This window comes from Panicum hallii, chromosome 1 (assembly GCF_002211085.1).
Source record: "Panicum hallii strain FIL2 chromosome 1, PHallii_v3.1, whole genome shotgun sequence".
Taxonomy (NCBI): Eukaryota; Viridiplantae; Streptophyta; class Magnoliopsida; order Poales; family Poaceae; genus Panicum; species Panicum hallii.
Window position 1 is genome coordinate 7,230,683 of NC_038042.1, and position 139,522 is coordinate 7,370,204.

At 47.0% G+C, this 139,522-nt stretch overlaps 12 protein-coding genes, 1 long non-coding RNA gene, 1 other non-coding gene and 1 pseudogene across 21 annotated transcripts in view; 11 read left to right on the forward strand and 4 right to left on the reverse strand.

Moving 5' to 3' along the window:
- Positions 1–23,052: 23,052 nt before the first annotated feature.
- On the forward strand, positions 23,053–26,255 carry LOC112893819 (putative F-box/FBD/LRR-repeat protein At5g22670). The gene is made up of 3 exons (XM_025961357.1): positions 23,053–24,147; positions 24,631–24,810; positions 25,619–26,255. The coding sequence occupies exons 1-3, from the start codon at positions 23,092–23,094 to the stop codon at positions 25,961–25,963; spliced, it is 1,581 nt and encodes a 526-aa protein (XP_025817142.1). The 5' UTR covers positions 23,053–23,091; the 3' UTR covers positions 25,964–26,255.
- Positions 26,256–27,354: 1,099 nt separating this feature from the next.
- On the forward strand, positions 27,355–31,289 carry LOC112874249. 3 transcript variants are annotated; one of them, XR_003224922.1, is made up of 6 exons: positions 27,355–27,702; positions 28,184–29,023; positions 29,336–29,536; positions 29,632–29,827; positions 30,278–30,341; positions 30,848–30,898. XR_003224922.1 is itself a non-coding variant. In XM_025937483.1 (6 exons), exons 1-5 carry the CDS (start codon positions 27,589–27,591, stop codon positions 30,312–30,314), a joined length of 1,437 nt encoding a protein of 478 aa, XP_025793268.1. In that variant the 5' UTR covers positions 27,355–27,588; the 3' UTR covers positions 30,315–30,341; positions 30,848–30,984. The 3 variants fall into 3 exon arrangements, 2 of the variants coding, with proteins under 2 accessions (XP_025793268.1, XP_025793258.1); XM_025937483.1 differs by having other exon boundaries at positions 30,229–30,341; positions 30,848–30,984; XM_025937473.1 differs by lacking the exon at positions 30,278–30,341 and having other exon boundaries at positions 27,359–27,702; positions 30,848–31,289.
- A 1,862-nt stretch (positions 31,290–33,151) lies between these two features.
- LOC112895342 (protein BZR1 homolog 4-like) lies at positions 33,152–35,345 on the reverse strand. The gene is made up of 2 exons (XM_025963299.1): positions 35,133–35,345; positions 33,152–33,964 (listed from the first exon to the last, which is right to left on the reverse strand). Exons 1-2 carry the CDS (start codon positions 35,343–35,345, stop codon positions 33,152–33,154), a joined length of 1,026 nt encoding a protein of 341 aa, XP_025819084.1.
- A 23,493-nt stretch (positions 35,346–58,838) lies between these two features.
- On the forward strand, positions 58,839–64,266 carry LOC112899520. 2 transcript variants are annotated; one of them, XM_025968029.1, is made up of 7 exons: positions 58,839–58,998; positions 59,117–59,215; positions 60,045–60,227; positions 60,808–60,978; positions 61,054–61,263; positions 62,861–62,946; positions 63,170–64,266. In XM_025968029.1, exons 1-7 carry the CDS (start codon positions 58,911–58,913, stop codon positions 63,803–63,805), a joined length of 1,473 nt encoding a protein of 490 aa, XP_025823814.1. In that variant the 5' UTR covers positions 58,839–58,910; the 3' UTR covers positions 63,806–64,266. The 2 variants fall into 2 exon arrangements, with proteins under 2 accessions (XP_025823814.1, XP_025823807.1); XM_025968022.1 differs by having other exon boundaries at positions 58,841–59,004.
- A 5,840-nt stretch (positions 64,267–70,106) lies between these two features.
- On the forward strand, positions 70,107–73,858 carry LOC112899489 (U-box domain-containing protein 4). 3 transcript variants are annotated; one of them, XR_003230061.1, is made up of 3 exons: positions 70,107–72,692; positions 73,440–73,492; positions 73,571–73,858. XR_003230061.1 is itself a non-coding variant. In XM_025967987.1 (2 exons), exon 1 carries the CDS (start codon positions 70,455–70,457, stop codon positions 72,645–72,647), a length of 2,193 nt encoding a protein of 730 aa, XP_025823772.1. In that variant the 5' UTR covers positions 70,107–70,454; the 3' UTR covers positions 72,648–72,692; positions 73,440–73,858. The 3 variants fall into 3 exon arrangements, 2 of the variants coding, with proteins under 2 accessions (XP_025823772.1, XP_025823783.1); XM_025967987.1 differs by having other exon boundaries at positions 73,440–73,858; XM_025967998.1 differs by lacking the exons at positions 73,440–73,492; positions 73,571–73,858 and adding an exon at positions 73,235–73,252.
- A 135-nt stretch (positions 73,859–73,993) lies between these two features.
- LOC112899533 lies at positions 73,994–79,669 on the reverse strand. The gene is made up of 3 exons (XR_003230066.1): positions 79,433–79,669; positions 74,870–74,967; positions 73,994–74,574 (listed from the first exon to the last, which is right to left on the reverse strand). It is a non-coding gene; the product is annotated as an uncharacterized LOC112899533 (long non-coding RNA).
- Positions 75,236–78,907, forward strand: LOC112899485 (G-type lectin S-receptor-like serine/threonine-protein kinase SD2-5). Its single transcript, XM_025967978.1, has one exon. It carries the CDS (start codon positions 76,027–76,029, stop codon positions 78,547–78,549), a length of 2,523 nt encoding a protein of 840 aa, XP_025823763.1. The 5' UTR covers positions 75,236–76,026; the 3' UTR covers positions 78,550–78,907.
- A 113-nt stretch (positions 79,670–79,782) lies between the features above and the next one.
- On the forward strand, positions 79,783–84,461 carry LOC112899507. 2 transcript variants are annotated; one of them, XR_003230063.1, is made up of 17 exons: positions 79,783–80,018; positions 80,524–80,715; positions 80,824–80,985; positions 81,099–81,149; positions 81,252–81,386; positions 81,485–81,508; positions 81,628–81,739; positions 82,046–82,171; positions 82,267–82,316; positions 82,582–82,740; positions 82,817–82,912; positions 82,994–83,109; positions 83,232–83,355; positions 83,498–83,611; positions 83,704–83,784; positions 83,882–84,091; positions 84,212–84,461. XR_003230063.1 is itself a non-coding variant. In XM_025968009.1 (17 exons), exons 1-16 carry the CDS (start codon positions 79,950–79,952, stop codon positions 84,026–84,028), a joined length of 1,758 nt encoding a protein of 585 aa, XP_025823794.1. In that variant the 5' UTR covers positions 79,783–79,949; the 3' UTR covers positions 84,029–84,076; positions 84,212–84,461. The 2 variants fall into 2 exon arrangements, 1 of the variants encoding a protein (XP_025823794.1); XM_025968009.1 differs by having other exon boundaries at positions 83,882–84,076.
- On the forward strand, positions 80,285–80,356 carry TRNAQ-CUG. Its single transcript has one exon. It is a non-coding gene; the product is annotated as a tRNA-Gln (tRNA).
- Positions 84,462–87,989: 3,528 nt separating the features above from the next.
- On the forward strand, positions 87,990–90,764 carry LOC112895352 (alcohol-forming fatty acyl-CoA reductase-like). Its single transcript, XM_025963309.1, is given in 9 exon segments — positions 87,990–88,065; positions 88,196–88,297; positions 89,314–89,515; positions 89,600–89,700; positions 89,798–89,823; positions 89,825–89,881; positions 89,914–90,048; positions 90,050–90,171; positions 90,596–90,764. Coding segments are annotated over 9 exon segments (990 nt in total).
- A 16,280-nt stretch (positions 90,765–107,044) lies between these two features.
- Positions 107,045–107,963, reverse strand: LOC112902219. 2 transcript variants are annotated; one of them, XM_025971177.1, is made up of 2 exons: positions 107,429–107,963; positions 107,045–107,348 (listed from the first exon to the last, which is right to left on the reverse strand). In XM_025971177.1, the coding sequence occupies exons 1-2, from the start codon at positions 107,705–107,707 to the stop codon at positions 107,331–107,333; spliced, it is 297 nt and encodes a 98-aa protein (XP_025826962.1). In that variant the 5' UTR covers positions 107,708–107,963; the 3' UTR covers positions 107,045–107,330. The 2 variants fall into 2 exon arrangements, with proteins under 2 accessions (XP_025826962.1, XP_025826968.1); XM_025971183.1 differs by having other exon boundaries at positions 107,438–107,956.
- A 2,688-nt stretch (positions 107,964–110,651) lies between these two features.
- On the forward strand, positions 110,652–114,234 carry LOC112878276 (actin-related protein 2/3 complex subunit 3). Its single transcript, XM_025942725.1, has 4 exons — positions 110,652–110,873; positions 113,197–113,305; positions 113,383–113,652; positions 113,869–114,234. Exons 1-4 carry the CDS (start codon positions 110,871–110,873, stop codon positions 114,009–114,011), a joined length of 525 nt encoding a protein of 174 aa, XP_025798510.1. The 5' UTR covers positions 110,652–110,870; the 3' UTR covers positions 114,012–114,234.
- Positions 114,235–114,958: 724 nt separating this feature from the next.
- On the reverse strand, positions 114,959–117,588 carry LOC112878755 (60S ribosomal protein L10-1). The gene is made up of 4 exons (XM_025942966.1): positions 117,471–117,588; positions 115,710–116,211; positions 115,525–115,606; positions 114,959–115,352 (listed from the first exon to the last, which is right to left on the reverse strand). Exons 1-4 carry the CDS (start codon positions 117,478–117,480, stop codon positions 115,272–115,274), a joined length of 675 nt encoding a protein of 224 aa, XP_025798751.1. The 5' UTR covers positions 117,481–117,588; the 3' UTR covers positions 114,959–115,271.
- A 13,894-nt stretch (positions 117,589–131,482) lies between these two features.
- On the forward strand, positions 131,483–133,284 carry LOC112903643 (annotated as a pseudogene).
- Positions 133,285–137,553: 4,269 nt separating this feature from the next.
- LOC112876053 overlaps positions 137,554–139,522 on the forward strand; it is a 2,401-nt gene continuing 432 nt past the window's right edge. The window contains exons 1-3 of the mRNA XM_025940091.1: positions 137,554–138,724; positions 138,862–139,279; positions 139,361–139,522. The exon at positions 139,361–139,522 is cut by the window's right edge and continues 432 nt beyond it. Coding sequence (XP_025795876.1) covers positions 138,615–138,724; positions 138,862–139,279; positions 139,361–139,522 — 690 coding nt within the window. The 5' untranslated portion in view covers positions 137,554–138,614. The remainder of the gene's footprint in view (positions 138,725–138,861; positions 139,280–139,360) is intronic.

A 139,522-nucleotide genomic window follows, 5' to 3' on the forward strand; every position in this document is an offset into this window, starting at 1 on the left:
AAGAACCCATGGAGACCCATTGGGACAAGGGTACTCAGACCGAAAACGAGATGGATCGGTTCCTTCCAATAAAGAAGCGCTCTATCAGGACCGAGGAAGAATCCCCATGATAGGATTAGCACCCCTAGCAAAAACCCTACCTTAATGACCACGTATCCATGAAAACTGTACCACCCTTGTTGTAATAATGAATATCATCTACTCCCGTTGCACCTATACCAGATTGTTTACCCTGTTTCTGTTTCAGATGGCTGAGGAAGGATGGACCCAGGGCGATTGCCAAGCTGCACCTGGATTCCCCAGCCTCTTGATCAACACCCTGGAGGACCTTGGCGTTACGGAGCGCCCAAGGTACTACAGCCGAGAGTACGAGCACCATGGTACCCTCCGCTGCAGGGTGATCCTGGTCATCGCCAGGAGCAACCGTTACCCCGACATCCAGCCCTGGCGGGCGACCGCCACAGGGTTTAGACACCAAGATACCTACCCCTTGGCCGTCAGGAAAGCACTCCGTTATTTGTGCCGGATTTTTGAAGAACACCTCGCCCCCACGCCAGCGAAGTTCTTCCCGCCGGCCATCAGGACCCCAGTCTGGGAAGCACGCATGAGAAACCTGGAGCGACGACGCCACGAGGAAGGCCCCCTGTACCAAGTGGCCACTTACCTAGCCGCCCTGGACCAACTCTTTGATGAGCAAGCCAACCTTCTAAGGGAGCAGACCCATCGAGCCGAGCAAGCAGAGCTCGCGGTGAGGATACAGCAGATCCGAGCCGCCCATGCCGAGGCAAGAGCCGCAGCCGCGGTCAGTAGCGAAGCAGTCGCCCAAGAGAGCCTCAGGCAGGCCCGAGACCGACGTATGCAAGATTGGACCCAAAGCGGAACACCAGTCCCGGCGATAGGGGAAGACCATGTTTTACTCGGGACACCCGTCATAGGATGGGGGACACTCTTCAGAAACACACAAGTCCCACCCGAGAACCCTGAAAGTTCCGCTGCTGCCACTAAAGAAAATGCGGCGGCGCAACCCTCGACCGATGGAAATCCAGAGGATGGCGACCAAGGATCACTCACGCTTTCCGCCCCAGAGGAAGGCCTGCCTCGCGAGTAGAATGACCGACGCCACCCTAGCGGTGTACACCCCAGCCCCTTTTGTTTAAGTCGTGCCGTTGGACATGACCCTGGACGAGTAGTACGAGACCTAGCCCTACCCCAAGCTGTACCCCCTTTCTGCAGTAATAAAGTTGTTTGTGCCTGTTGTTTGTGATGTTGTGTGCTGTGTTGTTGCGTGTTGCTTGTTTATAAAACTACGGGCAGGAAGTAGATTCCGCCGTATATACGTATTAAACAACTTAAACATCACCTAATCGTAACCCCACTCTACCCAATCGACAGATGGTTCCCCGGAGCGTCGCGAGGGCCTCCCGCAGCCGGAACCCCGCAGCTGCTGGTGCCAGAGCCCAGCCTGCTGGACAGAATCCTCCTCAGGCAGAACAAGAAGTAAGCCAGAACCGAGGAGAAAATCAAGAAGGAGAGCAACTGCCACCACCCCCACCCCTCGGAGACCTGGCACAGATAATCCATAACCAGACCCTCATATTGGAAACGCTGGCCAATGCCCTCGTTAACCGGCAACCACGAGGGCAGAACATGAATGACAAACTGACAGCTTTTCTGAGGACCAAGCCGCCCACCTTTGCTGGATCATGCAACCCTTTGGATGCAGACGACTGGCTACGAGTGATTCAGAGGAAGCTCGAGCCGTTCGAATGCCAGGACAGAGACAAGGTTCTTCTGGCCGCCCACCAACTCACCGGAACAGCCTTATCCTGGTGGGAAAATTATTGTACCGCGGCCGAAGATGCCTCTACTATCACTTGGGAGGAGTTCGTGAGGGAGTTCCGCCGCTATCACATTCCTTCGGCCACCATGAAGCGCAAGGCGGATGAATTCCGCGCACTGCAGCAAGGAAGCATGACGGTGGAAGAGTACACCCACCGGTTCATTGAGTTGGCCCGTTATGCACCGGAGGAGGTGAACGACGACGACAAGAAGCAAGACATGTTCAAGAAGGGGCTAAGCCCAGAACTCCGGACCCTACTCACCCCTCAGATTTACCCTGACTTCAACACCTTGATGAACAGGGCTATCCTTACGGAAAGGGCCAAAGCCGAAGAGCGGAAGGAGAACAAACGCAAATTCCTGGAGAGTAAGGCCCGCCAACAAGACCGCAACCAAAAGCCGAGGAACTCCAACTACACTGCACCAAGATCTCAGGCTCCGATGCAGTATAGGACTCAGTCGCAAGTGACAGGACCACAGGCCCCGCCCAGGAGCCAGAATACCACAAGGGCCCCACCGAGCAATGCAAGCCAGATCGCCCCCGACAACAACAATGTTAGGGCCTGCTTCAACTGTCGTGAGATAGGGCATTATATTGCCAATTGCCCTTATGCCAAGAATAAGCCGGCCACATCAGCCTTCTCCAACACAGTGAATGGACCCAGACCAGCACTGACTGGTGCCAACCGTGTGCCCGTCCGCAACAACGACAACAGTCAGCAGACGAAGCAGCCCCAGCAGTCGTTTGGACGAGCCCGCGTCAATCACATCGATGCGCAGGAGGCTCAAGAAGCTCAGGGCGTAGTGCTCGGTGAGTATCTAGTCAACTCAGCTCTGGCAACAGTACTATTTGATTCTGGAGCATCGCACTCGTTCATATCCTCAAGCTTTGTAGAGAAACACAAAATACCCACAGTACTATTAAAAACACCCCTATTAACCCGGACGCCTGGGGGCGACATCAATTGTCAATTAGGCTGTCCATGGGTAAGGATCAATTTAAGTGGGGTAGAATTTCTAGCAGATTTGGTAGTACTTAAGTCAGGAGGAATAGACGTAATCCTTGGAATGGACTGGTTAAGTCGACACAATGGCCTCATAGGCTGTACTGACAAAGTGGTACATCTAACAAACCCTGAAGGAGTACAAGTGATCTGCCATACCCGGGATAGTAAATTTGACCCAATGGTGTTTAACATGGAAGCCCAGCCCTTAGAAGGAGTCCCGGTAGTGAACGAATACCCAGATGTTTTTCCCGAGGAACTTCCCGGTATGCCACCAGACAGGGACATAGAATTCGTCATCGACCTCAACCCCGGAACCTCCCCTATAGCCAAGAGACCCTATAGGATGGCAGCCTCGGAATTGACGGAATTAAAGAAGCAACTAGAAGAACTGCAACGGATTGGTTTCATCAGACCAAGCTCGTCGCCTTGGGGAGCCCCGGTTCTGTTTGTCAAAAAGAAAGACGGGAGCATGAGGATGTGTGTGGATTACCGGGCACTGAATGAAGTTACCATTAAGAATAAGTACCCCCTCCCCAGGATTGATGACCTGTTCGATCAGCTAAAAGGAGCCAAGTACTTTTCCAAGATCGATTTAAGGTCAGGATATTTTCAGCTCAAGATTAGGGAAAGTGACATCCCTAAGACAGCTTTTGTCACCCGCTATGGGCAGTTTGAGTTCACCGTAATGTCCTTCGGACTAACCAATGCCCCTGCCTATTTTATGAACCTCATGAACAAAGTGTTTATGGATGAGCTGGATAAGTTTGTCGTAGTCTTTATCGACGACATACTTATCTACTCTAAGAGTATTCAGGAACATGAGCAACATCTGCGGGTAGTATTGGAAAAGCTGAGGGCACATAGGCTATATGCCAAGTTTAGCAAGTGTGAATTCTGGCTGGAAAGAGTGGCTTTCCTTGGTCACATCCTGACCGCGGAAGGCGTAGCAGTGGACCCAGAGAAGGTCGAAGCCGTTTCCAATTGGCAGCGACCAACTAACGTTAGTGAAATCAGGAGCTTCCTTGGTTTAGCTGGGTACTATCGAAGGTTTATCGAGGGATTTTCCAAGATAGCCCGACCTATGACGGAACTTCTTAAGAAGGAGAAGAGGTTCGCCTGGACGGAATCTTGTGAAAGAAGTTTCCAAGAATTGAAGCAAAGATTGACAACCGCCCCAGTGCTGACCCTACCGGACATTCATCGGGACTTTGTCATTTACTGTGACGCATCCCGACAAGGATTAGGGTGTGTACTGATGCAAGAAGGGAAAGTCGTTGCATACGCTTCCCGCCAACTCAGGACTCATGAGCAGAATTACCCGACCCATGATTTGGAATTGGCAGCCGTAGTGCATGCCCTTAAGATCTGGAGACACTATTTAATTGGAAATAAGTGTGAAATTTACACTGACCATAAGAGTTTGAAATATATCTTCACCCAGCCAGATTTGAACTTAAGACAGAGGAGATGGTTAGAGTTAGTCAAGGACTATAATTTGGAAATCCATTATCACCCCGGAAAAGCGAATGTAGTGGCCGATGCCCTAAGCCGGAAGACTTATGGACCCAAGGATGACAACCTGTGCGAGGAAATGGCACGATTAAATGTGCACATTGTTCCTCGAGTTTCCAGCCATGTGTTAAGCGTCCAATCAACCCTAGAGGATAGAATTAGAGAGGCTCAAAGCTCGGATCAGGAGTTAGTAAAGATCTGCAAGCAAACTGGAGAAAACAAAGCGCCAGGTTTTAGAGTGGACGATAAGGGAACATTATGGTACGAGGATAGGATTTGTGTGCCCCAGGATGGAGACTTCCGGCAAATAATCATGGACGAAGCCCATAACTCAGCCTACTCCATCCACCCAGGATCCACCAAAATGTATATGGACATAAGGCAAAAATATTGGTGGAATGGAATGAAAGCGGATGTTGCACGATTTGTGGCACATTGCGATACCTGCCAAAGGATCAAGGCCGAACATCAAAAGCCGGCAGGATTATTGCAACCCTTGCCTATCCCGGTCTGGAAATGGGATGAAATAGGAATGGACTTCGTAGTGGGTCTACCCCGAACACAGAAAGGACACGATTCCGTATGGGTAATAGTAGACCGACTCACTAAATCGGCCCATTTCATACCCGTACGAACCACTTATGGTGGAGAAAAGCTGGCAAAGCTTTACGTGGAAAATATAGTAAAGTTACATGGAGTGCCTAGCAGAATTGTCTCGGATAGGGGGACCCAATTTACATCTAGGTTTTGGAAAAGCCTGCACAAAGCCATGGGCACGAAGTTAGATTTTAGCTCCGCATACCACCCACAGACGGATGGTCAAACCGAAAGGGTGAATCAGATCATGGAAGATATGCTGAGAGCATGTGTACTAACCTATGGGAATGATTGGGAACAGAGTCTGCCCTATGCGGAATTCTCGTACAACAATAGTTACCAGGCCAGCTTGGGCATGTCGCCATTCGAAGCCCTCTATGGGAGAAAGTGCAAAACTCCCTTAATGTGGTCGGAAGTTGGAGAACGTGCGCTAGTAGGGCCCGCACTCATAAAAGAAGCAGAGGAGAAAGTAGCGGAAATCCGCGAGAAATTGAAAGCGGCTCAGTCCCGACAAAAGAGCTACGCAGACAAGAAGAGACGGGAAATAAGTTTCAATCCGGGGGATTTTGTCTATCTCAAAGTCTCACCCATTCGAGGGACACGAAGATTTCAGGTACAAGGAAAATTAGCCCCTCGATACATTGGGCCGTATCGAGTTCTAAAGAAAGTCGGAGCCGTGGCGTACCGACTGGAGTTACCAGAAGAAATGTCGGATATACACCCAGTATTTCATGTCTCGCAATTAAGAAGGTGTCTGAGAGTACCCGAGGGAGAACACGTGCCGGTGGAAACAATAGATCTGCAACCGGATCTGCGGTACCAAGAAGTGCCGGTCAAAATTCTGAACACTGTCACTAGGAGGACAAGAAACTCTGAGGTGCCGATATGCAGGGTTCAATGGAGCAGACACGGAGTAGAGGAAGCAACCTGGGAGCGCGAGGAGGCCCTAAAGAAGGAATTTCCCCATCTATTTAGAAGCCAGCCGAATCTCGAGGACGAGATTCATTTAAGTGGGGTAGGTTTGTAACGCCCTAAGAATTTCAAGCCTAAGCTACGCGTTAAAGGTTCCGATTAAAAACGGATTCACCGTAACACCCTGACCCCCTTTGCACACGTGCGCGTTACGTCCCCCGCCCTGTGCCACACAACGCACGGCTTCCCCCACGCGCACCGCCTCGACCCTCGCCATCGTGTCACGACGATCACGCGCGACCGCTTCCCACAATTTGCGCCGGCGATCCTCGCGCAGCGCGCGAATCCAGTGCGCGCGTGGCCGACCGGCCGCGGCTGCCGCCGCGATTGGCGCCGCCGCGTTTTCCCTCCACCCCCTCGCTGTTCTCCTTGCGCGTGCGTCGCGCGCGCGAATCCCGCCGACACGCGTCGCTTTTCCTCCCCTCCCCATTTTCTTTTCTTTTCTTCTTTCCCCTTTTCTTTTCCCTATTTCCTTCTTTTTCTTCTCTTTCCCTTTCTCCCCTTTTCTCTCTTCTCCTCTCCTCCTCTTCTCCCTGTTTCCCTGCTCCCGAGCGCTGCACGGCCGGCCCTGTGCGCCGCGCCCGCGCCCTGCCTGGCCCTGCAACGCGCCCACGCGCGCGCGCACGCGCCGCGCGTGGCCGTGCGTCGCGCCGCGCCGCCCGTCGCCGCGCCCTCGCCCCTGGCCCGCGCCGTGCCGCGCCGCGCGCGCACGCGCGCACGGACGCCGCGCCGCCCGTCGTCACTCGCCGATGCTCCCCTGCCGCGCTGCCCTGTGCCCGCACAGCACCCCTCCCACGTGCCCTCGGCGCCTGCGCCCCGCCGCCACGCCGTGTCGCGACGGCCGCGAGCGGCCAAACTCCATTAATGGCCGCCCGCGACCGCCGCCGGCCGAGCCCACCGGCCTCCACCGCCCCTCCACCGCGGCTGCCTATAAATAGGCCCCTCCGGCACCTCCGGCACCCCCACAACCCGCCACGCCGCCTAGCCCTTCCTCTCCCCACGCCTAGCGCCGCCCCTCCAAGCTCCCGCGGCCACCTCCGCTGGCCTCCGTCGCCCGACCCCCTCGCTCCACCTCGGCTCAAGGTGAGCGGGGGAATCAATTCCCCTTGGCCCCCTCTTCCTTTCCCCCCACGCGCCCGAGCCGCCCCGGGCCCCGGCCGCCGGATTGAGGCCGGCGCCGAGCTCCCTCCTCCCCCTCTGTTTTTCCTCTGGCAAGAGGAGGAAGAAAGGGGGGCTTTTGCCCAAAGCCCCCTCCCCTCTTCTTGTTTTTCCAAAGAGGCCCCCCCCTCTCTCTAAGAGTACCCTTATCCATTCCCTTTTTACAAAAGAAACCTCGCCTGTTTTGTATTTCAATTTAAACCCTCCAATGCATACATCTAGATATACTTGACAACCTTTTAGCATGTCCAGAATATTTCTAAGATTCGCAAATAAATCCCTACTCTTTTCTGATAGTTACGAATAAGCCCCTGGACCCCCGTTTGAGCCCTGAAACCACCTTCAGCGCGTCATTTTATGTGCGAAACGACCTCCGATCGACCCGAAACTTTACCACGCCCTTTCTAGTATAGTTCTAGCCATGCCATTAAGAAACCACCCAGAGACATTGCCCCGACCTCCGTAACTAAATTATTTCCGATTCAAGCTCGACGATAAAAGCTTTTACTTCTTGTGCTTGATTGAGTGCCTGTTTGATTGCGTCGTAGGACACGGAGTGAACGAGGAAGGACCCGAGCGTGACCAAGCAAACGAGGATCAGTACTGCGACCCCGAACCCGAGGGACAGTGCTTCGACCAGGACTTCTCGCAAGAGTTTGACGATGGCAAGTTCAATTCCGCCCTTTGATGCATGTTTCTGTCCTAGTTTTTATAAAACACAACCCAGTGACCTGTTTTATAAAATTGCATGGTTTTGCGTGCTGAAAACATGGTAGGATAGCCACCCTTGTTTGAGATAACCCTACCTTGACCACCTGATTTTATAAAGAAAATGTGTGTGTGTGGGAAGAGATACAATGTGGTTTTGAAAGACGAGTTAGACGGGATGGATGGCATTTCTGTGTGAATTGCCGTTGGTGTGCTCATACCTGTGTGGTTGAGCGAGGAAGGGAGATATCCATCCTGTCACCCCTAAGGACCGAGTTGATGTGACATCTCACCTAGCTTTTTGTCGTGCGAACCACTTGACCGTTGTATGGGCAACGGCTTAGCTTAAATCCCACTAGTTAGCTTGATAGCCATCAGGAGAGCTGAGAGCAACGGGTGATCAAGGAGACGGGATAAGCTCTGTGTGACTTATGCCCCGGTTAAACCTCGGAGATAGGTCGAATGACCCCTTGATGGATCCCGTGATGGCTAGTCAGGTCTAGCTAAGGTGGGTAATGGCTTTGATGGGATCTGCACCGGCACTAAGGTGTTCGTGCTGTGGTACCCCACCTGTGGGTAAAGTTGCACACCTCTGCAGAGTTAAAATCTATTCGAATAGCCGTGCCCACGGTATTGGGCAGGTTACGGTGTGGTCACATAACTAGTGTTTCACTCTGGGAATGGATGGGCTGGTGTGAGTTGTTTGGAAGGTGTCCGGCAGTTGTGCCGTGTGCTACGGCGGACGGGGAGTCCGGTAGCAGTTTAAAACTTGGATCCTGTGTGGATCAACATCGTGTGCTCCTTGGTATTGGAAAACTTGTTTTGAAAATGTTTTCAAAATGAACCCTTGCATATAACCGAGTTTTCCGCAAATAAACCCTAACCGTACCCTTGGATTGTCCTTTGCATTAATTTCTGTTATACCCCCTCCGTGGGTGTGATTGGACTTGCTGAGTACGTTTGTACTCACCCCTCTCTTACTTTTACAGTGGAAGACCCAGACTACATCCCCGAAGACAACGAGTAGGGTTTCGTCCTGCACCCAGTCTTGCCTGTGGTTGAGGCCACCGTTGGATTCCGCATGGCGCAAGACTCTGATGACCCTTTGTTCGTAGCTAGTATAGTTGTGTGGGTTCTGGTTGTAATCCTCGCGATAGTGGCGCTTCACTGCCCATTACCGCGTAGAGTTGTACGGTGATGTACCATCTGATGTAATGAAAGTGTTATCAGCCTCCTGGGACTGATAAATCAACACTTTTAAAGTCTTCCCTGATGGGGGGACGCTTCAGCTGACGTTGCAGGTAAAGAATCCAGCTGCTTTCTGCCGTAATCGGCGCTTTGTTAAACGCTTGTCCTTTGCAGAAATCGCACCGCCGCCAGTCTTGGAGGGTGCGGGTGCTTTGAACGCAGCAACTGTGCTGCCAACTCCTGGAGGGGAGAACCTCCCAAGGGATGACCTGAGCCGCATGCGTCAAATGATCAACATTGCGATCGATAAGTTTGCCCTGGTAAGTCTTGTCTATACCACTGGTAACTGTATGCTCAAGTTGTCTGTTCCTGACATCCGGAATCGTGCAGGATATGAGCCAAAAAGCTGATGAGCGGGCAGTGCAGCTGGAGGAGTCCACCAGGCGCATCGACGAGCTAATGCAGGAGCGAGTCGGCTTCGAGCAAACCATCACCGAGCTCCAAGGCCGACTCAAGGAACAGCGGAAAGCCCATCAAGGTACGTGGAATTCGGTTCTCGAAATTGTACCCGCAGTCGATAACTCCATTGTCTGAAACCTATTTATCATCGCAGAACTTAAAAAACTCATAAATTATAAAGAGGAATTGCTTACTGATTTGAAGAACATGCTGTATCGCCGCGCAGATGAAGTCGAAAATCTGCGGAAACTGATGGCTGACACGGAGAAGCAGTTCGTCGACTGTCTCCAGCAGGTCAAGACTTTGGGCGAAGAAAGAGAGCAGCGCCAGAAAGAACTCGATGATTTGAAGATGGCGGCCCAGGAACTTGTAGAGATGGTGGACCCTCGGGAAGACGGCACTGAAGACGGGCCACCACTACTGGATCGACTTCGCGGGGCACCGCAAAAGATCCTCACCTTTGTCACCGAGGTGGCCACAACATACGTGGGTCATGCTCTAGGCCTTGTGAAGTCCTTCTGGCCAAAGGCTCGGCTAGAAGTACTCGCGGAGGGTGCAGCTGCTGATTGCACTGACGAAAACTTCCGCGAGTATTTGCTAGAGGTCCGGCCGGTGGCTGAAAAGATTGTGGGAGACATGGTCCAGGATTGAACCGTTAGTCAACATGACTTTGTAATATAAGAAACTACCTCTGTTCTCTTGTAGCCTTTTGTATGAAGTTTAGGAGCTCCGTCTGCTCCGTAGTGGGAACATATTACTTCTAAGTGCAATGACTTAGAGAGTGGTCGATTTGGCTCTTCACACGAGCTCGTCGGGTGAGTTAGGTAGGATCCCGCCAAAGGGATCCACTGAAGCCCGGATTGCGCCGTCTGTGGCGCGACGACTAGGATGCCCATGGCAAATAGTCGAAGACTACCCTGAGTGCAACGACTTTAGGAGTAGTCGATATAGCCCATCATGTGGACATGTCGAACGAGTTAGATGGAAACCGAGCCGGACGGCTCTAACCAGTTTGACAAAAATGCGATTATTATCGCGACGACCTGTATGCCTGTAGCAAGTAGTCGATTTGTATAGAACTTGAGCGTGGCCAAAGCCCCCGCTGTGTAATCGAGAATATACATTTCGAGTCATGTGGCACGAAGCCGCCATATCGACCCAGAAAAGGAAGAACTTGCCCCTTAACGCATAGAGGAATTTAAAAATGAGTATGCTCAGGGGTAGAACCGTCGCAGGTGCTGGATATTCCATGAATTGGGTACGTCCTGGCCGTCGGCGTGCTGTAGTCGATAAGATCCTGGTCTTGTGACCCTCCTGACGATGAACGGCCCCTCCCATCTTGAGTTAAGCTTGTGTAAACCCGACTCATCCTGAACGCGACGAAGGACGAGGTCGCCTGTGCTGAACGACCGGTCCTTAATGTTGCGATCATGGTAACGCCGTATTCCTTGTAGGTAACGAGCTGACTGAACGAGGGCAGAACAGCGAGCCTCTTCGACAGAGTCCAGCTCTAGCTGTCGTGCTTCGTCTGCCTCGCCTTCTTTGTACATCTCGACCCTTGGGGATTTCCACATGATGTCTGCTGGGAGAATCGCCTCAGAGCCGTAGACCAGAAAAAACGGGGTATGCCCTGTGGCTTTTGAAGGTTGAGTCCGAAGCCCCCAGATGACATGTGGCAACTCGTGAATCCACTTCCCGCCCTTCTTGCTGTTGGCATCGTAGAGTCTCTTCTTGAGGCCGTCAATGATCAAGCCATTTGCCCGCTCGACTTGCCCGTTTGCCCTTGGGCGTGCCACCGAAACGTACTTGACCTCGATGGACGAGTTCTCACAGAATTCCCAAAACTGGTTGGCCGTGAAATTTGAACCCTAATCGGTGATGATAGTGTTGGGGAAGCCGAACCGATGCAAGATGTCGGAGATGAAGTCAACCACCCTGTCAGGAGTGTCGGTGTTTAACCGGCTGCCCACCGCGGGGTATACCCAAGGTGGTAAGTTTTGGGTGAGAGGACGCCGAGATCAGGAACTCGAAGGTGCAAGGAACACAAGACTTAGATTGGTTCGGGCTGCACGGAGCGTAACACCCTACGTCCTGTATGGTTTGTATTGCCTTCTGTATTGAATGACCTAATGATCTTCTTTTTTTAGGGGGGTCCCTGACCTCCCTTATATATCCGAGAGGCCAGGGTTACAAAGATGCTAACCAACCCCCTCCGAGGGATCACACCCAAACTGATCTCAAGTAGATCCTTTCTGTGTTGGTTAGCTCTATCTCCTATTTAAACGGGATAAACAAGAGATAAACAAAACAAATAAGAGACAAGACGGGCTTAATCTCTTAAACTTCGTAACGTGCCCAGCCCGGTGGCCCCGGGTCTGACAAGCCCCCGAGCTCTTCGTAGCTGAGCACTGCAGGCTTATCGAGTACTTTCAAAGCAGTCTTCGACTTCTTTCTGATGATTCGTCCTGAAGTCCTTCTTCGAGTACTTGCTTGGCTGCATCGAAGCTATGAGGTGCTCATGCCCCGAATTTTATTTCTGATGTGGCGTGCGATTGCAAAATCGCACTCCAAATGGAGCAGCCCCGAGCCTTAGGTTGAATCGGAGAATCAGGCTGGGGATCCCGTTTGTCAGTAGTCTTCCTTACCCTTCAAAGAAATTTGAAAAATAAGTAGTCGATGCCACGTACCCCGCAGCCCCCGAGCCTTGAATCCAAATCCCACAAAGTTTGGAGATAAGGGTCCAGAAATCGTGGCATACAGGCTAAACAATGACACGTTAATGAGGAAAACGAAGGGACGGTACAAATGATGTAACTAGACCAAAGATTCGAAAAACCCCTTTTTCCGGGCTTATTAGCCCTGAAAAAATGATTAATCAAATATGCGATCTAATCAAATCACTAAATGACCCCTCATCTTCGGATTAGTCCATGAAACGGCGCTTGACCTTCAGAACAGTAATTTCCCCCACTCCGCTGGTTATTTAACCCCGCGATAACTGGAGGGAAAAACCACGCTTTCAATCTGCATTCCATCGAGAACCACCAAATTCCCCAATCCAAACCACGCGCCGCCGCCTTCCCCCAAGAAGAGCTCCCACCCCGACCTCCCCGCCCCTCTCCCCGCAGCCCCCGAGCTTCTCGTGGCCGGCGCATCGGAGATGACGTCCAAGAAGTCTGAGATCGAGGGAGTGGAGAAGGATGCAGAGCCATCAACCGCGGAGTGGACACACAGTAAGTGCTCCCTCAACAATCTGAAAAAACTTGTTTTCGAGGGGTTGCTGCAAGAGAAAAATCTCGTCAACTGGCGCCCCTCTTTCCGTGAACCGTTCCCCATGGAGAATGTCGACGAAATCGTCACATTCTACCATTTTGCCGAACGGGGATTGGCCCTCCCCACTTGTTCTTTCTTCCGCGGCCTTCTTTACTACTACGGGCTTGAGCTCCATCACCTCAACCCGAATTCCATCTGCCACATCTCCATTTTCATCCACTTTTGTGAATCATTTCTCGGAATTGAGCCCCACTGGGATCTATTCCGCTTCCTTTTCCGCTTGAAACCCCAACCGACCACGAAAAAACTCGCTGTGGTAGGGGGCGCCGGCATCCAACTGCGACAGCAGGCCGGCGAAAAATACCTTGCATATAAATTCCCCTCCAACCTTCCTGGGTGGAAATCCCTCTGGTTCTACATCGAGAATCATGCGCCCCCCCTGCCGACGAAGTCGAGCAAACCGCCCGTGGTGAGGGGGTGACCGGCGCCTCCGTCATGTTCTCCTTTTACAAGCGCCGCGTCCAACCCATCCAACAGAGATGTTGCCTGGGCTTCGAGTACACCGGCCCTGCTGACCCTTCTCGCATGTGCACAGAAGAGGTGCCAGATGAAGTCGCGCTCCAGCGGGTTCAGCGGGTGCTGCTGGACGTGAACACCGTGCCGTACGTGCCCACCCTGTACTCCGCGCAACATCCGCCCCCGCCGGTAAGTGCTCGACTTCTTGTTGCCGAAGAAATCGACTACTGCGCCGATACTGAACTGAAGGACTTTCCGCAGGGACACTCGGAACTGTACTGCAGCTACCCGCCGCAGCCGGACCTCCCCCGAGCGTATCACCTCCTTCCTTCTGCAGTTACGGCGGCCAAGAGAGCTCGCCTTGCTGCGATCCAGAGCCGCAACGATGCCACCGAATGCGGGGTCTCGCCAGCGGGGGAAGAAGCCGAGGGAGGCCCGCGCCCTGTTGCCGCCGTTGCCACCAAGGCAGCTCGCCATACTGCAGTTCAAGGCAGCAGCGAGTCCACCGGGTGCGTGGGCTCGCAGGCGAGTGAAGGGACCGTGGAGGAACCGCACGGGGACAACTCCTCCGATCAGAGCGTGGAGTTGACCGACGCTCTGCCACCGGTGCCGAAGGGCCAGCGCCGGGTGCGCAAACGCAAGGCTCAAGAAGTCGAGTCCTCCAGGTATGGAATTACTGTGTTGGCCAATTCCCAAGTTTCCATGGTGCTGAGAACTGACAGCGTCCCTTTGCAGCCTCCCTGCTCCGCCGCCCGGGACGGAGCCCGAAGGGGTGGAGGCGGGCCCTTCTGCCGCCACGACGGTGACCGTCGCCGTGTCGGGGACCCCTCCATCGGCCGATCAGACCCCTCCGTCCGCGACGGGCGTCCCCCGTCGGGCCTGGCGGGTGAAGAAGGCTGCCAAGAAGAAGTCGACACTGTGAGTTTTGCTTCGATCGCTTGAAAAGCTTGGCCGCGCCTGCGTGAATAACCATGTTGTCGATGTCGCCAGGGCTGCAAGTGCGGTGCAACTCCAGCTGGAACCGGGCAGGACTGCGGCGCCTGCCTCAGCTGCAGCAGCCCCCGAGCCCTCGGCGCCTGGGGGACCTGTACTCGCAGAGGCGGCCCCTGAAGCGGATGCGGGGCTCCCCGACTTGCCGCCTCCCGAGTCCCGACAAGGAGAGGCCGGGCCCGGTGGCGATGAACAAGTCGTGGCCCCGGAAGCGGAAGCGGGGCTCCCCGACTCGCCGCCTCCCGGGTCCAGGCAAGAGGGAGCCGTGCCCAGTGGCGGGGAACGAGTCGTGGCCCCTGGTGCCGCTCCTACCAGTGGCGCAGGTACGCGCTTACCCGCCCGCGGCTTGGTGCCAGGGTCCGAGGGCAATATGGTGACTACTTCGTATGCTTGCAGGTGTCCGGCCGCCGCCGTCCGGGGATGCCGCCGGGCCCTCGGATAGTCTCCGTGAGGTGCTAAGGACCGGGCCAGGGTACCAGAACATCATCACCACCGACCTGGTGGATGATCTTCTGCTAACGGCCGAGAACCTGGAGACCTTCAAGAGCACCTTCAAGGAGTTATACAACTTCTCCATGGTAGTACTCGCGTAAAGTTCCAGGTGTGTGCATTGGTGAGTTGTTTAGTACTCATTCTCCTCCTTTGGCGCAGCATGTGATTACCAAATCCCAGAAGAAGTCGGAGAAACTCCGCGCGGTTGTGATCGACGCGCGGGAGTTAGGTGCCCTGCACAAGCGTATCTCCGAGGAGAAGACGAAGAACTGCTATCTGCAGCGCGAGCTGGACATGCTGAAGCAGGAAAGGACTCGAGAGACCTGGCTGCTCAAGAATGACCTGAAGAACCTTGAAGCGGCCAACTCCGAGCTCCACCAACGGGTCAAGGAGCAACAAGCAGAGTACCAGGAGCAGCTCAAGGCGGAAAAGAAGGCGCACCAAGGTAGGCCCCCGCTTCCCTCGAGTACTTTTCCTTAGTGATTTCACTTGCTTGCTGAAACATCTTCACCACAGAGCTTAGGAAAGTAATAAAACACAAAGAGGAGCTGCTTACTGACGTGAAGAATATGCTGTATCGTCGTACAGATGAAGTCGAAAGGCTGCAGAAGGTGATCGACGACACTGAACGGCAGTTCGTCGACTGCCTTCAGCAAGTCAAAACGCTGGGCGAGAGGGACGAGCAGCGGCGCAAGGAGCTGGAGGACCTCCAGGGAGCCGCCCAGGAACTGGTGGACATGGTGGACCCGCCCGAAGAAGGCGAGGCCGGCCCGCGGCCCCTGCCGGGACGGCTCCGTGAAGCCCCGAAAAAGATGCTCAAGTTCTTATGCGAAGCTCCAGTTGCTTGCGTAAGCAACGCCCTTGCGTACGTCAAGTCCTTCGTGCCGACCGCGCAGCTGAGCATCTTCGCGCAAGGGATGGCGGCGGACTGCTCGGACGAGCGGTTCGAGGAGTACCTGCAAGAGGCCCAACCTGTAGCAGAACAGATTGTACACAATGTACTGCAGGATTAGGGTGTATGAGACACTTAATCATTCTCCTATGTAAATGCTTCCCTTGACATCTCTACGTATTTGCATGTCTTAGCTGAATTGGGATCCAGGCTTACGAGACTCAAGTAGAGACGCGTCCTTGGGTGCAACGACCCGAAGGGCAGCTAGAATTCGTCTAACAGAGTAGCCACAACTCGATCGAGCGGGTCTAGACCTGTTAGGGAAGAACGCGAGCAACGTCGCGGGGGTGCCGTGCGTAGGGCGAAAAGTTAGGACTAGCTCGAGTGCGATGACTCTGATTGTAGTCGAAAACGCTCGTGCTTATGAGCGTGCTCCGTAAGCTGGGTGAGACCCGGGCGGACGGATCGAGCTTGTTAGGAGCAGGTGCGGTCGTTGCCGCGTTTTGGCCATTCTTTTGGCAAAAACATGACTATTCTGAGTGCAGCCACTCATGATGTAGTCGAGGTGGCTCTTTATGCGAGCCTTTCCAACGCGCTGTTTTTCAGCCAGTCGAGCGGATCAACTGAGTTGGACAAGGTGCGACTTCAGTCGCGTGCGACCACCTAAGGTCGTGGCGGAACTCGATATATTGAGGAGTTTTAGCCGGAGCGGATGGTTCGACAAAAAATGAAGTTGATAAGTTGTGAATGTAGTCATAACTTTATTCGCGACGAGTGGCCAGCTTACACGAGAGTTTCGCCCGTGGCCGTGGCTGTTGTCACCGGAGAAGGAGTGTTCAACCCGAATATTGTGGCTCGAAGCCTCCAGTATGAATCGAGGAAAGGAGGTCTTCAAGCCCCCGGGGAATTCGGATATCGCCGGGCATTTGCTTACGGGTAGAACTTACGCAGGTGTTGGACGTTCCAGGAATTTGGGATGTCCTGGCCTTCGGGGCCCTGTAGTCGATACGACCCTGGCCGTGTGACCTGCTTGACGACGAGCGGGCCCTCCCACCTTGAGTTGAGCTTGTGTAGGCCAGATTCGTCCTGGATACGACGCAAGACCAAGTCGCCAACACTGAATGATCGCTCCTTGACGTTGCGATCGTGGTATCGGCGGATCCCCTGTAGGTACCGGGCTGACTGGACAAGAGCGGTGCAACGAGCTTCCTCTACAGAGTCAAGCTCTAACTGCCGCGCCTCGTCCGCCTCGCCTTCATTGTACATTTCGACCCTCGGGGACTTCCACATGATATCGGCTGGTAAAATGGCTTCGGATCCATATACGAGGAAAAAAGGTGTTTGGCCTGTGGCTTTGGACGGCTGAGTCCGAAGCCCCCAGACTACATGCGGCAGCTCGTGTACCCATTTTCCTCCCTTCTTGCTGTTCTCGTCATATAGCCGCTTCTTGAGGCCGTCGATTATCAAGCCGTTCGCCCGCTCGACTTGTCCATTGGCCCGCGGGTGAGCAACTGAGACATACTTAACTTCGATGCAGGCATTCTCGCAAAATTCCCAGAACTGGTTGGCCGTGAAATTTGACCCCAAGTCCGTGATGATGGTGTTGGGGAAACCAAAACGGTACAAGATATCTGAGATGAAATCAACAACCCGATCTGGCGTGAGCTTGGCGATTGGCTTGTACTCGATCCACTTCGTAAACTTGTCGATAGCCACCAGCACGTGGGTAAAACCGCCTGGCGCCGTCGTGAAGGGCCCGATCATGTTGAGACTCCAACAAGCGAACGGCCAAGATGGCGGTATAGTGATGAGGCTATGGGCCGGAACATGTGTCTGTTTGCCGAAGAATTGACAATTTTGGCACCTGCGCACGAGATCCTCCGCGTCGGTGACTGCGGTGGGCCACCAGAAACCAGCCCTGTACGCTTTCCCAACCAGCGTTCTTGATGCCGCATGGTTGCCGCAGACGCCTTCGTGAATCTCCCGCAGTATGTCGTGACCGTCCTCCTTCGTGATGCACTTCATGAGAACTCCTGACCGAGCGCCACGCCTGTAGAGCTTGCCTTTAACCAGGGCGAAGCCCTTGCTCCTTCGCGAGATGCGTGCTGCTTCTGCGCTCTTGGCGTCGATTCCCGCTGGTAGCCGTTGGTCTTGAATGAAGTCGATAAAGGCCGCTCGCCAATCCTCCCCCAGCATCAGAACCTCTCGGTCGGGTTGTTGGGGGCCCGAGTCGATGGTTACCGGCGGAGAAGGCTTGATGGATGGCTGAGCGAGCTCCTGGACGAAGACTCCCGGTGGGACTTGAGCGCGTGTTGACCCCAGTTTGGACAGGATATCTGCACCAACGTTGTGTTCTCGTAGCACATGGTGGACCTCCAAGCCGGAGAACTTGCTTTCCAGCTTGCGCACTTCCTGAACGTATGCCTCCATCGTCTCCTTGTTGCAATCCCATTCCTTATTTACCTGCTGAACGACAAGAAGAGAGTCGCCATATACAAGTAGTCGCTTGATCCCTAGTGATATCGCCAAACGAAGCCCGTGAAGCAAGGCTTCATACTCGGCTTCATTATTGGATACCGCCCACAGGATCTGAAGGACGTATTTCAACTGCTCACCTCGTGGGGAGATAAGCAAGACACCAGCACCCCCGCCATCGAGCTTGAGGGATCCATCAAAGTACATGGTCCAGTGCTCTGGCTTGTCCACTGGGGTTGGGACTTGATTCTCCCTCCATTCAGCCATGAAGTCGACTAGAGCCTGTGACTTGATTGCAGTGCGTGGCTTGAAGTCGATTGACAGAGCCCCCAGTTCCACTGCCCACTTAGATATGCGTCCCGTGGCATCTTGATTATGAAGAATATCCGCCAGCGGGAAATCCGTAACCACAGTGATCTTGTAGTCGTCGAAGTAATGGCGCAACTTCCTTGATGTGATTAAAATTGCATATAAGAGCTTTTGAACTGCTGGGTACCGTACCTTTGATTCGGAGAGGACCTCGCTGACGAAGTAGACGGGCCTCTGCACTCCAAATGCATGGCCTTCTTCGCCTCGCTCGACTACAATAGCGCTGCTGACAACATGGGTTGTTGCCGCAATGTAGAGTAGTAGGTCCTCTTCTGGTAGCACGTGGGTCGGTGATGGCGTTGTAGAAGCAGTCGATGATGTCTTCTTCCGAGATGTTCGCGATGGTGGCGCGGACGTCGAAGAAGCGACGCGTGTAGGATCGCAGGAGCTCGTTGCGTTCTTGCTTGCACTGGGCAAGATCATGTCGAGTTCCCGCACGAGCGATCGCTCCCTGGAAATTGTCGATGAAAACTTTCTTAAGCCGTTCCCAGGAGTCGATTGTGTTGCTGCCGAGACTCTCCAGCCAAGTGAGCGGCGCAGGGTCCAAAGCCATCGGGAAGTAGACGACTTTGGTGATATTTGAGCCCCCTGCGACGTCAATGGCCGTAGAGTAGCAACGAAGCCACTGCTGGGGAGCCTGCTTGCCGTCATACTTGGTGATGCCGATCGGCTTGAAGCCCTCCGGGTACTTGTAGCTGCTGAAACGGGCGGAAAAAGCAGGAAATCGATCGCTACAATCAGTACCTTCATTCTCGACTTCTTCACGGGTCTTGCGCCTGGAAGAAATCACGGTGCGCGCATCGCGGCCTTCATTGATGTGTTGACGCAGATCCTCCGGAGGGAGTCGATGATGGGCTTGTCGTGGCTGACCCCCTTGCGGTGGCTGCTGCCTCCCGCCAGGGGTCTGGCTCTCGCAAGCGTTGTCGTTGCTGGGTTGACGTCGAGGACAGCCGCCAGCCGCTCGGCTGTGGTTCTGACTTCGACTTTCACCCACACGCTCCTCCCTGATAGTAAGCGCCGTGTTGTGTTGATCCAACTGGATCCAAGCCCTCTGCGCGTACAAGAGTGCTTGACGTACCTCCGGGTCATGGCTGCGCTCGAGGATAGCCGTCACCCTGGCGATGTTGGCCACCGGAGTCCGAAACCCCCGTTCGCTGACGGCGGCGAACTCAGGATCGAGCTCACGATGCATAGATCTCCTACGCTCGTTGGCCCTCCTCCGCCGGATTGTGCGGGCCCTGTTTCTGGCCCTCCGCGCTTCACGATCGGCGTCGTTTTCGTCGCCGACGTTGGCTGTGATCTCATCCTCGGAGACCGCTTCAAAGTTGTCGATGGGAAAATCCCCATCGTCCTCGCCTTCTTCGGCCATCAGCACCTGACGGGATGAAAGCTCATGAGAACTTCCGTCGACTAGTTCGGTCGACCCCTCAGCCTCGGTGGCCAACGGCCTGCCTTCTTGAAAAGGCAAGGGCTCGAGGTGGGCCACGAGTCGGCCCTCTGCCTCGAGTAGTTTGGGGGGCGTCATGCCTCTCCAGTACACCACGTGCCCCTCCGGCAGGGGGGTGACCACCAGATCGCTGGTACCGGAACAACCCGAAGCCCCCCGACACGCGGTGGCCTCAAGCTTTCCGGTCTGAAGTAACAAGTCCAGGTCCTTCTCAGACATGGAGAAGGACCCAGAGTCGTGGGCCTCCTGAAGGTTAGTGGCCAAATCGCACAAACCGAGTTGACATCGGCTGTGCTGGTCCTTAGATTGGAACGAATCCAAACCAGGGGGAGTTGACACAATACCAGAAGAAGTCGAAGCTAGATCGGACTCCAACTCGATCTGTACTGCGGAAGCGTGGAGCGGCAAGTTGTCGGGCCCGTCGACGAACTTGTCGAGGTTGCTGCGGAGATCCGCAGCGGAGGTTTTTGGCTTCATGTCGACGAGGAATCGCCGGAAACTGCCCGCACCATCTGCGATGCAGACCCATGAACCAAAAACGAACGTCGTACCCTGAGAGGGAACTGATCTGATGAATCCGAACGATGCCATCGAGCTCGCCGGTGGATCTTCGACGTGCACCCCTACCTGGCGCGCCAGCTGTCGGTGTTTAACCGGCTGCCCACCGCGGGGTATACCCAAGGTGGTAAGTTTTGGGTGAGAGGACGCCGAGATCAGGAACTCGAAGGTGCAAGGAACACAAGACTTAGACAGGTTCGGGCCGCACGGAGCGTAACACCCTACGTCCTGTATGGTTTGTATTGCCTTCTGTATTGAATGACCTAATGATCTTCTTCTTTTTTTAGGGGGGTCCCTGACCTCCCTTATATATCCGAGAGGCCAGGGTTACAAAGATGCTAACCAACCCCCTCCGAGGGATCACACCCAAACTGATCTCGAGTAGATCCTTTCTGTGTTGGTTAGCTCTATCTCCTATTTAAACGGGATAAACAAGAGATAAACAAAACAAATAAGAGACAAGACGGGCTTAATCTCTTAAACTTCGTAACGTGCCCAGCCCGGTGGCCCCGGGTCTGACAACTAGTACTCCTATCTTGTAACCGATTAGTATCCCGTCTCCTGGAGTATATAAAGGAGGTCTGGGGTACCTAAATTGGCAGAGAAACCAAGACAACTCAACATCCAAGCGCAGGGCGCAATATACAAAACCCCAAACAAGACGTAGAGCATTACTTTAATGTGGCGGTCCGAACCTGTCTAAATCTGTATTTTGTGTCCTCGCATTTATCTTCAAGTTTCAGATTCAGCGATCCCTCTCCAAATAATCTTCTACCTTAGAATATTCCTAGGTAGGCTAGCGGTAAAAATATCGACAATGTACGATAGGACCATTTGAGTTTTAGTTGTAGAATATATTCCGAAAATGTAGAAGATTTTTTGATGTACTGGTTGGGAAATTTCTTTTTGTTTAGTCCATACTATATCAATCTGTATAGGTAAATCTAGTTTTGATAGTAGTTCAGTATAAAGTTTATTGGTAATTTCTCTTATTAGATGGTGTGCTAGCCTTAAATGATTATTTCTCTTATTCGATGTGTGTATGTGTTAGCCAATTATTTTTTAACTGAATGATCGTTTCTCTTATTAGATGAATTTTGTTCAGTAGCTTGTTTTGTTAATTGTGTGCAGTCATATGGTTGTTCAGTAGTTTGACTATATTCATATTGTGTGCAATGACTTGCAATGGCAGCAAGAGGTGGTTCTTGGTCGAACTTGTTGTATGATGAGACGGATGTGGAGGCATTTAGCTTACAAATACCAATCGGAGCCATTACTAATCCAACCAGTGGTGGAAAAGGAAGCACCAAACAATTAAGCAACTACACTCAGCAGGAGGACATCCAATTGATAGAGCGCAAACTCGCTTGAGTATGTTGGGATACCATTAAGAAGGAAAGCAGCAAGTTTCAAGCCTTATATGAACAAGTTGAGCGTCGGCATCCAAGCGGCATACCATATAAAGAGCATCCAAGTGCATTTGGGACAGTTGCAAGTATTCATGGACTCCCTTCAAGGACAGCTGCAAGTATTCAAGTTCATGTTCCCGCATGGACTCGCTTCAAGTATTGTCTTGTGTTCAAAGAAACACAAGATCGAATTATTGCACTTTTTCTATGTGGCCCTTGATGCTTTATTCAGATCGAGCAACTTGCATTTTTGGAGCAAACTAAGTTGAACTATTTATGTCACCATAGGAGGATCTATACCTTTTATGTTGAACTATTTATCTATCTACACCAAGTTTGAACTATATGGTGTGCTGGATAATTTCTATATGCATGCGTTTTTATATTGAAATTTTTAAGTTTGAATTATCATGTTTGAAATCACCATTTTTAATATGGTTCATTGCTATGGTTTAAAAATATTTATGTTTGAATTTTAGTGGTGTGATATAAAAGATATATATGGAGAATAGGTTGAAATACAGGAGAAAAGGAAATATGGGCTCAGATCTAGGGGTTCTTGCTGGAGTTTGATGCAAAAAATAGAGCTTCAAAAAGTAGAGGAAACCCTTACTTTTTGGGTAGGGACTCTTATTTAGAAGTTATTGTGGGAGTTGCCCTAAGACCATATATCTAATTTAAGCATAGAACTTAAATAAGGTTTTAAGTAAGATGAAATCTTATGCTTAAGAGTGGTTGTAATTTTTTATGTAAAAAATGCTATCTTTAAATGCAATAGCTCTAGGAATTATATACTTGGCAAACAATACGGTACCTGCCCTCCGACTATGCCCTCTTTATTCAGGTGGCCTAACAATATTATCTTGAGCTATCCATATTAATTTCAAAATTCATACACACCATATAAACCCAATTCATTTTTTTTCATTTGCCATATAAGCCAGCGGGGGCGACCTTTGATGTTTTGGCGAAAAATAAATAATCAATGATCAATAAAAGTTTGACATTTTGGCAAAAGCAACATTGAGCTACGCCTAACTCCAACTGGCTGAAAAATTGGGTAACTTTCAGTTTTACATAAAACGAGTCCCAATTCTATGTTATTTCAAAAAAAGTTTGCAATGAAACAAAAGTATGATTTGTGAAAATTCTATGTTAAGAAGCTGCATTCTGTAGTTTAAACGTCACGGACATTTGTGAAAATGGTAAACAACTTCTCATCGCGACCGGATGGTTGTGATGTGTGTGTGGGACCAAATCCAATTCCTTGTCCGCTCCATGGAGCCCGGCGGCGAGGTTGCCACCAAGCGTCCCAAGCTCTCCTCTGACGTCAGCGCCGGCGCCGGTAGCGAGGACCGCCTCAGCGCCCTCCCGGACGACATCCTGGTACTCATCCTCCGCCACCTCCCCACCACCGCCGCTGCTCGGACCAGCGTCCTCTCCCACCGCTGGCGCCGCATCTGGACCCTCCTCCCGGAGCTCCGCTTTCCTTCTGCCACAGATCCCCACCAGATCGGCCACGCCCTCCAGGTCCACGAGGCGGCCCTCCGGTGCCTCTTCGTCTTGACCCGGGACGCGGGCCCCGACTCCGTGACGGCCTGGCTCCCCGTCGCCGCGCGCCGCCTCTCCGGCTTCCTCTTCTTTCAGAATCTTGAGCGGCAGAGGAGCGCCCAGGAACGCAACGAGGAGGAGGCCGCACAAAGGGGCGCCTTTGAGTTCCCCTGCCTGGAGCGCGCCACCAATGTCTCGCTTCACCTAGGATTCCTGGGCCTCGCCGTGCCGCCCGCCGGCGTGTTCGCTCGGCTCACCGAGCTGTGCCTGTCTCGCGTCCGGTTCCACGCCCCGGGGTTGCTCGGCGACGCCGTTTCCTCGCTGCGGTGCCCGTGCTTGCAGAAGCTCACCGTCCGTGACGCCCGGGGGCTGGACAACCTCGCCATCAATTCCGATTCTCTCCGGCAAGTGGCGCTCTCTGATCTGCGTGGATTGCGGCAGCTCACCATTGTGGCGCCGGCTCTTGAGGACTTTAACATTACGCATTCCTTCTTCCACAATCAGAGTCAGCCGGTTGCCAGCATCTCAGCCCCTCAGCTGGCAACCCTTGAGTGGATGGATCCGTATGACCCAAGCTCCGTCCATCTTGGCGAGATGGAACATCTCCAGTTGCTGAGGCCTTTCTTCTTTCTTGTATATGGACATGAGGGCTGGACACACAATCAATCGTGTTTAAGTCTCTTGCGTCGTTTCAAGTTCATCGAACGTCTTATCCTCACACTGACCTATCTGTGGGTGAGTCCACTTCCTCTCTTATGCAAATTTTCAGTGTGTGCATGTTTTCCTTGCCTGGGCACGGATATGAAAACTGGACACCAATATCCATCCAATTGTGCAATCGGAGCAAGCATTGTCCTAAAGCATCAATGCAATTAACACTAGAACATTATTCTTACATTGACAAGGAAGATAAAATTAAGCACTTAAGGCATACCATATCTAAGCCTTTTTTATTAGAAAACAATGTAGCTTCACTTCAAGTAAGGAATTCCTGGTTGGCTGTTTATCTAACACAAATTGTGGGGATACACAACTTGCTTGCAAACTAGCCATACAATTTTTTTTCTTCATACTCACAGTTAAGTTGTAACAAGCACTTCCTACATGGTAGCAGCAATGGTCACCTTATTAGAGCTAGTGAGCTACGCTGTTGTCTCTTTCTAGTTGTTATATAGGACCCTTCTTTTTATTTTTCTATGACTTGTCATTGACACACAGAACATGGATTACTGTCACTACGTGATGGAGGATATGACAATGCTCCCGGACATCATGATTTTGCATCTGAATGTATTGGCAAATGGACATGCATTTGGGGCCAGTGCATTTCATGTTCTCAGGATGTGTTCTGGTATAAGAAGGCTGGTGCTGGCATTGTTTGCTCCTACTGAGGTGGAGGTAAGGCTATCATTTGTTTATCCAATATGCATTTGTATTTCTTGGCTCACCATGGCCTGATCTGTTAGTGCCCCCTAGGCATTCATTCTTATATTTTTTCCAAAAGTGATGGCTGATAAATTGTTAGAGGTATGTATTTATGCATATGCATAAATGTGTGATTACTCCGTAGTATTGTAGGTTTTTCTGCATCTGTGCCTTTACCTCTTCCCTTTGGGGCTATGCAATACAATTGAGTTACATTTTGTAACACTAATGACAACACTGTGCTCTATAGTTTACAGTTTTGACTGAGTGTTCTACTATTTAGGTTCCTGAATATTTGTTTTTTATTAAATTATTGTCTGTCTGGCAGTGTTTCATTAAAAAAACATACATATGGCAGTGAGCAGCAAATTAACTGAGTTATTGCTTGGGAGGCTTGATCTTGACAACTAGGAGTTAGGAGTTGGTAAATAATATACCAGAGGCAGTTTAGCTAATGCCCATAATTTGTAAAAGGTTCCATACTTGCATGCATTGGATAACCTAAGCCCTATGGTCAATTGAAAATCTTCTTGAACATTATTGACATCATAATCATGTCCGCTATACCACTTTGTCTTAGCTCAGAACAATCATATTGCTGCACATCTGTTGGCTTCGAAGTGATGCCGAGGAGGAATCCTTTTGCAAATCTTGCGTTGTCTTTGATTGCATTTTTGATTATTTGGGCACTCAGATAATTTTTCAAATTTCCTGTCTGTTTATTCCATGCAACAATATCAGTTAATCGTACAGTTACAGTTTTTTGCGTTCCTTGTTCCAGGCACAAACTACGTGCCCACCAGGTTGCATTTGCTGTGAGCAACAAAACTGGGAAACCGAGCCCCTGTTGTTGAATCGCCTCCAGGAAGTAGAAATCATTCGGTTGAGAGGGTCCGAACATGAAGTTACTTTTGTGAAGCAGCTGTTCATTTGGGCAACAGCATTAGAAAAGATGACAGTAACTTTCGACGACTCAGTTACTGAAAGCGTGGCCAAGGAGTTGTCCGAGGTGCTACGAAGCTTCTGTAGGCCAGAAATACACATGGAAATTCACACGTATGAGGACATGATCAAGATGATGTATGCACCCGAAGACATGCACCGGCTTATCGCGATGTTGTCGTAGTTTTCCTCTCTGTTATGTAGTGCAGTGGTTGAGATCATCAAAATGCTACAGCACTTCCTGCTGGCATGCTGAGGAGGTGGAGATCAGTCTTGTTTGGATCATCAATCCAATGACTCTGTAATTGGACATTCGCAAGCCTTTCAGAAAAATGGCCAGGATGATCTTTCACTAGCTGTAGCGATTTCTAAATGGTCTTTTTTCTTTCCAACGCTCAAACCTCATTGTTCAGTTAACCTAATTGATCGTTGAAGTAGCAAATTTTCCCAACAGTAAAAGTTTTACTGTTCCAGTATCCAGTACTGCAACTCAACGTTCTTCCGTATTTTGAGAGATACCTCTCCGTCCTAAATTATTATTAGTCTTTTTGACTTTTTTGACTTATCTAGATGTATAGTTTTTATTATGCATATAGATATATTATGTCTATGTACGTAGCAAAATTTATGTATCTAGAAAAGCTAAAATGATTAATAATTTAGGATGGATGGAGTAAAAATTTGTTTCCCAATGAAGATAATTGGATCGTTGAAGCTGACATGCAGGAAAGAAAAAAGAATTGAAACGCCCGCCTCCACCGCCGACGGGCTTACCGCCGGCCAACCTCCCTCTACGATCCGAGAATAAGGAAACCCACCCAAGCTAAACTACCTTGAGTTCACTAATCAATAATCACTCCGTAACCTGAAATCCATCCAGTTTTTAGACGTATGCAAGGTATAGGTATGAAAATATGATCCCCCAACTGGAGGCTATTCACAGCAACGCACGTGCAGTCACGTCGCGTAAGGCCAACGACAGCCCCTGCTCCCGCCACCGTCAACCTTCCTCATCTCCGGCAGCGGCAGCTGCCGGAGACGCTGTCCTACCATCCATCACCATCGTCGAGTTACTCCGCCCCCACCCTAGTCCTGGCTCACCGGTTGTCTATCCGACCGACGGCGACCGGCGTCTCCTGCCACCTTGCCGCACCGCCCACTCAACCTGCCGCCATATGCCGCCATTGTCGGTTGTACCTACCGCTCCCACCTCTGCCGGCCACTGGAAGACCCCCTCCCCGAACTCGAGCCGCCGCTGCGCGAGGTAGAAGAAGAGGAGTTCGGCCCCACCTGTCGGCGACGTCGCGTGGCTTCTGCGACTTCTCGTCATTCATAAACAATTTGTCGGACAGTATTAGTATCCCCGAGACGAAGCACAAGCCTTGCAAGGATAATTCATTTCCGCATGTATTTCCATAAGGAAGAAGCAAAGCCCAGCTCAACTATAACTATTTTTTTGAGAGGCCCAACTATTACTAAAACAGCGAGTATTCAGCCCACTATCACCTCGGCCCACTTACCATTGGATTCCCTATTGGGCCAACGCGTCGTTAACGCAGACGGAACCACGATTATTTTCCGATCAATCCCCGAAACCCCTTGCTCAGCTTGTTCTGTCGTCTCGGCCTTCGCCTCGCTCTCCATCCATCCCCTGCCCTTGCCATCACCTCCGTCCCAAACTCCCAAATCCGCGGCGACCTCAACAGAAAAATAAAAGCCGCCTCCTTTACCAAACGCAGAAGCAAAATTCGCGGATTGCCCCACCCGATCGCCGGCGAATCGACCCGACGCGGCCCGACCGAACGGCCCATGGCCGGAACCGAGCGGCCCCACCGCCCGATCGACCCGCCGCGGCCGGGCGCCGGCGCCGGCGACTCGCCGGCGAGGTGGGACGACGACTGCGACCGCGTCGAAGGCCTGGCGGTGAGCTCCCCCACCTTCCTTCCCTCACCCGGTTTCGTCTCTGAGAAGTCTGGTTGCGTGTACGGTTCGTTTAGCCGAGATGAGATGAGTTGGTCCTGCTGAGGAGCTCGTAGGTTGTTCCGGGCTAAAAATAGGGGGATTTCGGGTGCATTGCTTGGCGCCAACTTAGGATGCTCCAATTGGTTATTAGGGTTATGCGAGGAGCGAAAAGTTTCAAGTATTTATGGGCGCGTGTGGCTTGTGCTGCGCGGTGTTTGGGGGGGGGGGGGGGGGGGGGGGGCGGGGTGGGAAGAAAAAAAAAATCCAAAATTGCTTTGCTAGGTTTTGTTTTTTAGCATGTGTTTCGACGCTAGAGCCGTGCTGAGATGGAGTGGACTAGTTATGGTCTTTTCTGGCTGGAGTTGAAGTCTAAGTACGATCAATCAATCAGCTTTCCCGGACCGAGTTTCTGTTATGGCTCAATTTTGCTTTCCTAATATAGGGACTCCACATATTTGACCAAGAGGAAGAAGAGTCACCAGCCAAAAATGGCACAGCCAACAGCCATGATACAACCGAAACTTTCATAGAGACAGAACCAGGAAAGTGTTTCTATGATGAACCGCTTCATGAGCATACAGGCATCTGGGTGCCTGTTTCTGTCCCTCCCATGACGGCGCAGGACCGTGAGGAGTGGCACAGGGGGTTTGGTTGCAATGGCGGGTACTTCCCGGAAGAAGAGTTTAGCTGGGAGCTGGATGAAGAGAATAAAGAGATGACAATGTGGGATGTGTTTGCCGATATGGTTGTTGCGGCAAAAGATAAAGTGATATCTGCTGCAACATATGATTTTGGGAGGTGCGGGATGTCAGTGGTATCCAACTTCTTTCTCCAAGAAGCCTGGAAGGATATGGCGCAAACACTTGCAGATGCCAATGCTGGTATTGCAAACGAGCTACTTGAGACAGAGCCAACAAAGTGGTTGCCTGACAGTGCTGCTACCTCTTGCATGCTCTGCGGCGTGCGGTTTCATCCTATAATGTGCTCTCGCCATCATTGTCGTTTCTGTGGTGGAGTATTTTGTAATGGTTGTACAAAGGGTAGAAGCTTAATGCCTCCAAAATTTAGGACTTCAGAACCTCAAAGGGTTTGTGATGTATGTGGAGTGCGGCTTGAGAGTATACAACCGCAATTGATGAATCAGATCAGCCGTGCGTCTCAACTTCCAACTCGGGATGTGACAGACCTGAGTACCTTGAGGTCATGGTTGAACTTCCCTTGGGCACACACAATGGAATATGAGATATACAAAGCTGCAAATTCTTTACGCAGCTACTGCAAGGTATGCCTTTTTCTTTTTTGGCTTACTTTTGACTAATCAGTTCAATATGTTTCCTTGTGCTTCTCTTTACCACTTGATTTATCATGTTTTCTTCTTATTAAATGTTAAACTTAAGTGTCGATGTTTGACACCAAATGCTGATATGATTTGTAATGCTACAGCAATTTTTGTATTAGTACGTTGTTTTTGATAAATTGACATCAGGAAAAGTGGATTCGCATATTACTGTCTGCAGAACTGCTGATTTGTCCATTGCTCTGAGCCTGTCAGGGGTACGGTACTATCAAAATTATTTTCTTTCATGTAATTCAGGTGGGAGGACTGAAGCCAGAAAAGGCTATCCCTGATGCTATTCTTAGACAAGCAAAAGGTTTTGCTATAGTTACTGTAGTAAAGGTCGGGATGATGGTTACATATAAGCTTGGTACTGGGTTGGTTGTTGCTCGAAGGGTCGATGGCTCCTGGTCACCTCCTTCAGCAATCTCCACCTGTGGTGTTGGATATGGAGCTCAGGTGACAGATTTTCAAGTTTCCTTTACATGGAAGGACTTCTTGTATCGAACTAGCACTTTCTAACAAATCAGATATTTCCTTGATTCTCCCATCAGGCTGGAGGTGAGATAGCTGACTTCATCATTGTGCTGAGGAATACGGATGCCATCAGAACATTCAGTGGAAAGGCACATCTATCTGTTGGTGCTGGTGTTAGCGCTTCTGCTGGTCATGTCGGACGAGTAGCTGAGGCTGACTTCCGTGCTGGTGATGGTGGCTATGCTGCATGTTACACATACAGTTGTAGCAAAGGTATGTTTCAAATTGCTATTAGCTGTAAGCCTGTGACTACAGTCCATGTAGTTAATATGGGAAACAGTTAACACATTCAATTTTGAAGGCATTTTTATTGTTAGAGGCAGTATGCGATACTGACTTAGTTTGCTGATGGTACTGGTAGTTTTTTTTTTGAGACAAATGGTACTGGTAGTTTAAGCAGTTAATAGTTTCTTAATGAAAAGTTGAAGAGATACAATTTTTTCATGCAAATTAGAGAGAAGTGCATTACATTACAAAGTTTTAACTTTTAAGCCTGCTAATTCATACAAATAAAAGGTGCATTACACCCTGTTTGCTTTGAGGAGATTCTATCTTTATCCCTCTAAAACTTAGTTTTTTTTAATATATAATTCTGATGCTCAAATTGCCACCAGAGAGGTGGTCAAGTTTTGAGGTACCATGGGCTTGTTCTTGTTTTGCAAGGGTAGTGTGGACATCAGCAATGCTAAAGGCCTTATGATAAGCTTTAGGAAGCTGGGAGCGTTGGGTAATTTCTGTCACAAGGCCAAGACAGAAGAGTTGATGCTGTTGGGGTGTGAAATCAACCAAATAATTGAATAAAAGATACTATCTCAAAACCAAAATATATACATTGACCAGTGTTTGCTAGATATTTTTGGTGCTACTCGCAAGCAGTAAATATGCCGTGTTGCACAGCAACTTTTTTTTAAAAAAAAAGAACAGTTGTTAGATTTTAATTGTAGCTTGTTAAGCCCATTTTAAATGACAATGACTTCATCATATGGATTTGGTGGTGCTTGTAGTTGACTATAGAAATGAGCATTACCTTAAAAAAAGATAGAAATGAGTGGCTAAGGTATACCCCATTGGTTCATTCATGCAATCTGCTTAGTGACATCTTTATTTTGATAACAATAATGCATTACTTAATTCATTGCAAGTGCTTGTTGGTTAATAAGTTTGATCAAATAGACCTATTACTGATTTTTTCTCTGAAACCACTTATTATGTATATCATGTCTTCTTTGTCAGGTGCCTTTGTGGGCTGTGCATTCAATGGCAGCATAGTATCAACTCGAGACACAGAGAACGCTCGATTTTACGGTGGCCCTGTCAAGGCCACTGACATCCTTCTGGGATCCATGGCCAGGCCACCTGCAGCCTCCCCTCTGTACAAAGCTCTGTCAGAACTGATGGACAGGGTTGGGAAGTAACCCTCTCCTTCTTTAGGCATCTGGCATGCCATGGCCGCCTCCTTGTAAATACATTCAGGGCTTCAGATTCGCGCTCATCACACATTCATTGGAAGCGACTCCGCAACTGTACAGTACACCATTCTTCAACACATCAAAGGCTCTCTTCCTTCATCAGTGTTTAGTGGGTTCCAACAACAAACCCACTCTGTAAATACTTGTACATTGGATTGACAATTGCAACATGATATGAAAGAGAAAAAGCTTATTCTCCTTGCTCATCTTGTCCTTGTTGGATACATGCCTGTTTCTGATCAGTTGTGTGGAACTGTTTCCCGAGTGACTTTCCTCTATGACTGGTTTTCGGTTGCCTGCAGCTTTTATTTATTCCATCAGTGTGCATGTGAATGCCCTCCATCCCATCTGTGCCTCATGCCGCTTGAATTTGTGCAGGTGCAGCTCCTCCTTGGGAACTCAGGGGTTCTCCACCCCTGACTAGATCCGCAGTCCAGGGCACTAACGTAATTCTGTGATGCTTCTCTGCTGTGCAGTGTAGTAGTATGCACTATGCAGTGGGCAACTTATCTTGCCCGTGCAGTACAGCAATTGAACAAATGATAGCCCTGTTCTTCTGACAACCCATAAGACACAGCGAAACAAATCTGTAACATGGAAAATTGCAGGAAAACTAAAAGTTTCAGAAGCAAGATTCTGTCAGCACCAAGATTTGAAGAACTTAGTCGATTTGAGAACCCCAGTCTGAGTATCTTTGTCGAGGCAATTACCTACAGGCCACTGAAACAAACAAATGGAGATGCCTCCCGTGCCACTGAGAACGTTGTTATGCCACCCATGCCATCGCTTCAATTTTTTTGTTCCTTCCTCGCCACTTCCGTCGTAGGATCGTGAAAATGGCTGTTAAGTGCAGCTGGAAGAGTCACTTTTGCCCTTGTCCCCACATGTCAAATTCGTGGGCGCTATGCCGCTAACCTTGCTCCCTGTATCCCCGCCGCGCCGAGTACGGCAGCATGCTGCGTGCCCTGCAGTGGCCACCGGTTCCACCGCACCACCGCCATCCACATGGTGCCCACGACTTGCCCGCTGCGTCCTGCCCGCAAAGACGACACCCATTCCACCTTCCAATTGAGTCCCGCTGCGATGCAGGTGTCCGAGCAGGAGGGAGGCTGTCATCTCCTTCCGTGCCTCCTCGCCTCCGCCCCGGCCGGTGCTGGTAGAGGCGGCCGTAGAGGAGCCTAGGTCTGACAGGCTTAGGAATCTGCCGCTCACGATGAGCTCCAGCTCTAGCGGCTTGAAGCCCATATGATTGGAAGAGAAGAGAAGGGGACAGTATCAGATTGGGTGGGAAGACAGGGGGAGGGGAGGAGGCGATGCAACTCACATGGGAAAGCAGACAGCAGCGCGAGGTAGAAGACGGGGGTAAAATTGGTACTGCAAAATTTTTTTGTTGCCGTTTCATTGAAATCAGACGGCGATGGTGCCCAGGGAAAATAAAATAAAATGAAACGATGGCACAGTAGGAATTGTAACTTTTTCAATGATAGATAAAGAATTTCGAACTTTTCTAGTGGCTCGTGGGGAATTATCTTGAAAGGCACAACACTACGTACTGAACTCATGGTCGTCAGGCAGTGTAGCATACACAGCACAAAACATTAGGGGTTACAACTGAAAACTAAAGAGATATATTTTTTCAACTTACAAAAAAAGCAACTTAGAAAAGAGATGATCTTATTTTTTTGCCAAACTTAGTACAACATAAGAGATGATTAGCCAAATTAAAGCACATACAGCACACCACATAACTTAACATAAATGAAAATTTCAAATTAGATAATCCAACAGTCTGACACTAGCTCCATGGTTACATGAAGACATCACTCTCCTTACCATGTCTGCTTACCTTTTCATTTCCTGACAGCTAAAACGGAATGTAAATTTTGTTTTTGAAATAAAAGGATAACTTTTTTGTTTGGAAATTAAAGGATAACTGATGATGGTGAGATAGGCTAAGCTATTAAGTTAATGCCAGTCTGCCTGAGACTAAACTACGCTGAGTCCCTATAAAGGTAGCTTCCCATCAGCTCACGCGCGTCATCTTGTTGCATGCAGCAGGTCGGCGAGCTCAGGCGCGGTCGGCGCGGGTCCTCGAGTTCCCCAGGGTCAGCTCCAGGGCGTCCTCGTCGGCGTAGTCCTGGCTTACTGCCTCCCCCTCCCACGCGAACGAGAACTCGCGCGGCGCCATCTCCACGTCGCCTCCGCCGCCGGCTCGGGCTGCCGGCGCAGGCGCCGCCCACTGGCCGCCGCTGCCCTGCACCGGCCCCGGAGCGCGCAGCATAGAGGAGGGAGCCCCGGCAACAAACAAAGACGGGCGGACCGGCGTCCCGAGGGGGCTGTAGGCCCGCACCCTGTTGTTATTGGCGGCTGCGGCTGCAGCGGCGGCGGCGGTGGATCTCTGGATCCCCGCCAGCAGCCTCATCGGGTCGACCGCATTTGCGACCGGGGCCCCGCCGCTGACGGGGCTCGGCGGCATGGTGATGGGCATGGGCCGCTGCTGGGAGGCGTAGAGGCTGAGGCCGGCGGCCCGGCGCGGCTGCAGGTTGGAGGCGCCGGCAGCAGCGTTGTTTTCCGCGGCCCAGCGCGCCAACATGCTCTGCGGCGGGGAGCCGTTCTGCGGCGTCACCGGCGCGCTGGACGAGCTCGCGCCACCGTCCGGCGCGCCGGGCAGCCTCCTGAACCAGTCGGCGAGGCCGTGGCTGCCGGCCTCGGCCCTGCCGGCGGCGCCGTAGAAGAGGCCGCCCCCGCCGCCCAGCGTGAGGTAGGGGGACCCCGAGCCCAGGCCGTAGGGGGCTGTCGGGGTCACGGGGTAGGACGAGCCGGGGCTCACCGGAGCAGACCCGCCAAAGCCACCACGCATATGAGGCGGAGGCCTGCATCCCTGAAACACGTGCAAAACGAACACCTTCACAAATCTTGGCTTTGGCTTTCACACAGATGAACAATCACGAATCTAAAAATGCAAACGTATAGAGCATGCATGCATGAATCAAAACTAGCTAAGAATCTAAATGTTCAGAAAATTCTAACACTCCTCGTCAGCCTTAAACGTGCATGAAACAAAGATGGATGATCGTCTAGAATGCAAATCAAGCCCTGGCTTTCTTTGATGACCATATAGATCTATCTGCCTATATATGACCACACCACTACCTTTTTGTATCATGAATCTGCCCTTTTTTCTGCACATGAACAGATAAACTATACTGCCCAATCATAGTAGGACAAATCAGCAACCAGAAACAGTACAGGAGATACTACGAAACTGTACTAACAAATATGCAACTCCAGGAGATTGCAAATGGATAGGGCATCATCTAGCAAGCTTTTGAAAAGATGTCACTGCTGCATTCGTTTTGTCAGGGCAAACAAAAGAAATCCAAAATGGAAAGAAAAGTTTTGGAGCTTTGTGGTAGGCATGCAAGACCACGCTATTTTCTCAGCCTTGATTCTACCATTAAGAAGAAAACTGGCATAGCATCACCCGTTCACACTACATCTAATAACTGAAGCAGCAACAACACGAGAACACGCATGGAAAAACACAAACAGAGAGATCAAGAAGAACGATAACAAGCTTCAGTCATTGTGGACTTGTGGTGTGCAGTAACGGGCATGTTGGCTTTTGACAGAGCTGTCACCGACGTACGTGATGCTAGCTCTGGCCGCCGCCTTGTCGCACAGCCACACAAGAGGAGAGACGAAGCTTCTCCAATCTCAGAAGAAAGGAGCACGCGCACCACAAGCTCGCAAAAAAAACAAAAAAGCCACTGGAACAGCAGGCAGATGACGAGGAACGAACTGCAAGGGAAAGGAAATCTTGGATCTTCGCGGAAACAAAAAGGACGTATGTGGAAAGGAATGCTGGCTTGCAACCGTTGACAGGTGCAAACAACAGCTCGATCTACAAAGGCGAAGCAATGCAGGAACAGCAAGAAATCCATCGACGAAAATGAAACAAAAAAAAATCGCTCTACAAAATCGATCGCGAGCAAAGAACAGAAACGGGAGGGAGAGCAGGGCGAGCGGCCGGAGCCGAGCGAGTATACCCTGCGGTAGGTGGTGCCGTCGGCCTCGACGATCCAGCCGGCCTCGTCGCAGAGCGCCCTGAGCACCTCGTTGTTGTCGCAGTGCCTGGGGAGGATGTAGTTGCCGTGGGCGCGCAGGCCGGAGAAGATCCTCGACGTCACCATACGGCGGCGGCGCTCCCGGCGCCGGTTGTTCTCCCGCTCCTTGGACGAGGGCACCCTCACCGGCGCCATCGATCCCCTGGCCCCGCACCCGTTCCCAGCCCCCCCGTTCCCTTTTCCCTTGTCGCCGCCACCGCCGCTACTCCCTCCCGCTCCAGCACCCGCACCCGCACCCGCACCCACCATTCCTTCTCCGTTCATCGTGCTGCTTCCCTCTCGCTAGCTCAGAGCTCGAGAAGCTTACGAGCAAGCTGATGCTGGAGGTGGTGGTGCTGATGCCTGGCTCGCCGGCTGGCCCCTCAGCTTTATAGCGCCGCACCTGTGACTCTCATCGACTCGAGTTTACCGTCATGCCCTCGGGTGGGGTACCCACACAAAGACCAGATGGGCGCCAGGGGCGGGAAGGTAATTAAGTTGGCTGCTAGTCCATCACAGCCAATTTTTAGCAGTGCTGTATTACCGTCTTAATTACCTGCCAAGGATGGACGGCAAAGTAGTGATCTGGTTCGACTGCCAGTTTTAGAAGAGCTGCGCAATCATTAGGGGTTTAGCTTTACGGCCGTGGCCGGCGGCACCTGGTGACGTTGGAACCGGTGGTAAGACCGGTTCAGGCTGGTTCATTGTCAGAACAAGTGAACAACCAATGGTTACAGTGTGAGGACGTCTAGGGTTTAGTCCGAGGCACGGTTTCGCAATCGTGCAGAGTAACCGTAAGATACGTGCCGGTTTGATTCGATAAAAAGGCATTATCTTTTGCATGTAGTAACACACCTCTCGCTGAAATGCCAATAGTAATGGAGACCTAGGGGCAAATACGTCACAAAATTTACGTCGTGTGGTGTAATTGGAAAGCATGTATTTGGAGTAACCGCCAGGTACGTGCGGGTTTGATTTGATAAGAAACCAATTTTTTTGCACGGTTGGATTCCTCGAAAGCGATAATAACGCCTCTCACCGATATGCTAGTAGTAACGGAGACTCAGGGACAAAAGCGTCACAAAAATTACATGGAGCGGTATTATCGGAAAGAATGTATCTGGAGTAACTGCCAGTACGGGTTTGATTGGATAAAAAACTGTATCTTTTGCATGGTTGGATTCCTCGAGGTGATATTAACACGCCTTTCACCGAAATGCCAATGTAATGGAGATTCTGGGACAAAAGTGTCACGAATTTACGCCGTGTGGCATTCTAGGAAAGAATGGATTCTTGACTAAAGATTTGTGTTATCATGCATGGTTGTTTCTTGTACATTTATGCGACGGAAAATCATTACGGGATGCGTATATGCGCATCCGTGATATTGCAAAAAGATCCCTTTCTTGAATTAGACATTGGTCAAAACCACTTTTGGAAAATCGAATGTGTACAGCACATGCTCATCAACTGTAGTTGTGGTTATGCTGTAACAGAAATACAGAATGATCCTCATGATCACAATGAAAATGAATATTTATGCGACCCGGGAGCTACCACCATACGTGCACAACAATAAGCTAGTACCAGTCGTGTATAATCAAATATTTTTTGGAACAATACGGTTACTTTCATCCGTGTGAATCGACAAGTTGACAAAGATACTGGTACCATAGCCTCAAATGAGTCATTGCTTGCATGGCCGAAGGATTCAGCATCCACCATGGTTCTTATTTACATGGTAACTACAGCCGTAGCAACCTGATGGCATTGGCCTAATGATGGAAGAACCATACTCGCGTGCAGGACAATGCAGTTACAACCGTTTATCCATTATTACATTATTCATGAAATACCGGTATATATGTGTGATTATATTATTTATGAAATGCAGATTTATCTAGATCATTTAGCTTATTACTTGCATAGTCCGAAAATTCAGAAGATTTGTTACATTTTTTTTCACAAGACGAGTCGGACTATCCTCGTGACCAAAGCATAAATAAACGTTGATACAACCATGGATCTACAACCACACGTGTATTTCAATAGTGTACATGTAGATGCACAACTAGTGTTAATAACAAAGGCAGCTACTCCCATCTTTGTGGCAGAGTAGATGTGCGCAACAATAAAATTACCATCATCTTTATCGTGGAACGAATGTGCGCAACAATGCAATTACTACTACTATATGTGTGAAGTTTGGATGATGATGAAAAAAATTGGTATCTCTAATTAATCTAATTCATTACTTGCGTATCATTGCATAATCATGCTAACGAGGTAACTATAATTGTAACATCTTTGAGCATCAATAAAGCAGGTAAAACAGTCATAGCGTTTGCATGCATGAGCATATAATTACTACTACGCATACGTAAACATGGCTTTATTGGTGGCATTACTTCCAAGAAATAGAAAAGTTGCATTCCTACTTTTAAAGGAGAACAATGCTGGTTCTACGTACTTTATATATGACTATGTACAGTTGAGATGTTGATATTATAACCTAGATTACTGGTTGCATGGCTCAAATATCCGAAATGCATTGAAATTCGTGCTGTAACAAACAACCTAATGTCACTTTATGTAACAAAGCGTGGACGAAATGTTAAGAGTAACTATAACGTGTTCACAATAATGTAAATACTTATCAAAATGGGAAAATTAAATAATGGTAGAAGTCTGATATTTTGCATGATCAAATGGTTATAACATACATACGCTTCTCGACTAGCTGTGTTTGGAGTCGTAACATAACAAACTCTTATTATCACACTGTAAATGGACAGCTACTGGTCCCTGCGCACAGTACAATTATGATGCCATCCATGCAACTTGACAACGTAACCCACTTCAATTGCAATGGAACCCGTTCGAAATTCAGCATTTTGTCAATGGGAGCAAGAACACAAAAACTAAGAAAAACCGGTGCGCGGCCGGTTTTGCTTGGTTCCAGTCGAACCGAACCTGGTTCCCTTGCTTTAGCCGTGGCCTTTTGCTTGTAGAGCAGTGCCGCTTCGAGTGCATGCATGCGGTTCACTCCACCGGGTTCCATCAGAATCGCGTGCCGCTCCTTTTAGCACATCATGAATTCCTTCCTCTGATTTACTAGATCACTACTGCAGTCTGGCACCTCACATTTGATTCGTGCTACCGCGCGCTCTCTCACTGCAATGTTTAGCAGCCTTTCAATTCGAGAGAGAGAGAGAGAGTAGTGCAATTAAACGTCGCCAGAAATATGCAGGAACACAGTAACTGAGTACAGTTAATTTTAGTGGTTAGCCACTGAGGATGGATCTAGCCAGGAAACTGAGCAAGGGCGCACTGCATTATTAAGTATAGATTTTCCTTTGAATTCAAAAGATGAAAATAATAAAATTTCAAGCAAGCGAGTGGCAGGGCACGCATGCACGCATGCCATGTAAGCTACTTGAATTTTCTTTTTCTTGGAACTGGAAAATACGGCTAGGTATACAGTGCACTACTTAAAATTAAGCACTACTAGTATTAGGTGATGTGGTACTGCATGCCAGTCATATGCTCACTTTTGATTACTTGCTACTACACCACCCAGTGTAATGTTGAGCATTCCTTCAATTCACTAGAGAGACTAACCAAACATCCCTAAACAAAGATATAGAGTAGGATTAATATTTGTGCTTAACCAGGGGGGCGGTTCTATCTGAAAATACTAGTAATAAGGGCTCTGCATTTTTGAACGTGTAATTCACTTCACATTTACAGAGGATATAGAAACAAAATTTTAGAAAAAAATACGCGTATGTGGCCTAGCTACCAACACCATCATGTACGTACCACAAGAACACTCTTAAATTCAATGAGTATAGAGCTACAGCCAAATGTACAGTCACGTTCGGTTACTGCTACTGCCATACCCAGTACTGCAATGTTTAGCAGTCCTTCATCTCAGTGGAAAGTGCAATCAAACGCTGCTAAAAGTTACAGAGGGAGTAGAATCATACTGGTGATGATTAGCCAGCTGGGAACGAAGGTTCGTTTCGAATTCTTACCGAGTGACTGAGGGCGCCGCGTGGTGCACGATGGCGAAGGCTGGACGGAGTGGACGGGTCGGTACATGGCAGGTCGAGGCCCGAGGCCGTTGATGTATCCCGTCATCAAGGGCCAGTGACCGGCAATGTTTAGCAGTCCTTCAATTCAGCAGACACTGCAATTAAACCCAGCTAAAAAGTTAGAGAGATCGGGTAGACACAAATGTGGTGGGTTCAAGTTTACAATACGAGATAAGAACGAAAAGTAAAATTTAAGTATTAGCTTAGGGTAGTCCCAAACTATAGTATCCATGAGCAGTGTCTGTACTGCCATATCACCGAGACACTACGTAAACAAACCACAGCTCCAACCCTTAGTTTCTTCACATGAACCCACAAATAATTTTTTACTCCTCTCTTATCACCTTGTTCGCGTGAATCATGTCTTTCTCTCCCCATCGCTCTCGCATGGTGGTGACTCGACGGCCAGGACTGAGACCGGCGTAGCGGCGGCAGCTCAGTGGCCGCGCGAGCACGAGGGCCTGACGGGGTCGGGCGGCGCGATGTGGATGGCACCCTGGTCGGCCCTCGGCATCGAGAACGGCTCCGGCGTGTGGTGCGGGGGCTTCAGAGTGGCTTGCGGGCGCCGGCGGCACTGGGGCTTCACGCGGCCCCGCAGCGGCGAGCTAGCTGCTTCTGCTACTGCCGCCATCTCAGCCAATGCGGGCGGTCGACGTGCTGTAGGATTATTCAAGCTTGATGCCAGCAGAACGGGACTCCGTGATGGTCTAACTGGGCATGCGTCGTGGAGGTAGGTGTGTCTGTGTGGCGAGCGAGATGGCTGCGGTTTAATTACTTTTGGTCTCGTGCTGTAAGTTTGGTTGATTTCTCATCGTACTTAGAGTTCTTCGGTGGATTTCGTGCTCTCGCTTTGCTTGTTGCGGGTGGATTTGAAAAGCAAAAGCTCGCTAAGATGCAGCCTCCTATTGTTTGCAGAGGTCTTGCTCGCTGGTACTGATTCTCTTCTAGCCCTCATGTGCTAGATTTGAGGCGTGGCCGTGGCTGCGAAGTGCAAGACGAAGCCGTGGTGGCGAAGCTCGGACCGGCAAGCGGAGCGGCGGCTTCGGCCCATTCTCTTCCCGTCCTCTTGCCACAGATCCGGTGGCCTGGAGATCCGAGCGGCGCAGTCCGACAAAGGTGAGCTAGGTTCGGCCGGCGAGACGTCAGCCGGCGAGGTGGATGGCGTGATGAAGCGGCGCAGAGAGGCTCTGGTTGCGGGTCCCACAAATTGCGTGGGGAAGAAACAGCATCCCCTCCTAACGCAAGTCTCGCGGTGTCCTCGCTTGTTGGAGATCAAGCTGAAGTTGGGTCGTGCATGAGAAACCATTTCTATTAATTTTTTCTTCTCTATTTATTAACTCTCTTGCTATGTCAGTATTTTATTTATGTGGCAAACAATTTAATGATATAGAAATCATCTAATCTGGAGGGTTAGGATTGCCCTTAGGCCGATGCTGCGTTTGCATTTTGCAACGGCTGCGTGGCGCTGCGCAGGAAAGCACTGTGCGGCACAGTGGCATCCGAGATCTGATCCGTTAGCTGGGAAAATGGATGGCTGAGATCTCGTGCAGTTGCTAACTTGCAGTCGCAGTAGCAACTGCACCCGATCTCGCTCGGTGCGCCTCCAGATTCGACCTGCCGACGGCCTGTTGCATGTATAACATTGTTCTGTAATGCATTGCCTGTTGCATGCATGGATAACACGGAGTCGCAAGCAGTAGGTACCGTGGCGTGGCAGATCGAGGCCCGAGGCCGTTTCGTTCTCTCGCGGTCCACCCCATCGACCGACCGAGAGCGAGCGAGCGCACAACACACCACCTGCAGGGCGCCGCCGCACAGTTCTGGTGGTGGCACACCGCACCGCCGCGCGCCTGCGCGTGCACACGCGGCATGAATAATCCTGTGCGGCGCGCGCCCCGGCTCCTCGTCGCGGCCGGCCGGGTCTCGTTTTGCTTCGCGCGCGCCGCCGCCGCCTGCCCGCCGGCCCGCTGGCACAGACTGAGCCCGCCGCAGGCCCGCGCTAACCTTCTTTTCCTCACCTTTCTGTCGACGGTGGATCGAGACGTACGTCGCCCTAGGTAGCGTGTAAGCACGCCGTACAGCGTTACACTCTTAACTCTTTTGAAACGATCGAGCAGGTAGCCAGGTAGACTCTCGATCCGTGACCGTATCGATCCTCCCAGGCCGGTTCACGTACCCAAGCCGGCCATCTACCAGCGTCCCATGCTGCTGTTTACCTGTTTGCTACTATATACTTACACTCTGCCGTCGCACTTTTCTTGTTTCCTGCGCATTAGTCCAAAATCTCGGGCCCTATTCGCAGTTGCACAGTAACTCGCGCGACTGCGTGCAGTTACATTGCAGAAGGCCTACGTCCCCGCCGCCGCCAACCTTCCTCATCTCCGGCAGCCGCCGCCGGAGACGCCGCTTTGCAGCCCGCCACCGCCGTCGAGCTGCTGCGCCTCCGTCCAGTCCCTGGCCCACTGATTGTCTCCCTGCCGCCTCGGCTGGCGGCGTCCCCGCCGCCCCACAACCCGCCGCCACCGCCTGGCTCTCGTGTGCCCCCCACCTCCCTTTCTAAGTCTGGCGGTGTTGATCCCCCGGCAGCCCTCCTCTCCCGAACTCCGGCGGTCGGCTCAACGCTCTTCTGCGATGCTTCCATCATACTAACGCGCGCGACTGATTATTTTCGAAAATCCATGGCAGTTTTAACTTGAACCATCACTTTACCAATGTATGGTCAGTCCAAAACTCCAACGGGTAACCCCATCACCGCCGGTTCGGCCACCCGCAGGATTAGGGTCGGCGGTGATGGGTGGTCATCACCGCCTGGTCAAGAACCGGCGGTGCTACTTGTTAAAAAAAATTAAAAAAATCCGTTGTCGCTGCTGCCCCGCGCCTACTCCCCCGCGCCGACTGCTGCTGCTGCCCTGAGCCTGCTCCCCTGTGCCGGCCGCAGATGCCATCCGCCGTTGCTCCCCATGCGCCGGCCGCTGCGCGCCGGCTCCCCTACGCGCCGCCGCAACCGCTCCCCCGTGCGTACTCCCGTGCGTTGCCGCAGCCACTCCCCTGGATCTGCTCCCACGCATCGACCGCCGCCGCTCCCCCGCGCTTGCTCCCTTGCGGCAGCTGCCACCGCTGCCCCGTGTTGGTCGAGGCTCCCGCGTGTTGACCATGGCCTCTCCCCCGTGCCGGCTGCCCTCCGCGCCTGACGCCGCAGGATTGGAGGAGGGGAGGAGCGGCGGAGGTGGCGGGGGGGGGGAGGAGCGGCGTGGGAAGAGGGAGGGGAGATGGCAGCGGAAGGGAGGGAGCAGCGGGAGAAGAAGGGAGGGGAGGAGTGTCAGATACGGGTACACACGGGTACATAGGATTGTACACTTGGCATATTTATCCTAGAATACGGGATGGGATATGGCTCAGGCCCGACATCTGTTGTAACTACTCGTAATGCAGTAGGATTACTCATACAGTAGTGAAACTAGTCGGACACGGTAGGAAACTACCCGAGAAGTACTCGGGTAGGACTCCTAGGCTTGTACCCGACCAGGACTTCCATGTAAACCTGTCCTCCCAGACTATATAAGGGCGGACAGGGACCCCCTCGGGGACAATCATCATCGAAGGCAATACAAACCACACAGGACGTAGGGTATTATGCTCTCGGCGGCCCGAACCTGTCTAAACCTTGTGTTATTTTGTACCTTCGAGTTTCTGATCTTGGCAACACCCTACCTACAAACTCACCACTTCGGGGATATCCCTCGGTGGGTGTGGCGATAAAACAACGACAGCTGGCGCGCCAGGTGGGGGGGTTCATCGAGTATCCACCATAGAATTCGATGGCATCTTTCAACTTCACCAGCGCTGTGCTCGATGAGGGTACAACCTTCATCTTCGGCTCCTAGATCTGTGTCGCCAACGATTTGGGTGGCTTTAACAGCCACCTATCCAAATCCAAGGAGCCGAAGGCCTCTTCATCAACTCCAAGCGGCGATCTCGACGAGTTCATCGACAACCTCGACGATCTGTTGCTTTCCGATCTGGCCCAACAAATCGAAAAGATGTCCGTTTTCAACGTAACTTCCACTCTTGACGCACCAGATCTAGTCGGGTCGGATTCAAACCAATCCGAAAGGACCACACGACCTAAATCCCTCTCCGACTTGGAGGATTTGGATCTACTGCTCAAGATCAAGGATGTGGGTGCCACCGCTTACTGGAAGGCTCCTATTTTTGACATCCACTCGAACTCCAACGAAGAGTACTCCCCGTGCAGTACTACACCTTCAAGCCGGTCCCGAGGACTCAGAGACGAGGGAGCCACCGCTCATCAGGCGGCCCCTGCCCTTAAAAGCTACTTGCAACCCGATGGCCACACCGAAACTTTTTCGGGTAGTCTTCTGGGTTTAACCATCACTTCAACGCCGCAAGGACATTTCGTGTACTGGAATGGCTTTGAGCCCTCCGAACTACTCAATTACGAGTCCCGCCTTGTGGCCTTCATGTAGGAACTACCCTTCCAGAAGGGTAGACCCCTCTCTCCCATTGCGGAAGAAAGAGAAAGTAGCACAGAGCTACTCGAGTATAGCCTTATGGCTAACCACTCGCCGGATCGTCAAGTCTGCATGGCTTTCCTTCGCAACATGGAGGACGACGTGCTGGACCCTCAGTATGACAATGAACAACTCGCGGACGTCTCAACAGATGAGCCCACAGCTGATGCTCCCAAGATGAAGAGGAGCACCGAAGGATCCAGTGGGTAAAGAATGCCAAGCGCACTCAACGCAGGCGCAACGCGTAGAATCGCGCCCGTGAACCAAGGGATCTCAACAATGCTTTTGTAGCAGTCGCGGATTGCGAGTACCGTACGCCGATTGGCGCCACCGCAGAAGCAGCACTCCTAGCTCAACAACTCCCACTCAATCCTCAGATATAAAGGCTGTAGAATCTGACCCAGCGCGCGCTTGTGCAACTCGATGGGCAACATCCAGTGTCTTCCACTCGGAATCAGCCCTTGAGGTCTGAGCGCCATGATGATACCATGCAGGTCAGTCACACCCCCGGAGGAGGCCTCGAAGCCGGAGGAATGACAACCACCAGCGCAACGAGGGCCACCCATCCCTGAGATTTCCATACCACCCGGGAGGTGCGTGGCAACAATGAACAAGAAGTACAACAACCCACTCGCAACCAGCATGGTGCAAGGCATCAAGGCCAAGATCCACTCGAGGCCAACATTCATGATGCTCCCACGATCGACCTAAGGCAGAAGATCAATGAAGGCCGTGACGCGCGGCTTGTCATTGAAGAGAGGAGAAGGGACCGTACTGGCAGGCACAATGACGATGACGACAGCACCACTTCTCCGCCTTCACCACCAGCATCACCGACAAGTCCTATCCAAAGGACTTCAAACCAATCGGAATCCCCAAGTACGATGGTAAGCAGGACCCGCGCTAGTGGATTCAATGCTACTCCATTGCCATTGAAGTTTTAGGGGGATCCAACTCTACCAAAGCTCTCCACTTCCCGGTGGCTCTGGAGTCCGCACCCCTCTCGTGACTTGAAAGTCTCAAGCCAAACTTCATCAACTCGTGGCAGGACCTCAAGTGGGCCTTCATCAACAACTTCTAAGGATCCATGATCAGGGTGGGCACTCGCCACGACCTGTCCCAGGTGAAGCAAGAGATGAACGAGACCCTGAGGTGCTACACATGGTGTTTCTTCGAGACGCGCGCCACCATCGCCAACATCACCGACGAAGACATCATCCGCTACTTCCAGAACAGGCTCTTCTTCGAAGCACACGTACCATGACTTCGTGAGCAATCACCCGACTACTACCGTGGAGCTACGTGACATGATTGCACGGTGGGCTGACCAGGAGGACGAGGAGAATGGCCGCTTCCCCAAGCGCAACCACGACAAGCATGCTAATGGCAACGGCCACTTCGACAAAAGCCAGCGAAACTACTCGGGGAACACCCAAAAAAAGCATAAGCTAGACCAAGAAATCACGGCTGTTGAGCGCACTCCGCGTGGCAAGAAATCGGGGAACAACAAAGCACAATACGAGCAAGTGATGCACAAACCGTGCCCGATACACCCGAAGTCGTGACACGCTCTTCGATTGCGTCACCATCCGCAAGTCACTCAATGCACCACCCCTCCCGTAGGGAGGAAAGCTAAAGGACCAGGAGGATGGTGAAGGAGGTGACAACTCGGGGGCTCAAGACTTCCAGGATCCCAAGAACGTTGTCAACGTCATCTTCAGTAGAGACAGCGGATTCCACTCCAAGCGCGCGCAGAAGTTAACCCTACGCGAAATACTCTCTGTGAAGCCGGCCACGACAAGGCCTCTAAGATACAGCGAAGTCCTGATCTTATTTTTTAGGGATGATCAATGGACTAGTTTCTCCGAGCCGGGAAAATTTCCGCTCGTCCTAGACCCTATCATGGCGGGCTCACAGCTAACCCGAGTACTCATCGACGGTGGGAGCGATCTCAACCTTCTTTTCATGAGTATTCTAAAGAAGATGGGACTGGACATCTCCAAGATGCTCACCCCCAGCAAGGCTCCTTTCTACGGCATCATCCCGGGTAACGCGGCTACACCACTCGGGTCAGTGGTCCTGCCAGTCACCATTGGGATGAAAGACAACTACCGCACCGAGTACATCATGTTTGAGGTGGCGGATTTCGACTCGTCATACCATGCTATCCTTGGCAGACCGGCACTAGCCAAATTCATGGCCGTGCCCCACTACGTCTACCTGCTACTTAAAATGTCAGGCAAAATAGCTGTACTCACACTGCGTGGCAACCTGAAGAAGTCATACGACTGCGACCAGATGCCGATCGAGTACGCCAAGACATCACGTGTGCCAGAGCCCTCTGCAGAAGTACTCGCGGCCGCGCAGAAGCTGACCAACTCGGAGATGGAGATCTCTAACCAGCGGCCTAGCCAGTCGAGTGTTAAACTCAACCCCAGCGACGTCAGCATCAAGGCCATCCAGCTGCAAGAAGGCGATCCGTCCAAGACTGCTTTGATATGGGGTGGCTTAGGCGATAAATAGGAATGCACGCTCGTCAGCTTTCTCAGGGCCAACCGTGACATATTCGCTTGGAAACCAGCGGATGTGCTAGGGGCGCCTAAGGAGTTGATCGAGCACTGCCTAAAAGTCGACCCTAAAGCCACTGCAAAGAAGCAACGACTACGACGCTTCGCCCCCGACAAGAGGGAGGCCATCAAGAAAGAGCTAGCAAAATTACTCACGGCTGGTTTTATTAAAGAAGTGTACCACCCCGAGTGGTTAGCTAACCCTATACTAGTCTTAAAAAAAATAATGAATGGAGGATGTGTGTGGATTATACTGATCTCAATAAACACTGCCTGAAGGACCCCTTCGCGCTCCCACACATCGACCAAGTCATCGACTCCACGGCTGGCTGTGTCTTGCTCTCCTTTCTCGCCTACTACTCGGGATACCACCAGATAGCTCTCAAGGAAGAAGATCAGATCACAATGGCGTTCATCACACCCTTTGGAGCATACGCGTACACTACAATATCATTTGGATTGAACAACGCATGAGCCACCTACCAACGGGCCATCCAACTATGTCTTGCGGACCAGCTACACCGCAATGTTGAAACTTACATGGATGACGGGGTCATCAAGACCAGATCCCATGATGAGTTCATCACTGATCTCGAGGACACGTTCAACAGCTTGTGACGGTTTCGATGGAAGCTTAACCCGACGAAGTGCGTCTTTGGTGTGACACAAGGAAAACTACTCGGGTTCATTGTTAGTCACCGAGGAATTGAAGAAAACCCAGAGAAGATCAACGCTATCACAGCCATGGACGCTCCAAGATGATAAAGGATGTCCAGAAGCTCACAGGCTGCATGGCAACTTTGAATCGATTCATCTCCCGACGTGGAGAAAGGGGACTTCCCTTCTTCAAATTGCTCAAGCTCCATGATAAGTTCAAGTGGACCGAGGAGGCAAACCAGGCGCTGCAAGATCTCAAGCACCATTTCTAGTCGCCACCCATCCTGACGGCTCCCCAACCAGGTGAGAATCTGCTACTCTACATCGCCGCGACTACTCACGATGTCAGCACGGCAATCATGGTGGAACGCCTGGAGGAAGGCCACAACTTCGGGGTGCAGCGACCAGTCTATTTCATTAGCGAAGTCCTCTCTGAATCTAAGATTCATTACCCCATTATTTAGAAAATACTTTATGGTATACTTATCACTTCCAGAAAGCTTCACCACTACTTCGATGCATACGATATCCTGGTGGTCTCCGACTTCCCATTGGCGGATATCCTCCACAATCGGGACGCTACCGGGCGCATCTCCAAGTGGGCAGTGGAGCTGGGAGCCCTCAAACTCGACTTCAAGCCCCGGACAGCCATCAAGTCGCAAGCACTAGTTGATTTCATGGCGGAGTGGTGAGAAAACCAAGTGGAAGCCCCAACCAACCAGTCAGAGCATTGGGTCATGTACTTTGACGGCTCACTCAAGCTCGGTGGCGGTGGTGCGGGAGTACTTTTCATCAGGCCAAGAGGAGAACAGCTCAAGTACGTGTTTCAAATACTATTCGAGGTTTCTAACAACGAAGCCGAGTATGAGACATTATTGCACGGGCTACGCCTGGCAGTCTCCCTGCACATCAAGCGACTACTCGTCTACGCTGATTCCTTACTGGTGGTTCAACAAGTCAATAAGGAGTGGGACATCAACAAGACATAATAGACACCTACGTTATGGAAATACGCAAGCTCGAGAAAAATTTCTCGGGGCTGGAAGTTCACCATGTGATTCGCGACAACAATGTGGGCGTGGATGTGCTCTCCAAACTGGATTATGATCGAGCTAATGTCCCACCGGGAGTTTTCGTTCATGAGTTGCATCACCCTTCCATCAGGGCACCAGACTCAAGTTTCATCGCTCAGAGTCCTAAGGAACCCGACCGAGAGGTCTTGGTGATCGAGCTCGACTGGAGGGTGGCCTTTATCGACTACATCCAGGAGCACAAACTACCCCTGGCGTCGACCCAAAAAGTGCTGAAGCTACTCGCATCTTAAGGCGCAGCAAAGGGTATGTTCTAGTCGGGGTAACATGTACAAGCGTGGATTAGCATCAGGCATACTCATGAAGTGTTTTAGCACGGAGGAGGGCAAAGAGATACTCCAATAGATTCACGAAGGCGTGAGCGGGAACCACACAGCTTCTCGCACACTAGTCGGCAAGGTGTTTCGATCTGCTTTCTACTGGCCGACTGTTTTAGCAGATGCCGAAACACTCGTTAGCCGGTGCACCAACTGCCAATTCTTTGGCAAACAACCTCATATCCCAGCTCATAACCTCATCACCATACCACCTTCATGGCCGTTTGCATGTTGGAGCCTGAATATAATAGAGCCCTTGGATATAATAGGGCCCTTAACAACTGCGCCAGGTGGTCTCCCACACGTGTTGATGGCCATCGACAAGTTTACCAAGTGGATCGAATACAAGCCAATCTCAACACTCACTGCAGATCGAGTGGTTACTTTCATTTGCGATATCTTACACCGCTTTGGCTTCCCCAACCCCATCATTACAGATTTGGGATCCAATTTCCACTCGCGTCAGTTCTGAAATTTCTGTGAACGCAGATCCATTCAAGTCATATATATTCCAGCGGCTCACCCGCGGGGCAATGGCCAAATTGAGCGCGCCAATGGCTTGATTCTTGATGGATTAAAGAAAAGACTCTACGACGAGAATAGCAAAAAGGGCGGCAAGTGGATCAATGAGATCTTATCAGTAGTCTGGAGGCTTCGCACACAACCAAGTAAAGCCACAGGACAGTCACCTTTCTTTCTCGTATACAGGTCTGAAGCTATACTACCAGTTGACGTGATGTGAAAGTCTCCATGACTGGAGATATTTGAAGAAGGCGAGGCTGACACTGCAAGACATGTCGAGTTTGACTCAGCAGAGGAAATCCGATGCAATGTATTGTTCGAGTCGGCTTGCTACTTATAAGGAGTTCGTCGTTACCACGATAGGAACGTTCAACGATGCTCTTTCAACGTTGGAGTTATGGTTCTTTGACGAATCCAGGATGATACCGGGCTACACAAGCTTAACTCACGATGGGAGGGATCTTTCATTGTGTATAAGGTTACATGCCCTAAATCTTATTGATTACAATACTTTGATGGCCAGGAGGCACCAAATTCTTAAAATATTGAGCATCAACGTCGTTTTCAACCTTGATCAACTGGGACATATTTTATTGATGCTTGAAGATTGATACTTTCAGTACAACTCCGATTTACCGGTTTACGACTGGTACTACAGGCAAGATTACTGAAGGGGTCTCGCTCCCATACTTCCAGTACCTATTTACTAGTTCCTGACTAGTTTCTTGGGTTACTGAAGGAGCCTTTCACTCATACTTCTAGTATAACACCGTTCTACTGATTTACGACTAGTACTACGTGCAATTTTGCTGAAGTGGCCTCGCTCCGTTATTCTTCAGTAACATATTACTTATTTTCGACTTGCATACTATGTTATTGAAGGGGCCTCGCTCCCATGACAAGAAGTTTACTAGTTTACAACTAGTTCTACACATGTTCGGCTACTTCGACTATCCATCTTGACTACAATTCTAGTCCGGATCGACTCCAACTAGATGGCTTCATCAACTATTCAAGACTCAGTGGCTACTTGCCCGATGCCTGGGCTCGAGGGCTAGCGCCACCGATCTGCTACGATCGCGGGGGCTAGCGCCACCGATCTGCTACGACCGCTTTATGCTTATCATCTGGCTCCTAGCTCGGGGGTTTGACGGGACAAGGCACTCAGCGTGTCTCAAGGGTCAGCTCTGATACTTACATGCTGGATGTTGTACAACTACTTGACAGTACCCGATCCAAGAGACTTTTTAAGATTTATCTTGGGTAGATATTTGTTAACTATTATTTCAATAATTTTATTCGGAAATAAGGGATTTTGTTCAAATTATTACCCAGAGGACTTATTTAGTTATTGGCTCAGGGCACAAAAGTTTATTTGAGAGGTAATTTTGGATTTTTTGGGATGTTATTTGTTTAACCATTTTTTCAGTCAATTCATCCCGAAAAAAAGAGATTTTCAAATTTACTACATCAATTTGCCCATGTTTCACCATCAAATCCTTACCGTCATATATTGCATGCCATGATTCTTTGAATCCTTTATTCCAAAACTTGAGGATTTAGATTTAAGGCTCGGGGGCTGTGAGACATGTGTCATCAGCGACTTATTTTTCAAATCTGCTGGAAGATAAGGATAGAAGACTCAAGATTAAAATTGACACTCAGCCTAACTCTACGAGTCTACCTCAGGCTCGGGGGCTACTCCATATGGAGTGCGAGTTTAATCGCTCCCCATATAAAGAAGACAGGACAACTACTCGGAATATGAGCACCTCACAGCCTCGACGCAGCCAAGGAAGTACTCGGACGACACCTTCAAGACGAAGTTCGGAAGAACTCAAAGACGCCTTCAGAAGTACTCAGACGCATGCAGTACTCGGCTACGAAGACCTCGAGGGCTTGTCAGACCCGATACACGGGACTGTAGATGTGGCATAGTTCTCCTAAGATACGGGATGGGACATGACCCACGCACATATAAAGTTATTGATGAAGAAAGCCATTTGTTCATCATCAAGCTCACCATCTTCATTATCACTAGAGTCATCATCCTTTGAGGATTGGGTAGCCCTTTCCTTGCCCTTCAACTTAGCTTGAAGAGCCAACACATTATTCTTGCCGCTTGCTCTTAGAGGTCGGCCAGATCTTGATTGATCTTGACCCTCTTTAATTGATCATGGTGAGTTTCTATTCTTCCAATAACATTCTCGGCAGTGAAGTGTTTAAAACCCCTTTCAGCTCTTATCAAGTTAGGTAGTGTGACATCCCTAGCCATGTAGACGGTCAAGAGCTTGTCCACTATCTCACGATCACCCCATTTATCTCCACCAAGTGACTTGATTTGATTGGTGATCTTCTTCATTCGATTGTACATTTCTTTGACGGTTTCATCTTTCTTCATGGAGAAAAGACTTAGTTCATCTTCTAATATTTTGATTCTTGACTCACGAACTTTTCTTTATCCTTGATGATTCTCTTGGAGTGTATCCCAAGCATCCTTGGCGGTGAGAGCATCTTCAATCTTGTCAAACTCTTCAGCACTTATGGAAGAGTGGAGGATGTTCAAGGCTTGGTAGTTGCATTGCAAAATATAAGCTTGAAGCGGTGTAGGAGTTTCATCATCATCCGGAATGTCACAACCAACTTCTACAATCTTTCAAAGATCCTTATGAATAGCACTCAAGTAACCAAACATTTTTATCTTCCATTGATTATAGCCCGTGCCATCAAAGTGAGGTGGCTTTTCCATGTGAATTGAGGCATTATGTTCACTTGAAATTTGAAAGGTGCAGTCATGACCCACTCGGTGATAGTTGGCTCTTTTCTTCACTTTTGATGAGCTTGAGAATCTTTTCTTGTAATCGGTGTCCAAGTCATCACTTGACTCGATTACAATCTTGGTGTTGAATTTCCCTTTCTTTATTTGTAGTTTCTTCTTCTTCTTCCATGCCTTCCACTCTTGGAATGACATCTCATCATCGATTATTTCCAACTCTTCTTCTTCTTCTTCTTCATGTTGACTATTCTTCTTCTTATCCTCAGGCTTTCCCAATGACTTCTCCTTGTCAACTTCATCGGTTAGATTGATAGGAGCTTTTGATGAAGTATCACTCGACATCTTGATTCTCCAAGCGGTTAGGCTTCAAAGATGGAGAACCTTGCTCTGATACCAATTGAAAGGATCTCAAGATGCCTAGAGGGGGGTCAATAGGCTAATCTGAATCTTAAAACACTTTAAACACTGTCAGTAACACAGATGTTCGGATACTCCGGATATATGTCCGGATACTCCGGGTTTTGTGTCCGGAGTTTCCGAAAATACTGTCCAGAGAGTCCGGGTATGAAACAATGTGCACACTAACAATATATTGATGCTGCAATTTAGATCGAGTAAATTTAGATAAGCTAGTAGTACCTTAAGAGCGTTTCTTACCAGTTGTCTTACTCTAGAGACTATTATAATTGTAGATCGGCCTCAAATCCTAGAAAGTTAGTCTCACAAGCAAATACCTAATAAAACTAGTAAGGAGCACAAAAGAGAGACATAATTTATTTCCCGAAGTTCAGTCCCAAAGGAGCTACATCTCCGTTGAGGAAGGATTCAAGAGAAAGTGCTCAAAAACCCCTATGCTCCTCTTCCAAGGGTGAGACCAACGCTCAAACCCAAGGTTACTTATTATGTGTTTCTCCGAGAGGAAAGAAGATTACAAACTTCTTATGGTGCTCACAACTTGCTTGAAGACTCACAAGCGACGCCTAGCCGTCTATGAGCTTGAAGTTCCAAGAGTAATAAACTTGAATCCACCGACTAGACAAGGGTGTTGTGCTCACGAGATGGAGTGGAACCTTACTAACACAAATCTTTGCTCTTGCAACAATCTTACTTGAATCCTCAAAGAAAATCACTCAAGAATGAAAGAGGGAAAGTGAGAGAGCTCTCCTTTTGCTTGCAGGCGTTTTCTGGTTGAAATGAGCAAGAGAGAGTTGAATGAAGGGGTATGGGGGTATTTATACCCACTCTCACAAAAAAACTAGCCGTTGGATAAAAGGTACCCGGATACTCCGGGTATATGTCCGGATACTCCGGATACTGGGGTCCAGAGACTCCAGTCTCAGAGAAACTTCGGATGGAGAACCGTTACCCGGAAACTCCGGGTGTTTGTCCGGATACTCTGGAGCACTATGTCCGGACATTCCAGACTATGAACCGGACAATCCGGATATAACATGAAATTTCACAAGAAGACTGTTTTTAGTGGTAGGTTTGATTCTCATGGCTTTTGTAGGTTCTCTTGAGCATAACTACCACATCAACACCTCTGGATCAAAGTCTCTCTTGATAGTACGGCGTTCCTATACTCAATTTTAAAATAAAATCTAATTCTTCAAGTAAATTTGAAACACCGCTTTTCATTTCCCTTTTGAGGGGACATGTTTTTATAATACGCTTTGCTTCATCACTCTTAGCCCCTGCACACATGCTCGATAATATGATTATATATATATATATATATGCTTTGTCATCTACCACCAAAACCCACTAAGGGGCCTAGATATCTTTCACCCCTGCGCCCTGCCCTGCGGCCCTGCCAGCCTGCCCCCTACGCGGCCCGCAGCTGGAACCTGAGGGAGAGCCAGAGAGCCGACCGGGGAGGCGGCGTACGGCGTGGTGCAAGCCTGCGGCGGGGCGACGGCAGGGCTGCGGCCACTTGGATGTGGTGGCGGGCTTCGGCTAGGGCAGACGGGGCTCAGGGAGGCGTGGGGGAATGGGGAGTTGGAGACCGGAGGCTGGGTCGCTGGGAGGGCGGCGCCGGTCCAACTGGAGCATGAGTTCTGGGCTGGGTGTGGCTGTGTGGGCTGGCGGTGAGGGATGGGGGAATGGCTTGCTGCGTTTTCTTGACCAAAAGAGAGATTGAGACTTTAGGATCCCGGTTTGTTGTGTTATTTTTTTGATTGATACATAGGATATATTATATGTACAAATTTTTTGGCTAAAAATAATATGTATTCAACTGAATACCCTTGAATTATGTGGGGCCGAACCTGCTAGCTCATAACCACCCCACATCAGTCGGTTTCTTATCCATGTGGGTGAGAGAGAAAGGAGATTTGTCTGTCGGTGTTTAACCCCAAGTCCACCGAGAGATACCCCCGAGGTGGGTGGTAGATTGTCGGTGGAGTGTCGTTGAGATCAGGAACTCGAAGATGCAAGGAACATGTAATTTTAGACAGATCCGAGACGCAGTATGCGTAATACCCTACGTCCTATGTGGTGGTTTGTATTGCCATAGATGTATATTATTGTGTATTGGTTTGGAGGGGATTTCTACCCGCCCTTATATAGTTTGAGAGGATAAGGTTACATGAAAATCTTAGTCCGATTATAGGTTAGAAGTCCTATCCGGATACTATTCGGATAGTTTCTGTTCCAACTAATCCTACTCTGTACAAGTAGTTACAATTAGTGTAGGACGTGGATCATGTCTCATCCTTATTTTAGAAAATATATATTATGTGCGCAGTTTGGTGATCCCGACAGTGACACCGTCTATTGTTCAATAGATTGATTGGAGGCAGTGGGGGAACTACAAATTTTGTAGTTTGGGCAACATATCGACGATTAAAACCTGTTTGCTGCTGGCTCACGTCCAACGACCACTCACCACTGTAACTTGTTTTTCTTTAACAGTGCAGCACTGCAGCTCCACTTGCACTCCTAAAAAAGGAGCCCGGGTAGGTGCCCAGGCCCCTTCTGATTGTAGGAGACTTAGACGATGGATATTCTCTCTCTCAAAAGCAATAATAACCTACATGAATCCAAGTAAATAAGGAATTAGTCTATGTGAGCGACGATCCAAGTAGTAGAATGTGAGATTCCTTTTTTTGTTGTTGTTGAGATAACGACATGGTGATGCATCACCAATTTCACCTAAATACATATATTAACCTAACGTGTTGTTGTCTAGTAGCATTTCACATAACTATTAATTTAGGCATTCCTCTCTCCTACATATGTGATGGACACAGACAGGCTAGGCCAAACTAAAAAAATTAAAAAGAAGTTTGTATGGCATATATCGCCACATATATATAATGGATATTAACAATGCGAAAAAAAGGAGAAAATAAAACTTTCGGGAGTCTGGTTCGATAAAGAAACTATATGTAATAAGACAAATGTAGTTAACATTCAAACCTTGTTCACCTCTAAGCCATAAATGGTGTATCTAGTATTCATAGACTAGCAGGATGGTGTATCTAGATAGGATGGCAACTTTCACAAATTTTCTTTAAAAAACACGGAAGAAGAAAAATGAACGTGTGCCCAACGTGCATGGGACGACATGGATTATTAGCCCACCACCGCCTCCTCTTCTTCCTCGTGTCCGGCCGTCCTCCACCCCCACCTTCTCATCCTCCGTCCCGGCCAGTGACTACCTCGACGCCGCGCCATCCGCCCACCATCCACCTCCGGCCTTTTCCTTTGCCCTTCCGACCCCGTCTTCTTCTTACTCCCGCCGCCAGCCGCCACCCACCGAGGGTCCAACCCTGTCCGAGCGCTGCCTCACTTCCATCGCCGGCTGAACCGCCACCACCACCGGGCTACCGCCGTCCCCGACCTCCCCTTCTATAGCTGCCAGCTATGAAAACCCCGTCACGGAAATCTAAATTCTAACCCTAACCGACCACCACCCACGCCTCCTCACCGGCCACCTCTCGTCGGCTGCCGCTACCCCAGCCCCACCTCCCACCTCGCGTGCGCCGGCGGCGTGAATCCGAGCTAGCAGAAAAGAAGATTGTGCTGTGGGCTCCACGAATCGCAAACATCGGAAGCCCTATAACAAACGGTTTCCGGAAGCTAGATAGATTTGGCGGATTAGCTCGTACTGGCCGTCGCCGGGGCCAAAAAGCTCACGTGGGCTGCGCGCGGCGTTGCGACGCTGCAGGGCGCGTGGCAGCATAACTGACGAGGACCTGGCGAACTGAACCAGGCGGGCGACAAAGGAGTGCGTGGTCCCTGCGCCCTGCCTTCCCTTTTGCTTGTGGCAGTGGATCGAAAAGGGGCAAGCGGCTGCGGATCGCATCGCATGCGACGAGCCAATGCAACGACTGCTAGTGCTGGGGAAAGGGACCTGATCGAGTGAGAGCCAACATGGAGGCCAGAGATGTACCACGCCGGACGTGCATGACAACAGCATGAGCAGAGCAAGGGCCGGGCTGTGGACCGGCCTCTGGCTCAGGTTAAAGTTCTGGGAAAAATGATGTGTCACGGTTGCAAGCAAATTGCTATATATAAATTTAATTTCTTTGACGATGAACGACCACCTAATTAGGAATGCCTAATATTTATCTTTGTCGATTGTGTATATTATTCACTTTAAGAAAAATATAAATGAAAATAAACGCCACCATTTCACTACTACAGTATGACCCATCGCAAACATCTCATAGTATATCATCGACGGTCATAGTAGGTATCACCGGCGGTGATATTTTTGAATGGCATCGCCGCCGGTTCGTAATACGACCCGACGGTGATAGTGAGCATCACCACCGGGTCATATTACGAACCGACAGCTCATCACCCTAATTTTTTCCATCTCCCTCCTCTACCTCTCATTTTCCTCTACCATCTTCTCTCTCTCTCACCACCTCCCCTCCCTTCTCTCCCCGCCGCCTCCTCTCCTCCCTCTTTCCCACGGCGCGCCAGCACCCTCCCCTCCCCAGGGGCGGGCCCCATGTAATTCAAGGGTATTTAGTTGAATACCCATTATTTTTGCCAAAAAATTATATACATAATGTATCCTATATATCACTCGAAAAAAATAACACAACAAACCGGACTCCTAAAGTCTCAGTCTCTCTTTTGGCCACAAAAACGCAGCAGCCCACCTCCCCCATCCCCACTGCCAGCCCACACAGCCACACCCGCCCCAAAACTCATGCTCTAGTTGGACAGGCGCCCCCTCCCAGCAACCCAGCCTCCGGCTCCCCGTTCCCACACGCCTCCCCAAGCCCCGTCTGCCCTAGCCGAAGCTGCGCCACCACATCCAGGTGGCCTCAGCCCCACCGTCGCCCTGCCACCAGCTTGCACCACGCCGGACGCCGCCTCCCTGGTCGTCTCTCCAGTTCTCCCCCAGGTTCCGTATTTCCTTCCTAGATAATGAAACTGTTCGTAACTTCTTGGATTCGCAATACCAGACATATGACCTCCTAACTAGTCTTCTCTCAGTGATTTTTCTTTATTCTTTTATATTTATTTTGGTTTAATCTTTGAAAAATTATAGTAAATAAAAAATCATAAAATGGAAAATATAATTTTATTGCACTCCACATGAGTAGATCTATGCAGTGAACACATAATATAATATAATTTAGTAAAAAATTTTGTTGTACTTTTAAATATATGTTTTTCCTGTAATTAATTAATAGATACAGTTTCGTGGTCCAATTATGATAATTTTTTTTGGTGGTATAATCATTATATGCTTGAGCTATAGTAAAATTTCATGCTCATTGGATCCTGTATGCCTGAGCATATAATGATTATCCCACCATAAAAATTTACCATAATTGGACCACGGAAACTGTATCTATTAATTAATTATAGGAAAATATATATCTAAAAGTACAATAAATTTTTTTACTAAATTATATGATCTACTCATGGAGTGCAACAAAATTGTATTTTCCATTTTATATTTTTTTATTTACTATGATTTTTCAAAGATTCAGCTAAAATAAATATATAAAAGAAGATAAAAGCTACTGAGAGAAACCAGCCAGGGAGGTTATGTGTCCGATAACGCAAGTTTGAGAAACTCAGGAGGACGATTTTGTTATCTAGAGAGAAAACGTGGATTCATCCTAAAAATTAGGGGGTAAAAGTAAATTTTTCTCCTAATTCAGGCCAGCATTAGCAGGAAGGAAACTATCCACGGTCCACGTTGACCATGCGTTGTCATATAAGCAGGCCTGGGCCTTTTGGGCCCATTAGAATTTATTTTGTCGGCCTAGCCCACGTCCCCTGCTTTGCACATATCGGGCTGGCCACGTTGTCTGTCCTATGGGCCGCACAATGTGAGCCCATTTCGCTTGTTTCAACCGTGCGGTATAATTGTGTAAATAAAAGGAAAAAGTCCTTTCAACCCCCCTCAGCTATCAACACAATGTGATATCTTCTTAATCAAAAAAATCCGAATATTCAATATTCCTAACTATTGAAAATTTAACTTTTGTAACTATTTTTTTATAAATTCTAGTTGACCATCTTAAACTATCAACACGGTCCAGTTTACCTCCTCATGGTTGATGTGACGCTACGTAAGATTGCTGATATGGTAAAACCACCTTTTGAATCTACCAAATGAGATAAATTGAACGTTTCAATGGTTGAGGGTATTGAATATTTTTCGGTTGAGTTGGGTAAATTAAATTATGTTGATAGTTAGAGGGTTGAAAGGCTTTTTTTTCCTAAATATTTAGCTCCGTTCTTACTTATCCGCGGTGTAAAAGCTTGACGGCTGTTTTGCTTGTTTTGACGGCTATTCTGCTTGTTTACGGTGCAGAATTACATCCGCACTGCTACAAATTTGGCTGGGGAAAAGGAATTCATACGGTAACTCTTGCGCCGCACATGGTCGTGACCAGTGCCGTGCCATCATCTCGTCGCTGCCGACCCTCCCGTGAGGAAACACATCCCCCAAGCGGGACGGACGAGGCGTCGCTGACGTGTGGGGTCCGTGCCCACGCTGACCCCCAAGCGAAACCTCGCGCACGCGCTGTGCCCTGTGCTGCGCCGCACCCCAGGCAGGGCCGAAAGCGAAAAGCCCCCTTTTCCTCTCGCTTTCTCTCCCTCCCACTAGAGACGAGACCCAGCAGAGACCGGCGCGGAGCGGAGCCGAATCGAATCCCTCCACTCCGCCGGAAGAGGCTCCATGGGACTGAGATCCCTGCTCCTGCTGCTCCACATTGCCGCCGCCGCCCTGCGGTCCGATGCGGCCGCCTTCGCCTCGCCCAGCACAGGTGTGGGTCCGTGTTCTTCGATCTCGCGCCTCTCCCTCCTCCAGTCCTCCTCCTATGGTTCTTCTGACCCGCCGCTTGGCCCGCTCCCCGGGGGCGTTGGTTGGTTGGTTGGTTGCAGGCAGCATCGTGAAGCAGCTCTCGTCAGTGGTCAAGTGGCCGCGGGGCGCCGCCGCCCCGCACGGGGGGCCCAAGCAGCCCGCCCACGCCCAGTACGCCGGTGAGTTGCCCGTGCCCGACGGGGGGTTTCGCTTGGCTAGCGGGGGTTTTGCGCGGGGATGCCAATGTTGCCATGCCAACCCTGCGATGCGATGTTGTTGCTTGCTCTGCTGCGGTTACCCGTTGTACGGCGCTGCTCGCGTAGCTGTAACCTGTAGTAAGTGCGTGCCTGTGGGAGCAGAAGACCAAGGGGGAACGAATCGGCAGTACAAGGGGCGGGACGGGACGGGAGAAACGTTTTTCTGAAATAAAGTAAATCAGAACCTTTTAGATTGATCAATAACCTTATGCTGTTCAGGAGAAATGACCAGTGTAATTACACAGTGACGTGACCTGGGCGCGCCTTCATCAGTCAGAAACCACTTATCTTGGAGTAGTATCTGCTTTTAACTCTATTTCAGTATATGATTTTTGTGTTTCTGTAATGCTGTAAGCAGGCATTCCACCTAGATATGCTTTAGTTCAGATTTTTGTTATGCACTACGTGTTGTGAGTAGGTCTTTAGCAGTTTCTAGAAGCAAGGGAGGCTCTATGTATCTCTCGTTTTACTGACTAAGCTCTGTGTAGTTTCAGTTTAACTGGCAGTCTATTGCTGACCTAACAGCTATGCACAAACATACCTCCCACTCCCAGCCAAGTTCAAATGGATGGTGAAGTTCAGTCCTCCCATTCTTGGAATGATGTTAGCCGATTCTAGATCCATCAGCTCGAGTAGATTTGGTTTTGTACGTTTGCGGCCCGAGGCACTGCACTGGATATGGGTTACAGCAATTAGTGGTGTTTGTGTTCTCATTTTATGCCTTGGTCATGGTGTCTGACTGTTTTTGCAGATGGGCATGTGGGTGTAGCGCTGCAGTTTGAGAGCGGCTACTTTGTCGAGACGCTCGTTGAGGGTGACAAGCTTGGTGTCACACCGCACACCATCAGGGTGTCTCCTGTTGAGGGCGGGGAGCTACTTGCGGTAGACTCCGCACACAGCAACATTGTGCGAATAACTCCGCCGCTGTCTGAGTGTATGTTTCACTTCCCGCCACCTCAGATTAGTGTTTGGTTCGTTCTTTTGTACATTTTTTTATATATCACACTGTAGTTTATATGGGGCTCATGTGGTATGTTTCCGCTTTCCGGTGGATAGTGGCCATAATGGTACAATGCACACTTGCCATGATTATATGTTAGGGAAGTTTTAAATAAGAAACTACCAAATACTAGTCTTCAGGCAGATTTGTTACTTTGTTAGACATACCAATGCTAATATCCATGCATGCTAATATTTTGCAATCTTTCTTTTTCATTTCTAAGGGGCTACTCTTTTAATAGCAGTGCTTGAATAACTGATATTTTTTAATGATTACGCTATTCTTAAGGGTCAATGCACCTTATTGAAACCTGATTTGGGTCACCTGTCTATTTTCATTCATACAGTAATAATTGGAGTTCAGGTATTGAGTTAATAAAGATTATGCATATGTAGAGAAATGCTGTGGAGAGAGAGAGAGAAATGAAAACAGAGAGAACTGTGCTTAAAAAAGTATCATCTAGATGATGTAAACATAAGTCCAGCAGTGTGGACTGATAATAGGATATCCGCAGATAGCAGGGGAAGACTTGTTGCTGGTTCTTTCCAGGGGCATTCTGGTCACATAGATGGTAAACCGAGTGATGCCCGATTCAAGCGCCCCACAGGCGTTGCTGTTGATGATATGGGAAATGTCTATGTTGCTGACACTGCAAATTTGGCGATTCGAAAGATTGGGGAATCAGGTGATCAGTAGTTAGTTAGATATGTGATTCATGCATTATTTATGCCAACAATTAGTGAATGAAATTTCTGTGCAGGAGTGACCACCATTGCTGGTGGAAAATCAAATATCCCAGGCTATAGGGATGGTCCCAGTGAAGATGCAAAGTTCTCTACTGATTTTGATGTGGTGTATGTGAAGAAAATGTGCTCTCTTCTGGTTATTGACCGCGGAAATGCAGCCCTTAGGAAAATTGCCCTTCCGCAAGAAGATTGCACTTATCAGGATTCCTCGCTCCTATCTTCAGGTTCATTCTCTTTCACTTTTTCTATTTGTTGTGCAGTACATGTCAATGTTTCTGATAAGAAAAAAAAAAGGTAACTATCTGACTTGTCTTGTTCTTGAGGTGGCGGTGTCCTTCAAAAAAGTTCATTCCGAGATGGTTAGTTGGAAAACAAGAGAAGTAAAAATATGCAGTTGTGTTGACACCATAATTTTGTTGTGGGTTTCGGCTTCAAGTAGATGTTAAAAAACCACTTTGAACCATGCCATATCCTTGACAGACAAAGTAAAAAGAGATTTCTGGTAGTGCCTATGTGCCGTATAGCATATGGGGGAGAAGAATTGCATTGGCATTATTGTTGTATTGGTCTTGGTCCCCTTCTACTTTTCCCTTTGTTTCTTTAATTTGAAATCAGATGATGTAAAGATATCTTTTCATGCCCCCACTTGATATTGAACTTATAGTCCTGATGGATAGACTTTAGGGAAACAGGGATAACATGTCTGGCAATGTCAAAATGCTGACTGAAAGATATTTGATGGCATATATGGAACTTTTTCTAAGAATGCTTTGAAATGTTTATGTGAAGTTCTTTTATAGGTATAGTTATTCACCTTTTTAAATTCTCTCTGAACCTCTTTAACTAGTTATGATGTAGATGCAATATCACTTTCTCACCCTTTAAGAAGAACATAGATGAGATGATCACTTTCTCTCCCTTTTAGAGTAGCATTGATGACATGATTACTTTCTCATCCTTTTAGAAGAACAGGTGAAACCTTTCTTTCCATCCACATATGTTCTAAATAGTATCAAAGCGGTCATAGGCGCACATCTCTGATGCACTGATTCAGGGGATAGCATATCGTGTATCCGTTAAGTATCACATATGGATACGCATGTGGATACTGATTTTGCAAGTATGATGCGAGTTGATGGCTGGCGGTGAGAGATTTCAGATGGCGGTTGCTCTTGCATTTGCATTCAGAGCTAGGACATGCTGCTTAGTTGGGCTAAGTGGGCCAGGAACATAAAGGGCAGCCCAATAGCAAGTTGTATGATACAGTATGTGGTATATTAGTCAATCATAGCTGTATTGATCTGTTATTTCATATATAAAATTAAAAAATACTACAGTATCCCTGTGTCTGTTTTTTAGAATGGGGAATCCACGTGTCCGACATGTATTGTATCCGATTCCTATACCCATATCTTGGCAACATAGGTGCACATGCTATATTGTGATTTAACACTAACAATTATAGTGAACTGTAACTTGTGATGATGGGACTTACCATCATATTCCTGTGTCTTACATGTTGAGATTTGCCTGGAAAAATCCTGACTTCTTAGTCTGTTTCCTTAATAGATCTGTTTCCCTAGAATTAATGTTGTTATTGCTGGATACCATACATGTAGCTAGCTGACTAATCGACCTTTCGCACCACTCATTTACCTTAAATGTGATCATCGGAATTGTGATTTGTGATTAGTTTCATGATACTTATATCTCTCAAATGTATCAATTTTTATGGCGATTAATTCACTTGTTGATGTTCTTGATATTCTGTTTGCAAACTTTAGTTCGGTACGTGATCATTGGTACTGTTTGTTTACACAGATATCATATTGGTAATTGGTGCTGTTTTGGCCGGATATATCTTTTCTGGTTTACAACATGGGTTTGGATTTTCAAGCTCCGAAAAGGTAGTTGTTTGTTTATGCTGGCTCTATATTGTCCGTTTACATAGATTTTTCCACTGGAGATGCATATTTGTAATCTCATTGAAGCTTGGCTAAAGTGTTCGTAATCATGTTTAAATAGCATCCTGTAATGGAGTGAAGTTGAAAATATCTGCCACTCTGTTCTCTGCAATCTGAATTTTGAGTTGCTGCTTACACGGTAGTTTGTCTGTTGATTCCAATCCAGGTAGAGGCACCTGAAACCGAGCAACACGAGAGCAGCACAATTGGGAAGCCACCTCTGGTTGTGGAGAGCCTGAAAGAGGAACCAGGAGCTGGATGGCCATCCTTTGGGACACTTATTTCTGATCTCTTGAAACTTGCTATTGAAGGAGTGGGCAAGCTACTTCTCAGCGTCGTCCCGCAACGGCTTCAACATGGGAAGAGGAACCTCACTCCACTCAAAGACAGGCTCGTGATGCCTGAGGACAGAGAGAAGACGGCAATAGCGCAGAAGCTCAGCAGCACGCCAATGAGGCCCGAGATGCTCCACGCTCCTAACGCTGCAAGTGAGGTGGCACCGAAGGCCCAGAAGAGCATCAAGCCATCCAAATTCAGGGACTCGACCCTGTCAAGCAAGCACAGGTCCTCCAAGAGGCAGGAATACGCTGACTTCTACGGCACATCCGAGTCCGCCGTGAGCGCCAAGGTCCCAAAGGACCGGCTCCGCCACCGCCACAGGGAGAAGAGTGGGGAGGTCGCCTATGGGACCGTGCACTCGGAGCTGAAGCCCGCCGAGGCAAAGCCCACGGAATACAACGACCCCAAGTACGATCACTACGTCAGGAGCAAGTACACCGCCGAGAGCGGGTACAGGTACTGAACTACTGACGCCGGCCTCCTCATCATCCGCACGACGGAATCTTTTCGCCAGTGTCTATCTGGCAATGTTGTATTGTGAAACCTCCACAAGTGCAAAGCGAAGCACAAAGCTAGCTGCTGCTGCTGCTTATGGTGGGTGGTGGCCCATGAGATTTGGCAACGGGCAAGTAGTCTCCTAGTTAGGTGGGTGGGAACCTATGCCGACTGGCATCCGGTTTCGGGATGCCCAGGTGTGATCTTAGCAGAGAGTGACATGTAGCCTAGCAGTAGTTTTGATCGGCCGTTGTATCATGGTATCCATCCATCCATGCCCGCTATCGGGTTGCTGTTACCTGAGCTCGTGCCCTGGAGCACGTGTCGGTGCCCGACCCGACTGGAGGCGACGACTCGTGACAACAGGTAAAGTAACCTCTTGCCGTTGCCGAATCAGTGAATCACAGGTGACGTGCTGCTGTTATCACAGTCGTTGCTGCTAGTATGCTGTTGTGCTGTGCCCTTGCTGTCCCTGAAAGCGAGGGTCTGGTCCATTTCCGCTCGAGCTGTGACCGTCCAAAACCTGACGCCGAAAGAGAGGCGCCGCGTTGAACGTCGTGTCCGTGTGCGGTCTCTGTTCTACATCCTTCCACGGCTGGCGTGCCTGCCGAACTTTTGGTCGCATCGGTCGCATGCGAGTGTGGGACGGAAGGAGAATACTAGGCGAGCAGGCGTGGCAGAGTGAGGGAGCCGGAGCTCCTTTTGGGGAACTCCGATGTCGCGAGCGGTGGCAGTCAAAGGGCGTGTTCTTTTCTGGAGGGAGGGGTCCAAAGGTAGCGGCAGTGTAGGCTGGACGGATGAGCTGGTCGCGACACGACCGATGTGCAGGCCGTTACGTAGACCGGCCTAGCCTATCAGGACTCGTATAGTGACAGAAACAGTGGCTGCGATAGTGTAGCTGGATGCCACTCTCGGGAGCTGGGATTGGGAGCTAGGGAGAGGCATGGAACAAAGTTGGCATGCATGCACGACCGACGTCTAGTGGTCTCCGGCGGCCCATTCTTTAAGGCCGAGGAGCTGTCGCTCGCAAGTTGCAAAGGCGTCGCGGAGGATTTTTCGAGTCGATTTATTCTGGGAAAAATTGGACGGCCACGACGCCAATGGTATGGTCAGGCGTTCAGCGAAGAAGAACCATGCCACCAGCCTAACGAGTAGCAACCATTCAGCGTCGATCGCACTCGGGACCCATCATGTTCGGCTGATCTCAGCTCCTACACGTCGGTCGATTACCAACGCACCGCCACTTGGACTAGCTACCAGCTCGGTGGAGCATTGCAGCAGCAACGCGAGGTCTTCTCCTCCCTGCTGCTGCGTTGCGCCTCAAGTCGAAAACGGGCTGGTGGCCAGTGGCGCGCACGCAGCCGCACCTCGTCTCGTCTCGGCATGTGCCAGCGACGCTAGGGTCGGGGGCTAGGCATGGTGCATTGCATCCCAGGGTCGCGGTGGTGGACCAGGCACGCGAGCCAGCGCGAAGATCTGGAGCCCGGCCTAGAGAAATCGCCGTGGCGGCGGCGCGTTTCACACCGCACATGGCGCGGCGCGCTGCCCGGCGGCGCCCGCCGTCAGTCGGAGCACAACACGACGAGGTTGTTGCGCTGGACAAGGTCATATACGTGGAATAGTGACAAAACTAAAGAGCTGATGCGTGCTACGTTGGCCTCGTCGTTGACAGCTCGTGGTTTTTGGTTTCGTCCGTCGTCGGAGGAATTTTGGCGGGTCAATCGGTCGGTCGGTCCTAGCTTGTTCTCACTCTGATTCGTGTGCACATCGAATTGATTCTGCATCGGTCATGTTTCTCACGTTCAATCTCATCAAATCGAGAATTAGGGCATGTTTGGATCTCTTTGCTAAAGTTTAGCAACTTTGGATACAAATAGATCCAACTAAAATTCTGCTAAACTTTAGTTAAAGCCCTAAAAGTGCTTTAGCCTTTAGCAAGCCAAGAGTTGCTAAAACCTGTTCAAAGTGATGAAAGTCCAAATTACCCTCACAATTAAATGAAGTGTGGGGGTGGAGCAGAGAATTAAATAAAGGATATCATGATCACTTAGAAGAGTTTAGCAAGGGAATCCAAACAACCCCTGCTAAAGTTTAGCAACCTAACTTTTACTTTGCTAAAAAAAATCTCCAAACTTTAGCAAGCTAAACTTTAATTGGAGAGGATCTAAACTTTAGTTGGAGAGGAGGATCTAAACAGGGTCTTAATGGTGAAGAAGCACAGCATATAAGAAGGACAGCATCATCTATCAAGCTAGTGTTTTTAGGTTGTGACTGTTTGTTGCAAAGGTGCAGTACAGTGCTAGAGTGTGAGTTGCGGAAGAAATCTTGTGTCAGGAGCCCCGAGGAAAGTGCATCAAAAGAACAAGCTTGCGAGGTGCGAAGAAATGAGGAGGCAAGAAGGTTACAAGCAGACCACCCCATTCCCACCACGACAAGACAAAACGCTAACAACAGATAGACGCGCCAGACGAGTTGAAACCCCAAAGGACGACAGGACGGGGAGGAGCCCGGCCATGATCCCAGTAGACAGACGACATGCCAATCAAGGTGTGGACCCTGGTACCTAGCGCTGCGCCGCTGTTGGTCCCTGAAACACTTGACTGCAGCAACCCTCACAAGTCACGCCCAGACTCATGACCCTCACTCTCGTGGCATCCTATGTTTGACATGGCCGGCCACATCCAGCAATCCCCAGCGCGCTCGGCAACAGCAACTGCTCCCCAGAACCTGATGACACGGGCGGCAGCCTGAGGAGCGCAAGGCTCGTGGCCGAACCTCCCCTTATCGCGTGCCGTCATCGCCGCTGCTCCGGCGTCCTGCGGCAGCTCACCCGTGCTCTGCTTACGTGCACACGGCATTTGCTCGCCGTGCATTGTATGAATTGTATCCATCTTGGATGCAAAAATATTCAGAGTTTGTTGGTGTTTCCTTCTTTTGGACTGCGATAGATAGAAACTTCTAAAGGATTGCAGTAGCAACCTTTTTTTTTTTTGAGGAACCATTGCGGTAGGCACTGGCAGACCTCTGCAGAGGCCAAACGCGGCAGTGGCCCCCTTGTCCAGAAAATTTTCTTTTAAGATATAGTATACTAGCACAGCAGTACACGGTAAATTAGCTAAGTTCCTTCATGTTCCGCCACTGGCGGTAGGATAGGAACTTAAGGGCCTGGTCCAGAATGATTAGTTCTTTTTTCCCTCTTTCAAACTGGTTTGTTTCTTCTGAACTAACTGAGCTTGGGTTGGAGTCCTAATAATGCTCTGCCAACGAGTGCTTTGACTGAAAGACTGTTTCTACCACTACAGCTTACCCTCTGAAAGACTGTTTCGCCCTGCTACAGCCAGTCCCATTATTGGGCAGAAGAAAATGGTCTTCCTCCAGTACCACAGGGTAGGTGTCCAAATTATCCGAATGGTATGGGCAGAAGATCTCAAAACTCCGACGGAAAATCGTCAGAGTCCAAGTCATTCCGGTACGGTGCCTTAAATTTTCAGGCGCGGATCTTTAGAAAATACACTGAGTTCCAGAGCACGTACACTTGGAGAAGACGATGCTCTCGTGTGCCGCCCGCATAGTGGACCATGGAAAAACCGGATCTGTTCAATGGCACGTCACTGTCAAATCCATCAACCCTCACACACATCCCTGCGGCTTATTATTAGCAATGCGTTGACCAGTTAAACATTTATAGACTTGCACATATACATATATGCATCTATGCAAGTGTGGTGCACGCAACACAAGCGCCTGGCTAGTCACGGAACTGCAACTGGTTAGGCCACGTAACTGGGTGTACAGCCTTAGCAACAACGTACGTGTGCTCTCATGACTCGGCCAACGAAAACGACGGTGATTTGTCAAAACGTTTTTCCCACCGATCGTTGGCTGTGAAAGAGCTCACCCGCGTGCATATGTGTCCTTACGATCATGAGAGTGCACGTGCTATATTCCTCACGAAATGCGAGAAACCAGACCGATAGATCTTGAAATTGACGGTGTCACCACGAGTGTAGCAAAAATACGGTCTACCTCTAAAAACGCAATTGGCTGCGCCTTGGATAGGCTTAACAAAGATAAACATTTGTGCTGAGCCCGGGACTTCCGAGTAACTAACTAGGTTTCACCGTGAAATCATGTATTATTATTCACAACTTCTAGTTAGGCAGAGTAGTCTAGATGCGTAACTAATCATAATTCATATGGTGGTAACGTAACAATGCATTCGGAAATATTTAAACTGAGAAAAAATGTTTGATTACAGATCTTTATAACTATTCTTATCTAAGACACAAAGCATCCATGGTTAGAATATTCTTTTTTTTTTGAATTGTCATGATTGGAATATTCAGAACGCGAGAATTCCGGAGGAAAAACAAACAAACAGCGCGGCGTGGAAACGCGCTCGTGGCGTTTTGCGTCCCGTGATGTGGCCGACCGAGCCGCCACTCAGCGCCCGGTGGTGCCGGGGACAAAGGGTTCCGCCACAGCCCGATCACGCACGCACGCCGTCCCGCGAAGCCTGAAACGAAGTGGGATCACAGCCCTACCTCCCTTTGGCTGAGTGCCTTGAACCCTTTTTCCTTTTGCAGAAAGGAGCTGAGATTTTTACAGCACAGAGGCAGAGAGCTGACCATGGGCGACATGGGCCAATGGCCATAGCCATGGGGCGCTATGGGATCACAGCCCCACCCCACCCAGAAAGGAAATTCTTTTTGAAGAAATAGCACGATTCGGCACTCCACGCCAGAAAAAAAAAAGAGGCTCTCGCGGCCGTGCTGTACCAAGCGGCTGAGGCGAGGAAGAGGGGCGAGTCGACGCGGCGCAGCCACCACAGACCCCACACATGAGGTGGGCGACGCCTGCCTGCCACCGCCCAGGCCCAGGTCGTTTTCCTCCTCCTCTCTCTCTCTCTCTCTCTCTCTCTCACTGCGTGGCAGACTGCGGACGTTGACTTTGCACGGGAGCGTCCCGAGTCCCGAACCAAAGGCGCGCGCCCCTAGGCTTCCAACCCATTTTGAATGCCTACGCCGGCTGTACTACGCACCACCACAGAGGCTACCGCAGCCCTACGCCTGGGTTTTTCTCGAACAGCCCTACCCCTGGTCGGGTACCACGGTGCTACCAGCACCTACCATCCGGTGGTCTGGTAGCTGCTTGCATGTTGGGGCATGTTTAGATTTCAAATTTTTCTAACTTTTGGTACTGTAGTGATTTCGTTTGTATTTGACAAATTTTATCTAATCATGGACTAATTAGGCTTAAAAAATTCGTCTCGTGATGTACAATTAAACTGTGCAATTAGTTATTTTTTACATACATTTACTGCTCCATGTATGTGTCCCAGAAATTGATGTGATGGAGAGAGAGCGTAAAAAGTTGGAATTTAGAGGTGATCTAAACGAAGCTTTGGGCGATTTTGTGTAGTGGGAAGCGCCAAACACAGTTTGTGAATTTTAGAGGGAGAGGAAACTGGAGTCACGCTAGACCACACCAACGGCATGAATGAATCTATTATGTACGTGGTAGGATCCTGAAATGCGGGTGTCGGCTTCTAGCAAGAAGAAAAATATTGTCCTCTCGAACTCCGTGTGGCTATAAGCAATATCCACGAGCACGGTTCGGCTCAAGAGAATTCTTTGGAAACAAATTCCGTCCACAGATAAAATACGCGGACGTACTTTTACGACCCCTACGAGGTAATACTATTGATTTATATTTTGCAACCATTCGTAGTTATGGACCTTGTGTTTACTTGCTTGAGGTCGGGCTCGGGAAGCATTGGCTAAGATCGTGTGGTCCTACTTGATGCATAGAGGATTCCGAGAAACAATTTAGAGAAACCACACTGGAAACAAAATTTGATGGAATGTTTTTTGTTTCGAGGGGAGAAGCTGATTGCATGATCACATGGAAATTCTCTCTTTGTTCGTAGGATACCGCCGGTGATTATGGAGTTTAGCAGACAAAATGCTAAAAAAAAGAATACGCGTACGGAGGAGAACCAGACCTGCATCGCGTACCTCTGAACCTTCCGACCCCACCAGTGCGCGTAGCGTTACACCTGCACAAGTCACAACGCTAGCGCTTAGGCAAAATAAAAAAAAAATAGAGGGAAAAACCGGAGGAAATTAAATAAATAAATGAAAATGAAAAGGAAAACCGTGGATCCCTATGAAAACCGAAGCGAGGAAAGTTGACATGTCAGCGGCTGGCGCCGTGGGCCCCACCGCTCACCTCTAGAAGACGAAAGCCGTAGTCGGGGGCCGCCTTCTCCTCCCCCCTCTTCCCCCTCCGCCAGCGCCTCCGCCTCCGCCTCCGCCCCCTCCCCCCGCCTCCTCGCCTTCTCCGCCCCGCGCGCGGCCGGCCGCTTCTTCCCAGCCCCAGCGGGCGGCGCCACCGCGCAAGCCGACGCCAGCGGTGGTTGCGCCTGCGCGAGCACGACCATTTCCGCGTCGTCGCCGCCCGTCCCCGTCCCCCCACCTAACCTAACGCCCCACCCCCAATCGATCGCCTCGCCTCGTCAGGCGGGGGAGGGGCCGGTCAAAGGAAGTGAGGGGGGGAGGGGATTCCTCCGAGCCGAGCGAGGAGCGGGGCCTGCGCGGTCCCCGGTGCCCTTGCCCATGGCCGCCGCGCCGGCCTCGTCGCCGGTGGAGTTCCTGCTGCGCCGCCCGCCGCCCCGGCAGCGGCGGAGGCCGCCGCTGGCCGGCGCGTTCTTCGCGCCCACGGGGCTCTCGGGCGCGCCGCTGCTCCGCGCGCTGGCGTCGCTCGCCGCGGACCTGCTGGCGAGCCCGCGCCCGCCGTCGCAGCGCCGGAACCTCGACGCGCTCATGCGGCGGCTCGCGCTGCTCTCCGCGCTCCTTGACTCGCTCCTCCTCGCCCTCGGCGACGAGGGCGAGGGGGCCTTCTCCGACGCCGCCAACCTCTGCTTCCGGGAGCTCTACGTCGTCCTCTTCCGCGCCGACCTGCTCGTCTCCTACGTCGCCTCCGCCGGCCGCGCGTGGGCGCTGCTCAGGGGGCCCCACCTCGCCGCCTCCTTCCGGGACCTCGACGCCGAGCTCGCCGTCGTCCTCGACGTTCTCCCCGCCGCATCGCTCCGTCTGTCGTGGGACGCTGCCGAGCACCTCGACCTGCTCCGCGCCCGATGCCGCCGACGCGCGCCTGGTCAGTACCACGACCCCGCCGAGGCCGCGCTCCGGGACCGCCTCCTCGCCGCCCTGCGCCACTTCGAGCTCGGCCAGCCGCTCGACCACTCCAAGCTCAAATCGCTCCTCGTCCAAATCGGCATCTCAGACGCCGCTTCTTGCCGCGCTGAAATCGAGTACCTGGAGGAGCAAATCCTGAGCCAAGAGGAGGACACCGACCTCCCCCTCGTCGGCGGCGTCGTCGCCTTGCTCCGGTACTGCCTCTTCTCCCTCTTCGACCCCGGCAACACAAAGGCGTCGCGTGTTTGGCCATCGACGGGCGACAGGCAGCGGCTGCTCTCGTGGAGCAGCAGTGACGACAGCTCCTTCTCGGTGCCCAAGGAGTTCTCGTGCCCGATTTCTTTGGATTTGATGCGCGACCCCGTGGTGGTCTCCACCGGGCAGACGTATGACCGGCCGTCGATCATACAGTGGATCCAGGAGGGGCATTCCACCTGCCCCAACTCCGGCCAGGCCCTCGCCGACAACCGGCTTGTGCCAAACAGAGCGCTCCGCAGCTTGATTTCACAGTGGTGCGGAGTGCATGGCTTTCAGTATGATTCACCGGAGAGCAACGAGGGGATGATTGAGTGTGTTGCTGCATCGTGCAGCGGCAAGGCAGCAATTGAGGCGAACAAGGCCACAGCAAGGATTTTGGTCAGGATGCTGGAGGAGGGATCTGATAGTGAAAAGCCGGTTGCAGCTAGGGAAATCCGGTTGCTGGCAAAGACTGGGAAGCAGAACCGGGCCTTCATTGCTGAGTTGGGTGCGATCCCATTGTTATGCAGGCTGCTGTTGTCGTCGGATTGGATGGCGCAGGAGAATGCGGTGACTGCGCTGCTCAATCTGTCGATCTATGAGCCGAACAAGACGCGGATTATGGAACAAGAGGGTTGCCTGCGGCTTATCGTCAGTGTGTTGAAGAATGGGTGGACTACGGAGGCCAAGGAGAATGCTGCAGCAACGCTCTTCAGTTTATCTGTTGTCCATGATTACAAGAAGAAGATCATGAATGAGCCAGGGGCCGTCGAGGAGCTTGCCTCTATGCTGACCAGAGGGACACCAAGGGGAAAGAAAGATGCAGTGATGGCACTTTTCAACCTCTCAACACATCCAGAAAGCTCAAGTCGGATGCTTGAGTCATCTGCAGTTGTTGCTTTAATCGAGTCACTGAGGAATGACACCGTGTCAGAGGAAGCTGCTGGCGCACTGGCTCTGTTGATGAAACAGCCTACCATCGTGCATCTTGTTGGGAGTTCTGAAACTGTGATCACTAGCCTTGTTGGATTAATGAGGCGAGGAACTCCAAAGGGCAAGGAAAATGCAGTTTCAGCTTTATATGAGATATGCCGTAGAGGTGGATCAACATTGGCACAGCGAGTGGCAAAGATACCTGGATTGAACACAGTAATACAGAACATCACGCTCACAGGAACAAAGCGTGCCAAGAAGAAAGCAAGCTTGATTGTCAAGATGTGCCAGAGAAGCCAAATGCCATCGGCATTGGCACTCGGAAGTACCTTGACAGTGGTTGATCATTCATTGGTAGGGAACAGCACATTGAGGCGTGCTGCAAGCTTTGGCAGCGGGGAGTTGTCAAACCCTGTGTCAATTTCAGTGCCTGTGCCCTAGGTGGAAAAAGTTTCCATTCCAGAGCCCACATAATTTTCACATTTGGTGAGTTTTGTCCCCAAAATTCTTTCATTTCATGCTCAAATGAAGGTATACAAATTTAATCCAAAGAATCAAATATATCAGATGTGCCTGTGTGTATTTGGTTGTGAATAACTGTGCAGATATAGATTTACAGGTAGAATTCCAGCTTGATGTTTCCTTGGCAAGCTTGGAAATTATTTATTTTTTGTTTCAGTTTCAAAAACACCGAATATGTATGCTACTTGCTGTAAACTGTTCGCATAATTAGTAGTTTACTTTGGGGCAACATTGGAAAGAAATGATATATCATTTCACCGATGGACTTGTAATATAACAGAGGATGAATTATCGCAAACACATCTTGAACATTTACTTGCCTTGCTTTTGGTCGGAAAAAAAAAACTGGCGCTGGTTCTACTTCTAGCATAGGAGAGGGAATATGTGCCAATCTGAAGAATATCTCCTAAAAGGCAGAACACCTTGATTCTTGAAGATAATCTTCAGCTAAAGACAACCTTTTTGCCAAAGAATTGAGCTCTGACCAGAATCTGAATCTCCTCCAGAAAGATAATATTTGAAGATTCTGTATGAGTTTAGAGTGCTGTGTACATGTGTGCAAGACAATCTCTTGCTGAACTATGGGAAAGACTCCAGCTTAAGAGACAAAAGATCTGTTGGAGAGGAGCTGAGTACCAATACAGATGATAAAAAATTTCAACTTGCAATGATGCTGATCTGGGGTGTTCACACAAAAGTTTGAATGGACAGAGTGCTTGCCAGGACCCGCAGAAGCTAGGCGCCTCCAGCAAGAACGGCTGCAGGTAAGCAGAATGAGAAGAGATCTGATGGTAACCCTTGACGTTCACATATCAGCGTTGGTTTTGGACTGCTTATTTCAGGTGGCCCACAGCCTTCCATTGTGCAGCTGTGGGTGTTGTTCATTAGAAACCGTGTGGAATATTTGTGCTCCCAGATGGAGATTTAACTACACCCATTTTGATACCTTGTCTGTTTGCATGTTGCAACAGCCGGACAAGTGGATCATATCATGATGATAGGATCGCAGACAGACTTATTCTGGAGAAACATCCTAGTGTAGGCTGAAACGTCTATCATGCCCTTGAGTACTTGATTCTGGGCCCAACAACAGATTCTCTTATGTTCTGCAGCAAGTTCTTTCCAGCATGGCATTTCTGTACACTGAAACTTTTTTTTTGGCATAACTAAATTCACTGAAACATTTTGGATGCAAACGCAACCTTTTAGTAGCCGTTTAGAAAGTTTAGAGAACCTTTCCAGAATTCAGGGATGTATGAATCATCAGCCAATTCTTTTTGTCAAAGACAGAAAGTTTTGCAACGATTCTCTTATTTGAGTAGGACTTCGGGCCTTAGCATACTGCTCACGTTTTGTTAACGTCAACTAACTTGTTTTTTTTTCTTTTTGGATGTTCACCAACTAGTAGTTCATTCTGGTCTTCCCTGAGAAAAAAAGGCCGTCCGTTCTCTAGGCCGCAGCTCTGTCCAGTTTCACACCACACGAATCTTCGTTGCGTCAGAGTTCAACCAGGCCAGGTCTACAAGGGTGCCAGACTTGTCCACACCTGGATCATTTCGATGCTAGTCGCCATGTGGCGGAGGTTTCCAGTTGATCATTATTGTTAGGTTCTGAGCTGGACTCACGCTTGACTGGAGGAAACTGGGTGCGTGGTTTCCTTCTGAAGCTGATGTGGATGTGCCGGAGCTGCCTGATCATGGAGCTGTAAAGATTGGTATCAGGAGAACTGGAACTGCTCCAAAACTGATTGTGTGGTTCTCACGAGTTCAGGTCACCAACATGTGGGGCCCACAACCACCTTTCACCGTCTTCAAACCGCCCTGGGCAGCAAGTGAACTTGAGAGATCTGGGATGGAATTTGATATGTCCATGGTTAGAATGGAGCAGATTTTAGCTCCTCGAAAACACTTCCATGTTTAAAGATTACTCTCTCCATCCCAAATTATTAGTCGTTTTCATATTTCTAGATACATAAGTTTTGCTATGTACCTAGATATAATATATATCTAGATGTATAATAAAAACAATGCACCTAGAAAAGCCAAAACGATCAATAATTTGGGACAGAGGGAGTAGTAGATACAAAGCACAAACACGTGAACGTATTCTCCAAGAATACATGTTCACACTTAAATCCATACCGGAGAAACTAGTTTGGTCTCTGTCTTGGTGTTCGTGGATCCCACGGTCATCCCACGACTTACTTGACAGTGTGATTTTCGTAAACATTCAGAAGCAACTGCATAAACAAATATCTTAGCTAAGAAAGTTGCATTTTTTGCTTGTTCTCATGGACACTGAATACAAGCTGCTAATTGCATTTCATTCCAGCTGATTGAAGAAATCTAGTCATGACACTGGAAATATGAATTATCAGGTCAAAGTTTGCTAAGACTTCATGTTTCGATCACAAGTAATAAAATGCTTCATTTTGCATGTCAAATTTTTTTGATCAAACTTTGTGCTTTGTTTTGCTTGAAATAAAGCGGGGGGACCTTGTTTCTAAAAAAATGCTTCAACAAGTTCGTCGTAAAAAAGTTTTGTTAGCGTCCATTAAGGAAATTCAAGAGTGAAGATACAGAACCAGGGGCAGGATGACCAAATAAAATCGTTGCGGCAGATAATTGCTGAACCAATTTCTTGTTAGAATATACATGTATACATTAACTTGATAGACCATACAATACGTTAACTCTCACCATGGGTCCAAAATTGATCTGACCACTTATGTCGGCGAGGAAGTTGAATTTGCATGAGTGCTCTACATGACTTCTTTAGTTCATAGATAGGTAGTGGTATACATGACAACTTCCGATAACTGGGATAAGTCTAAACTATCCAATCCATCTCGCCTGATTCCTGAACCCCAGCTTTTTACCAATAATGATAGGCCTCAGTTGCATAACATATGCTCACCTCAATGGACAGTTTGGTTTGCAGACAGCAAATTTCATGATTGACAGCTAAAACTTCAGTAACTGGATATCAGAACAAGGACCAAGGGTGTTGGAATTGGCACATTGCCAAGAATGACGTCATCAGAACGCTGATGCTAACAATCATCAGAGTCTTGTTTCCAGTGTACTTTAGGTTTGTTTTTTCAGGACTTGAACGCCACTAAGTCTCCACTCATCCCCTTGTCCAATTCTTTAATCTGATACACAGACGCTTGTCTTTGCCGAATTTTCGCTCCAGACAAGCTCTAAACTCATGTCTGCCTCCCCTTGTTTCTCTCCGAGATCAGTCTCCATCTTTCAATTGTCCAGACCAAAAGATCACACGATCTGCAGAGATCTCCATGTCCAGTCCAAGAACTCAGAAACCAGCCATGCCTGGGGTTGAAAGCTTGCTACTCCTCTTCATGCTGTCCATTCCAATATCCCAAGCTTGGTCCATTGATTACCCTAGCCCCATTGCCAACCTTCCTTCTCTTTGGACAAACAATGAAGCTACTATCCCTTACAATACAACCTACGGCGACGGTTCCATAATCAGAGCCATTCTTGTCAGGCAGAAGCCTGCCGGGTTTGGTCCATCCTTTGGCTGCGGCTTCATCTGCGCTGCTCCCTGCAATGTCTTCCTCTTTGCAGTCTTCTTCTTGTCCATTGGTGATCCAAGCAACCTTGCCTTCAATGCCACAACGACGCCAAGGGTCGTGTGGACAGCTAACAGGTACCATCCTGTGAAGGAGAATGCATCGGTGCAGTTTACCAAGGACGGAAATCTCAGTCTCAGAGACTTCGATGGTTCATTAGTCTGGTCCACGAATACAACAGGAAGCCCTGTTGTTGGCATGAATCTTGCTGAGACTGGGAATCTGATTCTCTTCGACATGGTGGGGAAGACGGTGTGGGAATCATTTGCGCACCCAACTGACACACTCCTCATTGGGCAGTCATTGTGGCAAGGGAAGAGGGTTAGGTCCACTTCCTCGGTAGCAAATAGTACTCAAGGTCAGTTCTACCTCACTGTGCTAGACAATGGCCTCTATGCTTTCATTGATGCAGATCCTCCACAGCTCTATTATCAGAAAAGCTTTAATATTACCGATGCAATAGTTCAATCAAAGACAAACATATCCTCTGATCAGGCGAAGAATAGCACAGCTCACATTTCCTTCTTACAAGGGAGCTTCTCAGCATTTCTTAGGTTCAACAGCACAGATATCAAGCTATTCGATATCTCTTTGCCTTTGCCATCATCAGCACAATTCATGAGCCTTGAGGATGATGGGCGCCTGAGGGTTTATGGATGGAATGGTATTTCATGGAAAGCTCTTGCTGATGTTCTGCATGTGTATCCTGATGAATGTGCATACCCTACAGTATGCGGAGAATATGGAATCTGTTCACAAGGACAATGCAGTTGCCCAAGTGGAAATATTGATGTTGACCTCTTCCATCAGTTGGATGATCGGCAACCTAACCTTGGTTGCTCCCTTGTGACCCCTCTGTCCTGTAACTTGATACAATATCATAAGCTTATAGCACTCCCAAATGTCACGTATTTCAATTTTGCATATAATTGGACTACAGATGAAGAAAGCTGCAAGGAGGCATGCTTGAAGACCTGTTCATGCAAGGCAGTCTTTTTTCGGCATCAAAATGTCTGGAATGGTTCCTGCTTTCTACTGCCAAAGATTTTCTCACTTATGAATTACCAGCCAGAAGTAGTTGGATATAATTTATCTGCATATGTCAAGGTGCAGACGTTACCACCGCCATCAAGCAAGAAAATAAATGCAACTGCTTTCCACATCGGTGTTCCTGTTCTTGTTGCAGTCGTCTGCCTACTCATTCTCATGATCAGAAGAACAATATTAAAGAGGATGGAAGAGGACGATCCATTTAAAGGAGTGGCCGGGATGCCTACACGGTTCTCCTACAAACAGCTGAGAGAAGCAACCAATAACTTCAGCAAAAAGCTGGGACAAGGAGGATTCGGGCCAGTCTACGAGGGAAAACTTGGAAATGTCAAGATTGCTGTCAAATGCTTGCGTGACATTGGCCATGGGAAGGAAGAATTCATGGCAGAAGTCATTACCATTGGTAGCATCCATCATATTAATCTTGTCAGATTGATTGGGTACTGTTCCGACAAATTCCACAGACTCCTTGTTTATGAGCATATGAGCAACGGGTCTCTGGATAAATGGATCTTCAGAAAGAACCAAAGTGGTTCACTCAGTTGGGCAACTCGATATAAGATTATCCTAGACATCGCAAAGGGCTTGGCCTACCTTCATGAAGAATGCCGCCAGAAGATCGCTCACCTTGATATCAAGCCAGGAAATATCCTCCTTGATGACAAGTTCAATGCAAAGATCTCTGACTTCGGTCTAGCAAAGCTAATCGACAGGGACCAAAGCCATGTGATGACCAAAATCAGAGGAACAAGGGGTTACCTAGCACCAGAATGGTTGTCATCAACAATAACTGAGAAGGCTGATATTTACAGCTTTGGTGTAGTTGTGCTGGAAATAGTTAGTGGAAGGAAAAACCTGGAAAACAATCAGCCTGAAGGAAGCGCTAATCTAATTAATATACTGCAAGAGAAAATCAAGATTGGGCAAGTTCTGGACATAGTCAGCAATCAGGATGAAGATATCCAGTTACATGGATCAGAAATGACAGAAGTAATCAAGCTAGCTGTGTGGTGCTTGCAGCGCGACTGCGGTAAACGACCGGCCATGTCCCAGGTTGTGAAGGTATTGGAAAGTAATATGGAAACAGAAAGCACTTCAGGCTATGATGCAACAGCCAGAGATGATATTTTTGATGCTTCATCCCCTTTGTCCCCAGTGCCAGTGTCTGCAAGATGATATGCTATTGGGAAAGTAGGAAAACGAAGGCTGCATGTAATTCAGTTGCAATTATCGTGTGCAGTGTTTTTGTTAATTTGTTTCCTAACTATTTTAATGCGTGAATGAAATATGAGGTTTTATGGAATCAGAATCTTCCAAAAGCATAAAATAAGAACAGAGATAGTTCCAACTTTACTTTTTTTTTTTGCTTCAACTAGCATAGCATATTTTGTCGCCTTGGGACACCCTATATGCCAATAAGTCACAAATAATTTTTCTATTTGTCGACAGAGTAGTGCCGTTTTCTGCAAAACTTTATGCTGCACGGATAGCAACTGCAATTCAATAACACCAAAAACTGTATACACTTCCAAAATCATGTGCTATCATTTTTTTAAAAAACTTTTTTAGTAGTGTTCGAGATGAGATTGTATAGCAGCTAAACAGGCATGTGGCGAGAGCTCTGACTGATAATGATGATGAAGTGATGACGATATTTCCCAGAACATTGGAGGCCTGGTGCGTTATGCAGAAGCATACCATTTGTCTATGTTCGGCTTGTTTGTGGAAAAAAGCGAGAGCAGGTTATCTGTCGTGTGGCATGGCAACATATAATTTGGCCATTTCCTACTGCCCTCAAACAACTGCAGTCTTCAAGGAGATGATCTGTGTCAGTTACTAGGGAAAAGAAAAGGCACGAATTAACCAACACCGCTAGCTAGGAAAGTATAAGCAACTTAGCTGGCCTCTGGCCTACACCGCACGGCGCACGCCATGGCGAATTGGCGATGCTACTATGCCAGTACGCACCCGTGCTAACTCTTACCAAGACGAAGATGCTACATGGCTCATAAGTCATAACGAAGCAATGTGATGGAAAAGGCGAGTGCGGAGAGCGTACCGCGCCGTCGTCGGACAAGAAGGTCGGGTAGTGCCCAGCGCCCCGGCCGCGCATTTCATCGAACGGGTCGCGGGCTGGTCTGCCGGAGAAATGGAGCGATCCATCTCAAGCCAGAAGTGCAGGTGCCATGCGGCTGGTTGTGATTTGTGAGAGCGGCGCAGCGCGGGCGGCTGGTTGTGTCTTGTGCAAATTTTTCCTCAACGTTAGGGCCTCAGGTTCATGACGCACGAATCTCAAGGTCCCACTGGACGGCTGCCAGTGCCCGAGGCCGCCGGGAGTCGCCCAGTCGTGGGCGCACCACGTGCACGCACCGGACCGCAGGAATTTGTGTGGCCCGCGCCTCCCTTCCACGACGCTCCAGCGGCATCCCCTCCTCGTCATCGTCGCGCGGCGCCCGATTGGCAGAGCAGCAGCCTCAGTCCCGGCCTCCCAATGGCGTGGTGAGAGAACCCCCCTCCCTTTTGTCCGGCCCCTTGCTGTCGTCTCGTCTCGTCTCCTCCAGGGAGGGAAGAAGAAGATGAGCTGCTCCTCTTGCTGCGCCGCCGCCGCCGTTCCGTCTCCCCCGGTGGTTCTCGCCAGGCCGCGGGTGAGCGCCACCCTCCTCCTCTTTGTAGTCATTACTGCGTCGTCTCTCTCGGCGAGTGGTGCGCCGAGTTCGCGTGGATTTTCGATGCTCTGTCGAAACTCAAGTCCCCATTCGATAATTATATTTGACCGAAATCTTCGTATGTTAGACGAGGTCGTTAGGGATTTGCCATCATCAGCTGGAGCAATTAGGTTAATTAAACTCGACAAATCACAGGCCGAGAGTTTACAGATTTAGGATTTTAGTAGGAGCCTAGAGTCATCAAAGGTCCCATGGTCTAGCGGTTAGGACATTGGACTCTGAATCCAGTAACCCGAGTTCAAATCTCGGTGGGACCTATTTTTTCCATCTTTTTTTTTTCAATTCTGATTCTGATTCCGATTTGATGGGATCAGGTTGACCAGCTCAGAGTTACTGCATCCAATTATTGAAACCAGCAATTCCTGCTAATACCAAGTGTCCTGATAACATGATATGTAATGTAGTATTGCTATTTTGTCATCAGGTGAGGTTCACTGCTTCCTGCACCACAAGAACAGAACAGAAGGTGTTTTTTCTCGGTTCCAAACAGTTTCCACGGATCACATACAGCCCATCACGGAGAGAGGTAATAGCTTTTGCCGGGCAACAGTCTTGGGACATCGGCAGATTTGTCAGGACTTTGTACTTCTTCAACGGGCCCCCAAACCCTCTGAAGGTTTTGTCACCAACTTCTGCATTTCCTGCTTGCTGGCATTTTACATTCAGTTTGGGGGTATGAATGCTAGCTGTCTTGAGCTCTTGATGCTTTTGCCTTTTCTTGTAGATTGTAGAGTCCATCATTAGCAGTTTTACTGGCTCTGCTTCTAGTGAAGCGCCGAAGAAAATGGAAACATTGGATGTGGTGCTGGTCACTGGAGCCACTGGTGGTGTTGGGCGCCGGGTGGTCGACATCTTGCGGAAGAAGGGTGTACCAGTTCGAATATTGGTATCCTACTATCAACTAAACTCATTTTTGGCTTTTCACATTTCCATCTGTTACATGAACAGAACTGCTGCTTAATAATCCTTATGATATTTATTCCATTCTTTTGACTTCAGGCTAGAAATGAAGATAAGGCAAGGAGCATGCTGGGGCGCGATTTAGATTTGGTAGGTTACTTATTTTACTTGAATTTCTGCATGCTGTGCTGTGGAATTTAATTTCAGTCAACAGCACTTCTGCACCTACTTCAAAGCAACTGCTGGTTTCAGATCATAGGAGATGTTACAAAGGAAGATACACTCGATCCTAAGCTCTTCAAAGGGATCAAGAAAGTAGTGAACGCTGTATCTGTCATAGTAGGACCAAAGGAAGGTGATACACCAGATAGACAGAAGTACAAACAAGTATGTCATATGCCCAATACTCAAAGAGATGTAAAAAGTTTATGAATTCTGCCATCTGGCTACAATGGTGTAACACTTACAGTCTCTTATTCATGCAGGGCATCAAGTTTTTTGAACCTGAGGTAGCGCATCGAGAAATCTTCTCATGTCTAAGAAGTAGCACCTGGTTCTCTCCTAATTAAAAACTGTAACTTTTGCTTTATGAGACCCCATTCACTACATTATATGTTTTTCCAATCAGATCAAGGGACCTTCACCTGAAATGGTAGAGTACATCGGAATGCAAAACTTGATTAATGCCATAAAGAACAGTGTTGGACTAAGTGAAGGGAAACTTCTATTTGGGCTTAAAGGTATACCTTTCATTGGTTGATCAAATTAAAAATATTCAACTTATCTCATATATTTCATCTGGCACTACTGTGTTCACCAAAGACCTCGATCTATAGTGCCACAAAAGTCATAGTTAGTACAAGAGATACCACTGATAGTGTTACTGACATTTGGGCCCTGGGACCATGTAATCCTGTTCCCATAATTGGCTATTGTTGCATAGCATATTACTTCCTTTTGATATTAAAACTTTAAGTAAATCCACTTTTTGTTTACTTTCTTTATGAGTTCATTAATCTTAATGCAATATTCTCATTCTTATATAGGCAACTTATCTGGAAAGATTGTGTGGGGAGCTCTTGATGATGTTGTAATGGGTGGTGTTAGTGAAAGTACTTTTCAAATCCTACCAACAGGAAGTGAAACTGGCGGGCCAACTGGGTTGTTCAAAGGTATTTATTTTTATTCCTTGAACCTTGTGTATGAGATGTTGCATTTGCTTGAAATGTTGCTATTGTAAGCTTACCCGTGCATCACCTTTACCTAGGTACTGTATCTACTTCAAATAATGGTGGGTTTACTAGTATAAGGACAAAGGTAACTGACTACTTTCATGTATTATGTGTAAAGAAAAATACTGCTAGGCATATCATTACTATTTATGTGCTACGTTATTTGCAATAACCAATTATATCCTATGCTGTTTCATGTAAATAAATGGAAATTTTCTTTCTGGCAACATAAGCAAATGTAAACTATCCAGGAAACAGTAATTTATAACTTTATTATTTTTATTTGCTAGTGAATCCTGTTTATAGTGATGTTTAATTTCTAACAGTATGTTATTTTACTCGAACTGCAGAATTTCACTGTGCCAGAGGACCTGTCAGCATACGATGGCATTGAATTACGAGTTAAAGGTGATGGGCGACGGTATAAACTCATTATTCGGACAAGCTATGAATGGGATACTGTTGGCTATACAGAAAGCTTTGACACAACCAAGGGAGAATGGCAAAGTGTATGTCATAATATGCTGTAAATATCTTCATTATTTGTTTCAGTGACTTAGAGCTATGTTCTTATTCCTGGATCAGGTTAAAATACCTTTCTCTTCTCTGAAACCTGTATTTCGTGCTCGTACTATGACTGATGCTCCACCCTTCGATGCAAGCAACATTACATCACTGCAGGTATCTCTTTCTTTTTTTTCTTTTTGTAAACTTTGAACACTTGGTTAACAATTATCTAACATTAATGTGATAATTTTGTAGCTTATGTTCAGCAAGTTTGAATATGATGGAAAACTCAACCCAACATTTACTGAAGGTCCATTCGAGCTTCCTTTTTCAAGTATTAGAGCATACATCAATGAGCCGATCACTCCAAGGTTTGTCTATCTAGTAGTTTTCAGGAGATGACATCAGTTCAACAGAAAAAGTAGAGCTCATTTTTCAGTTTCTTTCTGGAACTATTCAGGACTAATTAAACTTTTTTGTTTTTCATGCACAGGTTCGTTCATGTGAGTTCTGCAGGAGTTACAAGGCCTGAAAGACCGGGTCTAGATTTAAGCAAGCAACCACCTGCTGTTCGCTTGAACAAAGAGCTTGGCTCCATCTTAACTTATAAGTTGAAGGTATGCTCAGTGTCTTAAACTCATAATTATGAAAATAGAAGGCCCCTTCATTTCCCTTGCATAATTGTACATTGTCTTTGAAGGATGTCTATCATGTTGGTTAAGTTGAAACCCTTACATAACGTCTGAGGTGGCATTTCAGGGAGAGGATCTAATTAGGGAAAGTGGTATTCCGTACACTATTGTCCGGCCATGTGCATTAACTGAGGAACCAGCTGGAGCGGATCTCATATTTGACCAGGGGGACAATATCACAGTATGTACAGGAAGCGCCATCATCATGACATCACAATGTGCTCTTCTTTTTCATCCTCTGACCAATTTAATAAGCTTGTTGCGCTATCTCAGGGGAAGATATCAAGGGAAGAAGTTGCCCGCATTTGTGTAGCAGCTCTGGCAAGCCCAAACGCGGTGGGGAAAACTTTTGAGGTTAAAACTCTGCAACTTGTTTCCAAGACTATTAGAACAGAACATAATTGTCAATTATCTTTGAGAGAAAGCTAATGGCAACAATTCTTTTGATCAGGTCAAGAGCACTGTTCCATTCAGCGAACCATATGTGATTGACCCTTCCAACCCCCCTCCTGAAAAGGACTATGATGTGTACTTTAAAGAATTAAAAGAAGGCATCACGGGTAAAGAGGCACTAGAAGCAACACCTGCTCAGGTCTGAAGAATCGTTGCATGAAGAATGCCATCTGCTTTGGTAAAATTTGACATGGTAACCCTCCACTCCGTAAGTCTTGAGCCATCCTTGAGCTGAACTGAAACCTGGAACTCATTATTATTTATACTGTGTCAGTAGCTACAGCTTTTGATGATATTTGCTATAATCCTGATGTTGCATGCTTTGCAGCCATGGTGATTTTAATACCAAAGGGGAGATCCTCTGTGAAAGAAGATGCTTTCGATATGTAATGTAAAATGAGCAGGCAGTGACAATATCCTGTCTTTACCATGCATGTATATGAAGAGAAACGTGAGTTACGTAGAATTGTAGGTGACATTTGGATGGTAAATCTAGGATACGGATTACTATAGAGCAGATCTTATATCTGTATTTTTCTCTCTCTTACTAGTAGGGTACTGCACGTGTTTTATGACAAGAGATCTCCATTTCGTAATGAACGAAAATAAAAAATCGGCAATCAACGTATATATATTATATATTAATAGAATAAAGAACAAAAAATAAATAATCTATAGTATAACATAAAGGATACCTAGCATAAATCACGTGTTTTAAAAAAAATCATTAACTGTCAAATTAGGATCCTCATTGGCGCGGGAGAAGGCTCTGCAAGAAGAGATCGGTAGACAATTATTTTCAACCATAATGTGAGTTCTCGAAAGGCCAATACAGAATTACAGACCCCTTCCTCTATCAAAAAAATAGCTTGATCCCCAATCCTTTCCCTTCAATGCCTATCAACATATTCCCCCTTTCTCGTCTTGGTTGCACAACCCCACCTTGGTCGTCCCTTCTGTTCGTTCATCTTGCAAAAACCACAGCTCAGTTCCTCCTCCCTTTCTAGCCATGGCTTCCTCGCCTGGCGGTACAGACCACAAGACCATGGATGAGGAGTCCGACGATCTACCGCGAGCAAAGCAGCAAAAGCTCCGAGAGGTTGAGGTTGCCGGCCGAGGACCTGGCGAATGCCTGCCACCCCCGCTAGCACCGCCACACAGTCGACGATGACGAGGAGGAGAATTCGTCGTAACCTCATCCATATAAAGAGGTGTATATGTGTGTTACATTGTCAGATACTTATACAGACTTTCTTGTTGGGCTATCCCTCCATACGAAGGATGATTTGGAGCTCAGCAAGACAGCCCACAAGTTTAGTACTTGCGCACCCTTAATTTGGTGTTTGATTCAATGGTTGAGTATAAAACATAAGAAAAATCCTAGCCTCCTCTCAACCCAGCTCTAGACTCAATTGAGAGAGAGGGGGAGAGCAGAACACACAACATAACTTGAGAGAAGAGAGTAAAAATAAGAAGGTCTGCCCAGATTTGGTGGCTCTAAACCGATTTGCTTCGAGTCAGTAATTGGAGGCTCAAATATGCTTGGATTTACGCCAAACTTGGTGAGCTCGTTCTACACTTAGAGTTCTTCGATCTGGTCAGTTGGTTTGAGGATTTGCTGAGCAGAGCATTAGATTTGAGAGGGGTTTCGTCAGTTCGGATGACTGCAGTTTCAACACAGAGCAATTTCAGTCGATGATTATTTTGGGTGGTGAACGTTGTCCGATTGAGCTAAAAATTTGGCAGTGGTTAGGGGACTCGTGGATCTACTTTCGTACCAAAATTTGTCTATATTGGATCTGTGGTTTATGAGATATGAACTGATTACTGAAAGGGGCAGAATCCGTGACTTCTCTGATTGACAGTTGCTATATAAGTTGTGCATTAATTAATGAGATAGCGTATTGGATGCCTTGATCCCATAATGAATTTTTTATAACGAGCATCTCATAACATTCTTGTTGATCTAGTACTCGGCAAAAGATGGTGTTTACACTAAGAACAAACCATTAATTTTTTTTTAAGAAAAATAAAGTATCAAATCCTTGACCAACTATAGAAGATTGGCCTCGTGGTTGTATTGGCAAATGATTGATTAGTAGTTTTCAATGTCCTTATTAAACCACCTCTCAGCTAGCGTATATATGCAACTAGATAAAAATATACTCCCTTCATTTAACACTATAAGGCGTCTAATATTTCCTAATAGTTTATTTCATAAGTGGCCATCAATGGTTTTTAGTATATTTAAATAACTAACTACCATAACCGTGGGAAATGAATTGGTTGAAAATTATGTTGTTGGTGATTTGACAAAGTTATTGGAAAACTTGTAAATTATACAAGAAAAATTTTCAATCACTCAAGAAAGAAGATATAAAAGGCATTAAAATTATTGATCACTCATGCAAAACTGCCAGAAAAACAATTTATCCTGTACTGAAAATAGTTATCATTCAAGTCTTGTACTCAGTCAAAATTTTATATTTTTGGAGATCAGTTCCTTAAAAATCATATAGTTTAACTTAAGATTTATGTTTTTCAATTCATACTTTCATAATATATAATTCTCATATTGTTAGATTATACGAATTTCTTAGGAATTAAATGTCATAGACGGAAATGTTTGGCAACTATTTTTAAACAGAGGAAGTATTTCTTTTCAAATGTGCACTAAATTTGCAATTTAATTAATTAAGAGAAAAATCATAAAATGTCCATTAACCAGCCAGCACTACGGGAAACGGCTACTTTGCCGAGTGTCAAAAACACTCGGCAAAGCTCCAAAAACACTCGGCAAAACCTTTGCCGAGTGTTGCACTTGGCAAAGGACACACGGAAGAGAAACTGTCGGCACAGGAGACTTTGCCGAGTGCATTTCGTCGGGCACTCGGCAAAGCCTTTGCCGAGCGCAAAGTGCCGCACTCGGCAAAATTTAAGCTAGGTACGTAACGGACGCTTTGCCGAGTGCCAGGTCCTTGGCACTCGGCAAAGAAATTAACTTTGCCGAGTGCCAGAACTACGGCACTCGGCAAAGATACTTTCTTTGCCGAGTGCCAAGTGCAGGGGCGCGGGCGGGGGCGCGGGCACGGGCGCGGGCAGGGGTGCGGCGAGGGCACGGCAGGGGCGGGGGCGGGGGCGCGGGCAGGTGGCCACACCCTATATGAGGTACGACAGTCGTTCCCTCCTCTACTTTTTTGTCATCAGAGCGGTGAGTCCTAGATCAAGAGGATGAAGTTTCCATCATCATCATCAACCTCTTTGTCGATGGGGAAATCGTTATTGAGGTCGTCATCTCCTCCATCTTCATCTTGTATCCGGGGTTTCAAAATTCTCGACTAATCGGCAATTCAGGAAGAGAACTATATAGAAGCGAAGGAGGAGGAGAGAAATACCGACCATAATAGAGAATGAGATGACAAAAAATGTGGCGTGGGCAAGAGTGAAATGCGGCGCGTGGAAGGGGACTAGGGTTTTTTTCTTCGAGTGAGGGAGATCAGTGAGGATATGGGAGATCGCATAGGAAGAGGTCACACATGAAATTGTGTTTGATGCGTGGTGCATAGAATCTGGAAGGTCACTTCCAAACTATCCTACGGTTGACCCGCGTCTATTTAGATATCTTGCACATTCCCTGACGAAATATTTAGTCATCTATCTACTCCTTTGAATAGTTCTAAATCATATTGCTCGTGTACGATATGATATGAGCATCACGTGCCACTATACAACATGATAATTAAGCACCCACGTGGAAGTTTGATGTCCCGGTTGTAGTAATGCATGTAGTACTAATTTATCGACAAATTAAAGTAGTTTTGAAATCAAAAGAAACTTATTAGGATAAAGTATTTTAAATTATCATTTTGCTAGTCATGACAGTACGAAAAAACTTTGAACGTTTTAGCAAAGACGTAGCGAGAGGCAGTAAACGTATGGCTAATCTGCAAGGAACCTTCCATCTGCCATATTTATGAAACACACACCCGTCTTATCTTCCCTATAAATACATACGGTCAGTTTTTCTTTGGAGGACCTATAGACTGGGAGATACACACGCACACCACATTCAAACATTTCGAAGATGATTAGTGAACTGAATCTGAATGCTATATGCGGTCCTAGAGTACTTCAAGGGCAAGAGCATTCTGGTCACTGGTTCAACTGGCTTTCTAGGGAAAGGTACGTCTACATGAACTCATTCTTCTCTTTCAGGGTGCGCAATCTGTTTTGCACAATTTATATGGATGTGGTCATCTTATTGGGGATTCGGTACCTGTTTCCTGTTGGTCTTTGGTCTCCGTCCCTGTAGTGCTCGTGGGGAAGATATTAAGGGTTCAGCCTGATGTCAAGAAACTTTTCCTACTTGTTCAAGCCACCGATTTCGAATGTGCAACTCAGAGGATTCAGACTGAGGAGAAAAAATTTCTAGCCTGCTAGCTTCCATCTTACTTTTTTTTGGACATGTTAGGGATTGCATGACAAAACAAGAGATATGTTGAACTCAATCTCCTTAAAATAATAAGATAGGTCTCGGTAGGAGGAAACAATGTACATATTCGAATAACCTATCTCCTTCTAATGCAAGACTTATGATCATGCAAGATCAATCTGGAATTACCTGAATTCCATCTGAATTGTGTTTTCTTCTAGGAAAACATATAGATAAAGCAATAAGCCAAATAACAACAAATGTATTAAATTTGAGAGAAATCCAATTTACATCATCAAACTATCACACAAGTTCGATTTTCAATCTTCAACTACAAAACCGGGTAACGGAAGCCATCCAACTGTCAAAACGGGACAAATTTGACCCTTTTGGTAGTTTCAAAGGTGGTTTTTCATTTTGTGAAAATTAAAAATATTCAAGTTTAAACTAAAAAGTTTATAAGTATTCATTTTAAATAAAAAAATATAAAATGAATGCCAACATTTTTCTAAAAATTTTACCTATCTATTAGCTCTCTACTTGTCAATTACTCGGATCCAATTTTTTCATATTCCTAGAATTTGTTTGTTGGAGTTATATCTATTATTTTTTAATAAATAAAATTCAAATAGAGCAACATCAGATAGGTTACATTTTTAGAAAAAGTTTGGTACTAGTTTCATATTTTTCTAATCTAAAAATGAATTAGTTTTGATTTTAGATCTAATCAGAATTTTTTATTTTTTAAAAAAATATAAAACCACCTTTCAAACCACCCAAAGAGCCAAACTTGTCCGGTTCCGATAGTTGGATGACCCTCCTTATCCGGTTTTGTAGTTGAGGGCTGAAAATTGGACTTTTGTGATAGCTCGATGGTGCAAACTAAACTTTTCCTTTCAAATTTCGTAAACTTTTCCTTTCAAATTTCGTAACTGGAGCTGTTTATGTCGTCTCGCTAAAATATTGCTCTGGCAGCAATCTGGTTCCATATCGTCATCAGGTGACAGGTAGGGAGGTCTTTCAAGCTCTGAAAGAAAAGCATGGAAATGGGCTTGTAGATTTCATCCAAGCAAAGGTATGCCCTTTGCCAAGGGACAGCATGTATGAGGACTTGGGCTTAGGCCATGCTAGACTGATAGAAGTATCTAAAGAAATAGATGTCATTGTCAATGGAGCTGCGACTATAAAGTTCTATGAAAGGTCTGTGGAGTTTTCTGCTCACAAGTTCTCTGTTTGCGATGGCATACTGTACAAGTATTTGGTGAATGATTCATGGCTGTGCAGAGACGATGTGGCTTTGGATGCAAATGTCATGGGAGTCAAGCACATATGTGAATTCGCAAAGAGTTGTTATAAACTCAAGATGTTGCTATACGTTTCAACAGGTAGGAAGCAATCCCTATGCTCCATTTAATTTGCATTGTGGTGCCCTGCCAGCCGTTCTGAATCCATCAATTGATGATTACATGCCTTGATGACCAGCTTACGTAGCCGGTGAACAAGAAGGGATCGATATTGCTAGAGAGGCCATTCCTGATGGGTGAAAGCTTAGATATTGAATCAGAGGTAAGGGGGTATTTTGGCAGGACTCCTCTGAGGGGCTCCTCTCGAGGAGACATACAAGCGTCTCGCTGACATGTTTATTAATTCCTGCACGATATGTGTGTTGTATATGTGCAAAAACTACATGTAGGGCAAGAGAGTTTGGGTGGCCAAACACCTGTGTGTTCACCAAAGGCAATGGGGGAGATGCTGCTTGTGCACTTGCGAGGAGATCTCCCTGTTGTCATCATCCGGCCGAGTATCATAACCAGCATCTTCAAGGAACCTTTGCCGGCATGGATGGAAGGGATCAGGTGACCAAACACAACCCAATGAAAATCACCAGTTTGCAACGACATCTAGTTCTCGTTGGTTTCTCCATGGAAGCCATCAATACTGAAAATGGTCGATCGCCTCACACAGGATAATCGACTAGATAGAATATTTTAGTTTATATTTTGTGAATACTAGATGAAGATCATAGGTTAAGGTTATCTAATTCACCTTCTCTCCCTCTTAGACTCGAGCACCGATTCCTTTCACGTTGCCGTGTGTGGGGCCTTCTCGCAGCACCATGACAGGCCCAGCCGTGAGTACAGAAACGTCATGCATCTGGCCGAGTTGTACATGCCATACGCCTTGTTCAAAGGATGGCGAGTAATTAACCAAGTAAATGCATCAAAAGTGTAATGTTTTTTTCCTCACTGGTCTTTTGGATTTTCTTGGTTCATTGTGAAGCTTTGATGACACGAATACAGAGAGGCTGAGAGCAGCGATGAAGAAGAACAAGGAGCAAGACAGGAACGAGGATTATGACTGCTTTGGTTTTGATCCGAAGTCTATAGACTGGGATGACTATTTCTATAGGATTCACATCCCTGGTGTGGTCAAGTATCTCTGCGATTAAGTTGATAAGATTGCCCAATGTGTACGGTTGGTATTCTTTCTATCTTTCTTTTTTTTTGCGCTCGCGCGCGTGTGTGAGTGAGAGTGAGAGAGTGTGAGAGAGAATGCATTTTGTCTTATGTTGTTTACTATATGCATACACTACGCCAAAACAGCAAATAGGAGCAAGCAATCAGAGACGAGCTTCTAGGGGTTCATCTCAGATTACAGAAAGAGAGACGCGCTAAAAATGCGGGCGCGGTGCTGCGCGGGGTGGGGGAGGGTAAAGCGAGACGCGCCCCTATAACGCGCGTCTCGCTTAACTAAAGCAAGACGCGCGCTGTAGGAGCGCGTCTCGCTTTACTTTACTATTCTGAGATGCGCCCGCATGGTGAGACAAATGCGAGACGCGCCTTTGGATAGCGCGTCTCAGATCATGTTGAGATCTGAGACGCGCCTTTGGGTGGCACGTATCGCATTAGGTCCCACCTCCGAGACAAGCCCCGCTTGGGGAAAGTAATGCGAGACGCGCCTTGCTAAGGCGCGTCTCGCATTTGTTGTGCTTGCCTCCAACGGGGGGCACGCGACTGTAGCTTACAATACATTACATTAGTTTCTACCCCAAGAGTAACAATACATTACATCTCATATCTCACAGTACAAATCATCTCACATCTCACAGTACATTACATACTGAAAGGATCGATGGACCAAGAGGGGGGTGAATTGGGTCTTTTTCAAATTCTAAAACAAGATAAAACAACCTTAACCTATGCAAAACTAGAAAGGCACCAATTCACCAACCAGGTAACTAAACACTTGCGCAAGCTAGGAAGGATAAAAAGAGATTAGGCCTAGCAAGGTAGAGCTAACTAGTGATCCCTAAATCAAGCACATGAATGAATTGCATGAAAGATAATACTTGAATAAGTAAAGTGGACAAGGGACAACCGGATTTTTTCCCGTGGTATCGATGTGTTGGCACACACCCCTAATCCACGTTGTGACACTCACAAAGAGTATTGTCACCTCCCAAGTCACCAAGACGAGGGCGCTCACTAAGAGTCTCCGTTCACCATCCCGGTGTGGTGGAGATCAAGCCACGTACAATCTCTTCTCCGGGCTTCCACAATCCTTGGCAAGCTCCGCGAGAATCACCTCGATCACCAAGATCGCCTAGGTGATGCCAATCACCAAGAGTAACAAGCTAAGGCTTTCACTTGAGCAAGAACCAATCACCAAGAATGGATGCACACAGGCTTCTCTCTACTCAAGTCCTTAATCTTGCTTCTTGAATGATTGAATGAACAAGTGTATGAAATGATGAAGCTCAAGGTGGCTCTTGACTATAGTATGTGTGTTTGGGTGTTGCCTGGTGTCAAGAGTAGTAAAATGACCCATTGGAGGGGTATAAATAGGCAGCTCACACGAATAGGGCCGTTGGAGAAAAAGCTGCCAGAAAACTGCGTAGCGCCGGTTAATCCGACGTCCCTCCAATAGTCATCGTCGGTTTAACCAGTGAATGTAAACTGCCCCTTCTGAAAACTAGCCGTTACAGCTTGGGCAGATTAACCGTCGTTGCATCGGTTTAACCGGTGAGTGTAGTCATCCATTGAACAACTGAAAAACCAAGTCACTGGACAACTGCACCGACGTCCAATTTCAAATAGCGTCGGTTTAACCGGTGTATTGACTTGTCCAGACCTGCTGACCTCGTTTAACCGACGTATATAAAACTTGAGGCGTCGGTTAAACCGGTGTTAAGGATTTTTCTGATTTTGCCTTTTCTGACTTGAGTCTTGAATGAAATCCAAATATTCTTGAGATATAAGTTGAGAACCACTTATTTGATCTTCTAGAAACCTGAGTGACCATTGTGTGCATCCATTTTCAAATGACCATGTTCATGCTCAAGTTACTAAGACTAAACCCCTCTTAATAGTGCGATCACTACAAAACTATAAAACCTATACTAACCTAAGTGTCCTTCTCAACCTTATGACACTTAGGACTAGAAAGATCCTTAGTCTTGACATATTATTGAGTTGAATGCCGAGATCGCCTTTTTGAATAATGAAAATTAGGGGCCTCTTTTGACATATAACCAAATGAGCGATAATGATCTATAAATCTGCACAAACTCATTAGTCACAATAATGGTTGTCATTAATCACCGAAACATACCTTAAGGGCCTAGATGCTTACAATCTCCCCCTTTTTGGTGATTGATGATAACATAAACATAGATAACGAGAGAGTGAGAAAGATAAAACACGAATCAATACAAGCAAACTCGAAAAGAGAGAATCAAAGAACTCAATGGCTCAAACGAAATCCATAGATATGTCTCAAAAGCTCAGCATGCTCAAATGACAAATGTACATATCCATGAACTAATACCAAATATAGTACAATAAGAAACATCAAGGTCCTGATCACGAGCTCTCTCTAATGCTACCCTCCCCCTGACTCCCTCTCCCCCTTTGGCATCAAAGCCCAAAAAGGAACGATCTACGGATCCAGCTGACGAGGTACTGCAAGGAATCGATCTGGGTCGTCGTCGTCGTCGTCGTCGGACGGTGGATCCTCGGAGACTGAAGGTAGCTGCTGATCTGAAGTGCCTGCTGGTGCTGAGCTGACCGGAGGTGTAGCTGTCGTCGAGGCTCTGGTGCTAGCACTGCCGGGGAGAGGGTCCGTGGAGGTAGTAGCCGGCTCAGCAGAAGATGTGTCAACATCTGAAGTAGTAAGAGCTGATGCTGCCGGCTGTGACGACTGCTGAACTAAGGATACCTCTCCGTCTCCCCCTGAAGGTAGTGGCTGTGGTACGACGGGGAGACCAACTGACTGCACTGCAGAGGGTGACTCCTGGAAGAGTGAGGTCGCAGGCAGTGGAGAGAAGAGGGGACGACTCGCAGACCCAAGTAGTGCTGACAATGAGAACATGATCTCTGGGGTCGCGGAAGAAGCTGGAGCAGTGGAGGCTGGAGCTGGTGTAACTGCAAGTGGTGGTGCTCCAGCACTCTGAAGGCCTGTCTGTCCTGGCTGCTGTGGGGCGAGTCCGGTGTGAGAGTATAGCTGTGAGATCATCCCGAACATCGCCATCATGCCCTGCTGCATCTGCTGAAACTGAGCGTCTGTCCTCTGAGATACTCTGTCAATGAGGCCGACAAAACGCTCCTCTGTAGCAGCTCGCTCTCGGGCGGCCTCTCTCTGTATCTCTGCAAGCTGGGCCTCATGGGCTCTCCTGGCCTCCTCCTGAGCACGGCGATCTTCCCTCTGCTGTGTGACCAGCTGCTGCAAAAGTGCGGTGAGCTCAGACGGCTGAGACACCTGAGACTCTGAAACTGTGGTAGCTGCAGCAGCTGACACTGGAGCTGGCTCTCCAGAACCTCCTGCCTCGTGATCATGACTCGCTGGAGCAGGTGCAGGGAAGTACTCCTCGTCCTCGGAGGAGTCTGACTCTAAGTCTGACCAATAAATCTCATCATCTCCTCCGGGAAGCTGTGCCTCTGCGGCTAGCAGTGCCTCATCCTCCTGGGCAACACGGGCCTGAACCTCAGGTGACAGCCGTGCCATGGCAGCCCGATCGGCCTGTCTCCCTCTCCTCCTGTCTGAGGGTGCTGTCGGACGGTAGACGGGGAACCATGGAACCTCGTCCTGGCGGTATACTGCACTGACTGGTGACTCAGCTGGCACAATCATAGAGCAGATAAAACTGATCCAGTGAGCATATGGAAACTGACGTACGACCCCCATCCCATCAGTGATGACATCCTCAATCTCAGCCAAGATAAAATCAACTATGTCAAATGGCTCATGAGTGAGTATGTGAAGAAGTAGCAGCTGCTGCAGACCTGTGAACCCCTCTGGGTAGCCACTCCTCGGGAGCAAAGTCCTCCGGAGTGCCATGTGAACAGCGTAGGCCTCTGGGGTCAGTAGGCTCGGGACTCTGGCGTAAGAAGCCGGGAAGGGCTGGCGGAAGCACTGTGAGATTGCCTCGTGAGAAGGTGCAATTCCGCCAATCATGGCTCTGCGCGGTGGATCTGCATCACCATATACCATCTCGTGCAGGGAGACGTCAACCAAATCAACTCCTAGAATCCCTGCAAGTGTCGCTCTGGACAAACCAAATACCTGCCCTCCAAACATAAAGTGAACAGCTCTGCGCTCTGGGGCTATCCAAGCTGTGGCATAGAAAACCCTGACCCAATCCTCAATGTATCTGTTCCTCTCAATCGAGAGCAACCTGGGCAGACCCCTGAAGTGATCAAAGTGCTCCCTGACATCGGCTCCCCCTGCGGCTGTCCTCAGTGAAACCCAGTCTAGTACCCTGTGAGGAAAGATCCTGTGGCCCCGCCTCTGATAGGTCTCGTAGAAACTGGCCTGAAGAAGTGTCCAGAATCTGCGATCGACCCTGCTGTCACGGGTCACCGGGAACCACTCCTCCTCCTGTACACTCCACCTGAGCCTCTTGACCTTTGCCGCATTGGCCTTGGTCAAGTTCTGGAGCAGCACACCTGGCTCCAGACGCACGACAGTGTCCATGCGGAACACTGCGCGCTCTGCCGCTAGGGCCTCGGCTCGACGAGCTGCTGCTGCTGCTGCTGTGGACCTGCGAGGCTCCTGTGGCTGGTGACCTCCTCGCGTCCTCGGTCCAGTGCGACGCTCGGTCGCTGGTGAAGTGTCCTCTGCGGGGGACGTCTGCCTGGTGCGGCCAGAACGTCGTAGAGCTGGTGACTGCTGTGTATCCTGCCCCTGAGACTGCTCGGACTGCACTGTATCTGAATCTGAATCGGACTCTGCCGCTGAAGGTGACTGCTCTGACTCTGCTGCTGCTGCTGCGGCTCTGGTGGTCCTGGCACCTCGGACTCTACCCATCCCTCTGCCTCTGCCTCTGCCCCTGGCTGGCGTATCTCTGATCGCAAACGGACGAGCACGGCCTGACGCCTGCTCCTCGGCGGCCTTAGCCACCATCTCGGCCCTCTCGGCCTCTCTTGCTGCGCGAGTCCGCTTGCGAGCGGGCTCCTCGACTACTATCTCCTTCCCCTTCCTCTTGTCACGACCCATCACGACACAGTGAGTAACACGAACGCGGCGTGGCAAGCTAGGGCAAAATGCCGAACACGTGGCGTGCGCGGCGTGGATGCGTGAATGTGGTGCAATGCGCGTGGGCAGCGGCACGGTGGAGGTGCAGAACGTGCAGGCGACGGCGTGGAGCGGCACTGGCGGTGGCACGTTGGAGCGTGGGTGGCGTTGAGGTGGTGGCGACGGCGTGGTGGCGCACGGGTGCAAGCTTGAGGGGCGGTGCGCGTGCGCGCGGGCGGCAGGTGACGGCGGCGGCGTGGAAGGTGAGCGGGTGCAAGCGGCGGCAAATGGTGCGGTCGGCGGACGGCGGCGGACGGCGGCGGCGCAGGAAGAGAGCGGGCGCGTACGGGCGGTGGTGCGACGACGAGCGACACAGGAAATGTGCGGGCGGCACTGCGACGGGCGGCGGCGCAACTGGCGGTGCAAGGCGTACGGGCGGCTCAATGCGGTGGCGTGAGGCGCGTGCGAGCGGCGGACGGCGGCGAGGTTGCGCGCGGGCTGCAGACGGCGGCGCAGGTGGCGGTGCGAAGCGGCGCAGGCGGCGGACGACGGCGCAAGGCGGCGGACGGCGGCGCGGGAACGAGAGTGGACGGCAGAAGGTGGACGGGCGGCAAAAACGGAAGAGTGAGCGGCGCGGTAGCAAGAGAGATATATGACAGGTGGGCCCCGCAGATTTTCTTATCGCCGGTTGATCCGACGTTTAGGTTTTGAACGCCGGTTGATTGCGTCGGTGTAGTTTGCCAGAAACTCTGCCAAATCAGCATCTGTACGCCGGTTGAACCGATGCCCGGAAAAATGAACTCGTCGGTTGAACGATGCAAATAACAGTTGATTTTCAAGTTAAATTTGTGATCTGTTCACCGGTTGATCCGATGCTGCAAACTTTGTATACACCGGTTGAACGCCTGAAATGACTGAGCTGAGGCTGACACTTAGTAACGCCGGTTAAACCGATGGGTATAGATCCATTAAACGTCGGTTTAACCGGTGAACCCAAAAACCCTCTCTCAGCTCACTTTTCTATGCTAAGTCCAATGAACTTATAAGATTCAACTAAACTCAAGTTAATGGACTTGCATAGGCGACTTTACCCCTCAAATTAAATAGGATAGCTTAATAACTTAAATAGTTTTTCTTTTCAAAATCAAGGATAAGTCGCAAGAGAGACAAAGCACCAAATTAAAATGTATGAGCCATGTCATAGGAATATTGAAGGAGAAAAGCTTCAAACTCACCATGACATTGCTCACTAGGCAATAACGCACCTAACACTTTACTCTTTTCACTTCTCATGAATTAAGATCTTGCACGTAAAACAAGTCTTATTTTCATCAAGTGATCTCCTTTGTGACCCTTACGCATGCAATGATAATGCAAACCACATGCGAAGGAAAGGTAAACATGAAGTGCACAACTATATGACAAGCAAATGCATGGCGAGAATTTAAATCTACTTGTCAAATTTGATCCCACGGAAAGCTTCATCATGATGAGCCTTTCTACAAGCCTAGAGGAAAACAAGTGGACCAACACCTCTAGCTAAACCCTTGCTCATCACTATCTTACCCTGGTTAGACAAGTGTCCTATATGTATGCATTTTTCTATATGACATGGCAACTTACATGACGTTTGCCGCATCTAATACATTAAGCTCATTTCTTAGCCTAACAAAGGTACTCTCGTCTAAAGGTTTTGTGAAAATATCCGCCAATTGCTCCTCGGATCTCACACCTTGAAGGGAAATGTCCCCCTTGGCTTCGTGATCACGCAAGAAGTGATGGCGAATATCAATGTGCTTTGTACGAGAGTGTTGAACTGGATTCTTGGCAATTTTTACGGCACTTTCATTGTCACAAAGGAGTGGTATTCTTCCTAGTTTCACACCAAAGTCCAAAAGGGTTTGCTTCATATATAGAATTTGGGCACAACATGCACCGGCTGCTATATATTCCGCTTCCGCGGTGGACAAAGCCACGGAATTTTGCTTCTTACTCGACCAAGAAACTAGAGAACGCCCAAGCAAGTGGCAACCCCCGGAGGTACTCTTGCGATCCACACGGCTTCCGGCAAAATCCGAATCCGAGTATCCCAAGAGATCTAAGCTAGCGCCTTTGGTGTACCACAAGCCTATGCTAGGAGTGTGCTTGAGATACCGAAGGATCCTATTCACAGCCAAAAGGTGTGATTCCTTAGGGTTAGCTTGAAAATTGGCACACAAGCACACACTAAACATTATATCGGGCCTAGATGCGGTAAGATAAAGCAAAGACCCTATCATAGAACGATAGAGAGATTGATCAACTGGTTTACCGTCCACATCCAAGTCAAGATGCCCATTTGTAGCCATAGGAGTCTTAATTGGCTTGCATTCATCCATCTTGAACTTCTTCAAGATATCTCTAGTATATTTTTCTTGATAGATGAATGTCCTTTCCTTCATTTGTTTGACTTGAAAACCAAGGAAGAAAGTCAATTCGCCAATCATGGACATCTCGAATTCGCTAGACATCATGGTAGCAAACTCATGGCTTAGTAAATCATTAGTTGAGCCAAAAATAATATCATCAACATAAATTTGACAAATGAAAAGATCCCCGTTGACGTCTTTTGTGAACAAAGTGGTGTCCACCCTCCCGATCTTGAAACCTTGCATGATTAGGAAGTCACGAAGCCTCTCATACCAAGCCCTTGGAGCTTATTTGAGTCCATAGAGTGCCTTGTGCAACCTATAAACATGGTTAGCATTCCTCGAATCTTTAAACCCGGAAGGTTGCTCAACATAAACAAGTTCGTTAATAAAGCCATTTAAGAATGCACTTTTCACATCCATTTGATATAACTTAATGTTATGATGTGAAGAGTAAGCAAGAAGAATGCGGATAGCTTCAAGTCTTGCGACCGGAGCAAAAGTTTCACCAAAATCAAAACCTTCGACTTGAGAAAACCCTTTTGCCACAAGTCTTGCTTTGTTGCGTACCACCACCCCATGTTCATTTTGCTTGTTTCGAAAGACCCACTTTGTGCCGATGATGTTCTTGTCTTTCGGAGGAGCTTCGAGGACCCATACTTCATTGCGGGTGAAATTGTTCAACTCTTCTTGCATGGCCATCACCCAATCCGAGTCCTCAAGTGCTTCCTCTATGCTAGTGGGTTCAATACAAGAAACAAACGAGTGATGTTCGCAAAATGAAGCATGCTTAGATCGAGTTCTTACTCCTTTGGAAGGACTACCAATGATTTGACCAATTGGATGATTCTTGAAGATGCGACCATGTTTCACTAGCGGTATTTGCGTGGATGCTTGTTGGTGTGGATCATGAGTGACTTGTGCTTGTGGTGGAACATTTTGCTCTTCTTGTTCTTGGACTTGGGGTGTTGGCATTGACACATTTTCTTGAGGTAGTGGATCAACTTTATCTTGATCTTCATCCACTAGGGGTGCCGTGGAGGTGTTTGGCAAAGATGAGGAAGTTCCTCCCCCTTGATCATTGTCTTCATGCACCTCCTCCGGCTTGATATTCCCGATGGACATCTTTTTTAAGGCTTCTTCAATCTCTTCATCCCCTACATTTTCATAGCCAACAACCTCCTCTTGGGAGCCATTAGATTCATCAAACTCCACATCACATGTTTCTTCAACTAACTCGGAGGTTTGATTGAATACTCTATATGCTTTGGAGTTTGATGCATAACCAAGAAAGAAACCTTCATCACATCTACTTTCAAACTTACCGAGCCTTTTCTTCTTGTAAATGAAGCATTTGCAACCAAAGACTCGAAAGTATGATATATTTGGTTTCCTCCCGGTGATGAGCTCATATGGAGTTTTCTTGAGGAGTCGGTGAGGATACACTCGGTTGGTTGCATGACATGCCGTGTTTATTGCTTCCGCCCAAAACTTCTCGGACGTGCCATAATCATCCAACATTGCTCTTGCTAGGGTGATGAGTGTCTTGTTCTTTCTTTCCACCACTCCATTTTGTTGAGGCGTGTAGGTGGCGGAAAACTCATGTTTGACCCCTTCTTCATCGCACCATTCTTCAATCTTCATATTTTTGAACTCGGTGCCGTTGTCACTCCGAATCTTCACAATTGGGGAATTGTATTCCCTTTGAGCTTTTCTTGCAAATGACTTGAAGATTTCCGGAGTTTCACCCTTATCGCCTAAAAACATGACCCAAGTGTAACGTGAAAAATTATCAACAATTACTAGGCAATAGAGGTTACCACCAATGCTCTTGTATGAAGTTGGACCAAAGAGATCCATGTGTAGTAGCTCGAGCGGCTTGGAGGTAGACAACATCGTCTTGATGGGATGATGAGTTGCAACTTGCTTCCCGGCTTGACATGCTTTGCATAGCTTGTTCTTGTCAAAAGTGACGTCCTTTATGCCGATGATCATCCCTTTCTTGTGGGGTTTCTTGAGGTTGCTCATGCCAATGTGAGCAATTCTTCTATGCCAAAGCCACCCAAGAGACGACTTGGTGAAGAGGCAAGTCATGGTACTTGTTTGCTTTGAAGAGAAATCCACCAAATAGATATTGCCATGCCTAAACCCCGTGAATACCAATGACTTGTCTTTTTCATGAGTCACTACAACACCATTCTTGTCAAAGGCACACGTTAGTCCAAGATCACATAATTGTGCAATAGAGATGAGATTAAAACTAAGTGCTTCTACAAACAAAACATTTGAGATGGATAAATCTTTTGAAATTGCAATTCTACCCAAACCTAAGACTTTTCCCTTTGAGTTATCACCATAGGTGACATGTTCATGATCGCCGGGGTCTTCAAGTGAGGTGAACATGCTATCATTGCCGGTCATGTGTTGAGAGCAACCGCTATCAAGTACCCAATGTTTTCCACCGGCTTTGTAGTTCACCTACACACATGAGAATTTAATTTTGAGTTTTCGAAACCCAAACAAGCTTTGGGCCTTGCACATGTGTGACAAGAGCTTTTGGGACCCAAAGTTGCTTGGGGAGCTTCTTCTTCGACTCCTTAGCAATTTTGCCAATGAACTTGGCCTTCAACTTGCCCTTCACTTTACTCAAGAGAAAATGATTATTTTGGAACATTGATGAGTAATTCTTGGGTAATTTAGGAAGAGGACGTGATGGTAAAGTGCACTCCCTAGTGTGGTGCCCGGTGACTTGGCAATGTTGGCAATATGAGCCCACTTCCTTGATGAAGCTTGTCTTGATCTCCGGAGAAGGAGTTGTAGCCATGTTTGGCTCCGGAAATGAACCAAGACCTCTCTTACCATAGTCACGGGCATTGTTAAAGAGAATCTCCTTGTGGATGTATTCTCCCCTTGAGAGTTTCTCCACACTACTCTTGAGGCTTGCCACTTGATCCATCAATTCCTTTTCCCTAGAGGAAGCAAGCTTGGGCACAACATTAGTGGCATATGCATCAATGAGTAGGTCATCACATGAAGTAGAAGCATTGACCTTTTCATGAACAACTTTCTCAAGAGTTGGGTCAATTACTTCATAAGCAAATTCAAGTTCTTAATACTTGTGAGCCAACTCCCTATGCTCTTGTTTGAGCTTTTTGTGGCTCTCTTCAACTTGCTTAGCAAGTACAAGTGACTCATTGTGCTTTTTGAGCAAGTCATTGTACTTACTAAGTAAGTCGGAGTGGGAATTTGCCCTTTTCCCTCTTGATGACGGATGTATACTCATTGATGAGGTTAGTAAATTCATTTGGATCAAGCTCTTCATCACTATCATCTTTACTATCTACCTCACATACCTTGGTGTTACCTTTTGCCATGAGGCACATAGGAGGCGGAGGTAGAGATGGTTCTTCATTGGTGAGGGCGATGGTGACAATGTCTTCTTCATCACTTGAGTCTTCGCTTGATGAGACATCGGTCACCCACTCTTATTTCTCCACCAAGAAACTTTTCTTGGTGTGCCCTTTCTTCTTTGGGAAGAGCTTGGTCTTCTTGTCATGGGTCTTCTTCTTCCCAAATCTCTTGTTTTTGTTCTTCCTCTCCTCTTCTTCATCATCGCTTGAATCATGGCGATGCTTACTCTTGTTGTCCTTGCTTCTTTTGTCCGGCTTGGAGCAATTTGGACGGATGTGACCTTTTTCGCCACAATTGTAGCAAATCTTGTTCTTGACATCCATTGGCCGGAACATTCCCTTCTTGGAGTCAAAGTTGAAGCCCTTCTTATTGATCTTCTCATTCAAGCGTGTGAACTTTCTCATCATGAGAGCAAGTTCTCCATCATCTTCAACATCGGATGAGCTCTCATGATAATCATCTTCTTCATTGCTTGAGCTTGAGTCTTGTTTGACCATCTTGATCTTACGGGATTTGTTTGTCTTGGTCTTTAGAGCAATTGACTTGCTTGATGTTGGCTCTTCGGACATACCAAGAATGCTCATTTCATGAGCGCGAATTTCGCCCACAAGTTCTCCTACTTCCATTGTGGCGAGATCCTCCTTTTGAAGCATAGCATTGATAATGTTATACTTGGGCTTCGGGAGGAGCATGAGGATCTTGCGATTGATGGATGCACTGTCAATTTTGGATATTTCAAGTGCATTAATGTCCTTGACAATGACATTCAAGCGAGAATACATATCATTACAATTTTCATGAGCTAGCATTTTGAAAGAATCATACTTAGCTCTAAACAAGTGATATTTTTGCTCACGAACTTTGGTGGAACCTTCATGAATCTCAATGAGCTCCTTCCAAATATCACTTGCTAGGTCCATGCCATTTACTCTAGCAAAGACCTCCTCACTAATAGCTTCGAAAATTGCATTTCTAGCTCTAGCATTCCATTTTAATTGGTCGGGGGTGGGATCTCCGGTGAACCCGACTTTAGATGCCAACCATACTTCGGGGGCAATCGCATCAAGATATGCGGCCATGCGAACTTTCCAATAGGCAAAGTTCTTGCCCTCGAAGTGAGGTGGCGAACCACCCATCTTGGCCATAGCTCTAGGCGGTGAAGCCTAATGATCCAAATGAGCAACGAGGCTCTGATACCAATTGAAAGGATCAATGGACCAAGAGGGGGGTGAATTGGGCCTTTTTCAAATTCTAAAACAAGATAAAACAACCTTAACCTATGCAAAACTAGAAAGGCACCAATTCACCAACCAGATAACTAAACACTTGCGCAAGCTAGGAAGGATAAAAAGAGATTAGGCCTAGCAAGGTAGAGCTAACTAGTGATCCCTAAATCAAGCACATGAATGAATTGCATGAAAGATAATACTTGAATAAGTAAAGTGGACAAGGGACAACCGGATTTTTTCCCGTGGTATCGATGTGTTGGCACACACCCCTAATCCACGTTGTGACACTCACAAAGAGTATTGTCACCTCCCAAGTCACCAAGACGAGGGCGCTCACTAAGAGTCTCCGTTCACCATCCCGGTGTGGTGGAGATCAAGCCACGTACAATCTCTTCTCCGGGCTTCCACAATCCTTGGCAAGCTCCGCGAGAATCACCTCGATCACCAAGATCGCCTAGGTGATGCCAATCACCAAGAGTAACAAGCTAAGGCTTTCACTTGAGCAAGAACCAATCACCAAGAATGGATGCACACAGGCTTCTCTCTACTCAAGTCCTTAATCTTGCTTCTTGAATGATTGAATGAACAAGTGTATGAAATGATGAAGCTCAAGGTGGCTCTTGACTATAGTATGTGTGTTTGGGTGTTGCCTGGTGTCAAGAGTAGTAAAATGACCCATTGGAGGGGTATATAAATAGGCAGCTCACACGAATAGGGCCGTTGGAGAAAAAGCTGCCAGAAAACTGCGTAGCGCCGGTTAATCCGACGTCCCTCCAATAGTCATCGTCGGTTTAACCGGTGAATGTAAACTGCCCCTTCTGAAAACTAGCCGTTACAGCTTAGGCAGATTAACCGTCGTTGCATCGGTTTAACCGGTGAGTGTAGTCATCCATTGAACAACTGAAAAACCAAGTCACTGGACAACTGCACCGACGTCCAATTTCAAATAGCGTCGGTTTAACCGGTGTATTGACTTGTCCAGACCTGCTGACCTCGTTTAACCGACGTATATAAAACTTGAGACGTCGGTTAAACCGGTGTTAAGGATTTTTCTGATTTTGCCTTTTCTGACTTGAGTCTTGAATGAAATCCAAATATTCTTGAGATATAAGTTGAGAACCACTTATTTGATCTTCTAGAAACCTGAGTGACCATTGTGTGCATCCATTTTCAAATGACCATGTTCATGCTCAAGTTACTAAGACTAAACCCCTCTTAATAGTGCGATCACTACAAAACTATAAAACCTATACTAACCTAAGTGTCCTTCTCAACCTTATGACACTTAGGACTAGAAAGATCTTTAGTCTTGACATATTATTGAGTTGAATGCCGAGATCGCCTTTTTGAATAATGAAAATTAGGGGCCTCTTTTGACATATAACCAAATGAGCGATAATGATCTATAAATCTGCACAAACTCATTAGTCACAATAATGGTTGTCATTAATCACCGAAACATACCTTAAGAGCCTAGATGCTTACACATACGAATTACTGGTCCTTCCTAGCTCAATTATTACATGTTTAGAAACATAGATGCCTACAGATCAGTTCATCCCATCTCACAATACATTACGATGTCTACGATTACCAGTCCTTTCTAGCTAAATCCAGCAATTATTATTACACCGATATTAATTATTATATGGATATTAAATCAGGCAATGCAGCTTGCTTACTAGCGCTAGCTTGGCTTTCTGATTCCTTTTTGTTTGTGAAGTTGCGAGCTAAATCATCGTCCTGCCCCCCGTAATTGTTGGTTATCGTGCTCGTGCCACAGCAGCTTACATTGGTTGAACAGTTGCTGCAGGGGAGGCAGCCGCCGAAGTAGCTAAACAGCTTCGACCAGCTCAAAAATTTCATCTTGGACCAGCTCGGGTTTTGTGAGAAAATAGAAATCGATAGAATCCTACCACTAAAGCAAACAAAGAGAAACTTCGTCCGTGGGCTCTGTGGGTTTGCTAATGCAGATACAGCCAGAATGCGATGATTCCAACAAATACATGTAACAATGGGGGTACCCGATCCTGATGCGTGGGGGATGTTGGTGGTGATGGGGCGCTGTGGTCCCCGTGTTGGCGCGCTCCGGGAGAAGCCCACTGGTGACGGTCTCGGAGGAGGCACCGCAGATCTGCCGGTGGTGGCGACCGCCGTGATCTCCGAGGCGGTGCACTCCAGGAGCGCGGCGGTCTCGGAGGATGCGCCGCGGAGGGTGATGCCGAGCGCCGCGGTCTCCGGGACGCTGGGGAGGGGGATTTTATTGGTGGCGAGCACCGCGGTCTCCGAGACGCTGGGAGGGGGATTTCAGCGTGCTCATCGTTCAGCAGTACATCTTGTGACTATTTCTTTTCTTAAATAGCAGTACATCTCCGGGACGCTGGTGAGGGGACTTAAAGCAAGACGCGTGTCTCGCTTTACTTTACTGTTCTGAGACGCGCCCGCATGGTGAGACAAATGCGAGACGCGCCTTTGGATGGCGCGTCTCAGATCATGTTGAGATCTAAGACGCGTCTTTGGGTGGCGCGTCTCGCATTAGTTCCCACCTCCGAGACAAACCCCGCCTGGGGAAAGTAATGCGAGACGCGCCTTGCTAAGGCGCGTCTCGCATTTATCCCCAGATAAAACAGTGCCTGCCCCCGCCCAACAGGGGGCACGCGACTGTAGCAGCGGCCACAGATTGATCCACCCCCGTTGGAGGTCTCTTCCTCTTCCAATTCCTCTCCTTCCTCCCTCCTCTTCTAGGTGTGATCTTCTTCCAAGGTTAATTCTTTCTCCAAATTCTTCTCCTTCCTACCTTCTCATTTATACTTTTTTAAGTGGATGTTGCATATATTTGGGATATATTCAAAATTCATGAATTTTGTTTGGATTTTGCTTTTTCTTTTATAGTAGTTGGTTAAAAGCCAATAATAAGCTATGGCTTTGTCATGCATATACTCTCGATGCCCTTAATACTTTCCTCACTAGTGGAATAAAAAGTATAGCGATCATATTATTCTTTAAATATGGACAATGTAATTTATCAAGTAATTTCAGTAATAAGTGTTCCAAGTGCGATAACTGCAAGTATCAGGGTTTAGATGTTCTCCTTAATACTTCAATAGAGAAAAGAGAAATTAACTATAAATAATCGAAGTCGCCAAATAAAAATTACTCGACTTCAATGATAGGATCAAATGTAAAGATACTTGACTGGATTTATATAAAAATATATCAAAATCTGTGTCACCAAATTAGTATCATCAAATAAATTATGAAATATATTTTCACGGTGTACTTATTTGGCATCGTAGATGCAAATATTTTTTGATAAATTTATTCAAACCTAAAATAGGCTGACTTAGGAAAAATCTAAACATAGCTGTATAGGAAAAAACTAAACATAGTTGTATTTTAGGAAAAATAGAGCATGTGACAGGTTTCTTGGACCAATCTTGGACAAACAATTTTTTCCTAACTGCAGTGCATTTTTAAGCTGAACTGAATCGAAACTTGCAAGTCGTGATCAGTACGGTGCCAAAAGTTGTAGCCTCTAATGATTTGTGCTGTATAAATCCAGAGATTGCATTCTTTTTTCTAATGAACGGACGACAGGAGATTTGCTGATGTTTTATTAGAAAGAGAAAATTGGAAAAAAGAAAAAAACAACTGATACAACTAGCCACACAGGGAGACGCCCACGCACAATAAAAAGAAAGCAAAGAAAGAACAACTCAAAATCTCAAAAGAAGAAGGGACAAACTCCACTGTAAACATCCCCTTCTCTAGCCCCACCCGTAAAAACAACTGAAGCAACTAACAGAGATTACTGACGTTGCATTCTTTGCAGAGTAATTTAGATATCAAGGGGAGATCCTTCGTTGAAATCGAGGGAAATGCTTCCAGTATGTGATGTGAAGTAAGATAGAACTGCAGATGAGATTGTTATAGGGAACTGTATCTTTTCAATGTTTTATTCTGACCAGATTTCATAGGTTAGCTAATACTCTTAGGTAGACCTATATGTAAAATAAATAAATCTAAAATCCTGGAAAAGAAAGGATTGCAGTTCCTCTTTTTCCTCTGTGTTACCCTTACATATTATGGCATGCCTGCAAGATCTTCCATTGTGCAAGTTGCAACAGTGAAATAGTAACAAAGCTCAGTTTTCACAGCAGAGAAAAAAATGGGGACATGAAAACAGGGTAGATTGATATGAGTCCCTCAAAGGAAATAATTACAATACTACGCAAATTTTGATGTATTTTGCATACCTATCAGGATTCTGAGCAAACTAACTAGTGGACACACCAACATACATGTCAACAACCATCCTACTACTATCTTTACATTTCCAAGTACAAACCAAATTTTCTTCAAATACAAGTGCAAACTATTTTCAGCAAATTAAAGTACAAAATAGTTACATGAACAGACTCCACTAACAGCAGAATTATTCATGAGCCCCGGATGTCACCAACAGCAGAACACCTGCATCAGAAAACAAGAACAACAGTCAGGGGAGCAGAACAGCTGCAGCAGCCATCGACATGCCTCTTGAGAGAGCTCGCCGTTCCAACCTTCCTCCTCCAGCTCCGGTGGCTGCGCCTCCCTCGTCCCCGCTGCGCGCTCGCGAGGAGCTCGGGCCGCAGCACGAGCGGCGACCAGAGGCCGCTCCTGCCGTACTCGAAGCCGAACTCGCCGGCGTCCTCGAACTTGCCGAGGAGCTCGTCGGAGACGTCCCTCGGCACCACCTGCACCACGCTGCCGCAGCTTGCCTCGGAGGAGTCCGAGCCGTCGTGGGAAGGCGACAGGCTCATGAGGTCCAGGAGCGATGGTGACGACGCCATGGCTTGTCCTGATCAGGCAGACAGGAAGAATGCATGGGGGACAGGAAGATGGACGGGTGGAATGGATGGATAGGTGAGATAGGTGAGCTGTTGTGCTTGCTTGGTTGCCGGGCAAGATGCCTGTGGGGCAGGGAGAGATGGAGATTGGAGAGAACACAAAGAATCTCCCGCTGGCTTCCTGCTCTTGGTACCTAGTTCAGGATGGTGAAAGGACCAGATTTGTTGGTTCCAGTGTCCTTCTGTGTTTAGAATGTGGAAATTTCAAAAAAAAAAAAAGGAAGAAGATCCCGGGAATTATTTTAGACACTGCCATGGTGTGATGACGTGGCACGCATGGCTACATGATAAGGTTTTGGACTATCTCTCCAGCTATACTTTGTATAATATATAGGTGCTGGTTCTATGTGCCTTTGTTTTGTTCTCCTACCTTTAATTTCAGGCAGAGCAGCCATTGTTCATGAGTGACCAGCTGGTGATGCACGCCCAAGGCAACCATGTATATATAGGATGCAAAGCGGCTAGCTTTAAATTTGTGTTTTTTTAATAGCATGCCGCGAATGGTTGCAGCAAATTATATTGTGGTACACAGTTGACACAAGGCATTAGATGCTCCCAAGCCGTGTCATGTACTTATGGCATAGCACGTGTTTTGGATCCCTTGATCCGATCATGACCTTTTTTAAAAGAAAAACTTTATCGTCATGGAGTTTTGATATAACACTCTCTTCAAAAGAAATGATGTTTTGGATTGGGTGCACTCAAACTACTAAAGCTGTTGGGTTTTTGTCCACTGATTACCCTTTTATGGTAGGCTTGAAAGTTTGGAAATAATAATGTCATATTTGCCTCGGATAATTAGTAGTCAAATCTTTTTTTTTATCCGTGCATGTGTATGTGTTCCTTGTTCAGCGGCAAGTTCATCACTGCAGTGAGGTTAAAGTATGTTGACACAAGAAGGATTAGAATTTAAGTGCAATGGATATGTTCTTAATATTCGTGCACAATCTAAACAACCTCACAAAAGGACCCAAATTTTAGAGCTCTGGCAGCGTCAATTGTGGAAGAGGATGTCCGATAGTCGCTTGGACAGAGAGCCGCACAACAAACCACTTCCTTCATTTCAAATTATTTGCTGAATACAGCAAACTAATTTCTTTTGTGTTCTCAATGAGGCCGTGGAGGTTTCAAGTACAAGTACTGAAATGACTTCACTCATATATTTCTCATCTGTGACACCTCTTGAATAATAACACATCATTGTGAAACAAAGAGAGTGGTACCAACTACCAAATATGGAATTAGCTTTCTGAGAAGGCCTCGAATAATTTTGTTAGGTACGAAGAAATCTTTTTGGTGTGATTTGTAATTTGTTTTATCCTCATGGCACGAAACACAAGAATTTTCTTTTTTATTCCCACGAACAAAAGAGTTGAAGTGTCTTTCCGGATTGCTGGAGGCTGGATTATGAAAATCCAAAGAGGAACAAACCGATGGAGTAGGATCCACCCAAACAGAGGGGGGAATATTAGGCACCTACTTTGCACATTCCTGCACCTTTTTCCCGTCAAGATGGAAGCACCAACTTTGATGGTGCCTCCTAAACCTAGAATGTGCTTCACTGCTTCCACCCTTGAGTTACTTACTCTATGTGATTTTGTGTCAGCTTCCACTAGCATTTTAGCAAATCAATGTATGCTTATCCCCATATCTTAAGTTACCCCAAAAGACTTCGTCTAAACCCATTTGTACAGCTTCATTGCATAGAGTTATTGAGTCCATGAACTCATATCTCAATTAGCACCACTTAATAAGTAATTTAATAAACTTAATCCTCCATTTTTTCAATAATGAACATAATCTTTTTTTGTGGGATAATGAATATAATATATGGGCTCGACGACTATCCATGACATTTATATGGCATTTGGTTTGAGATGTGGGTCGGTGATACGTCATTAGTTTCTAACTCTGATCATAATTAATTTAGTTATTTTTAGGAATATGGGATAACAAGAAATTATATCATCTCATCTCATTAGAAACTAACAAATTATGAGATTACCCTACAATATGGATTACTCAACTGACACGTATATAACGGTACAAGAGCATCTCCAACAGGAGTCCTAAATTGGATCCTATCTTGAAATATAGGGTTTAAGAGAAAAAATAGCCTCCAACAGGAGTCCTATTTTATAAAAAACTGGCAAATCAATTTAGGACTCAATTGGTTGGGTTCTATCTCCCTTTTGCCACGAAATCTAACTGACAGAGACTTCTTTCTCCAATGCCTCCGCTCCAATCTTTCCCCAATTAGTTGTAAATGACATGATTTGAGACCCCGCTGTTGGAGTATAAGTTTTTTTTGACCCTAAACACATCAAATATGTCCCTAATACAAATTATAGGACCCATGGTTGGAGATGCTCTAAGGGTGTGTTCGTTTCTTGGGGCCTAAAATTTAGAGGTGTCACATCAAAGAGAATCTTATCATTTAGAAAAATCTTATCATTGCAGAACCCCAGTGCTAATTCGCGAGACGAATCTAATAAGGTATATTAGTCCATGATTAGCGGATGATTACTATAGCATCACTGTGGCAAATTATGGATTAATTAGGCTCATTAAATTTGTCTCGCGAATTAGCACCCAGCTGTGCAAAAAGTTTTATAAACAGATTTTATTTAATACTTCTAAATAGCAAGATTCTCTTTGATGTGATGGGTCTAAAGTTTAGAGGGTAGGAAACGAACAGGGCCTAAGTTGCACTTCATGGAAAACTTTATTTTGTGCTTCATTTTTCATCAGCGCTAGGGCCGTTGATCTCTGCCTATCGTTGCATTCCGTCGCAAGAACAAAACACATTCAAATTTCAAACGGGATATCAGAAACCGGTGGATGCAGTCTGCAGTCTGCCGTTGCCATTTATGCAAAAGGACCCTGGAGAACAGAAAATTTATACCTCAAGACCTTCCCCAAATCCCCAATCCTCCTCTCCACCTCTCCACCCAGATTTTGTCTCCTCCTTCCGCCTGCTCTCCTCTCCTCTCCGGCCACGTCCAGGCTTGATCCACTTACTCCTAATCGGGGAACTGCTACGCCGCCGCTGGGCCGGCCAGATCGCCGGTAAAGCTTCGGCTCCTCCTGGTTGGAGACCGGCGAAATGGTACGCACTTCTCTGTCTCGTCCTACCATGGCAAGATGCATGAAACCACCCTGGATTTCCCTTCTTGACCCGATTCCTCGGGAAGACGCTCGATTCAGCTCCCCGTGCCTCAGTCACGGACATGATCGGTCGGATCCACCTCTTTGGGGGATTTTTATTTTCTTGTCTACTCTTCCCGAAAGTAAAGTAGGTAGCGGATGCTGGTTAGCTCCTTTCTCCATGTGGATGGATGTCTTTATTTGAGGTTGCTCTGTTGAGGTGTGTACGAGCACCTCAATAGCCTTGGTATTGGAATGTATCTGCTTAGAGATTTTGTGAACCTGTTGTATTTACCAATGGGTCAAAGAATCAATCTTTGCCATCCAAACCTGCGTTGAATTCCTGATCCAAGGCTGGACAATTAGACATTTGAGGTTTGCTTATTGTGAAACCAATAATTTGAAGTTCACAGAATCCAATTGATTCCAGGGGCAACCTAGCATAAGGTGTAGGTATTAAACATGTTCCACTCTGCTCACAAAGGAGTTAGGAGTAGACAGGAGGACTGCTTCGTCTCCCCCGCGTTGCCCCTCTTGGGCGACACGGGCGGAACCCTACTGCTGCCGCCGTCCAAGCCCCCCCCCCACCCTCTTCCCTACCACGCCGCCGCTAGAGCCGGCCGCCGGAAGCACGTGCGGCGGCGAGGCATCTTCAATCCATTTTTTCCCCTGACGTGGACTGCTCGCTCAAGTTGGGGCCCGGCCCTCGGGACGGCGATGGCAACAGCACATCATGGGTGGCAGCGGCCGGATCTGGCGTTTCCCTGGCCGGAGTTGGGGGGACCGCGGAGCCACCGGGAAGCGCGGGCGCACAAGCAAGACGCCGCCGCGCTGGCTGCTGAAGAGGGAGGCTGGCCCTCGGGACGGCGACAGTGAGTCGTGGGCGGTAGCGGCCGGATATGGCTTTTCCCCGCTGGAGATGGGCGTGCCGCCGGGATGCGCGGGCACACGAGCCCGATCCCGGCAAAGCGCCGCCGCTCGGGCCTACTGGAGAGGGAGGCCGTCGATCCAGCTTCATAGAACTGCCCGGGGGGCTGCGGCGTGTTGGCGCTTAGGTCGTGGAGGCCTATGGCCTCATGGCCGGTTATGGTCTGGGGTGGCCACCGAGGTCGCCATCTCCCTCGACTCGGATTACGGCATCGCTCATGGGGCGGTGGTACTGCCGGCAGGTGTTCCAGGAGAAAGCCCTTCCAGACCTTGTGTCTGTGTCGACAACAGCGGCGCTTTTGGGCGTCGTTCCCTTGTGAGGCGTTGTTGTGGTGGCGTGTGCAAATATCGATGGATCTTCGGGTGAAAACCCAATTCGGGCTTGCTGGATGAGGCGGCGACGGCGTCTTTGATGTTGTTTTCTTGTTGGAGCATCGTCTTGGAGGTTCTTCGATCTTACTTAGGTACCTCAGTGGCATTAGACGGTTCAGACATTGAGTTTCTAAGAAAACGAGAGATGTGATGGTTTGGTGTTGCGTAGAGGTTTTGCAAGGATGAAACGTGGACGAAGAGAAGGGTTGAAGCTTGGTCTTTGTGATTTCTTTCTTTTTTAGAGTTTTTCTTCTTGTATTTTTAGATCCTCGTTTGAGGTTTAGAGGCAAAGAACTCTTGTAACCATTGGCTGTAGACATTCACCTGTGAATGTTCAAGGCCGGGATTTTCCTTCATTTTAAAAAAAAAAGCAAACATGTTCCAGTTGTTCGTTGTGTTGTGAAATGGAGGTCGAGTGCATATTCGCTGTCATGGTGACATCTGGAAACTAGAATGTGAGACTGATTTACTCTAGTTTCAAGTTCAAAAATGGTACTCTTGTCATAATGAATGTCTATTCGAGGTTTGAGGTAATGATGACTTGAAATGTTTTGGGGAAGGTGACGCTAGATTAGAGCAGCGGCTAGATTTAGTTTGATTAATCATTAATGGCTGCCAAACAAAATGCAGAATTCCATGAAAAAAATCTTTGATATGTGTTACCACTAAAGCAGTACCACTTGGTTCATAAAGAGCAGTATTGTCTATAGTTAATTTAATACGTTGCAGCCCATATCTAAAGTGATAATTGGACAATTTGTTTCAATGCCTGATTCTCAACTTGGAGTCACACTGCCAATTAAGCTTTTGTGGGTTTAATTGCTTTGGATGGATCATGGCAAACAAATGGACTCATCACTTTTTTCTCCTGGTTTTTGCCATACTGTTATGTTACTCCAATTGCAATTCTGATTAACTGGTGATATTTGATTACCATGTTGTTTTAAGAAAGCTTAATAAGCACTGCATCAATCCATTGTGGGCAGGTTTATCACTCTAGTTTCATTGATGATGATAGCATCACCAAAGCTTGTGGCTGTCCTTTGCTTCCGCTAAAAACTCATATAAAGGGTCCAGCCCCCACCTCAGACCCAGGTATCCTGTCAACACTTAATACAATTGATGGTTTACTTCCACCGATACAAGAACACTGATTTTTTTTTCTATTACAGATAAAGCGGACATAGTTGATGAAGCCATAACTTTCTTTCGAGCAAATGTTTTCTTCAAAAACTTCCATGTGAAAAGCCCAGCAGACAAGTTACTGATCTATCTGACATTTTACATCAATATTGCCCTGAAAAGATTAGAAGGCTGCAGGACGCTAGCTGTTGGGACCAAGGCCATCATTAATCTGGGCTTGGAGAAAGTTCCTGTGCCTGGGGAACCAGGGTTTCCTTTCCCTGGACTTTTCACTCTTCCCGTATCCCAGGAGGAAGCAGGTATTCAGTTTCATCTACTTCAATTGCATGGCCATATGTATATATTTGAATTAGATTGTCTTTTCTCCGAATAGTTGTAATAAGCTGTTATTCAGTATCTCACCTATGTAGTATTTTGGTTATTTTGTAGACTAGTTGAGTATTTCACCTAAGTATTCATGTTCCCATGGATTGCGAGACAAATTGATGACTAGGCATTTCTCTGTTTAAATTCAGAACTGTTGAGGAATTATTTGAAGCAGATAAGGGAGGAAACAAGTGGAAGACTGCTCAGCTGTGCATACAGAGCTAATGGCTTTCCAAACAAATGGTGGTTGGCATTTGCGAAGAGGAAGTTCATGAACATTGTCATCCTTTAGACGACATAGGTATTTTCAGCAACAGGTTAGAGTTATTTGTAGAAATCCTGGTATCTCTTATGATTATGTGAAGGAAAACAAAGAATCATCCAACATCTGGAGTGAGAAGCCAAAGTTCTTTATGGAAGGATAGATAGGATGCCATAAACTTAATTATCTGCTGCAAATTTGCGATGGATGAAGTGAAAACATAAGCTGTCATGTTGTCTTTGCCTATTTCCCCCTTGTTTATGCCTAAGTCCAAGCTTTTTTTTTTCCGATTAGGCAGTGCAACTCAGACACTCACAAAACACGTATACTTACCCCTATGAACGCTCGTACCCAAACCTCACCCCTATAAGCATCTTTGAAGACCCCTATAAACATCTTTGAAGACTGAGCTGGTAAATTTTCGAAATTAACAAAATCACCACAAACATCTTGCTATCGACGGAACGTCGCCTACCATTAAATTCCAAAAAATTTACTCCCATGGCGAGTCGAACCTGGAACATGAGATGCTACTAACACTTTTGTGACCACTAGCCTAAATCCAAACTTGAAACTGGCCATATTCTCAAACGATGTGTTTAATCTAAAAGACAAGATGACATTTCGTACAGATGTTCTTAATATTTTGCCTGTTGCAAATGTGGCAGTGGCATATATTCTGTAGTTATTAATTATTCATGATCTCCCTAACCCTCGAATGTTCTAAGAGCTGCGTGTTACGTGTACGCCGACCTGCAGCCTCAGCAAGCCATGCCATATTTGCCACAGTTCCAGAGTCACATTGATGAATTTATTATGAGTGACAGCAATATGATATTTAGTACAGATACTGAATCTAGTGCCTGAAATATGACATGAATCTAGTACCTCAAATAGTACAGATACTGAATGATCTACATGTCACAGATACTGAATCTAGTACCTCAATCGGCCAAAAAAAAAAACTAACGCATCAATGAATGCAAAATCCTGGGACTGGACATGACGAAAAAGGTACAGAAGACGAATTCATTCACACAAAAATATAGTGCAAAACAGAGCACTAGGGGTTCAGAAAAGCTATAAATTCACAGCCCCAAAAAAGATGCAGCCCTTTTGATGACGACTATGAGCCAAGGGTTCAAACAAGATATTATGGATATTTAACCTCCATATTAAACTAGGCTACACAAGTAGATCATTCGAACAAGACATTACTCAGGTTCTAGCATGCAGAATTAGATCTAGGCAAAAATCTCTGGAGTTCCATTCAGCAGGAGAAATATTAGTCTACGCAGACGCTTGAATGTTGTCCGCAAGGAACGCCTTCCCAGGGGCACGCTTAGACAGGGGGCCATGGACGCCAAGCAGCTGCACAAAGGCCAATAGATGAACCAGAGTTAAATAGATTTGAACATGCACATAGACCAAAAAAGACATTGCAATTACAGCACAAAGCAATAGAAAATTAGCCTGAGTTTTGAAGCATAAGATGCAAAAACATAAACACAGAAATAAATGAGTAACTGGAACAACTTTGCACCTTAGCATTGACACCATCAGGGGCGATTCTACCCTCACTCTTGTACCTGAGGTACTCGGCGCGGGTGAACTTGGTGAAGCCCCTGAAAAAAGAATACAATTTACCAAACAAGTCAAATTCAAACCAATCGTCAGTGCTATGACATGATATTGAGTTCAATAGAAATCAACTTCATTCCCACATACCACTTCCTGCTGCGGATGATCTTTTGGCGGCCAGGGAACTTGAACTTGGCGCGGCGGAGGGCTTCTTCAGCGTGATTAGCATTGCTTTCCTTGCAGCGTACAGAGAGGAGGACCTGACCAATGTCCACACGAGCACAGGTACCCTGGGGCTTGCCAAAAGCACCCCTCATTCCAGTCTGGAGCCTATCAGCCCCGGCACATGAAAGCATCTTGTTGATACGAAGGACATGGAACGGATGGACCCTGACCCTCAGGTGGAAGGCATCCTTTCCAGCACTCTTGGTCATGTACTTGTTGCAAGCAATGCGGGCAGCCTCAAGAGCCTCACTGGAAACATTCTCCTTCTCCCAGCTAACCAGGTGGACACAGAAGGGGAACTCATCCACTCCCTTCCTCTTCATGCCAACATCATAGATCCTGATCTTGGGGTCAGGAACACCTCGACAGTACCTTGACTTCGGGTATGGCTTGTTCTTGATCTGGCGGTAGCATCTAGCCGGTCCTGGTAAGAAAACAACAAAGCACCTAGTTATAACCAATGTGCAGAAAATGGCATCAAATCACAGGACAGCATTCTGAAATAAAACTGCAGACATGGAAAATAAAGCACCCACAGCCACCTTACCCTCCTACCACAATATTTTATTACAGAAGTGCAATCTCAATTCTTCATAACACATCAGAACTGGAATAGCAAGCTCAAAAGAGATCCACCTCTTTAGTGATTGAATGTCAATATCACAGTCAATGTCATTAACCATGTGGACCGCATCACATATCACTCAATCAAGCAGTCATTTCTAGGGACAGTAGCAAAATATTGGGCAGAATTCAGAACATTGTAAACAGAACTCACACATCACAAAAACATGAATGCCAATTAGACATCATTAGATTGCCAACACTCTTAGCAGAACAGTTACAGCATTAAACACATTATAAAACTAATTATATGTTTAGGGTGGGGATGCATGCCACAGTTTCAGACATAGCACAAAAAGGCAACTGCACTTTGTATAATGAGATGTAGCATCCACATAGCATATACAAAGCCATCCACCAAGACAGAATGGAAACAGAGCAGAGATCGCAAGCACTCTATGCTTTAAACAAAACAACACATACAGATCAGCAACTGTACAGACAAACAGACCAGCTTGCTAGAAACAGAATTCCCATGAAACCAAGCTAAACTTCATGCGTGTTCATACAGTCTGTGGACTGCTGCAACGTCTACATGGCTAACATCAAAAGTAACATTCGACAAGGTCATCATATTACGGTGTGAACTAAATAGCAGCATCAGGGCATTGCCAGAAAAACATATCACAAGCCCTGTTCTACCGAAAAATGAATCGTCTGAATTCTACAGATCACGGTAGGTACAAGTATTTCAGACGGTTCAGGCTATCGAGTGATAACAGAATTAACTCTACATGCTCATCAGAATTATGATGCTATTCATCTCATTTTGCATCTAATTACAATGGGAAAAAGATGAATTCCAAAAGATCATTCAGGAAAAGCTAATTTTTAGATAAGACTAAAGCCAATTGCCAATGCTCGGCGAAACTGATCACCGCAAATCATCCGAAGATTTCTCAGAGCCCATCAGATTCCCGCGTATAGAGCCACGGCCATCGGCATCTAACAAGTCCCCACCCTGGAAAGATGACACTACCGTACAGCAGCACGGATCCGAGAAACGTCGAGACGGAGAAAACAGTCGGGAGGAAGAGGGAGCCAGGTGAGTGATCTTACTTCTCCCCATGGCGACGGCAGAGGCGAGACGACGCGTAGAACGAGTTGGCGGCGGCGGGAGCAGGTGGGCGCTAGGGTTGTGAGAGCATCTTATATAAGCGGTGAAATTAGTGGCGTATGCTCTTGCGTCTGCGTGGTGGGCTTGGGCTTGGATCCTCAGTCGTGAGGCTGGTCATAAGGCCCATGTGGCCATGTCCATGTGGGAACTGGAGGCCCCAGCTTCCCATTTTTCACCTCAGGGCCCAGGCTTCACTCCATTTCAATAAAAAAAACACTCCATCTCATTCCCGCTCAAAAAATCTTGCATTTATTTTATTCATTATTAAAACTCCTAATATATTTTTTTAGAAACTGCAAAAAATAAGTAGCCCCTTTTTGGTTGTTTCTTACCCGAATTTTTTTATTTTTAAAAACACACAATGCCATAAGCTCTGTCGTCCAGTCAAATTTGAAGAAAAATGAAATATCAGCAGACATCCCTGGAGGGAGACCCAAGAGAGAGATTGGATGCTACAACAAAGAAGTGATACACCCAGCAAAAAAAACAAAAGTGGACACATTAGATGACCACCATATTCTTCAAAAAAAGGGAAAACAAGAACAAGCTATGACCACCACATCCATCTTTCCTTGCTGTGATGATAATCTGGCAATTCATCAGTAACTGATTGTTCATCTCAGGTTTAAAAGAAGAAATTACATGACCGAGATGAACAGTCGTTCCAAGTACGGGGGGGGGGGGGGAACACGTCCTGCTTCTGATCGCAGAATTACAGTGTAATCGCATAACAAGTTAGCTACTGCAGACATCTGGCTCCGGTTTCACTGATATCGGTTAGCTGCGAGATACACCGGCGAGATGGTATCAAGAAATATGGAAGCCAACCTGCTGCTGCTGCTGCTGCTGCCGCCGCCGCCGCCGCCACTGCCAGAGCACCAGCACGAACGATCAGGCTGCCGAGGAAATGACTGGTCCGCCTGCAAAGGGGAGCCCCAAATCTGCGTCAGGACGATGCAAACTGTAAATAGCAGCTGAATAATTGTATTCCCTTCATCCCATATATTCATTATGTCTATATATGCATAACAAAAATTATGTATCTAAAAAGCCAAACGACGTATAGCTTGAAAATGATGAAGTACAGAAGAAGGAATTGTTGTGCCTTTTTTTGTGTGTGTTGGCAAATTGTTTCAGATAATATACAATGCCAGCTGGTGCAACGAGAAGGGCTGACAAAATGCAATGCAACCAGACCAGCCCATTGCTCCAGCACTTTTTCATACTTTTCTGACGAGAATCATGAAACAGAACAGCGATATATATTCTTCACATGCCATTTCAGCATACTTTCTGACAAGAATCAATGAAACAAAACCTGTCTGGCTGTCTGACAATTGCACCTCCGTCACTAACGCAGACGGAAAACACAACTTCAGGGCCAAGTGAACAAAGCCAAAGCTTAAACAGAGTTCATCATAGCAAAGAAATGATCGCAATCAGCTCACTTGTCACGACAAGATCAATCACAAAAAAATGGCAAACTAGAGAGAGAAAAAAACTCATATTCCATCAGTCACTGAAAAATTCGATTCTTCAAAGTTCAAACGTCGCATTGTGCAACCGCCTTGATGTAATCACACTAAAGTATGTGCACATTAGAGTCACTGTAAGTGAATAGCAGGACTATCAGGTCATATGCACAAAACAAAATAAAATCTGATGTGGCTGTTAATGCATCAAGCAACAAATCCATGGGGCCTAATTGTCTGATTCAAATAGCTGTGTTATACTGGTTGGCTTACCTGCTTGTTCGCAGGCATGCAAAGCCAGATAACGCACTTCATGAGCGCATGATGCAGTGCAGCCACAACCTTGCACACAAATGCGACATTTGGAAGAAACATAGAGGCTTTTGGAAGATACATGGAGACATCAAATGTACATGCCAAAAATAAGTAGCTAGTACATTTTAAAATACATTGTGAGATATAAAATAGGGCTAATTCTGAATGGCAGGGCAATTCTCCTTTTGCATAGATGGCAGTAGCATTGCTGACAGATCCTGCTAGACCCACCAGCCTCCATGCCAGAGGAGAATTGCGCTGTGATTCTCGCCCTGAATACCCCAATGTTTGACTACTAGTACAACAACAAAGCTTTTTTTTAGTCCCAAGCAAGCTGGGGTAGGCATTGCAATATGTGGCTGATCACCCTTATTCTGTTCTTAATTGTCCTATCTTCAAATCTTTGTCTGCCCCCAATCTTTTTCTCGCCTTGTGTTGTCTTCTACCAAGCATATGTGGCCTGTTTGGCAGGCCTCCGGTTTCTCCAAGAACAGCTCCGGCTCCGACTCCTCTGGTGGAGCGGCTTCTCTAATGGAGTTGAAGTCATTTTGGAAAATATTTAGCAAAACAGTTTCACCCTGTGTTTCATGAATAGATTGGAGAGATTAAATGTCCAATATGCCCTTAGCTATTTGATATGTTTGTGCTGCTTGAATTTTATGTTCGCACTGAGTTTAAATTCTAAGTCGTGTGAAAATAAAATAAATAAATAAATAGATTGATATTGTTTAGGTAATGATAATTGAGTTCTCGTATTAGTAAGTAATTTTTAAAAAAGGAGTCAACCCTTAGATAAATCATATAACCATGGATACACAGAGAAGATCAAATGACCATACTACCTTTATTTTTTTTCTTAATTCCTCCTATTTTCTTCCTTCTCATTTTTTCTTCACTCCTATTCTCTCTCCTTATCCTCTTCTTCCTCGTGTGGATCGGTTGCACGCTCCTGCGGGCAGCGGTGTTGGCCGTCTCCCGCAGCCACGAGCTGCCGCCGGGCTGCCCCGAGCTCCAACCGCGAGCTCCCACCGGCTGGGCGTCCGCCGCTTGGGCTCCCACGCAGCCGGCCGTCGCCCACCACCACCTGTCGCCATTTGGGCTCCCGCGCAACCGGCCGCCGCCGCCTGCTACGCCCGCACAGGCTGCAGTCGATGTGTTTTTTTCGTCGCGTGTAGGCCGGGATGGTAAAACAAGGGAGTGGTAAAATCCTTGTAAATACATCGAAGTTCGGTGGTAAGCTGGGACGAGCAGACGCGGGCTTTACAGCTGGAGCCATGTGGAGCCTCGTTTTGTGGCTCCGCCTCCTGCGTGGAAGCTGCACGGGCTCCAAGTGCGGCTCCTAGCCCGGAGCTGCTGCATTTTGCACCCTTTGGCTGGAGCCGATTTTGGAGCCCGTTTTGGAGTCCTACAAAGAGGCTCGTTTATAGAGAGAGAACAGAAACTAGGAAGAAGGGTATGGATATACTTCCAAGATATGCTTCATAATCAGGAGTGTCTTCAAGTTGCACATAAAAACTAAATGGTCCCTATTCTCATCTTTTGATCCAAAAAGGCAACCTTTTTCCACATTCCCTTCAGTATCATTGCTAGTACAACAAGTAAACATTAACATAAGACACTATGGTTTTTTTCCAAATATTTTGCATGGACATGCAATTGGTGGACCATACGAATAATGTTGCTTTTTTTAAGTGAAGATGTCGTGGATATTATGCTTCAACAAGGAATATCCCCATGGATCTTCTTTCTCATTTCATGCCCTTTCAAGCTGTGAATAACCTGATAAGCATCTAGTGCTTTTAAAAAGAAAACCTAAGTTTGCTGGTTGAGCTGCTCTTCGGTGCCAAAAAGCCGCATAAACTTGAGGCATCCAAATATTTCATGCAATTGACTAAATCATACTTACCGAAAAAAAACTTCCATGGCTTCTTCACATTTTCTAAGTTGTACAGCAATATAGTTTATAGTTATTTTATTAATTTGCTTACCCTTGCCATACCTGTAAACTTCGCGCGGGGGGGGGGGGGGATGAGTATTGATAGATGCTCCAGTTGAGAGACCGACCACTGGAGCTCGAACCCAGCTGCTCACAAATTGTGAGGACCTCCCTTATTAGAACTGGTTTTAGCAAGTTTCTTGATGATTTAGGGCTCAGTACTCCCTGCGGGCCTGCCTTTAAGACAAAGCCAGAGGATTGTCTTCTCCATGTGGAGTTTATAACTTTCTTGTGGTGTATAAACATTTCAAGAAAATATTACTCAACTTTAGCTTGTTCACTTTAGGAAATCTCTACTAATCATGTGATCATTCCACCAAGTGACACCAATAGAAGTAACCCACAATGCCCCATGTGGTCATTCCAAACTCGGGTTTGTGCACAAGTGACGATTGAGAGGTTGGTATAAGATGGTATACAAGAATGTAGCCATATGAATGTTCAAATTTTGAGATGCATATATTTCATTTTTCCATTATACATTTAGGGAAAATGTTGTGGATGAAAGTGGGAGTATGAATTATTGATTTTTTTCTTGAACAGTATGCATTGCTTTTTGCAAAAAGGATTGACAAGCTAGTGGACAGATCTTAGGATTTCTAGACCACCACAATCCTATTTCTTGATCTAGTTTAACAATAATACTGTACTTTGTAGTTTTCTTGCATCGCTATGCGCCATCAATATGACTTTTTTTCTCGAACACGCAGGAGAGCTGCATATCTTTGTATTAAGAGAGAAGCCATTAATATGACTGACTAACATAGAGAGGCTATCGCAGGCAAAGGACATCAAAGATTGCAAACTTGGCCCTTTCAAGCAAAGGAAGAGTACGGCATGGTCATCACATGGACTGAAGAAATGAAATTCTTCTTTTCTTTGGTGAATATACAAGACTGCCTATCAGTTCCGAACTAAAACTAAAGATGCTCAGATCATATTATTCCGCAAGTGGCAATAACAAAAGGAAAATTTATCATCCTAGAACTGATGCGCTAGTTGGTTTGCGCAAGAAAAATGAAATAAAATGCAAAGAATGAGAACCCAAACAGAAACATTTGATTTTTAGCAACAGACTTACTACATGCCAAGTATGGTCAACATTGCCAATTTTAACTGTAGAGAGCATGCATGCATTATTCCTTCTTGGAGCTAATTAAATATTGTGTAACATATGTAGTTTTAACTGTAATTAATCAGCAGTAAACTAAGGTCCCTTCAATTAATTGCCTTTCTTTTGTGCTAGGAGTACCGATAAATCCTTGAATAAAGCCATGAGCTCCCTGATCACGATCTCACATATTTTAACAGCCACTAGCCCTTTCTTATGCAGTAGACTTGGGGAATATCTTATGGTAAAAAAAATTGCACGGTACAAAGAAACAAATGTGTTACATTCAGATATATACTTGTCTTCACACAATTAGGGCTTCTGCATATCAATGACTTGCTGAGTGATGATCTTTATTTGGTTGGTTAATGAGCAACAGATTGTTCTAGATGAGATGAAAAATCACTTAACCTGAATAAATGCCTATGCTCCATGTGACCTGCAAGCAAAAGTTATATGCATCTCTTTTCTTAAAGGAATCAGATCCATTCTCTAGATTTATGAAGGGAAGATCCATAAGAATGTCCCACGACAAAGCATAACATCAATAGGATCTGGAAAAGGACACATTGCTGGCTTGGTCCACTGCATGCATGCTCATGTTAAGACTGGTCTCCTTTCGTGACGGGAAAAAAGCTTTAAGCAAGTAATCTGTGATCACATGGCAATGATGGCAAATCTGTCTACATGGAGCAAATTCAAAAGTGACAGTAAGTTAGATTCTTGAGCATTGTCCTGATTTGGGCATATTCGGAGGCATATCCAGATTTTGATGATAGAGCTTTACAGTATATATACCGACCATGGAGACTTAAAACTACAAGCAAGGAAATATGGGAGCATTCAAGGAAAAGGATATGAACAAGCAGTAACAGCAGATTGAAGAAGATCAAGTGAAGTAGTTCAGGGTGAGAATCACAGTGCAGCTCTCCTCTGGCATGGAGGCTGTGAACAGTAGATATTTGATGTAAATTCCAGCCTTTCCATGCCAAAGGAGAGCTGCCCTGCCATTCAGTAACCCTGCAACAGGAATGCATAATCCCCATATAGTGAAGCTGTTTTCAGTGGAACATTGTCAAGTGTACTGCATGAAGGTACTCTGTACATGGATCTGCATTTTATATTTCTTTATACATGAAACTTCTTGTTCTTATTGTTTATCATTCATGAAAAAATATAACTTCTTTTTGCGATTGTTTATGAAATATAGTTAAGCACACCATTCCTAGCCCACCAAGTAAAGCCGACGATCTTGGTCACAACCAGCTAAAGCAAAAAAATTTAAAAATGGAAACACAATTGTGATCACATTGGCAGTTGTCAATTGACTATCCACAAAGGGATCAACATATCTATTATTATATGAACCAATTAACATGAACTTAGAGCAGCATATGGGTTGTGGTCTTGTGGGAGTACCTATGAATCTGAACTGGCATAGTGAGAGCAATTTGGTAAATTGTAGCTTCAAAAATAGTGTCTTTGTTAAAATGGGAAGAAGGAAACTCTTTGATCATGCAAAGGGTAGTGACTACACGTCTATTTCTTGCACACCAAATTCACCATAGAAGATCACCACAACCACAACTATCTGCTAACCTGCCAAAATCCATCCCTTTGTGTATCCAAAATATGCACAAAAGATAACTGACAAGTTCCAATTAGTACTCATATTCAAAGAGGAGTAATCTGTCCTTAAAAAAGGAGGAGTAATCGTAGTACAAAAATGGCAAGAGTTAAGTGTAGACACACCCATAGTTCCTTACTAGTCCTACTTAATCAGACTACACTCATGGTTTCTTACCCAACTTAATTTACACAAGTGCCTCACTTATTTCATCACAATTTAACGAATTTACTAATCTCAAATTATTACAGGAGACTAGAAGTCCATAAGTAAATTTCAATCTCATAAAACTCTATGAGGTCCTTCGACTGAAGTTATCATTAGAAACCTAACAGACAGTTTTGGTATCAAGATGGCATTGGGTGAAATGTATCTGACATGTGTGTTGATTTGGTATTACCAATGTTTTAAACAGTTGTGACAATGCTTTTGTTCAATATTTGGAGAAGGAACTCATTTTGTTAGCTAACCAAACACAAGATATTGCTTGGCCTACTTCAATCATCAGGACAGAATGGCATGTAAAAGACTTGGCAAAACTGTTCTACAAGACACTGAATCAATACTGTATAAATGCTATAAATACATTCAGGTCTATTATAGGCTTGCATTAGCCAAATCACAAGCTAGATCTAAGAAAACATTTTTATTTTTTGAAAGAAAAGAAAACATTTTTAAATGAGCTGTTTCCTTCAGAATGTTCTAATACCCCGCTACATAGAAACAAGCGCATGTTTTGAAAAGTTTGCCGCAAATGTGAACAGGTGGAGAGATCATTGCTAGCAGATCTGGAGTGAGTGAAAGCCAGAGACCCTGGCAAGAGTTGAAGCTATGATAAGATGCATGCATGGGCTAACTGCGGAAGAAGAAAAGACAAGCGTTGAAGCCATGGACCACGTCCTCTTGTTGTCGTATGCCCCGACATCAATCCACGGATGGCACTGATCTCGCCGGCAGGGTGCGGGAGGGTGTCCGTAACCGAGGTCAGGGGGTTCAGTGTGACGATGGCCCCGCCGCCCGGGTTGCAGAGGAGGAGGTGGCCGTCGCGGCAGTCGGTGATGCGTCACCCGATCGAGGAAGGGCCTGCCGCCACCGTTCCGGAGAGAGGCGACCCAGAACTCCCTGTCGCCGCGGAGCTCAGTGGCGAGATCGAGGTCGGAGTGGATGGCGCCGTCGAAGGATGGGACTGCGGACCCTTCGGCATCGAGGAAACCCCCTAGAATCGGCGGCGGAAGGCCGGCAAGGAGCGGACGGCGCGGAGCCACGAGCGGCAGGCGAGCGCAGCGCTGACGAGGGCCGGGAGGCGGAGGAAGATCTCCAGGAGGATGTGCGAGACTGCGGCACAGAGGCAGGTATCGTGGTAGCGGGCGGCGCCACCGCTTCAACTGCCAATGCTCACATTTGAATTTGAATGATTTGTACGAGGGTACAAGATTCCATCCAAGTTCTTTGAGGATACGTGAAATTGTTTTAGGATATCTGTGCAGATCCGGATAATCCAAATTTAATTGTGTGTAGAATATGGGATCATCAAAATCCGATGGACACAGTTTATAAATGTTCAGGCATCATAACTGGAAAAAAAAACAGTTTTACGTGTTTCATGAAATAAAATGGAGCGAGAAATACACAAACAACCTTTAAAACTTTTCACTCGGTATCATCTAGATCCCTGTAATCTAAAAATACAGATATAGCTCCCTAAACTTGCTAAGTGTATCATTTGAGTCCAAAAATCAGTTTAATTAGTAAGTAAGTACATAGATGGCACTCTAGCATGAAGCCCGAAATGTCTGTATGCTCTACAACATGTCCAAAGACTGAACAAATTTCAAGCACCATACACACAATGCAACTAAGATACAAACAAAAGGGCTTGCTGAGCTAGAAAGAAATTGATTATTAAAAAAAGTTCCTTGACATAATTTATCTTAAACAAATTAAAGTATATCATGCGGACCTATTCAATGAAGTGTGAGTCCAAAAATTCATCAATTTTAAGATCTACTATTGCTAGCAGCTCAGGCCAATATCTTGGAGATGCTCACATAAATAGGATGTGTATGCGTGTTGATGAGTGTACCAGTCTGTATTTCGTGAAAAAGAAAGTAGCATGTTCAGGATGTTTCGCTCAAAAACTTGCCAAAAGACTCCTCTTTTGCCAGGCGAAGGCACGACAAAAGGCCCCCTTTCAGTCTTGGCAGTTTTGGTTACCTTTTTATAAGAATCTTTGGAAGTCAGGTGAAGTTCATGACCAACTCAGGTTTACATCTCCCTGAATGAGTTGATGCCAAAGCTCCCAACTAACTTAAGGAGCAGCCTCTGAATTCTGATCATGTACCAGAGGAGAACCGCACTGATTCTCACCAGCTTCGGAGACCAGAACACCAAGAAAAAGATCTGAAGACGAAATGTGTGGCCGGATATGCCTCAGGGCATATGCCACGTACCAAATCGGAACCAATCCGGTCGATCTGGGGAAGTTCTCTCTTTCAGCTGGCTGCGCTATCTCTCTTCTCTCGCATGGCATAGAGTCCTACCTGCCATTCTTGCGCTGCCCGTGGCCCTTCGCCGTAGAAAGTGCATGCATGTTGCCATTCTTGCACAGTATGTTGCATGGTCCTCCTCCATTGTCAGTTTACGTGCCATGTTTCACAATTGCATTCAGTTCCTCTCTCCAAGCTAAGCTAGCTTGTTAATTTTATTGCTGGATTTTTTTTTGTGAGTTACACCTGCTTAAATTAAGATATGGTACTTGCAACATAGTCGGTGATTCTGGCCATGTAGGTTTTGGAGATGGACCCTCGATCACGTCTAAATCGTTGTAGCTTGATCCTTACATCAGATTAATGCAATGTTAAAGTCCGGTATACATCCTCCGACTATCGCAAAAGTCCGATTTTCAATCTTCAACTATAAAACCGGATTAGAAGGATTATCCAAATATTGAAACCGGACAAGTTTGACTCTTTGGATGGTTTTGTATTTTTTTAAAAATAAAAATTCTAATTAGATTAAAAATCAAAACTAATTTATTTTAAATTAGAAAAATATGAAACTAGTACCAAATATTTTCTAAAAATGTAACCAATCTATTATTGCTCTATTTGAATAACCACAAGCAACCATATGAATATAAAAAAATTAGATTCGAATAACTGACAAAAAGAGTGCCAATAGATAAGTTACATTTTTAGAAAACTCTTGATACTCATTTCATTTATTTTTTGTTTAAAATAATTACTTATGATTTTTAGTTTAAATATAAATATTTTAATTTTCACAAAATTAGAAACCACCTTTGAAACCACCCAAAGGGCTAATTTTGCTTGGTTTCAATAGTTGGATGGCCTATGTTATCCGATTTTGTAGTTGAAGGTTGAAAATCGGACTTTTATGATAGTTGAAAAGTGTAAATCAGATTTTTCCTTTTTTAAAAGGGATTAACAATGTTTTGGGTGATTGTTTGATTGATGTTTATAAATTATATTGAGGACCCTGAGATGCTACCATTTGGCAATGGGGGACAAGTATTATACAGTCTTAGCATTTTGATTTGAAGTGGCCACACAATTAAATCCCGTTCTCTGAAAACAAATCCAAAACTGAGGCAAATTTCACAGTCAGCTCCTACGGATCTCTCTCCCTTTTCTATCAAGTAAATGTTAACTAGCGAGGTGATCCGCGCAAATAGGCATGGGTAGCTAGTCTTTTTTGCCAATCTTTATGTTTTTTCAAATGGTGATTGTAGTTTTTTCAGATAATCTAACCTGAGAAGTCATCTATATTTTTTACATCAATTATATCTTGTGAAATATTTTTTGGAACATGCATTTAGAGGAAAATGGTTTATCTTCTAAAAAACATATATTTTTTATATTTTCATGATGCCTCAAGCATATATTATATTGAAATAACTTTGCCACATATATTATTTTAGTTTTTGACTTGTGCTGCACTTTTTTACTAACTTGTTAGTGTGTACGGAAAATTATCCTTAGATTTCTAGAAAAAGATCAAGATGATTATTCAATGTATCCCCGTAGAAGTAAATAATCTTTTTTCTTTATTTTTGAATATCTAATCACTAAAGATCCATGCATATATATACACCTCTATTTTCTTATGGGTGTTGCACCTTTTTTCCATCACATGCCGTGTACAGAGTTTACAAACTCGCTATTGCAGCTCTTAAGGTACAATCTTCTCATTTATACTTACCACCCTCTATAGTCATCATCATCCTCTCAGAATTTGACTCATGATAACGTTTTTCTCACCTTTATTTTGATCATAGTTATCCTCTGTAAGCTACTGTTATTAAGTTATGCTTCTCCATAGGCATTCCAATTATTTTCATGGTTGTTGTCATGCTGCCTAAAATGCACACTAATAATATAGGTTTTGGCTCCTTTTAAAAAGGTTTTACTATTGACTTCAATGGTGAAACCATTCTTTTTGACCGAAGCTATTTTTTAAAAAAATGGTAAAACACCTTCTTAATGATAATTTTGGCAATTCTAAGAATATTTAAGAACCAGAGGAGGGAGGAGAAGCAAGTGAAACCACATTTTTTGGCTCATCCTCTCTCTATTGTTAATAATATGACGAAGGGCATCTCAAGACTCAATGAATGCTATGATCAAGCCACTACTTAGCTACGGATCCATAAGGATTGATATATAATGTTTAATGTTTGTTTGTAGCTTGATCAAAAGCACAACCGTGCATCTTTCTAGCATTTTTCAAATTAAAATTGTAGTAAATCTGAAAGGCTAGAATTTTTTTAAATTAGAATTTAGCTATTACAAATTGTATTTAACATGTACCCTCTGGTGAAGTGCTAATTTTCTTATTTTTTAATTATAAATTTTGCTATTTACTAATCGTATTCGACGTGGTTAAGTTCTATTTTTCTAATTTCTAATTTAGCTATTTTTTAATCGTATTCAGCAAAGACTCTTTAGTCATATAATATTTTTTTTAATTTTTAATCATAAAATTAGCTATTTATTAATCTTATTTGATATAGATCCTTAAGTTAGCTTACACCGTTAGATCTTTATCGAATCGATGGTGCAAATCCTTCACTTTATTGCTACGTGCTTCGCTTAGGACATGCAGATATGTGCAATGTCCTCACCCACGGAACTCGCGTGCCCAACTTGTCAGAATCGATATAGAAGCATCAAAGATTCATAGCAACCAGTTTAATTTTGCAGTTGTTAGTGATGGCAATCGACGGCCACCCTCTCCTTGGTTCTTGGTTTCCCTTCTTTCACCTAGCGTAATATGCATGCTCTGATCCCGGTAGCGGCCTTGCTTGGCAGCTGGTCCACAAAGCGTGAGCAACCAAATTTTACCCACACATGCCGGCAGTAAAGGATACAACATGAACTTACACTGATGGACCAACCAGTCGACATGTCATCGTAGCCTAACAGAGCCACAATCGGATAAGCGGTCTTTTTAAATTTTGATTTTAGCTATTTACTAATACATTTGATATGGACTGTTTGGTTCAGTCCTATTTTTTTATTCCAAATTTGGCTATTTACTAATCGTATTGGGCATGGACTGTTTGGTCATATATATATTTTTCTAATATTTTAATTCTGAAACTAACTATTTACTAATTGTATTTGATATGGACTCTTAAGTTAGTTTAGACCGTCAGATCTTCATAAAATTCAATGGTGCAAATTTTTCTCTTTTTTAGATTAACGTGCGAATTTCTAGATTCTCTTGGCGAATATGGTAGTTTCTTTTAACACTCTCTTATTAATATAAATAATCGATAGATGGTAAGGACTCCAAAAAAGAAAGAACAAAAGAAAAAGCTAGTGCATAAGCTTCCAACTAGATTGACCTTGAAGCAACGCCTTTGAGCATCTACTAGAGGGTTATGAATGGCAGGGCAATTCTCCTTTGGCAAGGAAGGGCCGGCGGCGGCCAGCCATGTGGCAGGCTGCTCCGTCCTCCTTCGTGCCAGAGGAGAACCGCACTGTGATTCTCACCCTCTTCACACAGGGACACTTGCTCTTGCTCTTTCTGGCCATCCTTTCCTCTGTTTGCTTCCTTCTTCTTCCTCCTCCCTCACCTTGCAATGCATTGCTAGTCAGGCTCCTACCAATCTGTCTATATATATGCTGCAAATGCTAGAGGAAAGATCTGAAGACGAAACCTGGATATGCTCGGCATATGCTACCAAATCGGAACCATTCCGGTCCGGGGCCGGGGAAGCTTCTCTTTTTTCAGCCGGCTGTGCTGTGTTGCATGCCTGATGTGCCATTCCCGCTGCCTCACCTTAGAAAAGTGCATGGTTCCCCCTTTCTACGTTTCGCCATGATGGCGCCATTGCATGCCATCCAAAAGCTAGCCCGGGTGCTCTTCAGTATCCTCCTAGCTTTAGCTTGTTAATTGTTTAGTAAAAATCCTTGTCGAGCTGCCGCCGCTGCTTGGGTTAAGATCCGATACGTGCAATTCAACAGAGAGTAGTAGAGATGATGCCGTGACGTGATTCGACTTGGCTGATCGTTGCTTAATTTTGCCCTAAAGGGGAGGGAAGTGAGTAGTAGCGAGCAGCGTAGTACAAGTTGTACTCGCAGAGACGGAGGACATCGCATTCCGTGGACCATGCAGGGTGAATCGCATCTCGTCAAAGAAAAGGAAACACGGTCTAGTCGTGCGCGCCTCTGTCTTTTGTTCTCCCAGTGTGACATCTTTTGTTCTCCTAGTGTGACATTGTGGCTTTGTCCAAGGACATTCGCAAGGATCTTCTCGTGTTTTTTTTTTCTTTCTCGAAGGCCGATGATAGCGTCAGGTGAAGGGTCTGTTGGGGCTCCCAAGGGCCGCCGCCTGATCATTTAGGCGAACCGCATTTAGATGCCTGATCAGCACATGTAGCTGAATCACGAAGACTGAATCGACCAATGCAAAACGCAGAAACTCACAAATTCTGTGGACCTGAAACGAGGCTGTGTTTCAAGGGTCCAAATGAACTTCTGCTTTCAAGCTCGGGGACCTCTGCAACAATCTGTACTCTGCTGAGCGAACAACCCATTGCCAATCTGAAACGGTTTCTTCCTGAAGTATCGAAGAGCCATGCAAGCCGCAAGTTGGCATGACCCAGCATTTTCTTTTGCAATTTGCGCTTTGTTTACTCGTCGCTCAGGAAAAGGGACAAAGGCAAGATCGAGCAGGTGCCCGCAGCGGCCCTTCGTCGCGTAACAGGCGAAGATCTATCTCGATCGGAATAAAGCGATGGATGCTGGCTGGCTTTTGTTGGCTTCATCATTCAAATGTCATCGTCGACGCGGCGAAAGGAGGAGGCGGATCGGAGCATGTCCTGCCGGATATGCCGTTTCCGGCATGGTATAAGTACGCGCCTCCTCTCGCCAGCATCCAAAACCGGCCATGGCTTCAGCAAGTGAACCAAGCTTTGGGTTCAGCTGCACCGTGTGAGCTGCAAATAAAAAAACAAAAAAAAACTGAGATTGTGATGTAGTACATATGATTGTGGAGGTCCATTGCAGGGCAACACTCCGTTGGCAGGTGCTACGCAAACCCTGCCGCCGGCCACCTGCCAAAGGAGATTTGCCCGGCGATGCGCCTGCACTGCTTGCTTGTCGCTAGCTGCTGCAGGCTGCAGCTCGAGGAAGAAGATGGTGGTGATCCAGCTTGCTGTTTTCTTCGGCCCAACAGAGTAGCCTGTTTTAGACAAGCCCAACAAAAAAACAGCCAGTATGGCCTTAATTCAACAAAGGCGGCCAAACAGGCCCATGAAAGCCCCTCACATTTAACCTCGCGCCGCCACCCTCCTCTCTCGACGCCCATCTCCCCCCGCCGCTGCCGCTGCCGCCGCCGCCACCCAAGGAGAAGGAGAAGAGATCCGGCAGTCTCCTTCCATGGTATCGCTCCCATTGTATCCTCGTGGCCAAACCCCTCCTCCTTTCTCTTTTGTATTTTTTTTGTGAGGCTAACGCGTGTCCTCCAGCAGGAGTCCGAGAAGAAGAAGCAGTCGAACCCGATGCGGGAGATCAAGGTACAGAAGCTCGTCCTCAACATCTCCGTCGGCCAGATCGGAGACCGCCTCACCCGCGCCGCCAAGGTGCTCGAGCAGCTCGGCGGCTAGTCCCCCGTGTTGTCCAAGGGTGAGTACTGAGGTCGTGCTCCCTTTTCTCTCTCTATCCGTCTCGCCTTCTTGCCTTCTGCTGACGAGCTGACGGCGACGTGTGGCAGCAACAGCGAGGTACACGGTCCGGTCGTTCGGCATCCGGCGTGCCGAGAAGATCGCGTGCTACGTGACGGTCAGGGGCGACAAGGCGATGCAGCTGCTCGATAGCGGCCTCAAGGTCAAGGAGTACAGCTGCTCAAGAGAAACTTCAGCGAGACCTGATGCTTCGATCCTGCATCCAGGAGCACATCGACCTCGGTATCAGTGTCCTGGTCCTGCACTTCCAGGTTGTCACTTAGAGGCTATGCTAGTGCTCTCAGTGTTAATCCTAAGCTAATAAAGCTTCTTGAGCTCGTTTTCTAATTCCTTTCACCATTGGCCTCACGCATAAACAGATGTGTAATGTGTAATTAACTGAAGCATAACTCACCTTGTTGTAACTCAATTTTCAGTAATTTTTTGAAGGCAAAATGCAACTTACAGTTACAGAACGTCCAGAAATCACAACACATTTTGCAATTATTTTACTGTCAGATGGACAATATCGTTCAGTCCAATGGAATTTGCCTGAAGTTTGCGGTTTATTGACACATCAGGACAAATTTACACTTGGTGCTGTTTTTTTATAGTTTTGAACTGAAACTGCATACTAGTTGATTGCAATGCAAGCTGTATGCCAGTGGCTGTTTTATATTTGTTCAATGCAACTTCTTGAACTTGGCTACTAACGATGCTTGTATGGTTTGGGCAGCAATTACATTTGCATCCAGTTCTGTTGAAACTGAAATGTACTCCATGTAGTTTAACCATCAGCTTATCCTGCTGTTTTTTTTTTCTATTGACGCAATATGTACAGCTATTTGTGGCCTTTGGTTCCTTAATTATTAAGAATGTGCCAATGGGCCATTTAGTAACTTGAAGTGGTACTTGATGTGAATCCCATAAATCAGCTGTACACACCAACATGAAATTAAATTCTTTCACAAGAAGCACACAGTTTTCATTGTGTTCTGAGTTCAATTGATATTCTCTACAGGACCACTAAGCTCTAAATATATGTCATGCATTGTGCAGGTATGATCCATCAACTGATATCTATGGAATTAATTCTATGTCGTGCTCGAGCGTGCCAGCTACCGTGTTGCCTGACGCTGGAGGCGCAAGTCCCGTGTCGGGATTCAGCACAGGGTGACCAAGGAGGACGCCATGAAGTCCTTCCAGGTCAAGTACGAAGGACTCATCCTCAACAAAGCCCAGGCTAACACGGCTTAAAACCTCACCTGTAGGCGGAGCCGTTGGTCGAACTGTCCTATAAAACGAGAACCTTGCGGGTTTAATTTTTGGTCAATTTGTATTCTCTGGCCAGATGTTTAGTCAGTTCACCTGTAAGCTACAAATCATGATCTGAATTCGTATGTTGCTGCCGCGTGGCATCGAAACATGGTTAGTCTGATTGACTGGTTTCTGATGAGGCGTCGTCTCTATGGTTATTTCATTTTAGTACATTTGTTTATTTCTGAAAGCAGGATTTCGACACATTACAGGCAAGATAAATTGCAGCTGACATATGGTCTTTGGAATTTCTACCCACAAAACGATGGTTATCCTAGTAATAATTTGTAGTAATGAGCATGCAAATTAAATCTATCTATTATTATACTACTAATAAGGTAGTGTTATAAGGCTGATCACAGTGGGGTTTCATGGCGAGTTTCATGGCATTAATTACCATGACACATCAGCATTTTTGATGCTGATGTGGTACTGATTTAACGAGGGAAGAGAAGGAACCGGTTCATCCCCATGACACTCTGCTAACTCATTTCCAAGATGTTGGAAATGGCGTGAAACAACCACTGTGACCGCCGTTGTTTCATGGGGATCCCATACGCTAATAGATCAACTAGCATTTAATTATACTGGTTAGTTTTGGAAACAGTGAAATGAAACTCTCCATTGAGGCATAGTGTTTTATTCATCCCCCAAACTGATGTGGCGTTCTTGGAAACAGTGATATGAAACTCCCCATTGTGATTAGCCTAAGAAGCCACCACGTTTGCCGAGAGGGTTTTGAAATTTTTACGTTAATCTAAAAAAGAGAAGGATTTACACCGTTGGATTTTATAAAGATCTAATAGTCTAGATTAATCCAAAAAATCTATATCGAATACGACTAATAAGTATATAAATTTAAAATTTTAAAAGAAGAAAAATAACCGTCGGTCCATGTTCGGAGCAGATCACCCCTTTGTCAAGCGCATCGCCGCCCGTTGTTAAGTTCCTCCATTGACATCATCACAAGATAATAACGGGAGTTAGAGGATAGTGGCCAATAGAGCAACCGTGTCATTATCGTATCTGAAATAGACACTGGTTCGACGGGTTCGGAGGCTCCCATGCATTCCATGCCGTCGAGGGCATACATGCGTGGTTGAAGTCAAATCTGAGTGAGCATGACACTATACTTCAGAGCATGAGTTTCGAAAAATGTAGCAGAGCATTTCACTGCACCTTTCACTCAGATTACGAGAAACAGATTTGCGGTAAAATCGATGGTTCACCTACGTGTTAAAAAAACAAGCTCTTCTTTTGCGTGTTTCTAGACCGACGTGGAAGGGTTCTCCTTTAACGAGTGAGCTCTGAACCCTTAGAATATGCAGGATCTCACATCACTTAAAAAATACAAATCTACTGATTAACAATTAGCTTAGAGAAAAGGGAAAAGGGCAATATATTTTGCTATAACGGTTAAGGGCTAATAAACTTGATGAGATGGGATCTGTAATAATTTTAGTGATAAATTAGACACATAGAATTGAGGTGCGCACAAGACAACAAACAGATAAAGCAGCTCGATGAGACATCATCTCTCTAGTACTGAAGCACAAGGATAGTGATGAAATTAAGAAAGCTTGTACTATGAATTTTGGAGGAAACACGTGGTTTGATGACTTTAAGATGAAATTCAAGGGATGAAGTAACCATTCATTTCTTGCTTATATAGTCTTGGAAAGTATATACTAGGGATGCAACAATGTCTCTAAAATATATTATTCTAAAATACCTAGAGACTACATAAGTTAAAATTAATGTTATCTGAAGTTAGCATTTAAATATGAAAACAATCATTGTAGCTAAGAGAGAGCACTACAAGATCAATTCTAGCATCATGTTAAGGTCAAGCAATTCCTCAAGAATATGAAAATTCTATTGGTCAATCAAGACACTCTAAAAGGAAATGAGGCATCATAATGGAGATGCGGGTGAAGCTCGCCTTGACGAACACGAATAACCTAGAAGATCAAGATGGAGCAGGTGCACGCTGAGGAACCATACCAAGAACAATGATATATCAATAGCAAAGGCGAGGCATATAAAACACAAAATAAGGTACTACTACAAAGCATGCGAATATCAGATGGGAAGATCTACATCCTGACGTCCATGGACTATAGAGGTCAATCTAAACTGGTCCGAAAAACACAATTGGAATATCAAGGAGGGTAGATTCATTTCATAACTCTCCATGGACTAGACATCCACCAAGATAATGATCTTTAGTAAGGAAATTGGCTTCCTCTAGACGCAGGAAAGAAGATGTTGCATTGGTGTAGTAGTTGCTAATATAAGAATGGCACCAGAAAAATAACAACAAAAAATAAACTTATACATAGCTCATCACTTGGAGAAGCTGGACCGAATGCGAGAAGGAACTGGTGGGAACAGAGAATATTCATGACGTCCACAGGCTATGGATATTAAGGTAAACACGGCAAAAAAAAAGAAGAATATCAAAGAGCGTAAGTCCATTCATGATGTTTGTGAACCATACATGCACCAAGATCTTAATCATTGGTGAGGAAATTAACAGTTGCTCAAAGCAAAGAAAAAAGTTATCAATATTAACTATCACTACGATAGCTAAATCCCTACTAGCCATGCTATTAGCGCGAGCTACTTACTAGTTAGTCATAGTACATAGCTCCATGCTTAGCCACAACAGAGTACTGAGGAGACGAGCTAGAGGGAGGAGGCTCGGACGGAGCATGAAGGCGCCGTGGAGCCAAGGATTCTCAGGTCAGGCCTCTCTCTCCTTGTTGCCTAGCTTCTTTCCCAGCATGTTGAATGAAGCTGGAAGATCTCTAGACCAGGGGCAGTTGATCCGTCCTATGGCCGGCTCTGTAGCAAGCCCCGTCCTTGGGGTGCTTGATGGCACCGTGGCACGCGAAGCAGTAGCGGGCCCCATCAGCACGGACACGAACTTCCCACGGCTCGTCGTCGATCCCGCCGACCCGGTCGTCCTCCGAGTCGAGGGAGCGGAGGCAGGTCGGGACCATGGTGTCCCTCTCAAGCTGCCGGTGCACCTCGGCGAAGAAGAGGCGCTCCTTGCCGGCGCCCCAGGGTCTGGCGACGAAGTTGACGTGGGCGTAGCCTCGACGAGCTCGTACATGACCGCGTTGCTCGGGTACGCGTTGTAGACTTGTAGTGGTGCAGCGCGTACCGGGTGTATCTCTCCGCCTGGCGCTGCGCTCCGACGGGGTCCGGGGGGTCGTCTTCGTACATGCACTCCGGCGAAGCTTCGTCGTCCGACGACAAACACCCGGCGGCAGCGTTGTCCGCCATGTCGTCGGCATCATCATCGTCCACCCACAGTCACAAAAGTCTCCGATACGCAGGTACAAGAAACGTGGTACGTGGGATATGGATCGATAATTTCTAAGTTCCCGGTTCTCAGAGGTATATCTTTTCAAGATATTTGGTTCGAGATTAGGATCGTATCGACGGTACATTTTACGACGTACTCAGAACATAGCTATGGAATGAGGATCGCAATCCCAATACAATTGGCAAAACAGCTCCTCCTAACTGTTAAATACCCATAATACCTTTGTTCTATTTACTCATTTTTCTTTCCTCCGTTCTCTCCCATCCTTATCTCTTCTTCCCCAGTACGCCGCTCGGGCCTGCCTCCGTCGCTCGTGCCCCTGCTGCTCGTGCCTGCCCGCGCCGCGCGCGCCCGCTCCATCCTCCGTGCTGCTGCCGCGCGCCCTTGCCTCTGTTAGATAATCTTGTTGTTTTAGTTTATTTTCCCACTTTTTCCTTTCTGTTTCTGAGCTTGTAATCCTAGGCGGAGCTCTCGGCGAGTTTGTTAGAGCCGTGACCGAGCTCCTGGTTGAGCATGCCTCCACGCTGCGCCGTGCGAGCGACATGCGCGTCGCGGACGTCGTGCGCGGACCCCCCTGCTGGTGCGACGGAATGGCCGGGCCACGACTTGTTTGTAGAAGAATAAAAGGAAGAGGAATAGATTAGAAAACGCTGCTGGTTCTTTTGGGCAGCACCAAAACTTCGTGTGTTCTTGTGTGCGTGCGTGAGTTCTAGCCAACATTTGGTATTTAGAGCAGAGGTTCGACCGAGGGCGAAGCCATGACATCCCAATCGCCGCCTCACCATGACAGCGCGCCCCCAAGCCGACGACGGTCGCAGTCACCATCGTCGCGGTGGGGCGTGCTCAATGGGAGCTTCCCATTGTCGTTCACCGCACGGTGAAAGAAGCATCGGGCTCTGTCCAATACCCACTGCTCACCAAGACCAACTACCCGGAGTGGGTGGCCAAAATCTCTAGGCGGCCGTTGATCCAGGCGGCATCGAGTACAGCGACGATCGGCTTGCACTGGCAGCGATCGCGCGCTCGGTTCCGCAAGACATGATCAATATGATCGGGAGGAAGGAGACCGCAAAGGAGGCCTGGGATGCGATCAAGGTGATGCGCATGGGCGTTGAGCGAGTGCGCGTGTTGAATGTGTAGAAGCTCCAGTGCGACATCAACAACATTGCCTTCAAGGATGGCGAGGGTGTAGGCGACTTCTCGATGCGCATCTCCAACCTCGCCAACAACTTGCGGCTCCTCGGCGACGAGATCGACGACACAAAGGTTGTGGAGAAGGTGCTCCAAGTTGTCTCTGATCGTTTCATGCAAGTGGCGATTTCTATTGAAACGCTAAGAGCAACTCCAAGAGTGCCCTATAATGGTGCCCCAAATCAAATTATAGGGCAAAAAGCTAAAAAAGTTGCTCCAACAGCTGCCCTATTTTAAATATTCCCGCCCCCACACGGAAAGGTCACGGGAAGGGTCCATTTTCTCTCGAGCGCAGCTTCTCTCCATGCGGCGACCGTCTTCAACCCGCCGCCCCTCGGAGACGATGCAGCCTGCCGGCCCTCTTCAATCCTAGGTGCGCCGCCCCTCTCCAGTCCCAGGTGGGTCGCCCGTCCCCGACGCCGTGATGGATCGACCGTAGGGATCCAAATCCCGGCGGTCTTCCTTGGAGGCCACCCTAGGTGCGATTTCTGGAGCCCGTCTCGCTTCTGGCCAAGACCATCGAGGAAATCCCATGTCCGCAGGTGCCGGTGCCGCTGCTCGGCCACAAGGTTTGGCACCCTCACCTGTGGTTCAATCGACACCCAGCAGCACCGATCCATCATGGATGATGCCTGAGTACAGGTAAGTGGTCTGTTGCCTCTGTTGCCTGGGTTCATAGCAATTGGACTTGGACAAAAGAATACCTGTGTTTGAATATTTAATTTGTGCAACCTTCAAGAGTTTGTCGCTGACATCTGCCAAATTAATTTGTTTTGCAGCACAATGCCCTCTCAGGTTAATTATTTCACTAATTTACTCAGTCAAGAAGCAGTAGATGTTTTTGAATCTGATGATAATGAGGAACTTGAAAATGATTTCCAAGAGTTCAATGATATGAACTCACAACCTAAATCAAAGGGCCGATCCAAGAATTTTACTGAACAGGAGGATGTTTTGTTAGTTTCAGCCCATCCGAATGTTGGTAAAAATGCTATTGCTGGAAGGGATCAAAAGGATGGTAAATTTTGGGAAAGAGTTGAGACATACTTTCATGTCAACAAGACATTTGAGTCCGATCGCAATTGGTCATCCTTGCGCCACCGGTGGAGTTTAATAAATAGGGAAATCAATTCTTTCAGAGGTTTCTTGGACAAAATAGAAAGGAAGAACGAAAGTGAAAAGATAATGAATGACAAGGTAAATTGTTGAGTCAATTATTTTTCAATTGGTCACATAGCAACATTGTTTCTCATATGTCTATTACCTCCTGTTTTGTAGATTGCTGAAGCAAAAGCATTGTTCCTTGAAAGGAAAAAGAAGCCTTTTTCTATTTTCCATTGCTGGAACCTTCTTAAGGATGAGCCAAAGTACAGATCTCGGCAAAATCCGGATTCTCGGAATGCTAATGAGGATGGTCCACTCAATGCTCAAAGACCACTA

What these genes read in the sequence shown, in the direction of transcription:
- LOC112893819 (XM_025961357.1), top strand. Translation starts at nt 23,092, where the DNA reads ATGGTTGTGATGTGTGTGTGGGACCAAATCCAATTCCTTGTCCGCTCC. An exon ending in TCACACTGACCTATCTGTGG is followed by an intron (nt 24,148 to 24,630) that starts GTGAGTCCACTT and finishes ATTGACACACAG; the next exon opens with AACATGGATTACTGTCACTA. An exon ending in TTGCTCCTACTGAGGTGGAG is followed by an intron (nt 24,811 to 25,618) that starts GTAAGGCTATCA and finishes TCCTTGTTCCAG; the next exon opens with GCACAAACTACGTGCCCACC.
- LOC112874249 (XM_025937473.1), top strand. Translation starts at nt 27,589, where the DNA reads ATGGCCGGAACCGAGCGGCCCCACCGCCCGATCGACCCGCCGCGGCCG. An exon ending in CTTTACGCAGCTACTGCAAG is followed by an intron (nt 29,024 to 29,335) that starts GTATGCCTTTTT and finishes CATGTAATTCAG; the next exon opens with GTGGGAGGACTGAAGCCAGA. An exon ending in CACATACAGTTGTAGCAAAG is followed by an intron (nt 29,828 to 30,847) that starts GTATGTTTCAAA and finishes CTTCTTTGTCAG; the next exon opens with GTGCCTTTGTGGGCTGTGCA.
- LOC112895342 (XM_025963299.1), bottom strand. Translation starts at nt 35,345, where the DNA reads ATGGCGCCGGTGAGGGTGCCCTCGTCCAAGGAGCGGGAGAACAACCGG. An exon ending in ACGGCACCACCTACCGCAGG is followed by an intron (nt 33,965 to 35,132) that starts GTATACTCGCTC and finishes CACGTGTTTCAG; the next exon opens with GGATGCAGGCCTCCGCCTCA.
- LOC112899520 (XM_025968022.1), top strand. Translation starts at nt 58,911, where the DNA reads ATGGGACTGAGATCCCTGCTCCTGCTGCTCCACATTGCCGCCGCCGCC. An exon ending in TTCCTCGCTCCTATCTTCAG is followed by an intron (nt 61,264 to 62,860) that starts GTTCATTCTCTT and finishes TTGTTTACACAG; the next exon opens with ATATCATATTGGTAATTGGT. An exon ending in GATTTTCAAGCTCCGAAAAG is followed by an intron (nt 62,947 to 63,169) that starts GTAGTTGTTTGT and finishes ATTCCAATCCAG; the next exon opens with GTAGAGGCACCTGAAACCGA.
- LOC112899489 (XM_025967987.1), top strand. Translation starts at nt 70,455, where the DNA reads ATGGCCGCCGCGCCGGCCTCGTCGCCGGTGGAGTTCCTGCTGCGCCGC.
- LOC112899485 (XM_025967978.1), top strand. Translation starts at nt 76,027, where the DNA reads ATGTCCAGTCCAAGAACTCAGAAACCAGCCATGCCTGGGGTTGAAAGC.
- LOC112899507 (XM_025968009.1), top strand. Translation starts at nt 79,950, where the DNA reads ATGAGCTGCTCCTCTTGCTGCGCCGCCGCCGCCGTTCCGTCTCCCCCG. An exon ending in GTGTACCAGTTCGAATATTG is followed by an intron (nt 80,986 to 81,098) that starts GTATCCTACTAT and finishes TTTTGACTTCAG; the next exon opens with GCTAGAAATGAAGATAAGGC. An exon ending in TTACTAGTATAAGGACAAAG is followed by an intron (nt 82,317 to 82,581) that starts GTAACTGACTAC and finishes CTCGAACTGCAG; the next exon opens with AATTTCACTGTGCCAGAGGA.
- LOC112902219 (XM_025971177.1), bottom strand. Translation starts at nt 107,707, where the DNA reads ATGGCGTCGTCACCATCGCTCCTGGACCTCATGAGCCTGTCGCCTTCC.
- LOC112878276 (XM_025942725.1), top strand. An exon ending in AGCCCCCACCTCAGACCCAG is followed by an intron (nt 113,306 to 113,382) that starts GTATCCTGTCAA and finishes TTTCTATTACAG; the next exon opens with ATAAAGCGGACATAGTTGAT. An exon ending in CGTATCCCAGGAGGAAGCAG is followed by an intron (nt 113,653 to 113,868) that starts GTATTCAGTTTC and finishes GTTTAAATTCAG; the next exon opens with AACTGTTGAGGAATTATTTG.
- LOC112878755 (XM_025942966.1), bottom strand. An exon ending in ATCATCCGCAGCAGGAAGTG is followed by an intron (nt 115,607 to 115,709) that starts GTATGTGGGAAT and finishes TTCTTTTTTCAG; the next exon opens with GGGCTTCACCAAGTTCACCC. An exon ending in CTGATGGTGTCAATGCTAAG is followed by an intron (nt 115,353 to 115,524) that starts GTGCAAAGTTGT and finishes GCCTTTGTGCAG; the next exon opens with CTGCTTGGCGTCCATGGCCC.